Source organism: Bombina bombina, chromosome 7 (assembly GCF_027579735.1).
Source record: "Bombina bombina isolate aBomBom1 chromosome 7, aBomBom1.pri, whole genome shotgun sequence".
NCBI classification, from domain to species: Eukaryota; Metazoa; Chordata; class Amphibia; order Anura; family Bombinatoridae; genus Bombina; species Bombina bombina.
The window spans coordinates 288,097,019-288,241,197 of NC_069505.1; the positions used below are offsets into that span (position 1 = coordinate 288,097,019).

The window sequence follows — 144,179 nt, forward strand, 5'->3', positions numbered from 1 at the left end:
TAACAAAATGAAAGTGTTATACGGTTTTAAACCATTTCCTTTGCAATCCAGCACTTACTTAAAGGGACACTGAACCCATTTTTTTTTCTTTCATGATTCAAATAGAGCATGCCATTTTAAGCAACTTTCTAATTTACTCCTATTATCAAATTTTCTTCGTTCTCTTGCTATCTTTATTTGCAAAAGAAGGCATCTAAGCTATTTGTATGGTTCAGAACCCTGGAAAACACGTGTTCATTGGTGGATGAATTTATCAACCAATCGGCAAGAACAACCCAGGTTGTTCACCAAAAATGGGCCGGCATCTAAACTTACATTTTTGCATTTCAAATAAAGATAACAAGAGAATGAAGAAAATTTGATAATAGGAGTAAATTAGAAAGTTGCTTAAAATTGCATGCTCTATCTGAATCACAAAAGAAAAAAATCGGGCTCAGTGTCCCTTTAATGATATACAGTATGTCTCTTTAATAAGCCCCTAGACAGCTGCCTACTTTGGGTAATGATATACCTGGTTGGCCATATTTATCCAGCAGTTGGATGAAACGTTGCTTGTATGTGTGTTCCTATGCACCTACAGCCGTCTAGGCTAACGGTTGTTTAGACAACATGGGCCACTGCTTCCTACCAAGACTTCCAGTTGGCAAGTAATGTTTAGCGCCTCTCTCAGGCCTCGCACTATATTATGTGCTTGACCCCTTATTCACAGTAAGTGAACGTATATGAAGAGGGATAATGACAGGACATATAGCGTCTGTCTAATGACTAGTGTCCAATTGTTCTCCTGCCAGCAGCTGTCTGTAAATTCTTCCATTCAGTGAATTGTTCGTACATGTACTTAACGCGTTGTGTGGCCATTCCATCCTGATATCTTCGCCATTACTATTATTTCCCCTAATTGACGTGGTTGGTCTGGGAAATTGCAGATGCAAATTATCTTCTTGAAAATGTGTTTTTAAAAATCATTTCTCCAAAGTCATTAAGTGAAGTGGATGAGTGGCTTGTTGTTAGGGTTTTTATTTTTTTGTAGATTGTTATCTGTGGCTATCTACTTACACCACGCTGTGTTTACGGTTATATTCCTGATGCTAATTGTCCAGGGAGGGGGGTCTGGAGCTCTGCAAACAGATTTAAAAAAAAAAAAAACATTTTATAAAAACGCAAGATGCTTTTCTAATGAATCGTGCACATTTATACGAGGTCACAAACTGCTCGCTGCTAAAATCTTTTGTCACCTCCTGGCTGTCAGTGGACTGATTTGCATTCGGAAAAAAAATAATAATATCTGAAATATAGAAGCAGATGTTGTAAATTGCAGTGGTTCACAACTTGAAGCTGAGAATGTCAGTATGTCAGGGGTCCTGATTTCCCCACAAGTAATTCTATTCCATCTTGTTGCAAATTACAGACAAGGAACCAGTATGCTGCCTCACCTGAAACAAGGAAAGTCATGCAATAAATATTATTCAACCCCTTAGCTGCCAGAACGGTCTCTTGATTTTATCATTTGGAAGCAAAAATCATACACAGTCAAAAAATCATAACAGGTGACAGGTGGTACCAAGAGGAGGGGTTCTGTATTCTCATCAATATCCCAATAATTACCGTGCTCCCCACATTTTTTTATTTTACTATCTAAATTAATTCCATTTTCACTAGCCTATTATAGAAGATCCCCGTCCCTTTCATACATTAGACTCAGTACTTGAGCAGATTTACAGCCAGTTAATAGAAAAGTGGAAGGAATATAATTAGTCTGTGATCACAGATACACTGAGGAGCTATACCATCAGTAACTCTGCATGCAGTGGGCAGGTACATAGTATAGCTCCTAAGTGAATGTGTGATTACTGGCTATCTAATCCTGCTCGCATTGGACAATCACATATACACAGATGCTTATACTGTCAGTAATTCTGTATTCAGAGGGCAGATACATAGCCAGTAATCACATATACACAGAGGGATATACTGTCAGTAATTCTGTATTCAGAAGGCAGGTACATAGCCAGTAAGCACACATATGCTGAGGGCTATAGTGTCAGTAATTCTGTATTCAGAGGGCAGGTACATAGCCAGTAATCACACACATGCTGAGGGCTATATTGTCAGTAATTATGTATTCAGAGGGCAGGTACATAGCTAGTAATCACACATATGCTGAGGGCTATAATGTAGGCAATTCTGCATTCAGAGGGCAGGTACATAGCAAGTAATCACACATATGCTGAGGCCTATACTGTTAGTAATTCTGTATTCAGAGGGCAGGTACATAGCCAGTAATCACACATATGCTGAGGGCTATAATGTCAGTAATTCTGCATTCAGAGGGCAGGTACATAGCAAGTAATCACACATATGCTGAGGGCTATACTGTCAGTAATTCTGTATTCAGAGGGCAGGTACATTGCCAGTAATCACACATATGCTGAGGGCTATACTATCAGTAATTCTGCATTCAGAGGGCAGGTACATAGCAAGTAATCACACATATGCTGAGACCTATACTGTCAGTAATAATGTATTCAGAGGGCAGGTACATAGCCAGTAATCACACATATGTTGATGGCTATAATGTCAGTAATTCTGTATTCAGAAGGCAGGTACATAGCCAGTAAGCACACATATGTTAAGGGTTATACTGTCAGCAATTCTGTATTCAGAGGACAGGTGCATAGCCAGTAATCACATATACACAGAGGGCTATACTATCAATAATTCTGTATTCAGAGGGCAGGTACATAGCCAGTAATCACACATATGCTGAGGGCTATACCGTCAGTAATTCTGTATACAGAGGGCAGGTACATAGCCAGTAATCACACATATGCTGAGGGCTATAATGTCAGTAATTCTGTATTCAGAGGGCAGGTACATAGCCAGTAATCACACATATGCTGAGGGCTATACTGTGTCAGGGTGCCAGGAATCAGACTGAGACGAGAAGTGCAAAAATAATCACACCTTTATTAATAGCAAAAAATAATAAAAGTCCACAAGTCAAATAACAAGCCAGGAATCAAAACCAGAGCTGGTAGTCAAGACGAGCCGAGTCAGGAGCCAAAGTGACTAGTCAGACGAGCCAGAATCAGGAACAAGGAGAACAGCAGAGTCAGGAACAAGCCAGGGATCAGGAACCAGGAGGGACGTCAGACAGCCAGGTAATACACAGGCGCTCTCACAAACAGGTCTGAGACAACGCAAGGGCAAAGCATACGGAACAGAGGCCCTTTAAATAATAAGTGATGACATCACAATTATGAGACTGCATCCTGTCTCACACGGATGATGTACACCAGTCTGGCCATAAAAGGAAGTGCAGGAAATGAGCAGCAACACACAGTATGCACCAGAGTCAGCAAGAGAGGTGAGTAAAATGGCTGCCAGCAGCACATGGCAAACAAAACAGGGAAAAAACCCTGACATACTGTCAGTAATTCTGTATTCAGAGGGCAGGTACATAGCCAGTAATCACACATATGCTGAGGTCTATACTGTCAGTAATTCTGCATTCAGAGGGAAGGTACATAGCCAGTAAGCACACATATGCTGAGGGCTATACTGTCAGTAATTCTGTATTTAGAGGGCAGGTACATAGACAGTAATCACAGATATGCTGAGGGCTATACTGTCAGTAATTCTGCATTCAGAGGGAAGGTACATAGCCAGTAATCACACATATGCTGAGGGCTATACTGTCAGTAATTCTGTATTCAGAGGGCAGGTACATAGCCAGTAAGAACACATATGCTGAGGGCTATACTGTCAGTAATTCTGTATACAGAGGGCAGGTACGTAGCCAGTAATCACACATATGCTGAGGGCTATACTGTCAGTAATTCTGTATTCAGGCAACAGGTACATAGCCAGTAATCACACATATGCCGAGGGCTATACTGTCAGTAATTCTGTATTCAGGCAGCAGGTACATAGCCAGTAATCACACATATGCCGAGGGCTATACTGTCAGTAATTCTGTATTCAGAGGGCAGGTACATAGCCAGTAATCACACATATGCTGAGGGCTATACTGTCAGTAATTCTGTATTCAGGAAGCAGGTACATTGCCAGTAATCACACATATGCTGAGGGCTATATTGTCAGTAATTCTGTATTCAGAGGGCAGGTACATAGCCAGTAATCACACATATGCTGAGGGTTATACTGTCAGTAATTCTGCATTTAGAGGGCAGGTACATAGCAAGTAATCACACATATGCTGAGGCTTATACTGTCAGTAATAATGTATTCAGAGGGCAGGTACATAGCCAGTAAGCACACATATGCTAAGGGATATACTGTCAGCAATTCTGTATTCAGAGGGCAGGTTCATAGCCAGTAATCACATATACACAGAGGGCTATACTGTCAATAATGCTGTATTCAGAGGGATGGTAGATAGCCAGTAAGCACACATATGCTGAGGGTTATACTGTCAGTAATTCTGTATACAGAGGGCAGGTACATAGCCAGTAAGCACACATATGCTGAGGGCTATACTGTCAGTAATTCTGTATACAGAGGGCAGGTACATAGACAGTAATCACACATATGCTGAGGGCTATACTGTCAGTGATTCTGTATTCAGGCAGCAGGTACATAGCCAGTAAACACACATATGCTGAGGGCAATACTGTCAGTAATTCTGTATTCAGGGGGCAGGTACATAGCCAGTAATCACACATACACAGAGGTCTATACTGTCAGCAATTCTGTATTCAGGGAAAAACAATTTTACAGTATACTGTCCCTTTAATTGTATTCAGGGTGAATAAAAATCATATTTTTTTATTTAAATTGGATTTTAAAAAAAAAAGGAAAGAACGCTTTCTATTTAAAGGGATAGTCTAGTCAAAAATAAACGTCCATGATTCAGACAGAGCATGCAATTTTAAGCAACTTTCTAATTTACTATTATCAATTTTTCTTTGTTCTCTTGGTATCTTTATTTAAAAAAGCTGGAAAGTAAGTCTAGGAGCCAGCCCATTTTTGGTTCAGCACCTGGATAGCGCTTGCTGATTGGATGGCTACATTTAGACACTAATCAGCAAGTGCTATCCAGATGCTGAACCAAAAACGGGCTGGCTTCTAAGCTTACATTCCAGCTTTTTAAAATAAAGATATCAAGAGAACGAAGAAAAATTGATAATAGGAGTAAATTAGAAAATTGCTTAAAATTGCATCCTCTATTTGAATCATAAAAGTTTAATTTTCACTATAGTATCCCTTTAAGATACATTATAAACCAAAGCTTATTAACCCTGAAAAAAGGATAAGCATGAAGTTTTATATTTGTAGCTGTAATGTTTATATTTTTCATGTTTATAGAACCCTAATTAATTCCATTAATCTATTCATAAAGTTATGCTCTCCCAGAGGTTTCTGTCACATTATTTTGTAAACATTTTTCTATCTAGAAGATATTATCACATATTCTGGGTTATGTAGTTGTCACAATTGTGAATTTTTGTCTTCAGAAATAACTTCTTCACAGCAAAAATGTTCTGTAATAAATTAAAAGAGCTGAGTGGGGCAAATACATCATTATTGTTTTTATTATTTAGGTAGAACATACAATTTTAAACAACTTTTCAGTTTACTTCTATTATCAAATTTGCTTCATTCTCTTGGTATCCTTTGTTGAAGGAACAGCAATGCACTACTGGGAGCTTGCTAAACACATTGGGTGAGCCAGTGACAAGAGGCATATGTGTGCAGCCACCAATCAACAGCTAGCTCCCGGTAGTGCATTCCTGCTCCTGAGCCTACCTAGGTATTCTTTGCAACAAAGGATAACAAGAGAATAAAGGAAATTAGATAACAGAAGTATATTGGAAAGTGGTTAAAAACTGCAAGTTCTATCTGAATCAAGAAAGTTTAATTTTGACTTTACCGTCCCTTTAATCTCATTGTTCCCCTGCAATTCTATGTACACAGAATCAACCCCTTACTGAGTTTCAAGAAGCTCAATGACTAGAAGATTGTTTGGGGTGAAATATATCTGCACAAGGACCTAAGTGTGAGGAGGGAGGGGCAAGCAGTAAAATAGTGAAACCTATAATTCAGTGTAAGAGCTATTGCATTGTTTATTGTATGCTTGTTTATTTGCAATTCAACTGTATTTACTGGTCTTATAAGGCTTCACTGTCAGCAAGGTATCATACCTCTTTATTTAGCATTGTTGTTATACATTCTGATGCCCCATATAGAAGTATCACAAACAGAGCATCTCTGCAAAGCTTATTCTGCCACTCAGATGATTACAATACCATTAAATACAGTAGAATTGTATAATCAACAAGTGCTTCAATAATGTCTATATGAAATGTCATACATATAGTGCACAAGACAGACACGTGCATGCTCCTGAGCGCTGCATGAAGGCTTAACAGCAGCCTTAGGGGGCGATTTATCATCAGTCTGTCCGACAGACATCGCTGAATGCCGACAGCGTAACATTGCACAAGTAGTTCTGGTGAACTGCTTGTGCCATGCTGCCCCCTGCAGATTTGCGACCAATCGGCCACTAGCAGGGGGTGTCAATCAACTGTTATTTCCTGGGCCTGTGTGCGGGTGAGTGTGCCCTGGTGCTCATGTGATATTGGGGTGTGAGTACGTGTTTTTGGAATATTTTCTACATTGAAACATTAACTCCTTACCTGCAGTAGATCCCTCAGCAGTATGTAGTAATCATTCCAGGCAGATAATGTGTGACACGGACAGTAAACAAAATATTGCAGTGCATATATGACATATGGCGCTCTGCTTTACCTAGGATGACAGCAGTATTATGGATCACGTGCATCGCTGTGCAGGTCTCATCATACAGCTGTCAGTCTAGGTGAAGTATAGGGAGCCAGTTGGCTGCACTACCTGTCATCTCAGTCAGGAAAAACAAAACAACAAAATCCTTTGTAAAGGGGCGGTCAGTGAGTGAGGTAAATATGTACTCACAAAGGTGCTAAACAGATACGTGTAGTGCACATTTACAGTTTACTAAGCAGATAGCTGACATATGACTGGTATAGCAGAGTAACTTATTATTTCCTAAGCAGATAGCTGACATATGACTGGTATAGCAGAGTAACATTATTTCCTAAGCAGATAGCTGACATATGTTCGGCATTGCAGTGTAATTTATTGTTTCCTAAGCAGATAGCTGACATATGTCCGGTATAGCAGAGTAACTTATTGTTTCTTAAGCAGATAGCTGACATATGTCCGGTATAGCAGAGTAACTTATTGTTTCTTAAGCAGATAGCTGACATATGTCCGGTATAGCAGAGTAACTTATTGTTTCTTAAGCAGATAGCGGACATACTTTATGTCCGGCATTTCAGTGTAATGTATTGTTTACTAATCAGATAGCTGACATATGTCCGGCATTGCAGTGTAATTTATTGTTTACTAAGCGGATCGTTGAAATATGACCGGTATAGCAGAGTAACTTATTGTTTCCTAAGCGGATAGCTGATATATGTCCGGCATTGCAGTGTAACTTATGGTTTACTAAGCGGATAGCTGACATACAGGGAGTGCAGAATTATTAGGTAAGTTGTATTTTTGAGGATTAATTTTATTATTGAACAACAACCATGTTCTCAATGAACCCAAAAAATTCATTAATATCAAAGCTGAATAGTTTTGGAAGTAGTTTTTAGTTTGTTTTTAGTTATAGCTATTTTAGGGGGATATCTGTGTGTGCAGGTGACTATCACTGTGCATAATTATTAGGCAACTTAACAAAAAACAAATATATACCCATTTCAATTATTTATTTTTACCAGTGAAACCAATATAACATCTCAACATTCACAAATATACATTTCTGACATTCAAAAACAAAACAAAAACAAATCAGTGACCAATATAGCCACCTTTCTTTGCAAGGACACTCAAAAGCCTGCCATCCATGGATTCTGTCAGTGTTTTGATCTGTTCACCATCAACATTGCGTGCAGCAGCAACCACAGCCTCCCAGACACTGTTCAGAGAGGTGTACTGTTTTCCCTCCTTGTAAATCTCACATTTGATGATGGACCACAGGTTCTCAATGGGGTTCAGATCAGGTGAACAAGGAGGCCATGTCATTAGATTTTCTTCTTTTATACCCTTTCTTGCCAGCCACGCTGTGGAGTACTTGGACGGGTGTGATGGAGCATTGTCCTGCATGAAAATCATGTTTTTCTTGAAGGATGCAGACTTCTTCCTGTACCACTGCTTGAAGAAGGTGTCTTCCAGAAACTGGCAGTAGGACTGGGAGTTGAGCTTGACTCCATCCTCAACCCGAAAAGGCCCCACAAGCTCATCTTTGATGATACCAGCCCAAACCAGTACTCCACCTCCACCTTGCTGGCGTCTGAGTCGGACTGGAGCTCTCTGCCCTTTACCAATCCAGCCACGGGCCCATCCATCTGGCCCATCAAGACTCACTCTCATTTCATCAGTCCATAAAACCTTAGAAAAATCAGTCTTGAGATATTTCTTGGCCCAGTCTTGACGTTTCAGCTTGTGTGTCTTGTTAAGTGGTGGTCGTCTTTCAGCCTTTCTTACCTTGGCCATGTCTCTGAGTATTGCACACCTTGTGCTTTTGGGCACTCCAGTGATGTTGCAGCTCTGAAATATGGCCAAACTGGTGGCAAGTGGCATCTTGGCAGCTGCACGCTTGACTTTTCTCAGTTCATGGGCAGTTATTTTGCGCCTTGGTTTTACCACACGCTTCTTGAGACCCTGTTGACTATTTTGAATGAAACGCTTGATTGTTCGATAATCACGCTTCAGAAGCTTTGCAATTTTAAGAGTGCTGCATCCCTCTGCAAGATATCTCACTATTTTTGACTTTTCTGAGCCTGTCAAGTCCTTCTTTTGACCCATTTTGCCAAAGGAAAGGAAGTTGCCTAATAATTATGCACACCTGATATAGGGTGTTGATGTCATTAGACCACACCTCTTCTCATTACAGAGATGCACATCACCTAATATGCTTAATTGGTAGTAGGCTTTCGAGCCTATACAGCTTGGAGTAAGACAACATGCATAAAGAGGATGATGTGGTCAAAATACTAATTTGCCTAATAATTCTGCACTCCCTGTATGTCAGGCATTGCAGTGTAATGTATTGTTTACTAAGCGGATAGCTGACATATGTCCAGTATTGCAGTGTAACTTATGGTTTACTAAGCGGATAGCTGATATATGTCCGGCATTTCAGTGTAACTTATTGTTTACTAAGCAGATAGCTGACATATGTCAGGCATTGCAGTGTAATGTATTGTTTACTAAGCAGATAGCTGATATATGTCCGGCATTGCAGTGTAACTTATTGTTTACTAAGCAGATAGCTGATATATGTCCGGCATTGCAGTGTAACTTATTGTTTACTAAGCAGATAGCTGATATATGTCCGGCATTGCAGTATAATTTATTGTTTACTAAGCCGATAGCTGATATATGTCCGGCATTGCAGTGTAATTTATTGTTTCCTGAGCAGATAGCTGTCCGGCATTGCAGTGTAACTTATGGTTTACTAAGCCGATAGCTGTCCGGCATTGCAGTGTAACTTATTGTTTACTAAGCAGATAGCTGATATATGTCCGGCATTGCAGTGTAATTTATTGTTTCCTGAGCAGATAGCTGTCCGGCATTGCAGTGTAACTTATGGTTTACTAAGCCGATAGCTGTCCGGCATTGCAGTGTAACTTATTGTTTACTAAGCAGATAACTGATATATGTCCGGCATTGCAGTGTAATTTATTGTTTACTAAGCCGATAGCTGTCCGGCATTGCAGTGTAACTTATTGTTTACTAAGCAGATAGCTGATATATGTCCGGAATTGCAGTGTAATTTATTGTTTACTAAGCCGATAGCTGTCCAGCATTGTAGTGTAACTTATGGTTTACTTAGCGGATAGCTGATATATGTCCGGCAAAGGCAGTGGGTCCTGATAATATTCATCCAAGGGTTTTAAAAGAACTTCGATCAGTGCTAACTGTCCCATTAACTGATCTGTTTAATCAGTCACTATTAACAGGAGCTGTCCCAGATGATTGGAGAATAGCAAATGTAATACCCCTTCATAAAAAGGGCAGTAGAGAAGAATCTGGCAACTACAGGCCAGTTAGTTTAACTTCAGTAGTAGGGAAATTAATGGAAAGCCTCTTAAAAGAAAGAATTATGACTTACATAAAGACAAACAATTTAGAGGACCAAAATCAGCATGGTTTTACTTCAGGGAGATCATGTCAGACTAATCTAATTGACTTCTTTGATTATGTAACAAAAGTATTAGACAAGGGAGGAGCAGTTGATGTAGCATATCTAGATTTCAGCAAAGCATTTGACACCGTCCCACACAATAAACTTATTCACAAACTATATCTCCTTGGTCTAGATTCAAAAATTGTGAACTGGGTGGAATGCTGGCTTAAGGACAGAAAACAAAGTGTCTTAGTAAATGGAGTTCATTCAGCAGAGGGGGCTGTTACTAGTGGTGTTCCTCAGGGGTCAGTTCTGGGGCCTGTTTTGTTTAACATATTTATCTGCGATATCAGCAAAGGGCTACAGGGGAAAGTATGTCTCTTTGCAGATGATACAAAAATTTGCAACAGAGTGGATGTTCCAGGGGGGGTAGACAAAATGAGAAGTGATATACAACAATTGGAGGATTGGACAAATGACTGGGGTCTAAAGTTTAACACAGCAAAGTGTAAAATAATGCATTTAGGGAAGAAAAATCCAAATGTTAATTACAGACTCAATGACACTTTACTGACTGTTACAGACGAGGAACAGGACTTGGGAATTATTATTTCAGATGATTTAAAACTTAGTAAACAATGTAGTAATGCAGCGAGTAAGGCTAGCAGAATGCTTGGATGTATTGGTAGAGATATTTGCAGCAGAAATAGTAAGGTTCTTATGCCACTTTATAGATCATTAGTTAGGCCTCATCTTGAGTATTGTGTGCAGTTCTGGAGACCATATCTTCAGAAGGATATTAACAAACTTGAATCTGTGCAAAGGAGGGCTACCAAAATGGTACATGGTCTAAAAAATAAAACTTACCAGGATAGGCTCAATGACCTAAATATGTATAGCTTAGAGGAGAGAAGGGAAAGAGGTGATATGATAGCAACTTTCAAGTACATTAAAGGGTTTAGTAAAACTGAGGCTGTGGGTATTTTACATAAAATGGAAAATTCAAGAACAAGGGGTCATGAGCTCAAGCTAAAGGGTAGTAGATTCAGAAGTAATTTGAGGAAGCACTTCTTTACAGAAAGAGTGATTGATTTATGGAATAAACTTCCTCAAGAGGTAGTAGCAACAAACACTGTGGGGGACTTTAAAAATGCATGGGACAAGCATAGGGCTATCCTACGAACTAGATAAGTTTATACTGTTAGGTAAGGTCGGGCAGACTTGCTGGGCCTATGGCTCTTATCTGCCGTCAATATCTATGTTTCTATGTTTCTATTGTTTACTAAGCAGATAGCTGATATATGTCCAGCATTGCAGTGTAATTTATTATTTACTAATCAGATAGCCGACATATGTCCGGCATTGCAGTGTAATTTATTGTTTACTAAGCAGATAGTGACATATGTCCGGCATTGCAGTGTAATTTATTGTTTCCTGTGCAGATAGCGGACATATGTCCGGTGTATTATGTAACACCATATATACAGGTAATGTACGCACTGTGTATTATGTAACATAATATATACAGGTAATGTACCGTGTACCCTCTGTAAATGTATACTGCACAGTGCACTGTTTATTAATAATACCATATATACAGGTAATGTACGCACTGTGTATTATGTAACATAATATATACAGGTAATGTACCGTGTACCCTCTGTAAATGTATACTGCACAGTGCACTGTTTATTAATAATACCATATATACAGGTAATGTACGCACTGTGTATTATGTAACATAATATATACAGGTAATGTACCGTGTACCCTCTGTAAATGTATACTGCACAGTGCACTGTTTATTAATAATACCATATATACAGGTAATGTACGCATTGTGTATTATGTAACACCATATATACAGGTAATGCACGCTCTGTGTATTATGTAACACCATATAGGCAGGTAATGTATGCACTGTGTATTATGTAACACCATATATGCAGGTAATGTACGCAATGTGTATTATGTAACACCATATATGCAGGTAATGTACGCAATGTGTATTATGTAACACCATATATGCAGGTAAGCGCTAAGGATTATGTAACACCATATATACAGGTAGTGTACCGTATACCGTGTGTAAATGTATACAGCGCTGTGTAATTATGTAACACCATATATACAGGTAATGTATGCACTGTGTATTATGTAACACCATATATATACAGGTAAAGACAGTGGAGGGCAGCATAGCCGGAACCAACATAATAATTAAGGCCCTTAGGAGTGTGCTGCTGTGAAGTGGCAACAATGTTGCGTTAGTGAGGGTGGGGTTTAGCTTACCCTTTAAGTAGTCAGGTTACAGGCCCCAAACCCTCTTTTCCAGCTCCTCTTCACAGCTTGCAGGGTCCGTGATACCAGTTTATCCGCTGAGGATCAGTCAGGGTTCCTGTGGAAAAAAATGGAGGAATTGGATGATCTGCATTGGGGATTTCGACTGCGAGGAGGATGTAGTGACACCTTCTCCTCTTAATCCGGTGAGTCGTGCCCCTGGGTCTTCTCTGTACCCCACTGTCCGGGTGGTTTCCCCCTCTATAACTGGCCCCCCATCAGCCCCCTCTCCCTTGTTGGGTAATGTTGGGGTCCCAGTGGTGTCCGGAGCTAGCCCCCAATCCTCAAATGTGTTCCCTCCTAACCTTCCGGTGGCTGGGCCTAGTGGGAGCGTTGTTGCCGGGGAGGCCTTACCTGTCTGTATCTGTTACTCTTACCGGTGAGGCGGTGTCCACGGTATCCCTCACATCGGTGCTCTCCGGCGGGGGGTCGTCATCCCCAGGCGTCGGGTACTCTTCTCCGGTGCGTCCGTCAGGTCCATCGTCCACGCGGGCATCCATGCCGGTGTCAGGTGACGTCACTTCCGGTTTGGCCAATTTCGGTGACGTCACTTCCGGAAACGCCATTCCGGACCTGAGAAGCAAACGGGCAGCATCGTCATCGCCTCCGAGGTACGCAGGTAAGAGAGGAGTACCTCGGGGGGGCGAAGCCCGTGGGGGGGCGCAGCGTGCCGCAAGCACACAGCACTCGCATGGGGGCACTGTTTTGGCGTCCTCTGGGGGCGGTAGGCAGCAGCAAGAGGGTTCACATGAGCAGGCCGCAGGCCTGAGCGGGGGTACGTTGTTATCTGCTAATGCGCAGTCAGGGGGCAGTTGTGTCACAGATGGGCAAGAGGCAGGGGCGACATCAGCTGTTAGTGGGCAGCGAGATAAGGGTGATTCTGGCATATATGAGCAGGCCACAGGCCTGACAGGGGACACGCCAGTAGTTTCTCAGGAAGTAGGGCCTCAGGGCCCGATTAGACAGGCGGGGGGCAAACGGCGAGCCGCAAGTACCTTGCGGTCTAGTAGACGCCATGTTGCTGCGTCGCACAGCACCCGTAGCACATCGCAGGGTGTGCGTGTGTCGCCCGTGGGTGTGGCCCTCAGCGGGGTCCCCCCGGGAGTTGTTACTAGGGCTTCGGCCAAGAAAGCCCCAGTGTCCACGCCCAGCTTATGTCAAGCATCAGTTACTCCAGAGCAGGGCTTAGGCAGACAGGTTCAGTTCGCTGACGCTGTTTTGGATGCGCACGTGAGAAGTGTGTCTGGCAGTGTGAGGCATGATTGTGGCATAGAGCGTAGGAGTCCTAGCCCAGGGGGGATTGATGTTGTTGATTGTGGAACTTCGTCCTCCCCCCGTGGTACTCCTCTTTCGCATTTTTCTTTTCAGAATATCATGGAGCCCAGAAATGCCTTGGTGCCACTGCAGTCCACTCCTGGTGTTGGTGAAAGGGAGGAGCAGAGCCGGGAACAACCATCCACCTCCTCAGATCCTTTGCCGGTGCAGCGTCTCATGGGAGCTGCTAAGAACACTGTGACTTATGAACATAGGGGCTTTAGTTCATCCTCTGATAATTCGGGGTTCGAGAGTGATAGATCTCTGGGGTTGGAAGCTAAGGGGCAGAAGAGGATGTATAGGATGGTTAAATGGCTGGTTGAAGAAAGGAAGGCCATGGGTTTACCCCTCCCCCTGGTTCATCCCGCATGGAGCCCCGTGTTCCTTTGCCAACACCTCCCACGCAAACGGGACTAGGTAGCCCGGTGGTGACCAATAGGCGTAGAGCGGCCATGCATGGGGACATGGTTACATGACCTGCATTCAGTCTGCATGAGCATCTTAAATCTAAGATGGTGCGGCGGATTCAGGACGGCAAATATGTGCATATGTTCGAGCTGTCAGCGGAAGCCTATCGCCAGAAAGAAATGGCGGATGATGGCACGGGCCCTAAGAAATTCAAAAGGCCCGATTCATATGATGAGTGGCGCAAGTGTTTCCGGGTTTATGCGTCTTGTTATATAACCAGATTCCCGGACCAAACCTTGAATATCCTGAAGTATCAGGATTCTATCGAGACTGTTTTTGAGAAATACAAAGAAGGGGCGTGGCGGGATTACGACACAGCGTTTCGCAGGAAGATGGTTGGTAACCCTCTTCTTACATTCAGTGATGTTGATTCGCGACTGTGGGCCAAATTGGGGCCTGAAAGGCAGGTGCCACCTGGACAGTCTCCTGGTGGTTTACCGAGCGCCAAGGCCTCACAGCATTCTCGACGGCGTCCTACAGGTGTGTGCTGGCGTTTCCAAGACAAGCTCTGTGCCAGGGGTACAGCATGCGCCTTCCGCCGTGCCTGTAAGCACTGCGGGGGCGGCCACTCGGGTTCCGAGTGTACCAGGCCCCAGGATGCAAGTCGTTCCCAGGAGAGACCAGGCACTGGTCCCAAGCCTTTCTCTTCGGGAAAGGGTGGCCACCCCGCTGAGGGTAGCAGTAATTGAGAAATGGCTACTTCTTTACCCGTTTAAGGAGGCCGCCGTTTTACTTAGGGACGGTCTTCGGTGGGGATTTATTATCCCCGTCGGATCGCATGTGGTAGGTTCCTCCACTCATAGGAACTTGAAGTCTGCATATCAGTTTCCCGTGTTTTGAAGGAGAAACTGAACAAAGAAATAGCATTGGGTCGCATGGCAGGCCTGTTTGGGGAGATTCCAATTCCGGGGTTGGTTGTTTCCCCGTTGGGGGTCATCCCAAAGAAGGAGCCGGGGAAGTTCCGGCTCATTCAGCACCTGTCTTTTCTGAAAGGTCATTCGGTTAATGACGCTATTCCCCCCGAGCTTAGCTCGGTTTACTACCAGTCCTTCGATGACGCCTTAGCGTTGGTTCGTAGGGCAGGGGTTGGGGCTGATATGGTGAAACTGGATGTGGAATCCGCGTTTCGGCTCCTCCTGATTCACCCTTCTGCCTTTCGGCTCATGGGGTGTTGGTTTGATGGCAAGTATTATGTGGACAAGTGTTTGCCTATGGGGTGCTCAATTTCCTGCGCATACTTTGAAGCTTTCAGTAGTTTCCTACACTGGGCTATCGCGGCGGTTGCCGGCTTTGATGGCCTGGCACACTACTTGGATGACTTTTTGCTAGTCAGGCGTGCAGGATCGTCAGAATGCGTTTTCTTGATGAAAGCAACAAGATTACTGCTGGGTAGGATGGGAGTTCCTTTAGCTGAGGACAAGACCCAGGGCCCTTGTACATGCCTTACTTTTCTGGGCATTGAAATTGATTCTGCTGCAAATCAGTGTCATTTGCCGCAGGACAAAGTTGAACGAATGCTGGAGGCTGTACGGGCTATGAGAACAGAGCCCTATCGATCCGTGAAAGATCTTCAGACCTTGTTGGGTTTACTTAATTTTGCAGGCAGGATTATTCCTATGGGAAGGATTTTCCTTCGTCGGCTTGAACGGCAGTTGTGCGGCGAGAGGTCGCAGATGCGCAAGTTTCGGGTATCCCCAGAAATGGTGGATGACCTTAAAGTATGGGAAGAATTTTTAACACACTTTAATGGTATTTGCTTGTGGCGGGAGGTTGTTCCTTCCAATGCAGTGTTGCAACTGTTTACTGATGCGGCCGGGTCTCACGGGTACGGCACTTTCCTGTCCAGGCAGTGGAGCGCTGGCCCGTGGCCTCGCTCGTGGGTGGACAAAGGGCTGCTACGGAACCTACGCCTTTTGGAGCTCTTCCCCATCATGGTTGCCGTTGAGATTTGGGGCAATCAGCTGCGAGACCGCGAGGTAATATTCTGCACTGATAACATGAGTGTTGTTTTTGCTATTAACAAGCTCACGTCTAGATCCCCTCCATTGGTGCGATATTTGAGGCTTTTGGTGCTGAGGTGTCTGCACCTGAATATCGTGTTCCGTGCTCGGCATGTTCCGGGTGTTCAGAATAGGATTGCTGATGCGCTTTCCCGTTTTCAATGGGAAGCCTTCTATGCGTTAGTTCCTCTTGCAGATGCTAATGGTTCGCCTTGTCCTGATTATTTATGGCAGGTGGCGCTGGATGCGGACCTTTGATCGCGATGATTCGTTCTTCACTCGCCCCGTCCACCTGGACAACTTATGTAAAGCACTGGACAGAATGGATCGCTTTCTGTGACTCAAGGGGCCGTCCATCTTGCGACGGTGACCAATGGGGTCTTCTTGAATGGATTACCGAACTCAAAGGTAATGGGGTTTCAAAGAGTGCGGTTGGGTCCCGGCTTACCGCCGTGTCCTTCTTCTGCAAACTATAGGCCTCACTGACTCCTCTAGGACCTTCCTGGTTCAGCAGGTACTGAGGGGTTGGGGGCGTATGGTGCCCAGAACAAGGGATGTTAGGGAACCGGTTACTAGTGTTATGTCAGGCCTTGCCGGCGGTATGTTCGTCCACCTACGAGGCCACCCTGTTTTCAGCCGCCTTTGGGCTGGCTTTTCACGGGGCACTCAGGGTGGGGGAACTGGTTCCCCCTTCGAAGAACAGGCCTGGAGGCCTCCTGTGTCAAGAGCGATGAGTCGTCGATTCTTGTCTTTATTCCCAGATCCAAAACTAACCAGGAAGGGAAAGGAGCTTGGTTATCTTTGCTTTGTATGTTGCCCAGTCAGGCTCAACAAAGCCTACCTGGACGTGCGTCCAGAAGGTTCCTCACAATTCCTTGTTCACGGGGACGGTTCCCCGTTGACGAGATTCCAGTTTCGTAGAGTATTGGGCTTTGCAGCGTCTCGAGTGGGCCTTGACCTGAAGGTCATAGCTCCTCATTCGTTCAGAGTTGGAGCGGCTACCACCGCTGCGGGTTTAGGATGGTCTGCAGACCATATCAGAGCACTGGGGAGATGGAGGTCTAAAAGGTATTTGCTGTACGTTAGGCCTTTAACTGTGTAGATGATGCTTTACCTTTGTAATGTTCCATAGTTAACTTTTATTTCTTTTTAGGGCCGAGGAGCGGTCCACTGAGAGTTTGGATTACGGGTCACTCTTACATCCACTGGGCGGAGCTGAGAGTGATCGCGAGACCTGATGGACGTCAGCTGGGGTTCCCCTCATCCCGTGTCACCATTAGATGGTTAGGGCGTAGGGGTCTGACATGGCAGGGTCTGCCTGAGTTGCTGCAAGGGGCGTTGCGTAGGTGGGAGAAACCCCATGTTTTAATCATTCACGCCGGGGGGAATGATATGGGGCTCCTGCCGTGCAAACAGCTCAGTGTGGTTATTCAGTCAGATCTGCGCACGTTTCAGACTTGGGTCCCTCAAGTAAAGATTGGGTGGTCCAACATTATCCCCAGAATCGAGTGGCGACATATGCAGTCCCACCGCGCAACTTTCCAGGTCCGTAAGAAGATCAACAGGGAGGTTAGAATTTTCTTAGGCCAGTCAGGAGGTTTTGTTGTAGAGCATGGGAACATCACAACGGCTGAGAGGAACCTCTACAGAAGGGACGGGGTGCACCTCACTGAGAGGGGCATTGACCTGTTCCTCTGTAATTTGAGGCGTTCTATTTTACTACTCCTATGAGTGTGGCGGCAAGAGCTGTGCCTGTTGGGCTGTCTCTTGTGGCGGTTGGTCCGCGCCCCGGTTTGCCATCAGAGGTAGAGTGACAGCTGCCCAGGGGAGGGTGATCTCTGCAGGCGCGCGCCCGGGGTCCCTCCCATTCGAAAGATGCAGAGAACTCCCTAAGCCTTCTGCGTGCAGCTAAGCTCCGCTTGTGTAGGCATTCACGGGGGCGGCCCTTCTTCCTAGCAGGGGGTTGCTTACTCTCCTAGCTAGATTGCCGCCACATGTTTAGCTGGCCCTGTTGCGTCCAGACAGTTCTCATGTTCTTCAATAAATGTGACCCACGGGTCTTTACCCACACTTGTGTCTGTGTTATTTATTCAAAGTTATAAATAAGTTATGGTTATGTATATAGTTATGGTTGAGTCAGTTTTATGGCTCTTATATATATGTTATGACAGCAAGCCAGGAGGATAGGGCATTTAATTAATTAAGACAGTGGAGGGCAGCATAGCCCGGAACCAACATAATAATTAAGGCCCTTAGGAGTGTGCTGCTGTGAAGTGACAACAATGTTGCGTTAGTGAGGGTGGGGTTTAGCTTACCCTTTAAGTAGTCAGGTTACAGGCCCCAAACCCTCTTTTCCAGCTCCTCTTCACAGCTTCCCTCCCTCCCTCCCTCCCTCCCTTCAAGTTGATACTGCGGCAATCTTTAGGCTGGTAGTGGCATGGTTTTGCGCCTCGTCACACCTGGCTCTACTGGGCTGGAGATCTTTGATTTACACCCTGGTTAGGCGGTTGGTCCGCTCCCCGGTTTGCCATCAGAGGTTAGAATTTTCTTAGGCCAGTCAGGAGGTTTTGTTGTAGAGCATGGGAACATCACAACGGCTGAGAGGAACCTCTACAGAAGGGACGGGGTGCACCTCACTGAGAGGGGCATTGACCTGTTCCTCTGTAATTTGAGGCGTTCTATTTTACTACTCCTATGAGTGTGGCGGCAAGAGCTGTGCCTGTTGGGCTGTCTCTTGTGGCGGTTGGTCCGCACCCCGGTTTGCCATCAGAGGTAGAGTGACAGCTGCCCAGGGGAGGGTGATCTCTGCAGGCGCGCGCCCGGGGTCCCTCCCATTCGAAAGATGCAGAGAACTCCCTAAGCCTTCTGCGTGCAGCTAAGCTCCGCTTGTGTAGGCATTCACGGGGGCGGCCCTTCTTCCTAGCAGGGGGTTGCTTACTCTCCTAGCTAGATTGCCGCCACATGTTTAGCTGGCCCTGTTGCGTCCAGACAGTTCTCATGTTCTTCAATAAATGTGACCCACGGGTCTTTACCCACACTTGTGTCTGTGTTATTTATTCAAAGTTATAAATAAGTTATGGTTATGTATATAGTTATGGTTGAGTCAGTTTTATGGCTCTTATATATATGTTATGACAGCAAGCCAGGAGGATAGGGCATTTAATTAATTAAGACAGTGGAGGGCAGCATAGCCCGGAACCAACATAATAATTAAGGCCCTTAGGAGTGTGCTGCTGTGAAGTGACAACAATGTTGCGTTAGTGAGGGTGGGGTTTAGCTTACCCTTTAAGTAGTCAGGTTACAGGCCCCAAACCCTCTTTTCCTGCTCCTCTTCACAGCTTCCCTCCCTCCCTCCCTCCCTCCCTTCAAGTTGATACTGCGGCAATCTTTAGGCTGGTAGTGGCATGGTTTTGCGCCTCGTCACACCTGGCTCTACTGGGCTGGAGATCTTTGATTTACACCCTGGTTAGGCGGTTGGTCCGCTCCCCGGTTTGCCATCAGAGGTAGAGTGACGGCTTCCCAGGGGAGGGTGATCTCTGCAGGCGCGCGCCTGGGGACCCTCCCATTCGAAAGATGCCGAGAACTCCCTAAGCCTTCTGCGTGCAGCTAAGCTCCGCTTGTGTAGGCATTCACGGGCAGGGCACTTCTTCCTAGCAGGGGGTTGCTTACTCTCCTAGCTAGATTGCCGCCACATGTTTAGCTGGTCCTGTTGCGTCCAGCCGGTTCTCATGTTCTTCAATAAATGTGACCCACGGGTCTTTACCCACACTTGTGTCTGTGTTATTTATTCAAAGTTATAAATATAGTTATGGTTGAGTCAGTTTTATGGCTCTTATATATATATATGTTATGACAGCAAGCCAGGAGGATAGGGCATTTAATTAATTATGTACCGTGTACCCTCTATAAATGTATAATGCACAGTGCACTGTTTATTAATAATACTTTATATACAGGTAATGTACGCACTGTGTATTATGTAACACCATATATACAGGTAATGTACCATGTACCCTCTGTAAATGTACACTGCACTGCTTATTAATAATACCATATATACAGGTAATGTACACACTGTGTATTATGTAACACCATATATACAGGTAATGTATGCACTGTGTATTATGTAACACCATATATACAGGTAATGTACCGTATACAGCACTAGAGATTATGTAACACCACATATACTGGTAATGTATCGTATACAGTGCTAGAGATTATGTAACACCATATATAGAGGTAATGTACTGTATACAGTGCTAGGGATTATCATGCAATTTACAAATAATGACAATAATGTCCCTGTGGTCTGGACACTACTTTGTGCCGTTAGCTGTTGCCCAGATCACACATCTCTCAGCGCCTGCTCTGGCTGGTCTATAACATATAACATCCAAAGAGTCAATCTCATTCACATTGTGTAATTCCCTCCTAGCCCTTATATCATCCAGCTGTGAGATAAATGCTACTGGTTTTTTTTAATAATTTTAGGTATTTACAGCACAGCATAACTAATTCCAGAGAAAATTACCCAAACTGTAAAATGTCAGCATGAGAGCCACAGACTGTAAAGCTGTTTAATGCAAATAAACAAACAGAAGCCAGACAGCAGATCATACAGACAGTGTACCCCACATTCAGCAGATCCTACAGGTAGTGTACCCCACATTCAGCACATCCTACAGGTAGTGTACCCCATATTCAGCACATCCTACAGGCAGTGTACCCCACAGACAGCACATCCTACAGGAAGTGTACCCGACAGACAGCAGAGCCTACAGGAAGTGTACCCCACAGACAGCAGAGCCTACAGGCAGTGTACCCCACAGACAGCAGATCCTATAGGCAGTGTACCCCATAGACAGCACATTCTACAGGTAGTGTACCCCACAGACAGCACATCCTACAGGTAGTGTACCCCACAGACAGCAGATCATACAGGAAGTGTACCCCACAGACAGCAGAGCCTACATGCAGTGTACCCCACAGACAGCAGATCCTACAGGCAGTGTACCCCACAGACAGCACATCCTACAGGTAGTGTACCCCACAGACAGCACATCCTACAGGTAGTGTACCCCACAGACAGCACATCCTACAGGTAGTGTACCCCACAGACAGCACATCCTACAGGTAGTGTACCCCACAGACAGCACATCCTACAGGTAGTTTACCCCACAGACAGCACATCCTACAGGTAGTGTACCCCACAGACAGCACATCCTACAGGTATTGTACCCCACAGACAGCAGATCCTACAGGTAGTGTACCCCACAGACAGCAGATCCTACAGGTAGTGTACCCCACAGACAGCACATCCTAAAGGTAGTGTACCCCACAGACAGCACATCCTACAGGTAGTGTACCCCACAGACAGCACATCCTACAGGCAGTGTACCCCACAGACAGCACATCCTACAGGCAGTGTACCCCACAGACAGCACATCCTACAGGCAGTGTACCCCACAGACAGCACATCCTACAGGTAGTGTACCCCACAGACAGCAGATCCTACAGGTAGTGTACCCCACAGACAGCACATCCTACAGGTAGTGTACCCCACAGACAGCACATACTACAGGCAGTGTACCCCACATTCAGCACATCCTACAGGTAGTGTACCCCATAGACAGCACATCCTACAGGTAGTGTACCCCACAGACCGCACATCCTACAGGTAGTGTACCCCACAGACAGCAGATGCTACAGGTAGTGTACTCCACAGACAGCAGATCCTGCAGGTAGTGTACCCCACAGACAGCAGATCCTGCAGGTAGTGTACCCCACAGACAGCACATCCTACAGGTAGTGTACCCCACAGACAGCAGATCATACAGGAAGTGTACCCCACAGACAGCAGAGCCTACATGCAGTGTACCCCACAGACAGCAGATCCTACAGGCAGTGTACCCCACAGACAGCACATCCTACAGGTAGTGTACCCCACAGACAGCACATCCTACAGGTAGTGTACCCCAAAGACAGCACATCCTACAGATAGTGTACCCCACAGACAGCACATCCTACAGGTAGTGTACCACACAGACAGCACATCCTACAGGTAGTTTACCCCACAGACAGCACATCCTACAGGTAGTGTACCCCACAGACAGCACATCCTACAGGTATTGTACCCCACAGACAGCAGATCCTACAGGTAGTGTACCCCACAGACAGCAGATCCTACAGGTAGTGTACCCCACAGACAGCACATCCTACAGGTAGTGTACCCCACAGACAGCACATCCTACAGGTAGTGTACCCCACAGACAGCACATCCTACAGGCAGTGTACCCCACAAACAGCACATCCTACAGGCAGTGTACCCCACAGACAGCACATCCTACAGGCAGTGTACCCCACAGACAGCACATCCTACAGGTAGTGTACCCCACAGACAGCAGATCATACAGGTAGTGTACCCCACAGACAGCACATCCTACAGGTAGTGTACCCCACAGACAGCACATCCTACAGGCAGTGTACCCCACATTCAGCACATCCTACAGGTAGTGTACCCCATAGACAGCACATCCTACAGGTAGTGTACCCCACAGACCGCACATCCTACAGGTAGTGTACCCCACAGACAGCAGATGCTACAGGTAGTGTACTCCACAGACAGCAGATCCTGCAGGTAGTGTACCCCACAGACAGCAGATCCTGCAGGTAGTGTACCCCACAGACAGCAGATGCTACAGGCAGTGCACACCACAGAAAGCAGATCCTACAGGCAGTGCACACCACAGACCGCAGATCCTACAGGCAGTGCACACCACAGACAGCAGATCCTGCAGGTAGTGTACCCCACTGGCAGAAGATCCTACTGGCAGTGTACCCCATAGACAGCACATCGTACAGGCAGTGTACCCCACAGACAGCAGATGCCACAGGTAGTGAACCCCACAAGCAGCAGATCATATTGGCAGTGTACCCCACATACAGCACATCGTACAGGCAATGTACCCCACAGGCAGCAGTGTACCTTTCTGGTAATGTACCTCACATTTGCACATAGCGCTGTAAAATATTCTGAACTATGTGCAAATGTACGGTGCAAACAAAAGTTTTAATGTCAATGTACCCATTGTGCGAACAACCAGTCAACAGCCTTGGGTAACAGAATTAGAAAAGACACTCACCTAAATTACGAGTTTTGCGCTAAACAGGATGCAAAACGAACGCATTATTTCACCCTCCATAGCACTGCCATTACGAGTTTCTGAAAAGCCTCCTTGTGCGTGCGATATGGTGGCATTAAGCTCCATACCGCACAAAAGCCAAGGGCTGCTTTGACGTGCTTGTGCACGCTTCCCCCCATAGACATCAATGGGGAGAGAGTATTGGGAAAAAAAACTAACACTTAAAGTGCAGAATGGTGATCACCGTAATGCAACCCCATTGATGTCTATGGGGAAAAGACAGTTACATTTAAACCTAACACCCTAACATAAACCCCAAATCTAAACACGCCTAATCTGCTGCCCCGACATCACCGCCACTATAATAAAGTAATTAACACCTAATCTGCCACCCCCGACATCACCACCACTATAATAAAGGTATTAACACCTAATCTGCTGCCCCCGACATCACCACCACTATAATAAAATTATTAACACCTAATCTGCCGCCTCGACATCGGCGACAATAATACAAGTTATTAACCCCTATTCCTCCGCTCCCGACATCGCCGCCACTATAATAAAGTTATTAACACCTACTCTGCGGCTCCCCGACACTATAATAAAGTTATTAACCCCTAATCTGCCATCCCCGACATCGCCGCCACTAATAAAACCTATTAACCCCTATTCCGCCGCTCCCCGACATCACAGCCACTAAATAAAGTTATTAACCCGTAAACCTCCGGCCTCCCACATCACCGCTAATAAATAAACCTATTAACCCCGATACCGCCGCCACATCGCAAAGCACTAAATTAAACTATTAACCCCTAAACCTAACACCCCCCTAACTTTAAATTAAAATTACAATATAACTATTTTTAAATAAATTAAACCTGTAAAATAAAAATAAACCTAACATTAAACAATAAGTTAACCTAACATTACTATTATAATAAAACTATATAAAAAAAAAATCCTATGAAAAATCCTATGAAAAAAAATTTAAAAAAAGTTTACCAAAAATAATAAACAATAAAATCACGAAAAATAAAAAACACTAAGATTACAAACATTATCAAAAATAAAAACAATTACACCTAATCTTATAGCCCTATAAAAATAAAAAAGCCCCCACCCAAAATAAAAACACCCCCTAGCCTACAATAAACTACCAATAGCCCTTAAAAGGGCATTTTGTAGGGCATTGCCCTAAAGAAATCAGCTCTTTTACCTGTAAAAAAAAACAAAGTCCCCCCAACAGTAAAACCCCCCACCCAACCAACCCCCCAAAATAAAAAAACTAATTCTAAAAAAATCTAAGCTACCCATTGCCCCTAAAGGGGGATTTGTATGGGCATTGCCCTTAAAAGGGCATTCAGCTCTTTTTCAAAGCCCAAACCCTTAACACTAACCCCAGAAAATCTACTCACTGTTTCTAGTCCGGACATCCATGTGGCGAGAAGTCTTCATCCAGGCGGCGAGGTCTTCATCTTCTATCTTCATCCCGGTGGCGCGGAGCCATCCTGGAAGCCGATGCCATCCTGCGTGGAGCGTCCTCTTCATACGGTCGCCGCCATACACTGAAGTTAAATGCAAGGTAGCCGTTTCAAAATGGCGTCCCTTGCATTCCTATTGGCTGAGGATGAGAGCTACTGAAATCCTAAGGGCTATTGGTAGTTTATTGTAGGCTAGAGTGTGTTTTTATTTTAGGGGGGCTTTTTTTATTTTTATAGGGCTATTAGATTAGGTGTAATTGTTTTTATTTTTGATAATTTCGTTTATTTTTTTTGTAATCTTAGTGTTTTTTATTTTTCGTGATTTTAGTGTTTATTATTTATGGTAAACTTTTTTCATAGGATTTGTATTTTTTTTAGTTGTAATTTAGATTTTTTTATTTATTTTCATAGTGTTAGTTTTTTTTAAAGTTGTAATTTAGATATTTTAATTGGTATTTTTTTATTTTATTTTATTAGAATAGTAATGTTAGGTTAATTTATAGTTTAATGTTAGGTTTATTTTTATTTCACAGGTAAGTTTTTATTTATTTAAAGATAGTTATATTGTAATTTTAATATAAAGTTAGGGGGGTGTTGGGTTTAGGGGTTAATAGGTTTATTTAGTGGCGGAGATGTGGGAGGCCGGAGGTTTAGGGGTTAATAACCTTATTTAGTGGTGGCGATCTCGGGGAGCGGCAGAATAGGGGTTAATATATTTAAATAGTATTGGCCATTTGGGTGGGCAGCAGATTAGGGGTTAATAGGTTTATTTAATACTCGGAATGTGGGTGGGCGGCAGATTAGGGGTTAATAGGTTTAATATAGTGTTTGTGATGCAGGAGGGCCTCGGTTTAGGGGTTAATAGGTAGTTTATGGGTGTTAGTGTTCTCAGATGGCGGTATGGATCATATCGGTATAGGCTGTAACGCAAGCATTTTAGCCGGACCGCACAACCTGTAATACTGGTGCTATGGAAATCCCACGCATAAACGTATTTTTTTGGAGTGTGGGACTGACGTTGCGTTACAGGCTAAAATGCTTGCGGTATAGCTATACCGACACAACTCCCAATAGTGCGTTCCTGCTTTTACTCTGAAATTGCCATTTTTTAACGTTAAAAGCCGCAACGCAAAACTCGTAATCTAGGTGACTGTTGGAATTAGCTGCCTACATCTTTAATTACGAATGCGCACAGGGACATTGCTGCTTTAAGATTGAATAGAAGACTCATTTTTATCTCTGTCAAGATTAGTTACCCGAGCCTGTGTGCATGCTTATAATTACGTACTTGTATTCCAAAGATTCTTTTGAAACATCTGTGGAGTGCTATTACCACGTAATCGTGAGTATGCGCACGTCAAGGTAGCTAATCTCGACAAGGTAGCTTTTTTCAATAGAACACCAGTTATACGAGCAGAGGGGCAATTATTCTCATGAATTGTTTCAAAATTGAACCTACTTTAAAGAGATGTCTAAGCCTTAAAATGTCTGATCCTGTGTTCAGTGCTGCCTTTACTGTGCCTAAAATTCCCCAAGACACAACAAGATGTGTTTAAAGGAACAGTCTAATCAAAATTAATCTTTCATGATTTTTACCATCAAATTTACTTTGTTCTCCTGGTATTTATTTTTGAAAGCTAAACCTAGGTAGACTCATATGCTAATTCCTAAGCCCTTGAAGGCCGCCTCTTATCTCGGCATTTTGACAGTCTTTCACAGCTAGACAGCGTTAGTTCGTGTATGCCATATAGATACCATTGTGCTCACTCACGTGGAGTTATTTATGAGTCAGCACTGATTGGCAAAAATACAAGTTTGTCAAAAGAAGTGAGATAAGGGGCAGTCTGCAGAGGCTTGCATACAATGAAGTCACATAGGTAAATAGTGTATTAAAGGAATAGTCTAGTTAAAATTAAAAACTTTAATGATTCAGATAGAGCAGCAATTTTAAGCAACTTTCTAATTTACTCCTATTATCAATTTTGCTTCATTCACTTGGTATCTTTATTTGAAAAAGCAGGAATGTAAGCATAGGAGCCGGCCCTTTTTTGGTTCAGCACCTGGGTAGCACTTTCTGATTGGTGTCTAAATTTGGCCACCAATCAGCAAGCGCTACCCAGATTCTGAACCAAAAATGGGCCGGCTCCTAAGCTTACATTCAAATAAAGATAGCAAGAGAGCGAAGAAAAATTGATAATAGGAGTATATTAGAAAGTTAATTAAAATTGCTGCTCTTTCTGAATTATGAAAGTTTAATTTTGACTTAACTATTCCTTTAATATAACCACACTGACTGTGCAAAACTGGGAATGGGTAATAAAAGAATGGTCTATCTTTTTAAACAATAAAACATCTAGAGTAGACTGTCCCTTTAACTGGGCACAGAGTGTAACTGCATCTTTGTGTATGACTGATACCTAGCTTTGTCAGATCTGCAGATACCTTATAGTGCTCATGGCAAATGACATATCTGATGACACCACATGAAGTCACCAACTTCACTATATAGTAATGGCTTCCACCAGTTACAAAGAATTGTATTTAATAATATGTTCTCTAATACATTGCTCTATATTTTAAGAAAGAAATGCAGACAGCTCCAATAAAAGAATACATGACATAGAGATGAACTGATGTGTTGGTGACACACAAGACATGGGAGCTGCACTATGGTATTGTTGCTGTCTGTGTGTTTCTCACAGCTCTGGATTATTATTATCTACACATTTATGACAAAAAGTTGCAGCCCTTTTGAATGTTTTCGCTATTGGGTTAACCCCTTGTCTGCCAGTGAGCCGCATTCTCCAGCAGCTTGTGGGTTAAGAGCAAGGAGAGACTGGGGAGCTAAGATCCCATTAGGTGAAGGTGATTAGCTGTGGATACTACACAGGCAGTGCACGAGGCTGGGTGCATTACAGTAATACCGGCTCGCACTGCATAATAGGGTGAATAGACTTAGTCTGATTTACTTCAGATCATTTCTAATTCATCATGAAAGACATTCCTGTCCGCGGCAGTTAATGCATCTTTTGCAAAGCCTATTATATATCTGATTAAAACCCTCTGGACCCTTCAGAATCCTCATCCCATCCAGCTCCTCTCCTCACAGTGTGACGGGGTGACAAGTAGCGGGAAAAGCAGAAAATGAGTCACCATGAATTGTCACTTAGGTGATATGTCTGGGCGTCACAGCACGGCCCGGACAGCTGCGAGAAATAATATCTAGCTTGCTTAGACACACAGAGATAAAAGAGAGAGCGCAAGTGTTTGTGCAGGAGAAGGATATGCAGCGAAGCCCTGGGCGAAAGTCACACCAAGTCTGATAGCAATTACACTAATAAGGTTATTAATAATGGAAATATTTTATTTAACTTATAACAACAATACAGGATTTAAGGACATCAGTAAAATGCTGTAGGCCAGCTCCATCTAATCCAGCAAATCTCCTGTCAGCCTAAAACACTCAAGCGCAATTAATCCTCTAAAAACTACACGCAAATCCTACGGATTACGGAATTCCTTCACTAGAACTGGCACTTCACCTGGGCAGATACAACACATTCACTGACCTTCCTGCCTCTGTGTTTGTCACAAACATTCCTTCATATCTTCTTGTTCTACATCTTCCTATACTTTATTTAACACACACTTAATAAATGGGCCCATAAAATGGTTAATTATGTACAGGATAATACACCCAGCACCTAGTGATCTTACCTACTGCTAATTCCTCTTCCTATACACCCAGTACCTACTGACCGTACCTGCTGCTAATACCTCTTCCTATACACCCAGCACCTACTGACCTTACCTACTACTAATACCTCTTCCTATACACCCAGCACCTACTGACCTTACCTTCTGCTAATACCTCTTCCTATACACCCAGCACCTACTGACCTTACCTACTACTAATACCTCTTCCTATACACCCAGCACCTACTGACCTTACCTACTAATAATACCTCTTCCTATACACCCAGCACTTGCTGACCTTACCTGCTGCTAATACCTCTTCCTATACACCCAGCACCTACTGACCTTACCTGCTACTAATACCTCTTCCTATACAGCCAGCACCTACTGACCTTACCTGCGGCTAATACCTCTTCCTATACACCCATCACCCTACTGACCTTACCTGCTGCTAATACCTCTTCCTATACACCCAGCACATACTGACCTTACCTGCTGCTAATACCTCGTCCTATACACCCAGCACCTACTGACCTTACCTGCTGCTAATGCTTCTTCCTACACACCCAGCACCTACTAACCTTACCAACTGCTAATACCTCTTCCTATACACCCAGCACCTACTGACCTTAGCTGCTGCTAATACCTCTTCCTATACACCCAGCACCTACTGATCTTACCTGCTGCTAATACCTCTTCCTATACACCCAGCACCTACTGACCTTACCTGCTGCTAATATCTCTTCCTATACACCCAGCACCTACTGACCTTACCTACTGCTAATACCTCTTCCTATACACCCAGTGCCTACTGAATTTATCTGCTGAAAGCTCTTCCTCTACACCCAGCGCCTACTGACCTTACCTGTTGCTAATACCTCTTCCTATACACCCAGCACCTACTGACCTTACCTACTAATAATACCTCTTCCTATACACCCAGCACTTACTGACCTTACCTGCTGCTAATACCTCTTCCTATACACCCAGCACTTACTTACCTTACCTGCTGCTAATACCTCTTCCTACACACCCAGCACCTACTGACCTTACCTGCTGCTAATACCTCGTCCTATACACCCAGCACCTACTGACCTTACCTGTTGCTAATACCTCTTCCTATACACCCAGCACCTACTGACCTTACCTACTAATAATACCTCTTCCTATACACCCAGCACTTACTGACCTTACCTGCTGCTAATACCTCTTCCTATACACCCAGCACTTACTTACCTTACCTGCTGCTAACACCTCTTCCTATACACCCAGCACCTACTGACCTTACCTGCTGCTAATGCTTCTTCCTACACACCCAGCACCTACTGACCTTACCTGCTGCTAATACCTCGTCCTATACACCCAGCACCTACTGACCTTACCTGTTGCTAATATCTCTTCCTATACACCCAGCACCTACTGACCTTACCTGCTGCTAATACCTCTTCCTATACACCCAGCACCTACTGACCTTACCTGTTGCTAATACCTCTTCCTATACACCCAGCACCTACTGACCTTACCTGCTGCTAATACCTCTTCCTACACACCCAGCACCGACTGACCTTACCTGATGCTAATACCTCTTCCTATACACCCAGCGCCTACTGAACTTACCTCCTGCTAATGTCTCTTCCTATACACCCAGCGCCTACTGACCTTATCTGCTGCTAATACCTCTTCCTATACACCCAGCACCTACTGATCTTACCTGCTGCTAATACCTCTTCCTATACACCCAGTGCCTACTGATCTTACCTGCAGCTAATACCTCTTCCTAAACACACAGCATCTACTGACCTTACCTGCTGCTAATACCTCCTCCTATACACCCGACACTTACTGACCTTACCTGCAGCTAATACCTCCTCCTATATACCCAGCACCTACTGACCTTACCTGCAGCTAATACCTCCTCCTATATACCCAGCACTTACTGACCTTACCTGCAGCTAATACCTCCTCCTATATACCCAGCACCTACTGACCTTACCTGCAGCTAATACCTCCTCCTATATACCCAGCACTTACTGACTTTACCTGCTGCTAATACCTCCTCCTATATACCCAGCACTTACTGACCTTACCTGCTGCTAATACCTCTTCCTATACACCCAGTACCTACTGACCTTACCCGCTGCTAATACCTCCTCCTATACACCCTGCACCTACTGACCTTACCCGCTGCTAGTACCTCTTCCTATACACCCAGAACTTACTGACCTTATCTGCTGCTAATACATTTTCCTATACACCCAGCACTTACTGACCTTACCTGCTGCTAATACCTCTTCCTATACACTGAGCACCTACTGACCTTACCTGCTGCTAATACCTCTCCCTATACACCCAGCACCTACTGACCTTACCTGCTGCTAATACCTCTTCCTATACACCCAGCACTTACTGACCTTACCTGCTGCTAATACCTCTTCCTATACACTGAGCACCTACTGACCTTACCTGCTGCTAATACCTCTCCCTATACACCCAGCACTTACTGACCTTACCTGTGGCTAATATATTTTCCTATACACCCAGCACTTACTGACCTTACCTGCTGCTAATGCCTCTTCCTATACACTGAGCACCTACTGACCTTACCTGCTGCTAATACCTCTCCCTATACACCCAGCACCTACTGACCTTACCTGCTGCTAATACCTCTTCCTATACACCCAGCACTTACTGACCTTACCTGCAACTAATACCTCTTCCTATACAATACACCCAGCACCTACTGACCTTACCTGCTGCTAATACCTCTTCCTATACACCGAGCTTCTACTGACCTTACCTGCTGCTAATACCTCTTCCTATACACCCAGCACCTACTGACCTTACCTGCTGCTAATACCTCTTCATATACACCCAGCACCTACTGACCTTACCTGCTGCTAAAACCTCTTCATATACACCCAGCACCTACTGACCTTACCTGCTGCTAATACCTCTTCCTATACACCCAGCACCTACTGACCTTACCTGCTGCTAATACCTCTTCCTATACACCCAGCACCTACTGAACTTACCTGCTGCTAATACCTCTTCCTATACACCCAGCACCTACTGACCTTACCTAATGCTAATACCTCTTCCTATACACCCAGCACCTACTGACCTTACCTGCTGCTAATACCTCTTCCTATACACCCAGCTAATACCTCTTCCTATACACCCAGCACCTACTGACCTTACCTAATGCTAATACCTCTTCCTATAAACCCAGCACCTACTGACCTTACCTGCTGCTAATACCTCTTCCTATACACCCAGCACCTACTGACCTTACCTGCTGCTAAAGCCTCTTCCTATACACCCAGCACCTACTGACCTTACCTATTGCTAATACCTCTTCCTATACACCCAGCACCTACTGACCTTACCTGCTGCTAATACCTCTTCATATACACCCAGTGCCCACCGACCTTACCTGCTGCTAATACCTCTTCCTATACAGCAAGCACCCTGCTGACCTTACCTGCTACTAACACCTCTTCCTAAACACCGAGCACCTACTGACCTTACCTGCTGCTAATACCTCTTCCTATACACCCAGCACCTACTGACCTTACCTACTGCTAATACCTCTTCCTAAACACCCAGTGCCTACTGACCTTACCTACTACTAATACCTCTTCCTATACACCCAGCACCTACTGACCTTACCTGCTGCTAATACCTCTTCCTATACACCCAGCACCTACTGACCTTACCTACTACTAATACCTCTTCCTATACACCCAGCACCTACTGACCTTACCTACTACTAATACCTCGTCCTATATACCCAGCACCCTAGTGACCTTACCTGCTGCTAATACCTCTTCCTATACACCCAGCACATACTGACCTTACCTGCTGCTTATACCTCTTCCTATACACCCAGCACCCTAGTGACCTTACCTGCTGCTAATACCTCTTCCTATACACCCAGCACCTACTGACCTTACCTACTACTAATACCTCTTCCTATACACCCAGCACCTACTGACCTTACCTACTACTAATACCTCGTCCTATATACCCAGCACCCTAGTGACCTTACCTGCTGCTAATACCTCTTCCTATACACCCAGCACATACTGACCTTACCTGCTGCTTATACCTCTTCCTATACACCCAGCACCCTAGTGACCTTACCTGCTGCTAATACCTCTTCCTATACACCCAGCACCCTAGTGACCTTACCTGCTGCTAATACCTCTTCCTATACACCCAGCGCCTACTGACCTTACCTGCTGCTAATACCTCTTCCTATACACCCAGCACCTACTGACATTAGCTGCTGCTAATACCTCTTCCTATACACCCAGCACCTACTGACCTTACCTGCTGCTAATACCTCTTCCTATACACCCAGCACCTGCTGACCTTACCTGCTACTAATACCTTTTCCTATACACCCAGCACCTACTGACCTTACCTGCTACTAATACCTTTTCCTATACACCCAGCACCTACTGACCTTATCTGCTACTAATACCTTTTCCTATACACCCAGCACCTACTGACCTAATCTGCTGCCAATACCTCTTCCTATACACCCAGCACCTACTGACCTTACCTGCTGCTAATACCTCTTCCTATACACCCAGCACCTACTGACCTTACCTACTACTAATACCTCTTCCTATACACCCAGCACCTACTGACCTTACCTGCTGCTAATACCTCTTCCTATACACTGAGCACCTACTGACCTTACCTGCTACTAATACCTTTTCCTATACACCCAGCACCTACTGACCTAATCTGCTGCCAATACCTCTTCCTATACACCCAGCACCTAGTAACATTACCTGCTGCTAATACCTTTTCCTATACACCCAGCACCTACTGACCTAATCTGCTGCCAATACCTCTTCCTATTCACCCAGCACCTACTGAAATTACCTGCTGCGAATACCGCTTCATATACACCCAGCACCTACTGACCTTACCTGCTACTAATACCTTTTCCTATACACCCAGCACCTACTGACCTTACCTGCTACTAATACCTCCTCCTATACACCCAGCGCCTACTGACCTTACCTGCTACTAATACCTTTTCCTATATAGTATACACCCAGAATCCTACAGATGTGTTTGTCCTGTGATAAGGATTATACTTTTGCACTATAGTAGGGTGGTACATGGTGCCTTAGGGTTGCCACCTGTCCCTTAAAATACAGAACACTTATAAGTTACACATGCTGCAGGGTGTGCAGGGAGGAACATGAATAGTGCTGTCCAGAAACACAATACATGTTCCTCCCTGCACACCCTGCAGCATGTGTAACTCATAAGTGTCCAGGAAATCATGGCTGAGGTGGCAACCCTATGGTGCCTACATGTGCAAGATGGCAGTAACAGGACTGGCACTCACTGACTATGAATATCATGGTCTATGGTGAGGCACATGCAGACAAATTAGCAGATAGAACCTACTTGCAAAAACATGCCCTAGTTGCCTTTTGTGAGGAGACAAATCAGTGGTAAAGTTATGCTTTATAGCTGCATTGGACAAACCACGTTAGTACAAGTTGGCTTTGTGAGAAAACCATTCAGCCTGCTGGTAAATATGTATAGCAAGTCTGATATGTACAAAGCACTGACTTGTATCTGACTCCAAACATCGTGATTTCAAGTCTACCAACTAGCTATAGTTAAGTCTTTGTCAAGAATGCCGCGTTCAAGTTTACCCTCATATGCCCTGCGATCCGATATAGATCGTAGTTTGCGGCGCAAGCTAGGTAACCCGCGTCGCCCACAGTTTCAGCTCGCAACTCGAGCTATCCAATATTCAGCGCTGTCAGATGCTAAACTGGCGTAAGTCTGAAAAACCGACGAGCAGGCAAAATGTGCGCAAATACACCTTTTAGTCGTCGCAAGTACTTGCGCCTGTATTTTGTTCACGTAAAGTCTCAATAAAGTGTAGTTTTATGCAAATTAGCCTACGACTCGTAAAAAATAACGCCAGTTCTAAGAGATGCGCCACGTAATGACGAGATTCAAAATTCATACTTAAACACCTGCGCAGCCGCCATTTCTTTAGTGTGTTTGGTTGGTTCTTGGAGCTACAGCACACTACAGTGAGTAGAGAGATTAGTGGTAAGAGTAGTGAGAAAGGAGCATTTCATTAAGTTAGTTAGGTCGGATTGTTGGATTGTTAAGCCTGTACATTTACTTACACTTTTTTTCATATTGCACACATTTTGCATACACACATATACAAAATACACAACACTTTTTTTTTGATAACACCTTACACATTTTATTTATCTTTTACAGTTTGAAAGGCTGAGTGTCTGGTTGTGATTGTGTGTGATTGAAGTGGGAGTGAGTGTGAGTGTGTGTAGTGTGAGGATGTCAGGGAGAGCTAGGGCTGGGGGGAGGAGGGAAGGGGAGTTGCAGGGAGAGGATTATGGACAGGAGGAGCAGCAGGGTCCCCGTCAGGGAGTGAGCGTAGTGGGGAGAGGGAGAGCCAGAAGGGAGGATGGGAGTGGGGTTGCCCCAAGGCCAGGCACACTTAGAAGAGGGATAGAGGGTGCACATGGGGATAGAAGGGGGGAGGAGGGAGAGGATAGGGAGGAACCCACACCAGGGACATCCCAGGGAGGGAGCCAGGCGGCCCAGGACGAGGAGCGTATGAGGTGTCCTAATTTCAGTTTTGCAGAAAACCTCGCTCTAGTCCAGGCTGTCCTGGAGAACCATAATGCCCTCTTTGGACAAGAGAAGGGCAAAGGAGTTGCCCGTAGGCGTAAAGATGCTTGGCAGAAGGTGGTGGAGGCCGTCAATGGTGTGTCCCAAAAGAGGAGGAATGTGGATGGCCTAAAGAAGAGGTGGAATGATTGTAAGAGGAGAGTCAAGGAGAAGATGGGCCAGGAAGCAATGTCCCAGAGGGCAACAGGAGGTGGGCCTCACTATGAGGCGGAATACAATGAGTGGCAGGAGCTCATTCGTAGGTCCCTGAGCCTCACAGCAGTCCGTGGACTTCCAGGGGCTCGTGACTCAGGGGCTTCAACATCAGCACAGCATGCTGGTGAGTAACATCCCACACACCAGTATTATATGTATTTGAGTTATAACATCCTATATTGTCACACATTCATGTACACAATGAGGAGCATGGTATTTTGCTTACTAACAACAAAATATACAATGAGATTTAACATTAAAGGGACATGAAACACAAATAAGTTTATTTCATTATTCAGATAGAGAATACAGTTTTAAACAACATCCCAATTTACTTCTATTATCTATTTTTCATCATTATTTTCATAATCTTAGTTTATTAAATATCAATGCACATGGGTGAGGCAATCACACGAGGCATTGATGTGCAGCCACCAATCAGCAGATTATGAGCCTATCTAGAAATGCATTTCAGCTAAGAATATCAAGATAATGAAGCATATTAGCTAATGGAAGTAAATTAAAAGTTTGTTTAAAATTCCATGCTTGGCTAGCTGAATCATGAAAGAATAAATATGGGTTGCATGTCCATTTAATGCTACTTAACACATTGAAAATCATGATATGAGGTGGAATAGTGAAATACTAACATGTCTCAGAGTAACACAGGCCACAAGCCACATGTAGACTTTTCAGTAAATGGACACCATAGTCATCACAACCATAGTGTCACTTAAAGAACACATTTTCTCCATCACTGACATGTACACAGAACTATTGTATGAAGCACATACATGTATACTTTGCATATTAAAACCCATCATATCACAAATCTCAATGTGCACATGCATGTTATAGAGTTTGACATGAGAATGTGGATAGGCCCTAGCATGTACATTGTATGCCCACATGGATAGATATCTGACTGCACTAATCCCTCTCATCATTTGACTCCTCCACAGAACCTCCAGTCACCAGGGTGGCTACGCCCATGAATCCCCCAACACCGGATCAAAGTATATCTCCACCTCAACCACCGGTCCAGATAATCCAGCAGGAGTATGCCAGGCATGACATGGGTTGGACTGCCTCAATTGAGAATCCCAATATTATGCCGCCTGCATTACAGGAGGATACCTGGCAGGAGCCCTGGCCGGAGGATTATTCCTTTGGCTTGGAGGGGGAGCCACGCCAGCCCCGAAGGGTAGATGTCTTTACCCCCCACAAGAATATCATGCCACTCAAGGATTATACCAGCAGGCTGAGTGGATGCACACCAGCAGCCAATGGGACTATCAGTCCATCCGGACATCTGTACCATCGGCAGCAGTTGGAAGAGCTCCACCAACTGAAATCCATCGCCCTGCACCTCCAGCTCATATTCCTGGGCCTGCACCTCCAGCTCATATTCCTGGGCCTGCACCTCCAGCTCATATTCCTGGGCCTGCACCTCCAGCTCATATTCCTGGGCCTGCACCTCCAGCTCATATTCCTGGGCCTGCACCTCCAGCTCATATTCCTGGGCCTGCACCTCCAGCTCAGATTCCGGTGGCTGCACCTCCAGCTCAGATTCCGGTGGCTGCACCTCCAGCTCAGATTCCGGTGGCTGCACCTCCAGCTGAGATTCCGGTGGCTGCACCTCCAGCTGAGATTCCGGTGGCTGCACCTCCAGCTGAGATTCCGGTGGCTGCACCTCCAGCTGAGATTCCGGTGGCTGCACCTCCAGCTGAGGATCAAGAAATGGAACCAGTGCCTATTGTCCCTGCTGGGGAAGAGCCCATGGATCTACTGAGTTCCGCCATGGGTGAGGAATACATATCCCTACAGAGGAGGCAAACATTGACGTGTGAGAGTCTAACGTCAACCTGTGAAAGAATGCAGAGGGACCAACGCAGGTTCCATAGGAGCCAACAGCGTTTACAACAGCGATCCATTGAGCTGCAAAGGGACATGGCAGCATCTGTAACAGCTATGGTACAAAACCAATCACAAATGCTGCGAGTCATTTCGGACATGCAAATACAGAGTGACCACAGATGGAGGGAACAGAACCAACTGTTGGGTGTGTTGGTGGAGCATTTCACCCACCAGCAGGACATCGCTTCAAGCATCTCGTCTGTGACCAGCACTCCTACTGGATCCACACAACCCAGGAGAGGCAGAAGACCCACTCCAGGCCCCTCATCTAAGAGGCCTAAAAGAAAATAAATATTATTCTATTTCATCAAAAATCTTGTCCTCTGTTATTTACCATATAATTGTCATCCACATCCATGTGAGGTGTGTTTTAGTACAGTAATATTGGTAAAACATATAATAATACCTGTGTTGAAATGGACAAAAAAGGTATTATTATCATGTTTCTGACATATTCCTGCTCAATAAACGACATCACATGGTTGTGTCTCAACGGTACATATAGTAATATTCACTTCTAAGATGTACATCAAGGTTTCTCACATCCAATATAAATTTACACGTTGGTATATATAACTAATAATGTATTTAAAGAAGGTGTGAACATAAGGTATAAATATCCATTATCCTCATTCTTAATGATAGTGAACTAAACATGAATGAAACAAATGAGAAATATACAGTAATTAGGGTTGTTAAAGGGACATGAAAGCAAATTATTTTCCTTCATGATTTTGAAAGAGAAGACAATTATAAAAAACTTAATAATTTGCTTCTATTATTTATGTTGCTTCATTCTATTGATATTCTTTGCTGAAAAGCATATCTAGATATGCTTGGTAGCTGCTGATTAGTAGCTGTATATAGATGCCTCCTGCGATTGTTTCACTGTGTGCATTGCTATGTCTTCATTAAAGTATATCTAAAGAATAAATGAAAATAGGTAATTGATTTAAATTTTAAGGTTTTTACAAATTATATTCTCTATCCTTAATCATGAAAGAATATGTTTGGGTATAGTGTCCCTTTAAGGGAAGGGGGTTGGGATGTAGTAGTTTCACTTACATGCAGTGGAAATCCAAAGTTTGAAATTCTGCAAGACATGATATATACACATGCAATGGTTGGTGAGGTACTGTCAAACATCATAATACATGTGAATGTTACGGTTTACTGTACTTATGAATAAGTAACTTACAGGTGAAGTATTCCCGGATGACATAATCCCTCACTTCATTCCCCCTCAGTGTCCCCCTGTCCACATCCTCAGGTACAGGAACCAGCTGCTGCTGCTGCTCTGGGTCAACGTCCCCCAACAAACGTGTGTCCACAGCAATGTTGTGTAGAATACAGCAAGCATTGACAATGGAACACACTTTGTTGGGGTTATACTGTAGTGCTCCGCCTGTAACATCCAGACACCTGAACCTGGTTTTTAATAGGCCAAAGCTCCTTTCAATGACATTCCTTGTTCTTATGTGTGCCTCCTGGTACCTGAGTTGTGGCTCTGTAATGGGGTGCACCAAGGGGGTTAATAGCCATGGTCTGCAGCCGTACCCTGCGTCACCTGTCATGTAACATATGTGTTTGGATTACTACAGGTACATCATGTGCTTTAAAGGGACACAACATGAATCTCATATAAAAGATAGATTTAATAAAAACATTAAATTTGTGCATTATAAGCAATCTACTTTTATGCCAGTATTAGTCTAGACCAAAAATCTATTTTAAAGGACCAGTCAACACAGTAGATTTTCATTATCCAAAAATACTAGATAACAAGACAATGCAATAGCACTTAGTCTAATATCAAAGTTATTTTTTATTACAATTTCAAGTGTTATGTATTTTGAAAATCCACCTGTACCATGTGACATCCATCAGCCATTCACATATGCATACACACTTATTCTTGCACATGGTCAGTAGGAGCTGGTGACTCAAAAATATAAAGTATACAAATAATGTGCACATTTTGTTAATGGAAGTAATTAGGATAGTTTATTAAAATTAAAAGGCCTGAGAGGCGGGGCTAGCTTCAGAGCTGTGAAGACGTGCCTGGAGAGAGCTCTCACGTCCCAGCCTATAATTAGTTTAAAAAAACAATTATATAGGGATCAGGCTTAGAAATTGCCCTTCTATATTGCCTTATAAATATTAGCCCTACAGAAAGAGACCTTTTGGGGCACAGTAAGACCTGGGAAGCCACCCTAAAGCGACTTGCAGAAGGCAAAGAAAAAGAAGCTGCGACCTCATCATCGGTTAGGATCGCTTGTCCCCTGCTGCCTATCAACCACTTGTCTTCACTCCGGAGGGTCGGGGCTCCGCTCCGGAGGCTCACATCAGCGGCACTACAGTGGGAAGCGGAGGACAGAGACTTCAGAGCGATCAGCGTGCAAGCTAAACAGGGGATAGCCGATCGACAGACAGTGTTCACATTCAACAGGAGCTGCCCACACAAAAATGCCTTATTGCCTATAATAACACCTGAACTCACGTGGATCCCCCCTCAGATTGCTGCTTTGCGGGGGCTGTGTGGATCCCCCTCCTTCGGCGGCGGGTCGGGCCTGAAGAGGCGCGAAAGTCCGCCATCTTGACAGCATCCTTCTTCAGCTCCGGGGCCTGTCGGGCCCGGTCTGCCGAAAGGAGAACATTGGTGACGACTCTGCTTGGAGGTGGTGGTGCCTAAAAAAGGGGTAAGAGACTGCTCCCGTTCCCCCCCCCGTAACATCAGGGCAGGCAACTCGCCACGTGGCAACAGCGACAGTACACAATTGAGCCATAAAAGCCCCAGGGCACGCCACATCAATCTCCCCATAAGCATCTTCCCACGAAAGCCCTGATAGTCTATTCTCCCTACCAAACGGCTGAAAGCCTTAGCACCCCTTTTGAAAAGTAGGCTAGTGACGGGCTCTCCCCATTAAAAGACTTTGAAGCGCATAAAACACAAATAACTACCTACCTATGTGCTAGGCCAGAACTGAGGCTGCACAGTTCCTCTCCAAGTCTACCCTGCTGAAAATACTAACATTGCCTCCTGGGCAGCACATGAAGTTGCACTTTGGGGGACACCCTGGGAGATTCACTAGAAGGAGTCATTAGATAGAGGAGCTGTTAAATCACAGCACATAGCATCACTGCAAGAAAAAGACAGCTTAATGAACCCACGCCTGTTTTAACTGAATAGGTAGCTCCTCCAAAGTAAGCGACCCACATATCTAAACTAATCTCAATGTACTAAAGCAAATTTAAACATATAAAGTTCCTCATCACACTACCCTGTGACAACATTGACACCTCCTGAGCCTAAGGAAGCAGAACTCAAGACTGCGCCCAGGGAGCCATATTAGGAGCGATTAAAGTGGGTAGAAAGTCTGCAGACTGAGGAACTGTTAAACTTCAAATACAGAGATTCAATCCCCCCCTCTGCTCATTGAACAAAGGTTATTCACATTTCCTACTATGACACTGTTGTAAACGTGATGAAGAGAGGGTAAAGTGGCCTAATTATGCACCTCCCAATCTGCACAGTAGATCTGTAACTCACCCCCAATGCAGTGACACATTGAAAAAAAAGAAAAAGAAAAAAAAGCTTGAACCTCAAATCGAAACCCCTGAGCTGATAACCAAACTAAAGCTAACTACTACTCTGAAGAATCCATCCCTCGTGGATCTCCTACTATAATTCATGATGAAGAATAAAACACAAACCGTCAAGGAATGCCTATCTAAATCTCAACTTAAACAAAGACAGTTGAATAAAGAGTCCCCTTCTCAAGGAGATACCCTGAACACCAGTATGACAGAAATTTCTGCATCTCTCCCAGCTGAAACCCATAACAAGGAACTACTCTCTCAAATTAAATCTCTTTTTCAAGAAGAATTGAAATCTGCACTGTCTGAGCTACGCCAAGATATCAAAGAAATAGGAAACCGCACAGCAGAGCTAGAGGAAAAAACTGAAGTGATAGCGGAAGAAATACCATATTTGCAGAAAACCATTTCAGAACATGAAGAATATCTATATAAATTAGAAGAGCAAATTGAAGATCTTGAGAACAGATCCCGCAGATCTAACCTACGCATTAGGAATCTACCAGAATCATATAAAAACTTGGAAGAGACAGTGACTGCACTTTTCCACCAATTGGTTCCAGATGTTGACTCAGATAAACTCTTGATGGACAGAATTCACAGAGCTTTAACCAAACCACAACAGTCCACCACAAGAGACATTGTCCTCAAACTACATTATTTTCATGTAAAAGAGTCTATCCTTAAAGCAGCCAGACAATTGCCAGATATCAAATTTGAGGGACACTCAATCCAAGTGTATGCAGATATTGCCCCGATCACATTGAGGAAGAGGAGAGATCTTAAACCTATTACACAAGCCCTCAGCAAAGCACAGATAAAATACAGATGGCTTTTCCCCTTCAAATTAGCCTTCACACACGCCAACGCTACCCACACCTGCTCCAACATGAGTGAAGGTTCATCTATCCTCCGCAAGCTGGGGATCCCCTTTGATTCTCCCCAAACACCCCCTATTAAGAATACCCAGAGGAAACCTATACAAAAGGAATGGTCCCCGGTAGGTCAAGCTAAAAAGCCAAGAAAAGCAAAGGACACTCCAAGCAACCACTCTGACTCTGAGTCACCTACGGAAGAAGAGACTCCACCGACTTGATGAAACAAGTGATGCAGAGGACTACTGTAATCACCATGCTTTGGTTCAGAATGGGAAGTATTACTATACTTAAGTCCTTACAGGACACAACCGCCCATCTGCTTTTTCAAAAGTGACACTATATCTCACAGCCGTGATATACCTAAACTTTTCTAGATAAGATCATGCAGATTGGGGCATTATCTCTGCCTTACTTAGGGGCAGTTGTTATCATTGTTGCTGTTACTGTTGGCGCTAAGGTCGCCGTTGAGGTTCTAAATGTTTATACTATCACTTTTATCTTTTGTCATTATTGCAACCTTCTCCCCCCTTCCCCCATACCCCCTCGCTAAACTAAGATATTGAAAAGCTTATCCATCCACTTACCATCCACTCCCCCCTCCCCTTAACCCCTATCAGTCCAAATCTAGGAACATCTGATTTAAATGTATGAAAAGAGCCCTTTACCCTCTACATCTCTAAGTTTATCCCTGAAAAGGGATACTATGTTAAAGTTTAAAGTTATTATGTTTATAATTATGTTTGTTCTATTTGTCCAGGCATGTCGTCAAGTCACTAAGGTTAACCTATCTATGACACCTATGTTAACAATGTTCACTGTTCTCCATATCAAGGATCCAAGCATCCCCCCTTGGTGGGGTTTCGAGGTAAGTCCCGGCTCTCTCATCTATAGCACTACACCAGGAATAGAACCCCAGTCAACATCTATTACAACACGCATACCCCCTGCTCCCCCACACCTAATGGTTCAGACAAATAGCGATACACATTTATACCTAAAATGTCTATAAAAATCATATCTCATAATGTCAGAGGTCTCAACTCGGATTTAAAAAGAAAAAAAGCAATCACTACTTATAAATCATTACGCGCCCACATAGTTCTGTTACAAGAAACTCATTTCTCTAGAGACTTTACCCCTAAATACTGGGACAAATCATACCCGACACAATACCATGCTATAAGTGGGAGAAAGAAATGTGGGGTCACAGTATTGCTACACTCATCCTTGAATTTCAAAGAGGAGGAAATTATCAGAGATAGAGAAGGTAGATTTTTACTAATTAAAGGATTAATCCAAAATACCCCGATACTCATCATTAACGTTTACGCCCCCAACGAGCAACAGGCCTCCTTTATATCTAAACTAAGTAAGCTACTGACACAATGGAAAAGGCACAAGATCATTATGGGAGGCGACTTTAACCTATCCCTAGACCATGATATGGATAGGACTACAAATCAAACTTCACAGACCAGACACCCTAGATCAGTAAGAAACATCTTGAAAGATTTCACCCTGGACCATAATCTGATTGACAGTTGGAGGTCACTAAATGAAAAGGTCAAAGACTATACCTATTTTTCCCCAATGCATCACACTCAATCTAGACTGGATTACATATTCCTCAGTCAGATTTTGGTTCCACTCCTATCCACTGCTAAAATCTTAAACTGCCCCTGGTCAGACCACTCTATGGTGGAAGTAACCTTATCAGGGGTCGTAAACCCCAACAGATCCAAATCTTGGTCCCTCAATGCCAGCATATTACAAGATGCTTTGGTCTCACAGATGATCAGGGAACATATAGTAGACTTCATAAGACTTAATACAGGAAGCACACCTAACCCATCCTTTGTGTGGGGTGCACTAAAAGCTTATATAAGAGGGAATCTAATAACTGAATCCAGCAAACGTGACAAGCAAAACAGAGCCCAACTTGCACAATTACAATCAGAAGCTAATATCCTAAGATCTCAAGTTACTGCCAACACTAGCAGAAAAAAGAGAACAGAACTAAAAACTATAAATGACGAAATAGATAGATTATTGAATAAAGAAGCGGCTAGGTCCATCAAGCAGATAGACACCCACTATTACATATATGGAAACAAGCCCGACAAAATGCTAGCTAACAAACTCAAAGAAATAACCAGAAACACCACAGTCCCACAACTCCAACTCCCAGACAATAAAAGCACCAATGACCCCCTACAAATTGCCAATACCTTTGCAGATTTCTATCAAAGACTTTACAACCTCCCAACGTGCCAAGGAGCTCCTGATAGACCCGACAATTTGAATACATTCTTAGACTTGAATCATCTCCCTAAGATCACTGAGGAAGAGAGAGCTAGTTTGAATGCCCCAATTACCGAGACTGAAGTAAAGAATACTATAAAAAATCTGAAAAGCTCTAAAACACCTGGCCCGGATGGATACTCTGGTCTTTTTTATAAATTATTCTTAGAGGAACTAGCACCCCTGCTTTCGCAAATGTTTAATTCTATACTACAAAAAAATGAGGTTCCCAAAGAAATGCTCATGGCCAGAATAGCTGTCATCCCGAAACCCGGTAAGAATTTACAACATTGCCAAAACTATAGACCTATATCCTTAATCAACCAAGATATTAAAATCCTGACAAAAATTTTAGCAAACAGACTTAATCCCATACTAGTAAGGATAATCCATCCGGACCAGGTGGGCTTTATAAAAAACAGGGAGGCCCCAGATAACATTCGCAAAATTATTGACCTGATTAACATAGCCAATGCTGAAAAAACGCCTTCTCTGTTCCTCTCCTTGGATGCAGAGAAGGCGTTTGATAGAATTAATTGGAATTACATGTTTGCGGTGCTAGAGAACACAGGTATCACGGGAAGCTTCCGTGATGCCCTGACCATACTGTATTCCAACCCCTCGGCCTTCGTCAAACTCTCAGGGTACCAGTCCCAGCCAATACAAATTAGGAATGGAACAAGACAGGGATGCCCCCTATCCCCATTGTTATTCGCCCTTTGCATTGAACCATTGGCCATCCAGATTAGAAATGACCCCAACATCTCAGGCATCCGTGTAGGGACCAATGAATATAAAATTTCGCTATTCGCGGATGACATTATTCTATCACTTACTAAACCCCTCCTTTCACTCCCCCCCCTTTACGCAAAGCTTCACCACTATGGAATCTTATCGGGGTACAAGATCAATGGGGATAAGTGTGAAGCGCTCAGCATTAATTTACCCCAACACACCAAAAAATTGCTAGAAATCAACTTTTCTTTCACATGGGCACATAGAAAACTTAAATATCTAGGAATAAACCTCACGCCTGACATCCATTCACTATACCAAGCAAACTATACACCCATGTTCACACATATCAGGAACCTAATTACGAAATGGCTAAAACTCAAAATTTCATTCTATGGTAGGATTGTTTCCACGAAAATGACCCTGCTCCCAAAATTTTTATATCTGTTTCGGTCCTTACCGATCTCAGTCCCTATAGCGGAGCTCAATGCCCTACAAAAAGATATTTTGAGATTTGTCTGGCAAGGAAAACGTGCTAGAATAAGCAAAAAAATCATGAGCAGGCATAGAAGGGATGGGGGGTTGGGCCTCCCACACTTGGTCTCCTACTACTACTCAGCCCGCATGGCCCAAACAATACATTGGATCAACGATACAAAACGACCAGTGTGGACACAGATTGAAACACAAATAGTTAACACAGATCAGATTTCTAGATTGCTTTGGACCCCAAAAAAATACAGTAATCCTTCGCTACATAAATATGTTGCGATAGCTCACACGGTTTTCCTCTGGAACAAATTAACTACCAAGTACCCCCTAATACAGGATAAATCGAAACTAACACCATTAGTTTTACCACAAACCCTAATAGACCTCCCTACACAAAAGAAATGGGCTAATAGAGGCTTATATAGAATTGCTGATGTATATATAGATGGAGACTTCATTTCATTTGAACAATACCGAGACATAGACCCCAATGATAGAAACATATGGTATCATTACCTACAGCTTAAATCCAGAACAAGAGCAGTGACAGACCTCGCTAAATTGCCACTAAACACAACTTTTGAATCACTATGCTTATCCAGAGAGCTGACATTTGGTACAATCTCAACACTCTACCCTATATTTAATAACTCCCCTAGCGAAAATAAGCCTCCAAACATACTGAAATGGGAACGGGACCTGAACAAGATATGGTCTTTAGAAACATGGAAATCTAACCTAGCCCAGGGCCTTTCTTTCTCACACAATGCCACTTTAAAAGAAAACTACCTTAAGGTGGCTTTCCAATGGTATTTTTATCCAACTAGATTCGGGGGATCTGATGAACCCTCCCGAAACCCATGCTACAGAGGGTGTGCTGAGAGAGGAACGTACATTCACATGTGGTGGGAGTGTAGCAGAGCAAAAGAAATCTGGGAGAAAACCTCAGAGCTTCTTAGCAAAATCTTCCACAGACCTATTACACTATCTCCGGAACATGCTCTTTTACACTTTCCTATCCCCACCATACTAAAACAACACCAAAAACTAGCTAGGACCATCTGTACAGTAGTCAGGATTTGCATTGCACAGCACTGGAAATCCACTCCTCCAGGCTTCACCTTTATCGAAAGGAAAATAATCCACCACTATGAGATGGCAAGTTTAGCAGCAGAGAACCTGAACGCCAAAGATGCGTTCATTATGCAATGGGAACCATTCATTATGTACAGGGAGGCTAGGAGACGGGTGGAGGCTGAGACTTTATAAAATCAATACACTCGGTTATATTAATTTAAGAGAGAGAGCCGGGACCGAAGGTTAACCACAGACCACATTTACCAGGTGAACAGGATCTGTCTCTGTTCCCGCTTAATTACTGATATTAGATTCTGCTTTAATCTCTGGAAATGGACAATATGGAAACCATTTTAAATGCTTTATTATGATTGACTGTACATGCCAATTTACGTTATGTAATGTTTTATTTTCTTATGGAATTGTTAAAGAGGAAAAAAAAGATTAAGAAAAATTTAATAAAAACTTTTTCAAAATAAAATTAAAAGGCCTATCTGAATAATGGAAGTGCAATTTATACTAGACTGTCCATTTAATAAGAACCTGCAATTGTTAGCAGCGTGATAATTTACTTAGATTAGATCATTTTCTCCATTCTATAGATAACTTTTGATGACAAGCATATTAGATATGCTCAATAGCTGCTGATTGGTGGCTGCACATAGAAGCCTCATATGATTGGCTCATATATGTGAATTTCTATTTTTTTAAAATAAGATATATAAAGAATAAATACAATGAGATAATAGAAGTGAATTGTAATGCTGTTTAACATTGTATTCTCTATCTGAAACATGAGATTAAAATATGTGTTTAGTGTCCCTTTATTAGAAATATACAGACAGAATGAAGGTACTCACCAAGCAGCCATCCTCCCGAAAGTGTTCCATTTTCAAACATATTGAATAAGGAGGTCTGGCGCAGGATGTAGGAATCATGTGCACTCCCCGGGAAGCCTGCATACACATGTAAGAATTTCAGATTGGTATCGCAGACCATCTGGCAATTCAATGAGTGAAACCCTTTCCTGTTAATATAGAGGATTGTCTCCTCATGTGGGGCCACAATACGCACATGTGTGCAATCAATTGCCCCCATGACATTAGGAATACCCCCCAGTCGATAGAAGCCTTGTTTAAGACGGTTCCATTCCTGGGGGGTATGGGGGAAATGAATGTATCGTTGTGTCTGGTTATCTAGAGCAGTCAGAACCTCCCCTAGAATCCTGGAGAAGGTAGACTGCGCTAGGCCAGACACAAGCCCCTCTGTTGACTGGTATGAGCCAGTTGCCAGGAAGTGTACAACACACAACAGCTTCTGCATACCAGTCAGAGCTCGGTTCCTATACGCTTGAGGGTCAATATCATCCTTCAAGACCTCATATAGGTTAATGAGGCTTGCAGATGTCAAGCGATATTTTTCCCTGACCTCCACTTCTGTCATCCCAAACAGGGTGACCCTAACCCTGTGTACCCTTGGTGCTCTTCCCCTCTGCTGATGCCTTCGTCTTATAGGCCCTGCTGGCCTATGGGCAGCTGCAGCAACAGCAGCATGGGGAGCACCAGGAACAGGGACAACAGCAGGAGGAGCAGGGAGGGCAGCAGCAGCAGCTGGAGCAGGGACAGCTACAGCACCATGACCAGGGACCTCAGCAGCAGGGATACCATCCAAAACAGGGGCTTGTAGGGGTTCCAGCACCCCTTGTGCCCCACGACGCTGTCTGACTCTAAATGCAATATGCTGCAAGGGAAACATGGTGGCTAATGAGGGTGTGCATTTGCAGGTGTTTTAAGGCTGCAGGTGAGAGGTTGTGCTGTTTGTGATTGGTTTGACACACTTGCAGGGGCAGGAATAATAAATGCTTTTAAGAGGTTAACTATTTGTGAACAAGCTGCTGCTATGTATATTGTTAGGCATGCATTTGTTAGGCCTTCTGTGAGTTACGTTGGTTTCTAAGTCAGTGCAAGGGTTCCTGCGCCTTCAATTTGTGGCGAGCTGAGAATGGAGTAGATTTTGTGAAATCTGCGCGCGTAAGTCCTTACGCCGTATATTGGATAGCAAATTGCGCGTGTTTTGTATGTCAGTCTATGGGCCAAAAAACTACGGGCGACGCCAGAAATCTACGCGCGTAACTTCTAGCTTACTCCGTATATAGGATACCAAACCAGCGCAATTCTTGGCGTCGCCGACTTTTGCGGGCGATGATTTTTATCGGATGGACCCCCTAATTCCTGGCTGCTAGATCTGGTCTTGAGCTAAATATGAGTGGTAAATACCAGCTACGCAGGTATGCCTCCCGGACCAGTAGTGCACTGCTTTTCTAGAGCTTACTTTAACTATGTGTTTAATATGAATACACAAGCACTTTTCTTATTGCAATTGTATGTTCCTTTAATAATCTAACAATAGAAAATCTCAGTTGTGAAGATAATTAAGCAGATACAGGTGACAGAGACTATTAGGGCACTTTGGAAAAAGAGATTAAATACAATTAATAAAATGCAAACACCCCTGAACTTGTTGTAGAGCAATTAAGACAATTAAATACGTGTAAAATTAAATACAATAACAATGGGTAAAAACACAATAAATCATTTAAATCCAATATTAAATTGTAAATTAAAGTAATTGGACATTCTATATTTCAAATTAAGTTAGATTTTTCATTTCACGTTTCATTTTTCTAATTTAATATTTTTAGTTTTTAAATGTAATATTCTTGTCTTTTTAATAAACTATTATTACATTATAACTTAATACACATATTCCAGTTTCATATGCCGACTACTAAGTCAGTTTATAAATTGCTTTAAGAGAATTGTTTCAAAAGTTTACCCATAAAATTCTTTACAGACAATCAGAAAACAGTTTAATCAAACTGATGATTGATAATTAGATGTGGCCCTTTTTAAAATTGGGCAGAATTTGTTTCAAGGGATAGTGAAGTCCAAATTTAACGTGCATGATTCAAATAGGGCATGTCCTTTTAAACAACTTTCTAATTTACTTTTATCATCAAAGCCCTTGAAGGCCGCCTCTTATCTGAATGCATTTGACAGTTTTTCACACCTAGAGGGTGTTAGTTCATGTGATTCATATACATAATATTGTGCTCATGCACGTGGAGTTATTTAAGAGTCAGCACTAATTGCCTGAAATGCAAGTCCGTCAAAAGATCTGAGCTAAGGAAGCAGTCTGCAGAGGCTTAGACATAAGGTAATTAATATAACTGTGTTGGTTATGCAAAACTGGGGAATAGTAAATAAATGGATTATCTTTTTTTTTAAACAATAACATTTTTGGTGTTTACTGTCCCTTTCATTTTTTAGGAGCTCTAACTATGATGCATAGTTGGACATTTTTTGCAGACTTCACATGACTGGGACATTTGTGACATACAGGTCAATTGGTGCATTGCAGCTTTGTGCACAAACCTTGTTATTTTAGGTTATAAAAATGAATCTGTTTAGGAGGAGTTTGGCAATAACAAACAATATCCTACGCAAGACATTAGCGTTAACTATTACTAGTCAGTAATTGTCACTTCTCAGTGCTCTCTGCGCAACATTGCATAGCAAATCCCCAGTGAAGAGCTGTTCTGCAGGGGACTTCAAATGTTTGTTTTTTTTACCAAAGAATATTACATACCCTCACCACACTTTTATGCTGTTTAGTCTGAATATTCCAATATGCTTTTGAAATAAATGTAAATAAGGCTGCTGACACCAGCAAGTGCACTTGTGATACTGAGGGATTCATTGCTCATTGGCTTATTCATATAGTTCTAATAATAAACCCACGAGAAGCTTTAAGAGAAAACAAATAGTGCTTATGATCCGGACAGGAAATTCTAGCACAAAGTACACTGGGGGCACTTCAGCTCCAGAATAATTTGTTAAGATACTTGTCAGTATAAGGTGCCAAGCATGAGAGCATAAGCTGTTATTGATTGGTCCATACACTTAATATGCTACATTACAGTGCAGAGCACCGGCACAGCGTGTAATATATGTCTTTTTAACTAGCCAATAATATCACACACAGTGATAAACTATACACACACACACAAACACACTCATACACTGACACACACTTATACACAAACACACACACATACACACACACACACACACACATATACATATATATATATATATATGTGTGTACATATACACACACACACACATATACATTATATATATATATATATATACACACAAACACTTATACACAAACACACACATAGTGATACACACACACTCACACTCATATACATATACATATATATATATACAGGGAGTGCAGAATTATTAGGCAAATGAGTATTTTGACCACATCATCCTCTTTATGCATGTTGTCTTACTCCAAGCTGTATAGGCTCGAAAGCCTACTACCAATTAAGCATATTAGGTGATGTGCATCTCTGTAATGAGAAGGGGTGTGGTCTAATGACATCAACACCCTATATCAGGTGTGCATAATTATTAGGCAACTTCCTTTCCTTTGGCAAAATGGGTCAAAAGAAGGACTTGACAGGCTCAGAAAAGTCAAAAATAGTGAGATATCTTGCAGAGGGATGCAGCACTCTTAAAATTGCAAAGCTTCTGAAGCGTGATCATCGAACAATCAAGCGTTTCATTCAAAATAGTCAACAGGGTCGCAAGAAGCGTGTGGAAAAACCAAGGAGCAAAATAACTGCCCATGAACTGAGAAAAGTCAAGCGTGCAGCTGCCAAGATGCCACTTGCCACCAGTTTGGCCATATTTCAGAGCTGCAACATCACTGGAGTGCCCAAAAGCACAAGGTGTGCAATACTCAGAGACATGGCCAAGGTAAGAAAGGCTGAAAGACGACCACCACTGAACAAGACACACAAGCTGAAACGTCAAGACTGGGCCAAGAAATATCTCAAGACTGATTTTTCTAAGGTTTTATGGACTGATGAAATGAGAGTGAGTCTTGATGGGCCAGATGGATGGGCCCGTGGCTGGATTGGTAAAGGGCAGAGAGCTCCAGTCCGACTCAGACGCCAGCAAGGTGGAGGTGGAGTACTGGTTTGGGCTGGTATCATCAAAGATGAGCTTGTGGGGCCTTTTCGGGTTGAGGATGGAGTCAAGCTCAACTCCCAGTCCTACTGCCAGTTTCTGGAAGACACCTTCTTCAAGCAGTGGTACAGGAAGAAGTCTGCATCCTTCAAGAAAAACATGATTTTCATGCAGGACAATGCTCCATCACACGCGTCCAAGTACTCCACAGCGTGGCTGGCAAGAAAGGGTATAAAAGAAGAAAATCTAATGACATGGCCTCCTTGTTCACCTGATCTGAACCCCATTGAGAACCTGTGGTCCATCATCAAATGTGAGATTTACAAGAAGGGAAAACAGTACACCTCTCTGAACAGTGTCTGGGAGGCTGTGGTTGCTGCTGCACGCAATGTTGATGGTGAACAGATCAAAACACTGACAGAATCCATGGATGGCAGGCTTTTGAGTGTCCTTGCAAAGAAAGGTGGCTATATTGGTCACTGATTTGTTTTTGTTTTGTTTTTGAATGTCAGAAATGTATATTTGTGAATGTTGAGATGTTATATTGGTTTCACTGGTAAAAATAAATAATTGAAATGGGTATATATTTGTTTTTTGTTAAGTTGCCTAATAATTATACACAGTAATAGTCACCTGCACACACAGATATCCCCCTAAAATAGCTATAACTAAAAACAAACTAAAAACTACTTCCAAAACTATTCAGCTTTGATATTAATTAGTTTTTTGGGTTCATTGAGAACATGGTTGTTGTTCAATAATAAAATTAATCCTCAAAAATACAACTTGCCTAATAATTCTGCACTCCCTGTATATATATATATATATATATATATATATATATATATATATATATATATATACACACACACAGTATCTCACAAAAGTGAGTACACCCCTCACATTTTTATAAATATTTTATATCTTTTCATGTGACAACACTGAAGAAATTACACTTTGCTACAATGTAAAGTAGTGAGTGTACAGCCTGTATAACAGTGTCAATTTGCTTTCCCCTCAAAATAACTCAACAAACAGCCATAAATGTCTAAACCGTTGGCAACAAAAGGGAGTACACCCCAAGTGGAAATGTCCAAATTGGGCCCAATTAGCCATTTTCCCCTCCCATGTCATGTGACTCGTTAGTGCTACAAGGTCTCAGGTGTGAATGGGGAGCAGGTGTTTTAAATTTGGTGTTATCGCTCTTACACTCTCTAATACTGGTCACTGGAAGTTCAACATGGCACCTCATGGCAAAGAACTCTGAGGATGTGAAAAAAATAATTGTTGTCTACATAAAGATGGTCTAGGATATAAGAAGATTGCCAAGACCCTGAAACTGAGCTGCAGCACGGTGGGCAATTCCATACAGCGGTTTCACAGGAAAGGTTCCACTCAGAACAGGCCTCACCATGGTCGACCAAAGAAGTTGAGTGCACATTCTCAGCACACTGCATCAAATTGGTCTGCATGGCTGTCGTCCCAGAAGGAAGCCTCTTCTAAAGATGATGCTCAAGAAAGCCTGCAAACAGTTTGCTGAAGACAAGCAGACTAAGGACATGGATTACTGGAACCATGTCCTGTGGTCCGATGAGACCAAGATAAACTTATTTGGTTCAGTTGGTGTCAAGCATGTGTGGCGGCAACCAGGTGAGGAGTATGAAGACAAGTGTGTCTTGCCTACAGTCAAGCATGGTGGTGGGAGTGTCATTGTCTGGGCCTGCATGAGTGCTGCCGGCACTGGGGAGCTACAGTTCATTGAGGGAACCATTAATGCCAACATGTACTGTGACATACTGAAGCAAAGCATGATCCCTTCCCTTTGGAGACTGGGCCACAGGGCAGTATTCCAACTTGATAACGACCCCAAACACACATCCAAGACAACCACTGCCTTGCTAAAGAAGCTGAGGGTAAAGGTGATGGACTGGCCAAGCATGTCTTCAGACCTAAACCCTATTAAGCATCTGTGGGGCATCCTCAAATGGAAGGTGAGGAAGTACAAGGTCTCTAACATCCACCAGCTTCGTGATGTTATCATGGAGGAGTGGAAGAGGACTCCAGTGGCAATCTTTTAAGCTCTGGTGAACTCAATGCCCAAGAGGGTTTAGGCAGTGCTGGAAAATAATGGTGGCCACACAAAATATTGACACTTTGGGCCCAATTTGGACATTAACAACAAATAGGAGCGCCCTGTATATATAAATAATACAATAATTTAATACAATAAAATAATATGTAAGGGTGTTAAACTCTTATGAAAAAAAAAGGATATGGTTTCTGTGGAAACAATCCAATCATTCAGAACGTCAGCTAGGGGTTGCAGCCATTTCACATAGCACAGCACTGAAGGCTAGATACAGCTGGATATTGAAACAAAAAAAGAGAGAAAGAGGCGCAAACCCCTCTAAGTGTAGTATAACAAACACAGCATAAATTTATTGTCACAATTTCACACTCACACTAAAAACCCTCAAACATATGAGGTATGTGTAGACACAGTCAAAACAGTGATCAATCTGTAGGTAACTCAGTGGGATCAGTTGTGGATAGCTAACCGGACCTCCTTCAGTCACAAGCGATATTGTTCTCATAGGACATAAGGGTCACTGGTCTCCAATATAGATTAATCGCCAATAAAAGTCAATTGTTATCAAAACAATGTTCAAGTGGATAGATACGCCAAATCAATACTATACCGACTGTTTGGTGAAAAAGCTGGCTCCAATACAGCTGGTGTGTGCGGCGTGGCGTAAGGACGGTGGGCGTGGCCTAACGCGTTTCGTAGGACGTCTTCCTACTTAGTCAGAGTCTGGGACTCTCGATACATATCTACAGCTTGTACTCAGCACACACCAGCTGTATTGGAGCCGGATTTTTTCTCTCTTTTCTCTCTCTCTCTCTCTCTCTCTCTCTCTCTCTCAACATACTTATACATATATATATATATATATATATATATATAATAGAACACTTTGTAGGTAAAAAGCGCACACACAGACTATCAAGAATATTGTCTCAAGGGTACCTTAAAAATGCTCACTGTCCGGTAACACGCTGGGGAGCAAATGAGTTAGAGTGTGTAGAGATCTGCAGCTGTGGAGACTGAGCCGGTCTGTAGTCAGCGTCTTAGAAAATAGAAATATGTTCCACTGGATTGTCCCCACAAATAGCGCAAAAAATCTCCAAAATAAAGTAAAACTTCCTTTATTGTGATTACAAAAGTAAAAACATGACAGCCTACACACAGCTGTAATAAAGCACTAAGTATAAAAACACAGTATCAGTGATCTGGACCACACGCAGACATGTTTTGTGCGGTTGCTGCACTCTCATACTGCACTCTCATACCGGACCGGGTACACATCCCATGACCCTGCAACATGCTCAGCCCTGGGTGCCACTGGCACTCACAGGAAGCTGTGCTGTCCCCAGAGCCACAAGCAGTTAACCCCAGACATGTCTGGGTGCAAGAACCATAGGGAAAATTACAGAACAAATTAATACAACACACAGAGAAAACCCAGCACTCACTTACAAGCTCTCAGCTAAGATTTAAAAGCAAAAATGGAAAGGTTAGTTACCGCATCTGGCCAAATGGGACAAGCCCAGGTACCTCGTCAAGGTCCTTTCCAATACCTGGAACCCTAAAACAGCCACACAATGCAAGCTTACATACATACATACATACATACATACATACACACACACACAAACTCATACACTGACAAACACACACTTACACAAACACACAGTAATACACACAAACTCATACACTGACAAACACACACTTACACAAACACACAGTAATACACAAACACACTCATACACTGCTACACACATGGTGATACACACACAGGGATTAAATGCTTACCGGATCCTTCTTCACAGAGGAGAGGATTTAACATAACTTAATTAAATAACTATGTACATGAGAATGTAGTGCGAAATAACGACAGACAAACTTTTTATGGGAAAATTTTGTGACCGTCACAGGCCATAAAATTTTATTAACCTAACAAACTAGATAGAACTGATAGAACTGAAAATATATATGGCGGCATAGAGATCAGCTACCCAGAACAGCAGGAGATCACCGGCCCAACGGGAACAGCAGCAGAGGGGTCTCTGCCCTAAGGAGATGACGCTGAGGGGTTGCAGAGATCACGTGACCATCCCTCAAAAGGGAGGAAGGAGGGTTACCGTCACGTGCACGTGAGGGCCTCCCCTCCTCCCCGGAAGTCTGGTCATCACTCACCCCTAGCGACCTTCTCCTGCGCAACCGGACCGAGGATCTCCCGCCACAAGGAAGCATTTTAATGGTACCCTTGCCGCCAACCCACAACCCGATTTACAGGAGGGGTAACAGAGCTCTCTGAATGTCCCCTATGAATAAATCCAGCCCCACATCTGAAAGGTGAACTTCTATATAGCTCGGTTCTATCAGCCGAAATGGCTTCGTGCCGTACCACGAAGCCACCTGACCCAGTGACGGTTTTCGCTACAGACGCATTGATCTTCTTCCTAACCCGGTATGCCGCTGTATGGGCCGACATATGCCTCCAGTGGAGACGGGGTATTATATGGGACCACCCTATCATGACCCCCGGGATGCGTACTCTTAGCCACCCAATGTCTGCCTGAATAACCTTAATCAACTGTAAAACTGGTATGGCCCCCACATCGTTACCCCCTAGGTGAAGAATAATAATGTGAGGCTTCCCCCAGCGTACCAGGGCCTCAGATATGGTTCCTGCTAATTGGGGCCAGCACATCCCCCTATCACCCAACCACCTAACGGATGCCTTGTTGCTAGGGGGACCTAGGGATTGGCCAATTGGGAGGGACGCACAGCGTAGGGAGGCCCAGTGGACAAAGGAGTGGCCCACAATCCAGATTCGCTTCACCCCGGGGGTAGTGCCTGTGGAGACAAACATTTTAGTATCCTGAATTAACATCTAAACATTAAACAATTGGACGGACATAGGTTCTGAAACAATTGGACCGCCAACGCCCAATACGTTTTATGTCCTCGCACGAGGAGCCCGCTTGCGCAGCGTTAGTCGCGGCCCCTATGCGAAAAGAGTGCGGGGCCAGTCTGCTAGCGTCCAGCCCCGCCTGGACTGCCGCCAATTTTAGGACCCTACCGAACTGAAATTTGGAAAGGGATCTGCCGTCCGCATGGACCAGAAATTGTCCCGGGCCAGGCGGCCTTTGAGCCAGGTAAAGGTTAACGCAGTTAACCGGGCAGCATGCGCTGTTCACCTGAGGGTGAACGGAGATCCAGGTTCCCTTTCCCTCCTGATCTGTCTTTGATCGCGGCAGGAAAAGAAGTAAGGAATCAGGGGCAGCTCTAATATGCTGCAGTTGTATACCTGCCCCTGACGCCTGCTTGGAGGGTGCTACTACCTCACTAACCCTAAGAGCGGCGGCAAAGGCCAGATTAAACGCAGTTTTGAAGAGTAGAGCTTCAAAATCTGATCTACAGACCACGTTGAGCGCCAAGAGCAATCGCTCCAGGCGGTCGCGGGTGATGGGTTCGCGCGTGTCTATTTTCCGCTGCTGCGATCTGCCCCAACCCTTGATCACCTGTCTAATAAAAAAGGAATTGGTTGGGTCAGGAATGGCTAATGCCCTATAGAAAAATGAGAGGGCGGCCAATTTGGATTGTATTGCCCCCTGACGGGCCCCAGAGGCATGCAAACTCACCAGCCAATCATGTAAGGTGTCCCTAGACCCCTGAGCAGCATCGGCTCCCCTGGACGCACAGAAATTGTCCCATTCAGACCACATGCGGGCATAGGCGTGCCAAGTGGATGGTGCTAAAGAGGAGCGGACCAACGGCAGTAAGGCTATCCAGGAAGGACGAGCTGCCAAAGGAAATCAGGACAGCGTAAACCCACGGCTGCAGCTTTGGGGGCTAACTGGCGAAATGTCACCCATTCGAATCGTGACAGGGCGTCAGCTACAACATTGTTAACGCCCGGGACATGACGGGCCTGGAACTGGATGTTAAGGTCCAGACAGCGCAACACCAGGTGGCGCAGCAAGGTAATGACCTTTGCTGAGGTGGCTGACAAGTTATTGATCGCAAAAACCACACTGATGTTGTCTGTCCAGAACACAACAGTCCCGTTCGACAACTTCTCACCCCACAGCTCGACCGCCAAGACCACGGGGAATAGCTCCAGGAGAGTTAGGTTTCGAGTAAGGCCTGCTGGGGCCCAGGACTCCGGCCAGGGCTCCGCGCTCCACTCTCCCTGGAAATAGGCCCCGTAACCGTGCGATCCAGCTGCGTCAGTGAAAAGGTGCAGTAACTGGCTAGACATGGGAGGGGTACGCCAGACCCGAATCCCGTTAAATCGCGTGAGAAATTGTTCCCAGACTACTAGGTCAGCCAGCAATTCACTCCCTAGGGTTATCTTTGATTTCGGGTTTGACCTACCACTAAGCTGTCTTTCCAGTCTACGGTTAAAAACCCGACTCATGGGGATAACTCTGCAAGCGAAATTAAGCAAACCTAACAGGGATTGTAACTGTTTCAGGGAAATAATTGCATTAGAGACTGCCGCTCTGACCGCCTCAAGCATGCCCTGAACTTTATCAGGTGGCAACCTACAGAGCCTAGCCTGGGTGTCGATTTCGATTCCCAGGAAAACTAAACAGGACGCGGGGCCTTGCGTTTTGTCCTCTGCCAGGGGCACCCCGAAATGTCTCATGACGCTGCGCATGATGTTCATTGTGGATAAACAATCATCGGAGCCTGCTCTCCCTACAATGAGAAAATCGTCCAGGTAGTGTGCTATGGGATCGCTGCCCACTTCTGAAGCTACGACCCAATGAAGGAAACTGCTGAACGCTTCAAACAAGGCGCATGACAAAGAGCAGCCCATGGGCAGGCAGCGATCCATGTAGTACACACCTGCAAACTTACAACCCATTAGATGGAAAACTGAAGGGTGGAGTGGAAGAAGCCTAAATGCCGACTCAATGTCTAGTTTCGCCAATAGAGCACCATGACCCGCCCTCCTGACCAGGTCTAGTGCGCTATCAAAGAATTGATAGCGCACTGAGCTGAGTTGGGGGTCAATGGCATCATTGACTGAGCTACCTTTTGGGTACGACAGGTGCTGAATGAGGCGAAACTTCCCTGGCTCTTTCTTGGGAACCACCCCCAACGGGGAAATGACCAAATCAGGTAAAGGTGGGGCAGCAAAGGGGCCAGCCATTCGCCCTAAAGTCACTTCTTTATTAATTTTATCCCTCACTACTTCGGGGTGTTGGTATGCTGAAATAAGGTTCCTATTAAATTTCTTACCCTTGATTTGCCTAAATGTGGGGATATGAAAACCAAATGAAAAACCCTCCCATAACATACGTGCCGCCGCCTGGTCTGGGTAAGCCCACAACCAAGGTGCCATGGCATGTACCTTAATTGGCGTTTCCGCCTTTCTGGCCCAAGTTTGCTGAAGGGGGCTTATTGGTATGGTCCCTACGTTTGATGCAGTCACTGCCAGGGTGTGGACCAGAGCAGTACCTGCAGACGTGTCTGAAGGTGCAGGCACTACCCTTGTCGCATTTTTTGTCCTGGAAGGGCCAGCAAGTTCCCCCCCGTTTCCTGCTTCTGGTATTGCGAAAGGACTGCTGCGCTGATTGCTGAGTTGAAGTTACAGCAGCGGGTGCACCCCCTTTTGGGTCCATTCGCTGCCACAACTGGTTATCAGTAGAGTCAAAAGTCAGGGAAGGATTTCCTGCCATTTTCCTCCTGAACTCAGCATCATATTCCCTCCACACACCTTCACTGTGATTACGCTGAATCCAGTGAATAGTGTCCGTGTATTTTAGGATAGGCAAACTCTGGGAGGGGTACTTTTCGATATAACAGGAGGAAAAGACCCTGAAGCACTGGAGCCACTCATCAAAAGTGTCTGGGCGTTTAAATTTCTTAGGCCCTGTTCCCTTAGCGCTCCTCTCTCTCTGCCTATACGCCTCCACCGAAAGGTCAAATATATTAACATATTTTCCACGGTGAATCCTACTGACCACCTTTTTGCGCAGGTGTCTATGCAATGAGTATATTTTTCCTGGGCTTGCGTCCCCATAAAGGGCTGCTCGCCTTTCGGAGATGGCCCTGGTAGGGAGAGGTTCAGCTGGCACCTCTGTAGATGGGTTTTGCGGGGCGGTGTTACTGGCGCTGTCCTGCTTATTATCTGGCTTGACCCCCCTCTTTAAAATTTTCTTAATCATTCTAAACATTTTCTTCTGACCTGCCCCTTGTAAACCCAAGGAAGAGTCAGTCTCAGACCCTGAGTCAGAAGAGGATGAGTCAGAGGAAGAATGGTCATTGTGTGTAAATAAAGCATTCTCACCGTGACTAATGGCAGGAGGTCCCTGACCCATGCTGGAAACGGGCTGGCCTGCTTGCTGGTTTTGGAGGGCGACTCCTGAAGACCCTTGCTGTGCAGTGGAAGTGGTGGCTGCCGCTCCTGCTGTAATGCTGCCTGCTACTCCTGCATCCGCCCCACTCATGACTGTGGCAGTGTTGGTCCGTGTTTTTGCTGCACTTTGTGATCCAATTGCTCCCTGCAAAAGAGATAGAATTTGGCGAGCACTTTGCCCAATGGATGTGTCTGGATTATCAGTAGCAAGGGGTGGATGAGCTATATGAAGCGGTGTATGAAATCCCTGACTCGCTGACTGTCCATTCGCAGATGTCTGAGCATTCACACCCTGCTGGTCTACAATAGGGTTATGGCTTGCCTGGCTTATTGATTGTGCATGGTTTAATGAGTGTGCATGAGCGCCCTGCGTGGCTGCAATGGGGGAGTGGAGACCCTGAGCAAGGGGTTGTACCCCATGTATGCCTAACATAATGGGATGTTGTAGCTGGCCTAAAGATTGCACATTTGCATTATGTATGCCAACCAGGGGTGTATTATATCCCTGAGGTGCTGCTTGTACGTTCACACCATTCAAAACCGCATTCACACCAATGGGGGATGGTAAATGATGAGACGATAAATGATGCTCAATGTTCTGATTCACATGCATACTGCGATCATTGCCTTGATTCACATGCAGACTATTATCAGACATATGTGTATTAATGACAATATCATGCGGCTGAGCGGCCGCTTGTACTAAACCACTATCAGCCCTGTGTGGGTTAATAATATCGGGAGCGGCCTGCTGAACGGCATTTGCGTTATCTCCCATTTGTAAAAACTGTAATGGCCTCATTGCCCTGGAAGGGTTAACTCTGTGTGTCCCCCTACCCCTATCACTGGCTATCTGCCTGGTACTACCTCTTATGATGGAGCGACCCCTTTGATGCCCCTGAGGATTAACGTTCAAATGTGCTGTTCGCTTGCGCTGTTTGCTTGCGCTGCTAAGGCCCCTTCGACCCCCCACTGATAACCCGCCAACGGCCAAGGACGGCTCTCGGTGCTCACCTGCAAGTGGAGTTGCCCCGGGAGCCGATGTCCTTGCCAAGCCGGAAGCGGGAATCTGCCAAGCCGGAAGTGCCGATGTCCGCTTCCGGTGACGTCACTAACATGGCGTTGACACCGGAAGTCGGACCCGGACCACGCGGCTGGCGAAGGAGATCGCTAGGCCCTGGGGAGTGCAGCATAGGCCCTGGGGTGGCATGGGCCTCGGGTATGGTGCGCCTATGGGCAAGTGAACCGGGTGTTGAGGGCTGAGGGGCCGTTACAGAGGCCATGTTCCGGCCGGGCTGGGGATCGCGTGTTGCCACGTGTGGTGCCTCAATGAGAGGTGTGAAAGGGCGATGGCTGCTGGGGGTAGTTAAAGCAGGATCCGGATCCTGACTAGAAGGATCAGGAGGGAAAACAGCTGGTGTCACGCTGGGCCCTGGGGAGGCTGCAGCCATTGCGGATATTATGTTTTTTAACAGGTCAGAAACTGCTGACATAGCAGCAGGGGGTACTGCACTAAGAAATGAGGCCTGTACACTATCAAGGGGTAAATTAACCTGCTGGGTCTGCAATGCTTGCGGTGTGGGGGATTCCTGGGCTAACTCAATATCAATAGGTCCCTGCTCTTCCACATTATGAACCTGGGCTGACACAACGGTAGTATATTGAGTTGGGGGAATGATATCTAAATCATCCTCAGAAATAGATTGAACACTTATCTTTATTTTTTCTTTTGCAGGTGCAGGAGGTTCCTGTTCCGACTGGTAACGTCTGGGAGGCAGAGTAGAACGCCTGGAACGATGCATAGCTGCACTGGTGATGACAGAACTGCTAAGAAAAACTGCTTCAGCCAGGATCCGGAGAAGAAGAGGAAGTTGCAAGGGAGAACTTGGCTTATCTACTGGTAAGGAGGGGCCTACCCTAAATTGCAACAATGTTGCACCCAGCACCTTCCCTCTCTCTTCTAACCCACTCTCCTACAGCCTTAACCCTTAGACTGCTCCAGGCTTATACTAAGCCCTACACTGCATATATGCACACAAACACACTCATACACAAACACACAGTGATACACAAACACTATTACACAGACACACTTATACACACACCGATACACACAGTGATACACAGACACACACTCAAATACACACAGTGATACACAGACACACTCATACACCTATACACACACACAGTGATACACAGACACACTCATACACCTATACACACACACAGTGATACACAGACACACTCATACACCTATACACACACACAGTGATACACAAACACACTCATACACCTATACACACACACAGTGATACACAGACACACTCATACACCTATACACACACACAGTGATACACAGACACACTCATACACCTATACACACACACAGTGATACACAGACACACTCATACACCTATACACACACACAGTGATACACAAACACACTCATACACCTATACACACACACAGTGATACACAAACACACTCTCATACAGATATATACACATATACACACACAGTGATACACAAAGACACTCTCATACAGATATATACACATATACACACACAGTGATACACAAAGACACACTCATACACCTATACACACACACAGTGATACACAAACACACTCATACACCTATACACACACACAGTGATACACAAACACACTCTCATACAGATATATACACATATACACACACAGTGATACACAAAGACACACTCATACACCTATACACACACACAGTGATACACAAACACACTCATACACCTATACACACACACAGTGATACACAAACACACTCTCATACAGATATATACACATATACACACACAGTGATACACAAAGACACTCTCATACAGATATATACACATATACACACACAGTGATACACAAACACACTCTCATACAGATATATACACATATACACACACAGTGATACACAAACACACTCATACACCTATACACACACAGTGATACACAAACACACTCTCATACAGATATATACACATATACACACACAGTGATACACAAAGACACACTCATACAGATATATACACATATACACACAGTGATACACAAACACACTCTCATACAGATATATACACATATACACACAGTGATACACAAAGACACACTCATACAGATATATACACATATACACACACAGTGATACACAAAGACACACTCATACAGATATATACACATATACACACACAGTGATACACAAACACACTCTCATACAGATATATACACATATACACACACAGTGATACACAAAGACACACTCATACAGATATATACACATATACACACACAGTGATACACAGACACACTCATACAGATATATACACACACAGTGATACACAAACACACTCTCATACAGATATATACACATATACACACACAGTGATACACAAAGACACACTCATACAGATATATACACATATACACACACAGTGATACACAAAGACACACTCATACAGATATATACACATATACACACACAGTGATACACAAACACACTCTCATACAGATATATACACATATACACACACAGTGATACACAAAGACACACTCATACAGATATATACACATATACACACACAGTGATACACAAAGACACACTCAAACATGTACACACAGTGATTAAAAAAACAAAGTGATTTATACTCCTTCCAGAAAAGTGGTTGGCCCCTCATGTAAAAATTCTGGACCCCTCTATATCAAGCCCAAAACATAAGTCCCTCTGGTCATATGTGGCAATTTATGTCATTGCATACCCAGATCATAGATCATGCACGTTTACTAATATCTGTGCTAGAAATCGCAGATAATAAAGCTTATGTTATAGCACAGAAAGCAGCATAATTATCTGTATATTTTATAATTTGCCCATTTCTTAACCCTTTAAGGACACAGCTTTCAGTTTGCTCAATTGTTTTATGACGGAAAAATTCTGTCATATGTCCTTCCTTAAGAGGTTAATGGTCAAACAATGTCCTCTGCCAGCGCTGCAGCGTACGTCATCACACACTATAACGTTATAGGTTTAGGATATTAAACTGAACTGCAAAATGTTTAAGTAAAATAAAGATTATAATATGCAGTGATTATTTTGCCTGCTTTTACTGTTAAATACCCCCAGAGAGGCTGAAGCACCTATATCGGTGTTATGAAATGTTGCACTAAAGCTCTATGCTCTGGTGAGATCACCCAAGAGGTCCATCAAAGCTGATGTTAGAGTTATCTCACTGTGCATAGTGTGGGTGTGAAGAAGACACATACATAACAGTAGAAAGATTGTGAGATCTCTCTCCATGCTAGCAGAGTTTGTGTCCTTGATCTGCTGCTGATTTGTAAAACCTGAACAATACCTGAACTTATGTATTTTTCAATGCAGTGCTAAATAGCTGATATATACTATGAATGCCCCTTTAATGCAGCCATCTGTGCATTTGTACTACTTGCTGGTAAACTTTAGTTAAAGGGACATAAAACACAAACTTTTTCTTTACCAAGAGAACAAAGCAAAATTGGTGATAAAAGTAAATTGGAAAGTTGTTTAAAATTACATGCCCTATTTGAAACATGAAAAAAAAATTTGGACTTGGACTGTCCCTTTAATAATGAAAGAACAATTTTGGATTTCATGTCCCTTTAATGATTTAGTTAAGCTGTACTCACTATTATGTTTCATATTAAAGGGACACTGAACCCACATTTTTTCTTTCATGAATCCGAAATTTTAAGCAACTTTCTAATTTACTCCTATTAAGTTTTCTTCATTCTCTTGGTATCTTTATTTGAAATGCAAGAATGCAAGTTTAGATGCTGGCCCATGTTTGGTGAACAACCTGGGTTGTCCTTGCTGATTGGTGGATAAATTCATCCACCAATAAAAAAAGTGCTGTCCATTGCTCTGAACCAAAAAAAAAAAAAAAAAAAAAGCTTAGATGCCTTCTTTTTCAAATAAAGATAGCAAGAGAACGAAGAAAAATTGATGATAGGAGTAAATTAGAAAGTTGCTTAAAATTGCACGCTCTGTCTGGATCACGAAAGAAAAAAATTGGGTTCAGTGTCCCTTTAATACAAATATGTTTGTTACAGAAATGGTCCTGTTTTTAAATCTCAGCTCTTTAAAAGGAATATGTAACCCAAAAATGTTTTTGTGATTGAGACAGATTATACATTTTTAAAAAGTTTGCAATTAACTTCTGTTAGCAAATTTGCTTTGTTCCCATGATATTCTTTGTTGAAGAGATACCTAGGTAGTATCTGTAACACTACATAGTTAAGCCATCTAGTGCTCTTGCAAATGGATAATATCTTTGCAAAACTGCTGCCATATAGTGCTCTAGAAATGGGCTGGCTCCTAAGCTTATTTCACTGTTTTCAACAAAAGATACCAAAAGAATAAAGATAAATTGATCATTGAATCATGAAAAAAACATTTTGGGTATCATATCCCTTTAAGGGCAACACGTGAGTCCTGTGACAGTCATACAGAGTAGATTACAAGAAGAGCACTGTAATTAGTGTAGAGTGCGCTCTCTCTTGTACAACCTTGTCAATAATAAACAAGTGGAGCACGATAATTAATCAGTCATTACAAGTTAGCGAGTATAAAATGAACCAGAGATCCAATCTCTGGTTAATTTTATAAATCTGCCCCAAAATGCCCCCCAATTTTCAGTCTAGTGTATTTTATTAAAAAAAATAAAGATAGCAGTATTTTGGGAACTGTGTGTTTCCAGTAAATATATATGTATATGCTGATATATATTTATGTGTTAATGTATGTATATAAGCATATACATATATATTTACTAACTGCTGCGCTCCTTGCCCACTTCACTGCGCGAGGAGCCTATAGAAGCATGCTCACGTGAGCACAATGCTTCCCAGCAAAAAGCTTGCGTGCGCTGTTATTACACAGTGGAGCGCAAATATGGCTTTCTTTAAAGCGATATTAAGCGCTCCACTTGAAATCTGGTCCTAAATGTTTTAATAAAAGCATCTTAATGCAACCAAATTTTTTTAGTGCGCTCTATACTTTTAACAGAAATGGCAGAGGGCGCTCTCAGTGCGCTCAGTGCACGCGTATTACAAGTGGTGAGTGAGTTAAATGTTATGCACGAACGCAATCCAAATTATTGCTGTAAAATGAAGTAAACCATTGTTAGTAGTCGTATAGCACAGAACTACACTTCCTGCGCACATTCAGCTGAGCTTGTGAGCAATATCTGGATACGCCGCTGTCTTTGTGGGAGACATTAAACACAAGTGCAACTCTTCCATAAAATGTTTAAAGGGACATTTAAGTCAACATTAAACGTTCGTGATTCAGAGTGAACAATTAAAAAACAAAACCTTCCCACTTTCCATTGAATGTTCCAAGAAAAAGAATAATAGAAAGTTCAGTTCACTTACAGGAAATGCAGAACCGCTACACATGGTCAGTGCTGCTGTTATACAATGGCTTGAACTGTCCATCTTACAGTGACACATGACAAGGATTTCTCAAAACCCTTAAGGGGACATGAAACCCAAAAATGTTCCTTCATGATTTAGATAACATAATTTTATAAACAACTTTCCAATTTACTTCTATTATCTCATTTCCTTCATTCTCTTGCTATCCTTTATTGAAGGAGCAGCAATGCACTACTGGGACTGAGGCAATCATAAGAGGTATATACTGTATGTGCAGCCACCAATCAGAAGCTAGTTCCCAGCTCCTAAGCCTACTTAGGTCTGCTTTTCAACAAAGGATACCAAAAGAACAAAGCAAATTAGATAATAGAAGTAAATTAAAAAGTTGTTTAAAGTTGTATGTTTTGTCTAACTCATGAAAGAAAAAATTTGGGTTCATTTAAAGGAAAAGAGTTAGGGGCTGATTTATCATGGCCCGAATGGGGCCAAATACCCGTTTCCACACGAGTCTTCAGGCTCGCTGGAAACAGGAGTTAAAGGGAGACTGAACCCAAATTTTTTCTTTCGTGATTCAGATAGAGCAGCAATTTTAAGCAACTTTCTATTTTACTCCTATTATCAATTTTTCTTCGTTCTTTTGCTATCTTCATTTGAAAAAGAAGGCATCTAAGCTTTTTTTGGTTCAGAATATGGACAGAACTTTTTTATTGGTGGATGAATTTATCCACCAATCAGCAAGAACAACCCAGGTTGTTGACCAAAATGGGCCGGCATCTAAAGTTACATTCTTGCATTTCAAATAAAGATACCAAGAGAATAAAGAAAATTTGATAATAGGAGTAAATTAGAAAGTTGCTTAAAATGTCATGCTCTATCTGAATCATGAAAGAAATTTTTTTGGTTCAGTGTCCCTTTAAGAAGGAGCCGTCTTAAGACCACTTCTCTTTAACTCACCCTACACCTCTGAGGCGGCGGACAGCCATCTGCCCGATCGCATACGATCGGGTTGATTGACACCCCCTGCTAGTGGCCGATTGGCAGTTCTCCAGAACTGCTTGGTCTAATGACAAATGCCGACATTTAGGTTTGTGCCAATATATGTCACATAACTCAAAAGTTACCAGGCTGATACCCATTTGTGCTACATAAATTATTTTATTTAAAATTCCACAATGAAAAATATTTTTATCAACTTACTAGGCAATAAGCCTGCCCAGAGGCCAGTCTATCTAATACTAAACTACCAATAGCCCTTAAAAGGGCCTTTCGTAGGGCATTGCCCTAAGTTAAACAGCTCTATTACCTCTAAAAATTACTAAATCCCCTCTAACAGTAAAAAACACCACCCACCAAACCCCCCAAAATCAAAAAAACTAACACTAAAAAAAACTAAATTAGCTCTTTTTCAAGCCCAAAAAAACCTAATCTAAAAAAAAACACCCCAAAATTTAAAATAAAAAAGCCTAAACCTAAGCCCCAAATAGGTACTCACTGTTCCTGAAGTCCGGTAGAGAAGGTTTTCTCCCCGACGGATCCATCATCTTCTATCTTCATCCGGAGTGAAGGTGGCGCGGAGCAGAGGTGAGGAGCTCTATTCCCATTGCCTGGATCCTCAGCAGCAGTTCTCAACGGCAGCAGTCCTTGGCGGCATGGAGGCTCCACTTCATCCGATTTCCGTCGTAGACTGAAGATTGATTGAAAGGTACCGCAATCAATTTGTGTCTGCTCTTTTTTTTTATTTCCCAGCCCCTTTCACTGTGTTTAACAACCAAACCTTATAAACATAGCTAAACAAGGAACAAGTTTTTAAAAGGTAGGTTTTATACTGGATTTTTATATCAGAATCTTTGCATATTCTTCTTTATAGTAGTATCTATTAAATGCAGTTATATGAAAATTGGTGTACACTGTCCCTTTAAAATTGCTGCTCTAACTGAGTCATGTAAGACAATTTTGGGTTTCATACCCCTTTAAGAAAAGTTCACCAAATAATAAAACAAATTCACTTAGCAAATTACATAAAAATCTATATTTATTGATCTTTAGTACAGTACAAAAAGACAGGGTTACCTACAGGTGCAAAACCTGCTAATCAGTCCCTGTAACAAGTAAATGTCCTTTAGGAAATATTATAAAATGCAAACTGCAGCCAGAAGAAAACCACACAGTCTAGGCACAGGTTCTTAACTCAAATCCTCATGTGCCCCCAACATGCTGAGGATAAGGGGTTAACCTACCTGGGCACAGGTGAGATATAAAAATACATAACATCTGCCCAGCTGGGAGTTGAGGGGCACAGCTGGTGCAGATCAGTAGGGTCTAGTCCTTTTAGCTAAGATACAAAAGTCACAGATAAAGTCTATTGATCTATGTACTTAAAGGGACAGTCAAAATTAAATTCATGATTCAGATAGAGCATGCAATTTAAACAACTTTCAAATTGACTTTTATCTTTAAATTTGCTTTGTTCCCTTGGTGGTATTTTTGAAAAGCTAAACCTAGCTAGGCTCAAACTGATTTCTAAAACCGTTGAAAACCGCCCCTTAGCTCAGAGCATTTTGAAAGTTTTTCACAGTTAGACAGTACTAGTTCATGTGTGTCATATAGATAACATTGTGCTCACTCCTGTAGAGTTATTTAGGAGTCAGCACTGACTGGCTAAAATAAAAATCTGTCAAAAGCACTGAGATAAGGGGGCAGTCTGCAGAGGCTTAGATACATGACAATCACAGAGGTAAAACATATTATATATAACAACTGTGTTGGTTATGCAAAACTGGGGAATGAGTAATAAAGGGATTAGCTATCTTTTTAAACAATACAATTCTGGTGTAGACTGTCCCTTTAAATCCTTTGCTGACATTATATAAAGGATTGGACTGTACACCAGTATATGCAACAATAATAACCCTGGTGCTATCACTATGTGTCAGTGTATTGTGCTGTAGCTTTAATAGAATTTAGTTTTGTGCTCTATTATTGTCCCTGGCATTGCTTAAAACAGAAGTGACAAGTGACCTTACCTTAATGGGTGTGCTCTGTAATGCCAAACTCCTCACTCAGCAACTCTTGGCACACTTTAAGCTCCCACAATGCTTCATTCTGTTCAAAAATCTTCAATAAACTGAGCAATGAGAAAGAACAAAAGAACTACAGCACCCATCATGCTCCTCACTGACTGACAACAGAGCTAGCCAATCACAGAGGAGTTTTCAGGGCATGATTGGACAGCAAGATTTGGGCTGCACAGTACAGGGCATGAAATACACAATGTTATAAGGTTCATACATGTTTTTATTATTATTTAAATTGGTATCATTTGTTTATAAAAAGCTAATATATTCCCCCGGTTTGTGATTCCAGAGATAAATAAGCAAAAAGGCAATCACATGAAGAATAGTAAAGGGATATTAGCCCCACCCATGAGTTACCGTTCTTGAATCCCCCAGGCGGAGGCATAATAGATAGTGAAGATTACAGTGCCCATCTGATTGGTTGTGAATCCTATCACTCAACGAGACATGGACCAATCAGATGTATGGAATCACCGGAAGTGAAGTCAGATTGGAGTTTTCGATGTATTTGAGTTCTCGATAGAACACCACCTTTACACAAAGTGAAGCACAGGACAGTGGGCACAGGGAGCTTACATACAGGGGGAGAACAGAGAGGAGTAAGGCGTCTGATGTGAGGAATAGGATAATGTATGCTGTGTGCACCACTGAACATCTTTATAGGGGAGATAAAAGCCACAGCAAAGACTTACAGAGCAAGGCATCAGTTCCTATATGTACTGGACTTTCTTTATAGTTATAGATTGAAAGCTCTTCGGAGCAGGAGTTCCTCCTCTATTATTTGTTATGTCTAGTCTGTTTTATGTGACAATTTATTTGTGCCAGGACTCATAACTAAATAATGTCTGTTGAGTCTCCAGAGATTGGTAAACTCTCATCTCATGCAGTAAATCTATCATGTCAGTAAGACTGCAGGTATCCCCTATATACCAACCTCTCCCACCCTCTGTCTCTGCCCCCTCTGCTGTTGCACTCCTCATATCACACACATGTCCTGTGCAACCTCAGAAGCAGAGCTCATAACTGATACAGTGCAGTTAGAGGGAAATTTCATTACAACATATCAGTCAATACAATTTTTTTCTTTCTGTGTCTGTGTAAGCATCATTTCAATAGGGAACAATAACCAGCAGGGGCCCGATCCGATATGCAGCGTCGCCCGCAAAAGCCGGCGACGCCAGATTTTGCGTGATTTTGGTATTACATATACGGCGTAGCATACAAGTTACACGCGTATATTTCACCCGTATTTTTTTTAGCCATAGACTAAAATAGAACAGACGCGCAATTTGGTATCCAATATACAGCGTAAGGACTTACGCGCGCAGAATTCAGAAAATCTACTCCATTCTCATCTTGCCACAAATTGCAAGCGCAGCAACCCTTGCACTGACTAAAAGAACAACGTAACTCCCTGGAAGCCTTAACAAACACATACGTTTAAGCAGCATCTCAAGGTTAAAGGGACAGTATACTATAATATTGCTTTTTAAGGTTTATTTGTGTATTTGAAATAGTTTGAAGCCACAACATAATCAAATGGATTGAGCTTGTAGGTACTTTATCACATTGTGGACATATACTTGCTTATTTACTTTAAATTGTATTACCTTCATCTCTTTAGAACCCACTGGAGTGTAAAAATTTATTCTAATGCTAACACAGCTTGGCACTGATGCCAAAATATATAAAGGGACAGTCAAGTCCAAAGAAAACCTTCTTCTTTTAAATAGGGCATGTTATTTCAAACTACTTTCAGATTTAATTATAACACTTGCTTTGTTCTCTTGGTATTCTTAGTTGAAAGCAAAACCTAGGATGGCTCATATGATAATTTCTAAGACCTTCTTGAAGGCTGCCTCTTTGCAATTGTGTCAAACCAATCACAGACACCACAACCTCTCACCTGCAGACTTAAAACACCTGATAATGCCCACCATATCAGTAACATCACTACTATATATACCAATGTGTCAATTTATATTGGATGTGAGATACATTGATTTACATCTTAGAAGTGAATATTACTATATGTACCCTTCAGAAACAACTATTGTGGATGTGAGTTATGGTACAAGAATATGTCATAAACAGGATAATATTACCTTTTTTGGGCCATTTCCACACAGGCCTTATTATATGTTTTAACAATATTAGTGTACTAAAGCACACCTCACATGGATGTGGATGACTATTATATGGTAAATAACAGAGGACAAGATTTATGGTGAACTATAAGAATATTTATTTCTTTTTAGGCTTCTTGGATGAGGGGGCTGAGGTGACTGTAGTGGATTTCCTTGTTCTCCTGGTTTGAGAAGATTCAGATGTTTCTGCTGGAGTGCTGGCCACAGATGATAGGCTGGAGGCAGTTTCCTGCTGGTGTGTAAAGTGCTCAACCAACACACCCAAGAGTTGATTTTGTTCCCGCCATCTATTGTCCATCTGCATCTGCATATCAGACATAATTTGCATCATCTGTGACTGGTTTTGAACAATTCCACTTAATGATGCTGCCATGTCCCTCTGCAGCTCTATGCTACGTTTGTGTAACCTCTCTTGGCTCCTGAAGAACCTCTCTTGGCTCCTGTGAAACCTCTCTTGGCCTCTTTGTCTGCTCTCGCAGCTTGTTATGAGCCTCCTCTGGAATGCAATGTATTCCTCACCCAGGGGACAATACAATGCATCCACAGGCTCTTGAGCAGCAGGGCTTCTAGGTGCTTGAGGTGCAGGTTCAGCTGCATCTGCTGGTTCCTGTGGGACATTTTCAGCTGCATCTGCTTGTGCTTGAGGTGCAGGTTCAGCTGCATCTGCTGGTGCTTGAGATGCAGGTTCAGCTGCATCTGCTGGTGCTTGTGGGACATTTTCAGCTGCATCTGCTGGTGCTTGAGTGACATTTTCAGCTGCATCTGTTGCTGCTTGAGTACTTTCAGCTATATGTTCTTCTGCAGATGGTGGAGCTCTCCCAAGTGAAGAGGATGGTGGTGCTCTCCCAAGTGAAGAGGATGGTGGTGCTCTCCCAAGTAAAGAGGATGGTGGTGCTCTTCCAAGTGAAGAGGATGGTGAAGCTCTCAGGGTGGATTGATAGTCCCACTGATGACCAGTGTGTGACCACTCAGCCTGTTCAGTTGGTACTTCTTGTGACATAACCTATGTGTAAAAGCCATGACTGCCCTGAGATTGTGTTGGGGGGGGGGGGTAAATACATGGACCCTTTGTGGCTGTCTTGGCTCCCCCTCAAAGCCAAAAGAAGAATATTCCTCTGGCCAGGAATCTTGCCAGGGGTCATATGTCAATGGTGGTGGCATCACTTCCGGGTCCTCAACTGAAGCCATCCAACCATGCTCATGCCTGGGAGCATAATGTTCATGTGGTTGCCTGAAGACTGGTGGTGGTGGCTGCATGCCCGTGACAGGTGGTGGTGGTGGAGGTGGCGGCATGCCTGTTTGCATCCTCGTGACAGGAGGTTCTGTGGAGGAGTCAAATGATGAGAGGGATTCGTACAGTCATATATATGTCCATGTGGGCATACAATGTACATTGATACATGCTAGGGCCTATACTGATTCTCATGTCAAACTCTATAACGTGCATGTGCACATTGTGATTTGTGATATGAGGGATTTTAATATGCGCAGTATACAGGTATGTGTTTCATACAATAGTTATGTGTACATGTCAATGATGGAGAAAATGTGTTCTTTAAGTGACACTATGGTCACACAATTTACTTTAGCCTGATGTAGGCACTGAACCTGCTTTCTTGAGCTAAAAGTATTGTGATGGCTATAGTGTCCATTTACTGAAAACTCTACATGTGGATTGTGGCCTGTGTTACTCTGAGACATGTTAGTATTGCACTATTCCACCTCATATCATGAATTGCATTAATTAAGTAGCATTAATGTCAAATATAATTGTAGATGTTTTTGTTAGTAGGCCAAATACCATGCTCCTCATTGTGTACATGAATGTGTGACATTAAAGGATGTTATATCTCAAATACATATAATACTGGTGTGTGGGATGTTACTCACCAGCATGATGTTCTGTGGTTGCAGCCCCTGAGTCACGAGCCCCTGGAAGTCCACGGACTGCTGTGATACTCAGGGACCTGCGTATCATCTCCTGCCAGGTGTTGTATTCTATGTCCCGGGGTGGACCACCGCCTGTTCCCCTCTGGTGCATAGCTTCCTGCCCCATCTTTTCTTTCACCCGCCTCTTGCAGTCATTCCATCGCTTTTTAAGGCCCTCAACAGTCCTCCTCTGCGGGGCCACACTGTTGACGGCACCCTCTACAGCTAACCATGCTGTTTTACGCCTTTTGGCAACGCCTTTGCCCTTCTCCTGGCCAAAGAGGGCACTGTGATTGTCCATGATGGCCTGGACTAGGGCAACATTCTCATCGAATGAGAAGTTTGGACATCTCATCCTCTCATCCTCCGTGGACACCTGGCTTGCTCCCTGTGATGTCCCTGGTGTGGGTTCCTCCCTATCCTCTCCCTCCTTCTCCCTTCTGTCCCACTCAGCCTATCACACTGTAAATTTGAAATAAAATGTGTGAGGTGTTTGAAAAAAAAGTGTGGTGTATTTGTATATGTATGTATGCAATATGTGTGCAATATGTAAAAATATGTGTAAGTGTACAAGCTTAATCAACCAACAATGCGACCTAACTAACTCTCTCTCTACTCTGACTAATCCTCCACTCCACTGTAGTGTGCTGTAGCTCAACGAACCATCCAAACACACTGAAGAAAATGGCGGCTGCGCATGGGTTTATATATGACTTTTGAATAGCGTAATTACGTGTCGCATTTTTAGATGGAGTCGCGGTTCATTTTTACGATTGTTAGCCTAATTTGCATAAAAATACTCTTTATTGACACTTTACGTGGACAAAATACAGGCGTAAGTTACTTGCGACGACTAAAATGTGTATTTGCGCACTTTACGGAAGATCGCCAGTTTGTCATACTTACGCCAGTTTAGCATCTAACGGCGCAGTATATGTAATACCCCGATGTGTGAGGTGAAATTACGGGCGGCACGGGTACCCACGCTTGAGCCGAAAACTACGCAGTATATCGAATCGCGCCCCAGATGTGTTAGAGATAACTTACACTGCCCTGTTAACCTTTAACAAAACTAACTTATTTTCATTCAGTTCATCCTAATACTTCAAGGTAACATGGACCGTTTATTTGTACAAACAGCCTGTTCTATTTATATACAGGCAGTTTGTCTCCGCAATTGGCTAAGGGGGGGAAAGAACAATTCCCCATACAACAGTGTTGTTTTAATATTGATAAAGTAAAATCAATACGCAGTTTTGACAAAGTAATTTTAAACATAAACACAGATAACAGAAATAGTAAATTGCCTTTGTATTGTAGTAACTGTAATGTACGTACATTACACTTACTACAATACAAAGGCAATTTTACGTACTGGAAAAGGTTTGGGTACCAAGTAAACATTACTGCACATTACATGTGACTGTACACACAGTATATGGCCTCTTTATGGGCACAGGAGTCAGACTAAGCTGTTATCATTCATACAGTTAAAGGGACACTGAACCCAATTTTTTTCTTTTGTGATTTAGATAGAGCTGCAATTTTAAGCAACTTTCTAATTTACTCCTATTATCAAATTTTCTTCATTCTTTTTGTATCTTTATTTGAAAAGCAAGAATGTAAGTTTAGATGCCGGACCATTTTTAGTGAACAACCTGGGTTGTTCTTGCTGATTGGTGGGTAAATTCTCCCACAATAAACAAGTGCTGTCCTCAACCAAAAATTGGCTGGCTCCTTAGCTTAAAGGGACAGTTTAGTCAAAATTAAACTTTCATTATTCAGATAGGACATGTCATTTTTATCAACTTTCCAATTTACTTTTATCATCAAATTTGCTTTGTTCTCTTGGTATTCTTAGTTTAAACTAAACATAGGTAGGCTCATATGCTAATTTCTAAACCTTTGAGGGCTGCCTCTTATCACAGGCTTTTAAAATTTATTTTCAACACAAAGAGACAGAAAGTACACGTGGGCTATATAGAGAACACTGTGTTCAGGCACAGAAAGTTATTTAAGATTTAGCACAATACAATGCTAAATTTAAGACAATAATTAATAAACAGTCACAGTCATGTGATCAGGGGGCTGTCAGAAGAGGCTTAGATACAAGGTAATCACAGAGGTAAAAAGTACATTAATATAACTGTGTTGGTTATGCAAAACTGGGGAATGGGTAATAAAGGTATTATCTATCTTTTAAAACAATACAAATTCTATGGTAGACTGTCCCTTTAAAGAGACACTGAACCCAAATTTTTTATTTCGTGATTCAGATAGAGCATGCAATTTTAAGCAACTTTCTAATTTACTCCTATTCTCAAGTTTTCTTTGTTCTCTTGCTGTCTTTATTTGAAAAAGAAGGCATCTAAGCTTGTTTTTTTTTGGTTCAGTACTCTGGACAGCACTTTTTATTGGTAGATGAATTTATCTACCAATCAGCAAGGACAACCCAGGTTGTTTACCAAAAATGGGCCGGCATCTAAACTTATATTCTTGCATTTCAAATAACGATACCAAGAGAATGAAGAAAATTTGATAATAGGATTAAATTAAAAAGTTGCTTAAAATTGCATGCTCTATCTGAATCACGAAAGAAAAAAATTGGGTTCAGTGTCCCTTTAAATGCCTTCTTTTTCAAATAAAGATAGCAAGTGAATGAATAAAAATTGATAATAGGAGTAAATTAGAAAGTTGCTTAAAATGTCATGTTCTATCTGAATCATGAAAGAAAATATTTGGGTTCGGTGTTCCTTTAACCTCTTTCTTTTGTAGAACCATAGCTTCTTCTTATGAGAGCATACGGTGATAGGGTCAAGAGATTGCATGTGTCTTGCTCACTAAATAGAAGCTGTGTTTACAACAATGTTTAACATATTGTGCTAAAATAATGTTCGCAAGGAAATGAGTTTTACAAAAGAGAGAGCGATATGTTTGATGACCAAAGCCCCAGAGGTGACAATGTATTACTGACTGTTAGACCCAGCAACAAAGCAAAACAAGTCATTGTCCGAAGCAAACACCAGATAAACACAATCCCAAGACTGGCCGGGCACCTGTGTGAGGCTGATTTATAACAAGACATTAAGAGGGGGCACTTTAGGCATCTTGATAACAATATGCTTCATTTTTCATCCTTCCACCCTGGTCACCCTGTGCTACATTGCTGTACATACCTGGCTCCCCTAGGCAAACCATTGTCATAGCCTCACTTAAGATCTGTACTAGACGTATGTACTTAGCTCCCCTAGGCAAACCCTTGTCATAGCCTTACTCAAGATCAGTACCAGATGTACATTTATAGCTCCCCTAGGCAAACCCTTGTCATAGCCTTACTCAATATCAGTACCTGATGTACATTCTTAGCTCCCCTAGGCAAACCCTTGTCATAGCCTTACTCAATATCAGTACCAGATGTACATTCTTAGCTCTCCTAGGCAAACCCTTGTCATAGCCTTACTCAATATCAGTACCAGATGTACACTTATAGCTCTCCTAGGTCTTTATCATAGCCTTACTCAATATCAGTACTAGATGTACATTCTTAGCTCCCCTAGGCAAACCTTTATCATAGCCTTACTCAATATCAGTACCAGATGTACATTCTTAGCTCTCCTAGGCAAACCTTGTTATATCCTTACTCAATATCAGTACCAGATGTACACTTATAGCTCCCCTAGGCAAACCCTTGTCATAGCCTTACTCAATATCAGTACCAGATGTACATTCTTAGCTCCCCTAGGCAAACCTTTGTTATAGCCTTACTCCAGATCAGTACCAGATGTACATACTTAGCTCCCCTAGGCAAACCATTGTCATAGCCTTACTCCATATCAGTACCAGATGTACATTCTTAGCTCCCCTAGGCAAACCTTTGTTATAGCCTTACTCAAGATCAGTACCAGATGTACATACTTAGCTCCCCTAGGCAAACCCTTGTCATAGCCTCACTTAAGATCTATACCAGACGTACGTACTTAGCTCCTCTAGGCAAACCCTTGTCATAGCCTTACTCAAGATCAGTACCAGATGTACATTTATAGCTCCCGTAGGCAAACCTTTGTTATAGCTTTACTCCAGATCAGTACCAGATGTACACTATAGCTCTCCTAGGCAAACCCTTGTCATAGCCTTACTCAAGATCAGTACCAGATCTACATTTATAGCTCTCCTAGGCAAACCCTTGTCATAGCCTTATTCCATATCAGTACCAGATGTACATTCTTAGCTCCCCTAGGCAAACCTTTGTTATAGCCTTACTCAATATCAGTACCAGATGTACATTCTTAGCTCTCCTAGGCAAACCTTTATCATAGCCTTACTCAATATCAGTACCAGATGTACATTCTTAGCTCCCCTAGGCAAACCTTTATCATAGCCTTACTCAATATCAGTACCAGATGTACACTTATAGCTCTCCTAGGCAAACCTTTGTTATAGCCTTACTCAAGATCAGTGCCTGATGTACATTCTTAGCTCTCCTAGGCAAACCATTGTCATAGCCTCACTTAAGATCTATACCAGATGTACGTACTTAGCTCCCATAGGCAAACCCTTGTCATAGCCTTACTCCAGATCAGTACCAGATTTGCATTCTTAGCTCCCCCAGGCACACCCTTGTCATAGCCTTACTACAGATCAGTACCAGATGCACATTCTTAGCTCTCCTAGGCAAACCCTTGTCATAGCCTTACTCCAAATCAGTACCAGATGTACATTCTTAGCTCTCCTAGGCAAACCCTTGTCATAGCCTTACTCCAGATCAGTACCAGATGTACATTCTTAGCTCCCCTAGGCAAACCCTTGTCATAGTCTTACTCCAGATCAGTACCAGATGTGCATTCTTAGCTCCCCTAGGCAAACCCTTGTCATAGCCTTACTCCAAATCAGTACCAGATGTACATTCTTAGCTCTCCTAGGCAAACCCTTGTCATAGCCTTACTCCAGATCAGTACCAGATGTACATTCTTAGCTCCCCTAGGCAAACACTTGTCATAGCCTTACTCCAGATCAGTACCAGATGTGCATACTTAGCTCCCCTAGGCAAACCCTTGTCATAGCCTTACTCCAGATCAGTAACAGATGTACATTCTTAGCTCCCCTAGGCAAACCCTTGTCATAGCCTTACTCAAGATCAGTACCATATGTACATTTATAGCTCCCCTAGGCAAACCCTTGTCATAGCCTTACTCTATATCAGTACCAGATGTACATTCTTAGCTCTCCTAGGCAAACCCTTGTCATAGCCTTACTCCAGATCAGTACCAGATGTGCATTCTTAGCTCCCCTAGGCAAACCCTTGTCATAGCCTTACTCCAGATCAGTACCAGATGTGCATTCTTAGCTCCCCTAGGCAAACCCTTGTCATAGCCTTACTCCAGATCAGTACCAGATGTACATTCTTAGCTCCCCTAGGCAAACCCTTGTCATAGCCTTACTCCAGATCAGTACTAGATGTACATTCTTAGCTTTCCTAGGCAAACCCTTGTCATAGCCTTACTCCAGATCAGTACCAGATGTGCATTCTTAGCTCCCATAGGCAATCCTTTATCATAGCCTTACTCCAGATCAGTACCAGATGTGCATTCTTAGCTCCCCTAGGCAAACCCTTGTCATAGCCTTACTCCAGATCAGTACCAGATGTACATTCTTAGCTCCCCTAGGCAAACCCTTGTCATAGCCTTACTCCAGATTAGTACCAGATGTACATTCTTAGCTCCCCTAGGCAAACCCTTGTCATGGCCTTACTCCAGATCAGTACCAGATGTGCATTCTTAGCTCCCCTAGGCAAACCCTTGTCATAGCCTTACTCCAGATCAGTAACGGATGTATATTCTTAGCTCCCCTAGGCAAACCCTTGTCATAGCCTTACTCAAGATCAGTACCAGATGTACATTTATAGCTCCCCTAGGCAAACCCTTGTCATAGCCTTACTCAATATCAGTACCAGATGTACATTCTTAGCTCCCCTAGGCAAACCCTTGTCATAGGCTTACTCCAGATCAGTACCAGATGTACATTTTTAGCTCCCCTAGGCAAACCCTTGTCATAGCCTTACTCCAGATCAGTAACGGATGTACATTCTTAGCTCCCCTAGGCAAACCTTTGTCATAACTTCATTAAATAACAGTACCATATGCACATTCCTTGTTCCCATAGGTGCATGACTCAGACTCCCTTGGACTTTCCCTGCCATTTGTGCATGTACCTTGTATCTCAGCTTAAAGGGACAGTAAAGATTTTAGATTTGAATGTAAAATGTTTATTTACAGTATGTGTAATAAAACAACTTTGCAATATACTTTCACTATGTATTTTACCCCTTATCCATTAACTCTGAGAATTGTGGATTTTTGAATTCTCAGAACTTGAAATTCTCACTGCAGACTTACCAAGGCTAACTCTGTTACATAACTGTATCTAAGTGGCTATTGAAAAACAATTGCAGACAAGCAAGATGTTATTTGGTTTTAAAAAATGTTTAGACTTTGCTGATATGTTATTCTATAGCAACTTGTCAGAAATGTCTTATTAATACAAGGTGTTTACTGTCACTTTAACAGGTAACAGTGATTGCCTATGGGCTCTACAACACAGGCAAAATATTTAAATAGGCTATGAACACTGTATGACATAGCCAGCAAGCACTGCAGGGCAACTGCCTACTCTGCCTGTTGACAAATTCAGCCATGTGAGTGAGGAAACACTGGCCTAGATTTAGAGTTCGGCGGTAAAAGGGCTGTTAACGCTCCGCGGGCTTTTTTCTGGCCGCACCATAAATTTAACTCTGGTATCGAGAGTTTAATCAAATGCTGCGTTAGGCTCCAAAAAAGGAGCGTAGGGCATTTTTACCGCAAATGCAACTCTCGATACCAGAGTTGCTTACGGACGCGGCCGGCATCAAAAACGTGCTCGTGCACGATTCCCCCATAGGAAACAATGGGACTGTTTGAGCTGAAAAAAAACCTAACACCTGCAAAAAAGCAGCGTTCAGCTCCTAACGCAGCCCCATTGTTTCCTATGGGGAAACACTTCCTACGTCTGCACCTAACACTCTAACATGTACCCCGAGTCTAAGCACCCCTAACCTTACACTTATTAACCCCTAATCTGCCACTCCCGCTATCGCTGACCCCTGCATATTATTATTAACCCCTAATCTTCCGCTCCGTAAACCGCCGCAACCTACGTTATCCCTATGTACCCCTAATCTGCTGCCCTAACATCGCCGACCCCTATGTTATATTTATTAACCCCTAATCTGCCCCCCACAACGTCGCCGACACCTGCCTACACTTATTAACCCCTAATCTGCCGAGCGGACCTGAGCGCTACTATAATAAAGTTATTAACCCCTAATCCGTCTCACTAACCCTATCATAAATAGTATTAACCCCTAATCTGCCCTCCCTAACATCGCCGACACCTACCTTCAATTATTAACCCCTAATCTTCCGATCGGAGCTCACCGCTATTCTAATAAATGTATTAACCCCTAAAGCTAAGTCTAACCCTAACACTAACACCCCCCTAACTTAAATATAATTTACATATAACGAAATAAATTAACTCTTATTAAATAAATTAATCCTATTTAAAGCTAAATACTTACCTGTAAAATAAACCCTAATATAGCTACAATATAAATTATAATTATATTTTAGCTATTTTAGGATTAATATTTATTTTACAGGCAACTTGGTATTTATTTTAACTAGGTACAATAGCTATTAAATAGTTAAGAACTATTTAATAGTTACCTAGTTAAAATAATTACAAAATTACCTGTAAAATAAATCCTAACCTAAGATATAATTAAACCTAACACTACCCTATCAATAAAATAATTAAATAAACTACCTACAATTACCTACAATTAACCTAACACTACACTATCAATAAATTAAATAAACACAATTGCTACAAATAAATACAATTAAATAAACTAGCTAAAGTACAAAAAATAAAAAAGAACTAAGTTACAGAAAATAAAAAAATATTTACAAACATAAGAAAAATATTACAACAATTTTAAACTAATTACACCTACTCTAAGCCCCCTAATAAAATAACAAAGCCCCCCAAAATAAAAAATTCCCTACCCTATTCTAAATTTAAAAAGTTACAAGCTCTTTTACCTTACCAGCCCTGAACAGGGCCCTTTGCGGGGCATGCCCCAAGAAGTTCAGCTCTTTTGCCTGTAAAAGAAAACATACAATACCCCCCCCCCAACATTACAACCCACCACCCACATACCCCTAATCTAACCCAAACCACCCTTAAATAAACCTAACACTAAGCCCCTGAAGATCTTCCTACCTTGTCTTCACCATACCAGGTTCACCGATCCGTCCTGGCTCCGATATCTTCATCCAACCCAAGCGGGGGCTAGACATCCACTGAAGAAGTCCAGAAGAGGGTCCAAAGTCTTCCTCCTATCCGGCAAGAAGAGGACATCCGGACCGGCAAACATCTTCTCCAAGCGGCATCTTCTATCTTCTTCCATCCGGTGCGGAGCGGGTCCATCTTGAAGCAGGCGACGCGGATCCATCCTCTTCTTCCGATGTCTCCCGACGAATGACGGTTCCTTTAAGGGACGTCATCCAAGATGGCGTCCCTCGAATTCCGATTGGCTGATAGGATTCTATCAGCCAATCGGAATTAAGGTATGAATTTTCTGATTGGCTGATGGAATCAGCCAATCAGAATCAAGTTCAATCCGATTGGCTGATCCAATCAGCCAATCAGATTGAGCTCGCATTCTATTGGCTGTTCCGATCAGCCAATAGAATGCGAGCTCAATCTGATTGGCTGATTGGATCGGCCAATCGGATTGAACTAGATTCTGATTGGCTGATTCCATCAGCCAATCAGAAAATTCCTACCTTAATTCCGATTGGCTGATAGAATCCTATCAGCCAATCGGAATTCGAGGGACGCCATCTTGGATGACGTCCCTTAAAGGAACCGTCATTCGTCGGGAGACATCGGAAGAAGAGGATGGATCCGCGTCGCCTGCTTCAAGATGGACCCGCTCCGCACCGGATGGAAGAAGATAGAAGATGCCGCTTGGAGAAGATGTTTGCCGGTCCGGATGTCCTCTTCTTGCCGGATAGGAGGAAGACTTTGGACCCTCTTCTGGACTTCTTCAGTGGATGTCTAGCCCCCGCTTGGGTTGGATGAAGATATCGGAGCCAGGACGGATCGGTGAACCTGGTATGGTGAAGACAAGGTAGGAAGATCTTCAGGGGCTTAGTGTTAGGTTTATTTAAGGGTGGTTTGGGTTAGATTAGGGGTATGTGGGTGGTGGGTTGTAATGTTGGGGGGGGGGGTATTGTATGTTTTCTTTTACAGGCAAAAGAGCTGAACTTCTTGGGGCATGCCCCGCAAAGGGCCCTGTTCAGGGCTGGTAAGGTAAAAGAGCTTGTAACTTTTTAAATTTAGAATAGGGTAGGGAATTTTTTATTTTGGGGGGCTTTGTTATTTTATTAGGGGGCTTAGAGTAGGTGTAATTAGTTTAAAATTGTTGTAATATTTTTCTTATGTTTGTAAATATTTTTTTATTTTCTGTAACTTAGTTCTTTTTTATTTTTTGTACTTTAGCTAGTTTATTTAATTGTATTTATTTGTAGCAATTGTGTTTATTTAATTTATTGATAGTGTAGTGTTAGGTTAATTGTAGGTAATTGTAGGTAGTTTATTTAATTATTTTATTGATAGGGTAGTGTTAGGTTTAATTATATCTTAGGTTAGGATTTATTTTACAGGTAATTTTGTAATTATTTTAACTAGGTAACTATTAAATAGTTCTTAACTATTTAATAGCTATTGTACCTAGTTAAAATAAATACCAAGTTGCCTGTAAAATAAATATTAATCCTAAAATAGCTATAATATAATTATAATTTATATTGTAGCTATATTAGGATTTATTTTACAGGTAAGTATTTAGCTTTAAATAGGATTAATTTATTTAATAAGAGTTAATTTATTTCGTTATATGTAAATTATATTTAAGTTAGGGGGGTGTTAGTGTTAGGGTTAGACTTAGCTTTAGGGGTTAATCCATTTATTAGAATAGCGGTGAGCTCCGATCGGAAGATTAGGGGTTAATAATTGAAGTTAGGTGTCGGCGATGTTAGGGAGGGCAGATTAGGGGTTAATACTATTTATGATAGGGTTAGTGAGGCGGATTAGGGGTTAATACATTTATTATAGTAGCGGTGCGGTCCGCTCGGCAGATTAGGGGTTAATAAGTGTAGGCAGGTGTCGGCGACGTTGTGGGGGGCAGATTAGGGGTTAATAAATATAATATAGGGGTCGGCGGTGTTAGGGGTAGCAGATTAGGGGTACATAGGGATAACGTAGGTGGCGGCGCTTTGCGGTCGGAAGATTAGGGGTTAATTATTTTAAGTAGCTGGCGGCGATGTTGTGGGGGGCAGATTAGGGGTTAATAAATGTAATATAGGGGTCGGCGGGGTTAGGGGCAGCAGATTAGGGGTACATAAGTATAACGTAGGTGGCGGTCGGCAGATTAGGGGTTAAAATTTTTAATCGAGTGGCGGCGATGTGGGGGGAGCTCGGTTTAGGGGTACATAGGTAGTTTATGGGTGTTAGTGTACTTTAGGGTACAGTAGTTAAGAGCTTTATAAACCGGCGTTAGCCAGAAAGCTCTTAACTCCTGCTATTTTCCGGCGGCTGGAATTTTGTCGTTAGAGCTCTAACGCTCACTTCAGACACGACTCTAAATACCGGCGTTAGAAAGATCCCATTGAAAAGATAGGCTACGCAAATGGCGTAGGGGGATCTGCGGTATGGAAAAGTCGCGGCTGTAAAGTGAGCGTTAGACCCTTTAATCAATGACTCCAAATACCAGCGGGCGGCCAAAACCAGCGTTAGGAGCCTCTAACGCTGGTTTTGACGGCTACCGCCGAACTCTAAATCTAGGCCACTGTATGCTAAAGATTTTATTTTAAAGGGATATGAAACCCAAAAATGTTCTTTTGTGATTCAGACAGATAATATAATTTTTAAACAAGTATCTAATTTACTTATTTTATCAAATTTAGCTTTGTTCCCATGATATTCTTTGTTGAAGAGATACCTAGGTAGGTGTAGGAAATAGCGCTGCCCTCTAGTGCTCTTGCAAATGGATAACATTCTTGCTGCCATATAGTGCTCCCGAAACGTGCACGGTCCTGAGCTCACGTCCCTGCTTTTTAACAAAAGATACCAAAAGAATTAAGAAAATTTTATAATAGAAGTAAATTAGAAAGTTGTTTGGAAATTTTAAGTTCTATCTGAATCATGAAAGAAAAATGTGGGTTTCATATCCCTTTAACCTTATGTCACACAGATCACTACATATTAGGGTGACCATATTGCCGCTTTAAAAAGGGACACATGAAAAATACATATGTCAGGGTTCTTATACAAAACATAGCCCTGTCATATGTGTCCCTTTTTAAAGCGGCAATATGGTCACCCTATGTACATACAAGTGTCTGAGATTACAAGACACAAACAGATTGCCGTTTCTGGAGCACATTCTTTTGCTGCATCAGCGACGTGATATACATGAGATGTTACTGTAGTTTATCATTTGTACATACACAACATCAGCTGCAGTTTCTGTCTTGTGTACTTGGCACTGGGGGTCACCGCCCCCCCTCCTGGTCTCAGGGTACTAAATAAATATCTTACTGTGCTTTAACCCTTTCAGCACAGGTTCCTTCAGCAGATCGGGTCAAATGATTTGCAGGGGGCGCATCTGCTGCTGTGAAATAAACTGTCTTTTGCAATAAATTGGAACATTTATCAAATTAGTTCCCATGATCACAGTTAGAACTTAATGATTTTTCTTGGAATAAGATTAATTTCTGCCGCCACTGGAAATGCTTTTTTATTAACTCTGTCAGCTCAGAAAGGTGTGCGAGAAACAAGCCAAATATCTTTTCATTTAGTTTTTTTTTTTTATTTATTTTGAATCATGAAGTGTAAAAAAAAAATGACAGCACCAGGTCTATATACAAAAGGTCTGTTTTGTTCCCAAGAAAATGCTTTATACATATTGTGTAAAAAAGTTTACTGGAATCTAACCTGTGAGTAATTTATATATAGAACCTATACACATTAACAGGGTGCAAAATGCATTTTGTTGCAATACATTATATATATATATATATATATATATATATATATATATATATATATATATATATATATATATATATATATAAACACAGTCCAGCAATTGCACTCTCTGGATTTAAATCACAGCAAACTTTTATTTTTCCATATATATATATATATATATATATATATATGTATATGTAGCCAGATAATTTTAGTTTTTAGTTTGCTGAAGGATTAATACCTTACACCTGTTTATGGTTCAGTTTTTAAACTTAAAGACATAGATTAAAGGGGCGTTCATTTTGATCTCTTTTGCTTTGACCAGTTAGGGATAGATATAAAAAAGCAAGCACTGTGTAGTGTGTTGCAGGTTCACATATAGGTATATTATGTGAGAAGTGAACAAAAAATAATTCCAAATTAAAATTTATTACAAAGTTTTATTCCTATGTACAGTGAAACAATCCGTGGAAAATTACATTTTTTTAATGTAAAAGCCTTAGCAATTATGTATTGTAGCTTTATAACTTTTAAATGGATAATTTGTCTTAAAGGGACACTGAATAGATTTTTTTTCTTTTGTGATTCAGATAGAGCATGCAAATTTTAAGCAATTTTCTAATTTACTCCTATTATCAATTTTTCTTCGTTCTCTTCCTATCTTTATTTGAAAAAGAAGGCATCTAAGCTAAGGAACCAGCGAATTTTTGGTTCAGACTCTGGACAGCACCTGTTTATTGGTGGGTGAATGTATCCACCAATAAGCAAGAACAACCCAGGTTGTTCACCAAAAATGGGCCGGCATGTAAACTTAAATTCTTGCTTTTCAAATAAAGATACCAAGAGAATGAATAAAATTTGTTAATAGGAGTAAATTAGAAAGCTGATTAAAATTGCTGCGCTATCTGAATCACGAAAGAACAAATTTGGGTTCAGTGTCTCTTTAAAAGTAAAAACCCAACATTTTTTGTCAGATCATGAATCACTACAAACTCTGAACATTTTAGATAAACATAATCAGTATTTTAGGACTTATAAAAATGTAAAAATAATAACATAATATGCACTGTGAAAATAAAAGATTTTTTAGCCAACACTACAGCCAAAATTGCTGAACCAGAAATAAACAAATGTGGAGAAAGATAATTTGGTGAAAAATGTCTGTGAATTTATTATGAAAATCTACTCAGAAAACCTGTAGCTTCAAAGTCACATAATAATGTTTGCTGTTAAAAACATATAAATAACACACAAAATATCATTACTAATGCACGTGCAATAATGTTTTTTATACCAGACTGTCATTATTTTAAATCAATTTCACTCAGAAATCTAATGATACATTAAGGTGATTTAAGAACTGATCGACATTTAATTTTACTTTGATGACAGTTTTGTGGAAGTTAGCACAATCAGACGTAGCACCTGTGCTTGAGTGGCCGGCATATTTGTTTAGAGGTCTTCATATTGCTGCAATATAAGGTAAATACAAATATAATTTTATATATATATATATATATATATACTGTATATATATATATATATATATATATATATATACGTTGATTGGAGTAGCCGTGTTAGTCCAGAGATTTAGATATCAAAATAACAAGAGTATTGCATTGAGCAATGATACTTTTTTATTGGACTAACTATACATTTATAAGTTGTCAAGCTTTCGGAAGAGTTCCTTCCTTTATCAAGTCTAAAGCAATACTGACCAATTCAATGGAATTTACAGATTATATCTTAAAACACAGAATAGCTAAGAAGACAGAAAGTGCAGGGAGAGGAGGAGGTGTCGTAAAAATCATGAGGGGGGCTTAGGTAACAGGCAGACAGTGTCCAGTGTAGGAGAACAGACAGGGGAAATATATAGCTTTACATAGAGCATATACTGACATCAAGTTATATATCAACATTGAATCAATATCTATAAAGATGTGAAATTGTATATACAGGGAGAATACAAAAGTTAAAAAAAGACAAAAGTGTGGACACAGGCTTACCTGTGTACCTATGTATAAAGAATGTGGAATATACTATGTAATTGACTAAATGAAAGTACATTACAAAATTTTTTGATAATGTGTTAAAAATCCAGAGTCCACATTTATTCCAGAATTAAACAAGTTGAAGTGCATTATCATTTTCATTTCAAAGGTTTTTGTTTCCATGGTGTTTTTGAAAACAAGGATTATAAATAAAAAAAAAAAATCTGCCCTCAATACTCTACGTGAACACTGACTACAATACAGGGAGAAGAAAAACATATCACGTATCCCACTAGTAGTCAAATACAACCCTGCTGTGGAAGGGATACGAAAAATCATAAAAGATTTACAGCCACTACTCCTAGAGGATCCCACACTCAAAAAAATCTTTCCAAATCCCCCAATCCTGGCATACAGACAACCACCTAACCTAAAGCAGAAACTGGTACATAGGAAGCTACCCCTTGAGAAAAAGAACACTCAGAATGGAACCAAGTGCTGCTATAAAGTTCTCTGCAAACTGTGTCAACACGTTTGTGAAAGCAGCACAGCAAATCACAATAATAAATCCTATAACATTAAAGGGGCATATTCATGTATATCTGCAAATGTGGTATACATGATACATTGCACTGCATGTGAAGTGGGATGCTATATTGGAGAAACAAGCCAAAAACTGCACCTTCGAATGAACTTACACAGACACTCAATCAAAAACCACTGTGAAACAAAATACTGCACCCCTTTTGGTCACCATTTTACCCAACTTAACCACTCCATCCAAAACCTCAAAATCAAAATTCTCAAAAGCAACTTCAAAAACACCATGGAAAGAAAAACCTTTGAAATGAAAATGATAATGCACTTCAGCTTGTTTAATTCTGGACTAAATTATGACTCTGGATTCTTAACACATTATCACATTTTTTTGTAATGTACTTTCATTTAGTCAATTACATTGTATATTCCACATTCTTTATACATAGGTACACAGGTAAGCCTATGTCCACACTTTTGTCTTTTTTAACTTTTGTATTCCCCCTGTATACACAATTTCACATCTTTATAGATATTAATTCAATGTTGATATATAACTTGATGTCAGTATATGCTCTATGTAAACTATATATTTCCCCTGTCTGTTCTCCTACACTGGACACTGTCTGCCTGTTACCTAAGCCCCCCTCATGATTTTTATGACACCTCCTCCTCTCCCTGCACTCTCTGTCTTCTTAGCTATTCTGTGTTTTAAGAGATAATCTGTAAATTCCATTGAATTGGTCAGTATTGCTTTAGACTTGATAAAGGAAGGAACTCTTCCGAAAGCTTGTCAACTTATAAATGTATAGTTAGTCCAATAAAAAAGTATCATTGCTCAATGCAATACTCTTGTTATTTTGATATATATATATATATATATATATATATATATATACAGGGAGTGCAGAATTATTAGGCAAATTAGTATTTTGACCACATCATCCTCTTTATGCATGTTGTCTTACTCCAAGCTGTATAGGCTCGAAAGCCTACTACCAATTAAGCATATTAGGTGATGTGCATCTCTGTAATTAGAAGGGGTGTGGTCTAATGACATCAACACCCTATATCAGGTGTGCATAATTATTAGGCAATTTCCTTTCCTTTGGCAAAATGGGTCAAAAGAAGGACTTGACAGGCTCAGAAAAGTCAAAAATAGTGAGATATCTTGCAGAGGGATGCAGCACTCTTAAAATTGCAAAGCTTCTGAAGCGTGATCATCGAACAATCAAGCGTTTCATTCAAAATAGTCAACAGGGTCGCAAGAAGCGTGTGGAAAAACCAAGGAGCAAAATAACTGCCCATGAACTGAGAAAAGTCAAGCGTGCAGCTGCCAAGATGCTACTTGCCACCAGTTTGGCCATATTTCAGAGCTGCAACATCACTGGAGTGCCCAAAAGCACAAGGTGTGCAATACTCAGAGACATGGCCAAGGTAAGAAAGGCTGAAAGACGACCACCACTGAACAAGACACACAAGCTGAAACGTCAAGACTGGGCCAAGAAATATCTCAAGACTGATTTTTCTAAGGTTTTATGGACTGATGAAATGAGAGTGAGTCTTGATGGGCTAGATGGATGGGCCCGTGGCTGGATTGGTAAAGGGCAGAGAGCTCCAGTCCGACTCAGAAGCCAGCAAGGTGGAGGTGGATTACTGGTTTGGGCTGGTATCATCAAAGATGAGCTTGTGGGGCTTTTTCGGGTTGAGGATGGAGTCAAGCTCAACTCCCAGTCCTACTGCCAGTTTCTGGAAGACACCTTCTTCAAGCAGTGGTACAGGAAGAAGTCTGCATCCTTCAAGAAAAACATGATTTTCATGCAGGACAATGCTCCATCACACGCGTCCAAGTACTCCACAGCGTGGCTGGCAAGAAAGGGTATAAAAGAAGAAAATCTAATGACATGGCCTCCTTGTTCACCTGATCTGAACCCCATTGAGAACCTGTGGTCCATCATCAAATGTGAGATTTACAAGGAGGGAAAACAGTACACCTCTCTGGACAGTGTCTGGGAGGCTGTAGTTGCTGCTGCACACAATGTTGATGGTGAACAGATCAAAACACTGACAGAATCCATGGATGGCAGGCTTTTGAGTGTCCTTGCAAAGAAAGGTGGCTATATTGGTCACTGATTTGTTTTTGTTTTGTTTTTGAATGTCAGAAATGTATATTTGTGAATGTTGAGATGTTATATGGGTTTCACTGGTAAAAATAAATAATTGAAATGGGTATATATTTGTTTTTTGTTAAGTTGCCTAATAATTATGCACAGTAATAGTCACCTGCACACACAGATATCCCCCTAAAATAGCTATAACTAAAAACAAACTAAAAACTACGTCCAAAACTATTCAGCTTTGATATTAATGAGTTTTTTGGGTTCATTGAGAACATGGTTGTTGTTCAATAATAAAATTAATCCTCAAAAATACAACTTGCCTAATAATTCTGCACTCCCTGTATATATATATATATATATATATATATATATATATATATATATATATATATATATAAAACACGGGGGTGGGGTCAGCACTCTCATGCCGGACCGGGTACACATCCTATGACCCTGCAACATGCACAGCCCTGGGTGCAAACCAGCACTCTCAGGAAGCTGCACTGTTACCAGAGCCACAGGCAGTTAACCCCAGTCAGGCCTGGGTGCAAGGCCCAAACAGGGAAAATTACAAAAAAATATTTTAATATAAACACACAGAAAAAGTCCAGCACTCACTCACAAGCTCTCAACTAAGATAAAAAGCAGCAATGGAAGAATTAGTTACCGCATCTGGCCAAATGGGAAAAGCCCAGGTACCTCGTCAAGGTTTCTTCCAATAAACCTGGGTCCCTAACCAGCCACACAATGCAGGCTCACAATCAAACAACTGTGAAAAAAAGCAACTGTGAAAAAATGGAGGGTGCACAGGCTTATGTAATTTCCCCAAACATATACAAAACACGGGGGTGGGGTCAGCACTCTCATGCCGGACCGGGTACACATCCTATGACCCTGCAACATGCACAGCCCTGGGTGCAAACCAGCACTCTCAGGAAGCTGCACTGTTACCAGAGCCACAGGCAGTTAACCCCAGTCAGGCCTGGGTGCAAGGCCCAAACAGGGAAAATTACAAAAAAATATTTTAATATAAACACACAGAAAAAGTCCAGCACTCACTCACAAGCTCTCAACTAAGATAAAAAGCAGCAATGGAAGAATTAGTTACCGCATCTGGCCAAATGGGAAAAGCCCAGGTACCTCGTCAAGGTTTCTTCCAATAAACCTGGGTCCCTAACCAGCCACACAATGCAGGCTCACAATCAAACAACTGTGAAAAAAAAGCAACTGTGAAAAAATGGAGGGTGCACAGGCTTATGTAATTTCCCCAAACATATACAAAACACGGGGGTGGGGTCAGCACTCTCATGCCGGACCGGGTACACATCCTATGACCCTGCAACATGCACAGCCCTGGGTGCAAACCAGCACTCTCAGGAAGCTGCACTGTTACCAGAGCCACAGGCAGTTAACCCCAGTCAGGCCTGGGTGCAAGGCCCAAACAGGGAAAATTACAAAAAAATATTTTAATATAAACACACAGAAAAAGTCCAGCACTCACTCACAAGCTCTCAACTAAGATAAAAAGCAGCAATGGAAGAATTAGTTACCGCATCTGGCCAAATGGGAAAAGCCCAGGTACCTCGTCAAGGTTTCTTCCAATAAACCTGGGTCCCTAACCAGCCACACAATGCAGGCTCACAATCAAACAACTGTGAAAAAAAGCAACTGTGAAAAAATGGAGGGTGCACAGGCTTATGTAATTTCCCCAAACATATACAAAACACGGGGGTGGGGTCAGCACTCTCATGCCGGACCGGGTACACATCCTATGACCCTGCAACATGCACAGCCCTGGGTGCAAACCAGCACTCTCAGGAAGCTGCACTGTTACCAGAGCCACAGGCAGTTAACCCCAGTCAGGCCTGGGTGCAAGGCCCAAACAGGGAAAATTACAAAAAAATATTTTAATATAAACACACAGAAAAAGTCCAGCACTCACTCACAAGCTCTCAACTAAGATAAAAAGCAGCAATGGAAGAATTAGTTACCGCATCTGGCCAAATGGGAAAAGCCCAGGTACCTCGTCAAGGTTTCTTCCAATAAACCTGGGTCCCTAACCAGCCACACAATGCAGGCTCACAATCAAACAACTGTGAAAAAAAGCAACTGTGAAAAAATGGAGGGTGCACAGGCTTATGTAATTTCCCCAAACATATACAAAACACGGGGGTGGGGTCAGCACTCTCATGCCGGACCGGGTACACATCCTATGACCCTGCAACATGCACAGCCCTGGGTGCAAACCAGCACTCTCAGGAAGCTGCACTGTTACCAGAGCCACAGGCAGTTAACCCCAGTCAGGCCTGGGTGCAAGGCCCAAACAGGGAAAATTACAAAAAAATATTTTAATATAAACACACAGAAAAAGTCCAGCACTCACTCACAAGCTCTCAACTAAGATAAAAAGCAGCAATGGAAGAATTAGTTACCGCATCTGGCCAAATGGGAAAAGCCCAGGTACCTCGTCAAGGTTTCTTCCAATAAACCTGGGTCCCTAACCAGCCACACAATGCAGGCTCACAATCAAACAACTGTGAAAAAAAGCAACTGTGAAAAAATGGAGGGTGCACAGGCTTATGTAATTTCCCCAAACATATACAAAACACGGGGGTGGGGTCAGCACTCTCATGCCGGACCGGGTACACATCCTTTTTTTCACAGTTGTTTGATTGTGAGCCTGCATTGTGTGGCTGGTTAGGGACCCAGGTTTATTGGAAGAAACCTTGACGAGGTACCTGGGCTTTTCCCATTTGGCCAGATGCGGTAACTAATTCTTCCATTGCTGCTTTTTATCTTAGTTGAGAGCTTGTGAGTGAGTGCTGGACTTTTTCTGTGTGTTTATATATATATATATATATATATATATATATATATATATATATATATATATATACAGTATATACAGCAAATTAACATTTTTTCTTTCACCTGTTTCTCTCAGTGTAAAACATTTTTTCTTTGCAAACATACTGTTCTCATGAGTTGTCTTGACCTCGATAAAAGTCACACAGCAATCTGTAAAGAAGTTCTTTTCCTTTTCTGCAATCTGTCCTTGAGATCGAGCAGTTTCATGCTTTGTTTTATTCCAACTGCAACAGAGAAAAAACAGCCTTTTACTTTTGTTATATGATTGGACAGTGCCAACCAACTCCTCATTTAATTGTAAAAAAGAACGAGGCGCCACCATAGTGCACAATCAGTGTTGCAGAAAATAAGCCAGTGCACAATGTGTCATACTTACAATGTTGAAGTGCTACAAAAGCTTCCTTGACTCTTAAAGTCGTCCAGACAAATTATCCCCGTCTTTTCAGGCCACTCGAACCTCTTATATGGGGATTTTTGAGGAAAGATATATCTATTCCTCTCCCCAAGGAGCGAGTCTGGTCTTCTATGGCCATTTCATGATGACCTCCAATTTATATGGGAGGGTACATCGACTAAGGCCCAGGAATTTGCGGTCTCCCTTAACACTAATGATATGGGGATAGAACTTACACATAAAATAGAGGAGATTAGTATTGAATTTCTGGATCTCATATTGGAATGGGACAAAGATGGAATTGTCAACACAAAAACTTATTTCAAGGCAGTAGACACCAATAGTTATCTTAACTATAACAGTAACTATCATAAACCCTGGAAGATAAATATTTTGTACAATCAATTTTGTAGAATCCGTAGAAATTGTACCAACATAAATACATTTGATGAACAAGCTGAAATACTTAAAGGGCCATAATACCCAAATGTTTAAACACTTGAAAGTGATGCAGCATAGCTGTAAAAAGCTGTCTAGAAAATATCACCTGAACATCTCTATGTAAAAAAGAAAGATATTTTACCTAAAAAGTTCCTCAGTAGCCACCTCCCATTGTAAAGGATTTCTAAGCAGCATTTTAGTGTGTCTGTCCTAGGACAGCAGAAGGGATGAGCATTGTGCACTCTCATATTATTTCACCAATCAGGTAAAGTAAGCTTACTATGAAATCTCATGAGAGTTAAGTCAAATCTCATGAGATCACAGTAAAAGAGTTCATGACCTCAGCACTGCTGATGCTGATTGGCTGCTGTTCATTTCTTCATTTTTTTTAATTTTTTTACCTGCAGCTGGGAGCAGCTGAGTATAACTGTTTACACAGAACTTACTCTGCTGAGCTGAGGAGATTGTGAGGTAAAATATCTTCCTTTTTTACATAGAGATGCTCAGGTGATATTTTCCTGTCAGCTTTTTACAGTTATACTGCATCAGTTTCAAGTGATTTAGCATATGAGTATTATGTCCCTTTAAAGTGTCAGTAAACCTAAAAAATAATGTTATATAATTCTGCACATTGTGCAGAATTATATAACATTATTTTAGTGCTATAGTTATTAAACCTTTTTGTCCCTTTGAGATTTTTTAAAATATACCCGTTTTACAGACCCGCTCTCTGCTCTCTGCTGAGCGGGTCTGTTTTTTTTACACAGTGCATCGGGCCAGCTGTATAGTCACAGCCCGGCCCGACCGCGCCATAACATTAAGTGCAGCTCGCTCCTGCTCTGTCTGACAGCAGGAGCGAGCTGCACTTAATGTTATGGAGTGGTCGGCCGGGCTGTGACTATACAGCTAGCCCGATGCGCTGTGTAAAAAAACCAGACCCGCTCAGCAGAGAGCGGGTCTGTAAAACGGGTATATTTTAAAAAAATTCAAAGGGAAAAAAAGGTTTAATAACTATAGCACTAAAATAATGTTATATAATTCTGCACTATGTGCAGAATTATATAACATTATTTTTTAGGTTTACTGTCCCTTTAAGAAAAGATTTTTAGATAAACAATATCCTGGAGTGTTAGTTGAGGATAGTTATATAAGAGCACGTAATAAAGATAGGGGTGAGTTCTTAATGAATAAAACAGGGATAAATATAATCGAAAACATTTCAAAACAACAGTATAACAGAGTTATAAACCAAGGTCTGTAGATAAAAAGAAGAGAAATGGTATGAGGTTTATCACTCAATATAACAACAAACATAATGAGATTAGAAAAATTTTAAACAGGCATTTGTTTATACTTCAGGGAGATCCACTTTTGAAGGATATTTTAGATGAATTTCCTATCTGTACTTTTAAAAGGGCACCGACTATTAAAAATAAACCTGCCCCTAGTAATATTTTGATGAGAAAACATTCATCATTACAAATAGATAAACAAACAAGAAAACCCTTTTTTGGGAAAACTTGGATTTTATTAATGTAATAGATCCCTCTGTGGCCTCTGTAATTTTACTTTAGGAACTAAGGTATTAGTCACATCTTTTGTGACCAAGGAGATTTTTGAGATTGAAGCACATTTTACGTGTGACTCCCCCTTTATTGTGTATTTGCTGGAGTGCAAATGTGGGATCCAATACATCGGAAGGACCTATAGACTCCTCAAAAAAAGATGGGGTGAAGTGAACATATGAGAAATCTCAAGCATAGGGTCAAAAATCATAGTGTAGCCAGACATGGAATTAAATGCCATACTGGAGAAACTGATATTTTTAAGATTTATCCATTAGAGCAGATTACTCAGAAATGGGGTAGAAACAGACTGCTTCATTTAAGACAAAGAGAGACATATTGGATATGGAAGATGAAAACCCTGAAACCATTTGGATTAAATGAAAATATCGATATGGCGGCATTTAACTAGCAGAGTACAACTATAAGACCACATCTTAGATACAATAGGGGATGTTAGGAGTCATCTTAATATATAAGCCTGTAGTGGAGGCTACTTGTATAAGATATAACAATCAAAATGATTGACATTTGAGTTGTACTGATATAGGGGTATATGGATGTTATAGGTATTTCTATTTTTGGAATTCAATATCTTTCATCCATCATCTGCATAGATCATTCTCACTCGGGGTAGCGGGTCGACACACTACTCCATCAATTGGGTTTGTAGAACACAGCTTTTTAGCCGGATAGGTTGATTTATGAACAACACTAATTGATTTAGTCAATATATATATATATATATTATCTTCTGAGGTCTCTTTACCGACACCGCTGTATTTTGGTTTGACTATTGATTAATACAGTATTTTATGAGCAGTTATACTTAATGTATAGTATATAAATTTATTTTTAGATTGTTAGGGGAACTGTCACTTTGCATTGCGCAAAGGTCTCTGGACATCGATGCTACTAGTGTGTTATTTTGACATAGGGATTAGCACGATTGGAATAGGGGGGTGGGGCTACATTTTTATTCTAATATGACATTGAGTCTACCAATAAGGTAAATCGCCTTCAAAATGAGCCTGTTACGTTGTATTGGGTTAGTGCAGTTAACCAGGGTAATCAAACAGGTGTGTGAAACCTTTGCACAAGCGCAGTGAAGCCCTGAGAACACCGAAAAAGTATTTGAAGCTGTGGATTTTTTAAATATTTATTTACACCTGATGAAACGATCGAGTTGGATCGTGAAACGTTGTGTTTTAAAATTAAAAGTCATTTTAAATATTGGCTTTTTTGCACGAGCTTCATTTTATTCATTTATCATTGTTAACTGTATAACAATAATAGGTTTATAGAAAAAGAATACCCCCCCAAGTTTACTTGACAGGGCTTTAACAAGAGCCAAAAATTTAAATAGAGAAGACATCTTATCAGATAAAAAACTATCAACACAGAAACTACATTCGGAGAAAAAGAAACCATTTTCATAACACAATACAACTCTGATTTCTATCAAATCAAACACATACTGCACAAACATTGGCATGTAATACAAAGAGGTCCTGTTCTTAAACACCTAGTAAAGGATACACCTAAAATTGTCTATAGGAGAGCGCCCACACTCAGGAATCAGCTAGCTCCCAGTAAGAAAGTGAAACATAAATCAGATAAAAAAATATTACACTACTCGAGCCAAAACAAAGGGCTATTTGGCATGTATAGAATTTACAAATGTGGAAAGACAGGTTGTGGATCATGCAAAATTATCAGGTACAAAAATTTCAAATCCACAGTCACGGGTGAGTTTTTCCAGATCCCCATCTTTTTTAATTGCAACTCATCTTTCACAGTTTATCTCATGGAGTGTATATGTGGCCTCCAATATGTAGGCCGCACCTCCAGGAAGCTGAGAAATAGATGGGGAGAACATCATCGCAACTGCAAAAATTCTAAAAAAAATAAAATCAAACATAGTATACCTAACCATTGTTTGACCAAACACAATGGGAACCCATATATTTACAAATATGTTCCTATTGATTTTGTTCCTAAAAGTTCAGATTATAACAGAATCAATAGACTCAGACAACGTGAGACATATTGGATCTATCGATTGAAGACACTACATCCTTATGGGCTTAATGCAAATTTGGATTTGGCAGCCTTCAATTGATAGATCCCCACAACCTACATACCCAACTTTTTCACACTCACTTTTACTAAATCTATCCATATATCCACATTTCTACCTAATACCCCCTTCTCTACACATCCTACACAATACCCAACTCATCATATACACTCACACATCACTCTACATCTATTTATACATCCATGAGCTTGATCTCACTCATGACAGATTTAATTTCCGCTTCTCACCGTGCATCTACACCATTCACCTATAGCAACATCATTATTTACACATATAATTTGTATTTGTTCCACTCTCATGGTAATTTTAGTGTTTAGGTTATGATCTACGTTCCAATATTGGTATTCATACTTTCATACCTTGACAATTTGATCTGATTTCACTTCTCTATAGGCATTTGAAGATTCAATGAACTTCAAATATCTATACCATACAACTACCTACAATCTTACTATATTTATCTATCACATTATCCATTTATTCAATGAAGTGACAAGTTACTTACATATATTCCTTATATATATATATATCTTTTTACATTTGAGCAGATATTCTGTTATTAGGTACAAGTTTACACATACACTACTTTTTACTATTATCAAACACACAGGTATAGTGAATATCTTATCGGATACAATAGATAATTGGAGAGTTAAAATCACATACTAAATGTGATATTTCTTTTTTACATCTGAGCAGACATTCCTTATTAGACACAAGTATTTCAAAGACAACTTTTTAGCGATTTGTTCTGGGCAGTATGTATTTAGCAGACGTATAACATATACAATTAGGGAATATTACATCACATATAGCAGACAATTTTGTATGTCGAATACAGCGATCAAATTTCAGATCATATATGCAGTAAATAATAATATCCTTTTTCACTATTTAGGAAATATAGCACAAGAATATCTTACAAAAACCTTTAAGGTATATAACAATTATTACACTTTGGTTAAACTATGTTGGAGTACCTTTTACGGATCTACAGGTTTATAGGACATTAATACAATGTGGACACCACATAGGACATTTGATCACCGACTAGTTATGTGAGGATTACATAACCATTGAAATCTTATATTGGCCATATAGGAATAGTATCTTTGGCAGGGCCACGGGTTTTGATTACACACTGAGGATTTCTAGTATAGCACCAATAAAATAATTGGATGCATGTTTCTAGTATTCCTGTTGTCGGATAGGTTATAACAATTCCGAGAAAATACAAAGAGTCTTCATAAAGGGTATATTTATTTATCTATTTATTTTCTTCACAAAATTCCTTTCATATATAGTATAGCAATCAGTAATGGTTTCCAATTTGTAACAGCTGGTGGCCGAGACCGGCTTTCCACAGCTGAAAATGCATTCTTATTGGACAAATACTTTATGACAACTTCCTGTTTTTTGAGATACAATGTGTATATAATGTTAACAAATGTAACTGTTTGTATTCGCTTTTATCTGAGGAAACGACCCAGTTGGGGTTGAGAAACGCGTCATATTAAAGCTATTTTAATTAAGAAGTTGTCCGTGTTTGTGGTATCCCATTCTCAATACAACAACACGCCAAGTCCATTACTTCATTTGAAACCATAGGCACCAAGAGGAGTTCGCCTAGGGGGTATCAGAAAAAACTCCAAGGAACGCATTCTCCCCAGTGTACTAGCCACTGTTAAAGGGACATTATACACTCATTTTTTCTTTGCATAAATGTTTTGTAGATAATCTATTTATATAGCCCATAAAGTTTTTTTTTTTAATTAATGTATAGTTTTGCTTATTTTTAAATAACATTGCTCTGATTTTCAGACTCCTAACCAAGCCCCAAAGTTTTATGTGAATACGCTCGACTACCTACTCCAGCTTGCTCCTGTTTGTGTAAAGGGTCTTTTCATATGCAAAAGAAGGGGGAGGGGGGGGGAGTGTCTTATTTGCCACTTGCAGTGGGCTTTCCAGCTACCTTTTCAACAGAGCCAAAGTGACAGCTTCTAAGTAAGTTTTTAAACAGTTTTATACTGGATTTTTATATCAGTATCTGTGCATATTATTCTTTATAGTAGTGTCTATTACATGCAGTTATATGAAAATGAGTGTATACTGTCCCTTTAAGTGCTAGCAAGCTGTCACGCACTGGTCACAGCACAGTGCCATTTGTTCTGGTAAGCATAGTACCTGTCTATATATTTTTACCCACACTACCAGACAATATTACGCTATTGTGGCGCCCTCTCTTCCTTCTCTCATTTTCCAGCAGTTCTCCCTACTCTCCGGGACCAAGAGGAGCTGCCTGCTTTCACGCTACTATTGTATCTAAGAAGAAAAACACCTATACAGATTCATAGAAACTTTCTATTCAAAGGACACACTCACAAGCCAGTTACGGTAGATTTGCACATTGACTTTGTTTGTCAAATTTTTATGACTTTTGTTTGCACTTTTTCAGCGCGCTTTTATATCCCCGTCTGGGATATTTCATGTTTGTATACTACCCCATCTGGAACTAAGAGCACAGGGAGTGTGTGTTAGTTATTGCGGAGCAGGAAAGTGAGGGATTGGTTACGCCACTCTTTCTCACTACAGGGAGTGCAGAATTATTAGGCAAGTTGTATTTTTGAGGATTAATTTTATTATTGAACAACAACCATGTTCTCAATGAACCCAAAAATCTCATTAATATCAAAGCTGAATAGTTTTGGAAGTAGTTTTTAGTTTGTTTTTAGTTATAGCTATTTTAGGGGGATATCTTTGTGTGCAGGTGACTATTACTGTTCATAATTATTAGGCAACTTAACAAAAAACAAATATATACCCATTTCAATTATTTATTTTTACCAGTGAAACCAATATAACACCTCAACATTCACAAATATACATTTCTGACATTCAAAAACAAAACAAAAACAAATCAGTGACCAATATAGCCACCTTTCTTTGCAAGGACACTCAAAAGCCTGCCATCCATGGATTCTGTCAGTGTTTTGATCTGTTCACCATCAACATTGCATGCAGCAGCAACCACAGCCTCCCAGACACTGTTCAGAGAGGTGTACTGTTTTCCCTCCTTGTAAATCTCACATTTGATGATGGACCACAGGTTCTCAATGGGGTTCAGATCAGGTGAACAAGGAGGCCATGTCATTAGATTTTCTTCTTTTATACCCTTTCTTGCCAGCCACGCTGTGGAGTACTTGGACGCGTGTGATGGAGCATTGTCCTGCATGAAAATCATGTTTTTCTTGAAGGATGCAGACTTCTTCCTGTACCACTGCTTGAAGAAGGTGTCTTCCAGAAACTGGCAGTAGGACTGGGAGTTGAGCTTGACTCCATCCTCAACCCGAAAAGGCCCCACAAGCTCATCTTTGATGATACCAACCCAAACCAGTACTCCACCTCCACCTTGCTGGCATCTGAGTCGGACTGGAGCTCTCTGCCCTTTACCAATCCAGCCACGGGCCCATCCATCTGGCCCATCAAGACTCACTCTCCTTTCATCAGTCCATAAAACCTTAGAAAAATCAGTCTTGAGATATTTCTTGGCCCAGTCTTGACGTTTCAGCTTGTGTGTCTTGTTCAGTGGTGGTCGTCTTTCAGCCTTTCTTACCTTGGCCATGTCTCTGAGTATTGCACACCTTGTGCTTTTGGGCACTCCAGTGATGTTGCAGCTCTGAAATATGGCAAAACTGGTGGCATGTGGCATCTTGGCAGCTGCACGCTTGACTTTTCTCAGTTCATGGGCAGTTATTTTGCGCCTTGGTTTTTCCACACGCTTCTTGCGACCCTGTTGACTATTTTGAATGAAACGCTTGATTGTTCGATGATCACGCTTCAGAAGCTTTGCAATTTTAAGAGTGCTGCATCCCTCTGCAAGATATCTCACTATTTTTGACTTTTCTGAGCCTGTCAAGTCCTTCTTTTGACCCATTTTGCCAAAGGAAAGGAAGTTGCCTAATAATTATGCACACCTGATATAGGGTGTTGATGTCATTAGACCACACCCCTTCTCATTACAGAGATGCACATCACCTAATATGCTTAATTGGTAGTAGGCTTTTGAGCCTATACAGCTTGGAGTAAGACAACATGCATAAAGAGGATGATGTTGTCAAAATACTAATTTGCCTAATAATTCTGCACTCCCTGTAGATCCTGCTTGAAACCCGTATGTGGCAGCCGAATAAGAGGTTCGAGTGGCCTGAAAAGATGGAGATAAGTTGTCTGGACAACTTTAAGAGTCCAGGAAGCCTTTGTAGCACTTCTCAAGTGCCTTCAACATTGTAAGTACGATATATTGTGCGCTGGCTTATTTTCTGCAACACTGATTGTGCACTATGGTGACGCCTCCTTCTTTTTTACAAATTTACGCCTAGATTTAGAGTTCTGCGGCCAAAGGGGTGCATAGCTAACGCTGGCTTTTTTCTGGCCGCACCTTTTAAATACCGCTGGTATTGAGAGTTCACAGAATGGCTGCGTTAGGCTCCAAAAAAGGAGCGTAGAGCATATTTAACGCAACTTCAACTCTCGATACCAGCGTTGCTTACGGACGCGGCCAGCTTCAAAAACGTGCTCGTGCACGATTCCCCCATAGGAAACAATGGGGCTGTTTGAGCTGAAAAAAAACCTAACACCTGCAAAAAAGCCGCGTTCAGCTCCTAACGCAGCCCCATTGTTTGCTATGGGGAAACACTTCCTACGTCTGCACCTAACACTCTAACATGTACCCCCTGTTCCGATCAGCCAATAGAATGCGAGCTCAATCTGATTGGCTGATTGGATCAGCCAATCGGATTGAACTTGATTCTGATTGGCTGATTCCATCAGCCAATCAGAATATTCCTACCTTAATTCCGATTGGCTGATAGAATCCTATCAGCCAATCGGAATTCGAGGGACGCCATCTTGGATGACATCATTTAAAGGAACCGTCATTCGTCGTCTAGTCGTCGGTTGAAGAGGATGTTCCGCGTCGGCTTGGAAGAAGATGGCTCCGCTCCGCTCCAGAAGAAAGAAGATTGAAGATGCGGCTTGATAGAAGACTTCATCCCGATGATGGACTTCCGACTTCAGCCCGATGATGGATTTCTTCAGCCGCCGCTTGGATCCAGACTTCAGCCCGAGGATGGACGTCACTCTTCAGCCCCCCGCTTGGGCTTGGATCAACACTTCAGAGGACCGATCGTGAACCTGGTATGGTGAAGATAAGGTAGGAAGATCTTCAGGGGCTTAGTGTTAGGTTTATTTAAGGGGGGTTTGGGTTAGATTAGGGGTATGTGGGTGGTGGGTTGTAATGTTGCGGGGTGGGTATTGTATGTGGTTTTTTTACAGGCAAAAGAGCTGAATTCTTTGGGGCATGCCCCGCAAAGGGCCCTGTTCAGGGCTGGTAAGGTAAAAGAGCTTTGAACTTTTTTAATTTAGAATAGGGTAGGGCATTTTTTTATTTTGGGGGGCTTTGTTATTTTATTAGGGGGCTTAGAGTAGGTGTAATTAGTTTAAAATTGTTGTAATATTTTTCTAATGTTTGTAAATATTTTTTTATTTTTTGTAACTTAGTTCTTTTTTATTTTTTGTACTTTAGCTAGTTTATTTCATTGTATTTATTTGTAGATATTGTATTTAAATAATTTATTGATAGTGTAGTGTTAGGTTTAATTGTAGATAATTGTAGATATTGTATTTAAATAATGTATTGATAGTGTAGTGTTAGGTTTAATTGTAGATAATTGTTGGTATTTTATTTAATTCAGTTATTGATAGTGTAGTGTTAGGTTTAATTGTAACTTAGGTTAGGATTTATTTTACAGGTAATTTTGTAATTATTTTAACTATTTTAGCTATTAAATAGTTCTTAACTATTTAATAGCTATTGTACCTGGTTAAAATAAATACAAAGTTGCCTGTAAAATAAATATTAATCCTAAAATAGCTATAATATAATTATAATTTATGTTGTAGCTATATTAGGGTTTATTTTACAGGTAAGTGTTTAGATTTAAATAGGAATAATTTATTTAATAAGAGTTAATTAATTTCATTAGATTTAAATTATATTTAACTTAGGGGGGTGTTAGTGTTAGGGTTAGACTTAGCTTTAGGGGTTAATACATTTATTAGAATAGCGGTGAGCTCCAGTCGGCAGATTAGGGGTTAATGTTTGAAGTTAGGTGTCGGCGATGTTAGGGAGGGCAGATTAGGGGTTAATACTATTTATTATAGGGTTAGTGAGGCGGATTAGGGGTTAATAACTTTATTATAATAGCGGTGCGGTCCGCTCGGCAGATTAGGGGTTAATAAGTGTAGGCAGGTGGAGGCGATGTTGTGGGGGGCAGATTAGGGGTTAATAAGTGTAGGCAGGTGGAGGCGACGTTGTGGGGGGCAGATTAGGGGTTAATAAATATAATATAGGGGTCGGCGGTGTTAGGGGCAGCAGATTAGGGGTACATAAGTATAACGTAGGTGGCGGTCGGCAGATTAGGGGTTAAAAAAATTTAATCGAGTGGCGGCGATGTGGGGGGACCTCGGTTTAGGGGTACATAGGTAGTTTATGGGTGTTAGTGTACTTTAGAGCACAGTAGTTAAGAGCTTTCTAAACCGGCGTTAGCCCAGAAAGCTCTTATCTACTGACTTTTTTCTGCGGCTGGAGTTTTGTCGTTAGATTTCTAACGCTCACTTCAGCCACGACTCTAAATACCGGAGTTAGAAAGATCCCATTGAAAAGATAGGATACGCAAATGACGTAAGGTGATCTGCGTTATGGAAAAGTCACGGCTGGAAAGTGAGCGTTAGACCCTTTCCTGACTGACTCCAAATACTGGCGGTAGCCTAAAACCAGCGTTAGGAGCCTCTAACGCTGGTTTTCACGGCTACCGCCCAACTCTAAATCTAGGCCTTAGACAATCAAAAATTCTGAAGAACCACCAGATTTTGGGAGGAGCAGCTTGCCGCAGTAACGCTTTGGACCCATGGGGCATTTTCCATTGTTGTCCTAAGAGAAATATATTCCACTCATGATAAGTGACTTTGAACTTTTAACAATATTCTTTCCACTTGGAGTTTGCACTTGTTTTGAGTTATTAGTGTTTGATACACATGTTACATACTTGTGTTGTATATGTCAATAATTGTTGAAGGTTTTTGCACTTTATTTAGTACCTTTTAACATTGGGAACAATCATTATTGTATGATATTGCACTTTTATTACACATGCAGATTTATATTATTTTGCATAGGATTACCTATATTTATATTAGGCACATCCCACCTGCTACATTTTCTTTGTCAACTCCTCATTTAGTAGACAATATAAAGTGATAGTTTCTTGGGTTTGGGGAGCCCTTTTGTGAGCACAGAAAAGATTGTGGTTCTGAGTCATGGTTATTTTCACTCAATATCACAAGATGGGGCTCCCCAGTGTTTGATGTAACTGCTTCATCTACCGTAAAATCTAAGTATTACCACAACACAGACTGGTTACATTTTTCTCTGATCCGCAACGTACAACTAGAGAGACACTTTTACTTTACCATAGATAAGTTAGATTTTTATCATGATATGATGTTTTACTGGGAATCTAAATTTGACCGAAGGTCAGATAGCAATATCCCTCGGGAGCTGTATTCGGAGACAGAGCCTAGGAATCACCCCTTCATACCACTAGATCAGTGTTTCTCAACCACGGCCCTCAAGCACCCCCCAACAGTCCAGGTTTTCATGATAGCGGAACTAGAGCACCGGTGAAATAATCAGCTGATCAGTAACCATGGTAACCAAGCTGCTCTCACCCATCAGCTGATTATTTCACCTGTTCTCTAGTTCAGCTATAATAGAAACCTGGACTGTTGGGGGGTACTTGAGGACTGCGGTTGAGAAACACTGCACTAGATGACCCCTTAAGGAAAATGTTAAGAGAAAATTTTACAATCTTTTATTATCCAACACTTAATCATTTTAAATATTGGTCTCACTCAAATACTAAGGTTTTTAAATACTCAATCTCTACAGGAAGTCATGTTTATTTACTTGTCTCATAAAGAACACAACACATCTGATTTTAAATTGTTTACCTGGCCAACGTATGGTAGCTATGTGCATTCACATTCTGTCTTCCCCAGTACATTTTTTTTTCTTTTTTTCCCTCTCTTTATGTTATTTTCTCTTCTCATTTCACTGCATAGAAGTTTTATATACTCACAAAAGTTTTATACCATCTACCTGCCACACTGACAATATCACAACTAGTTTTGGTGGACTATTTCATGAGGACATTCATATTGTTTCAAAATGGCACTGACATTTCGGCAGGTTATCCTATCGGCTGTGTACCACACTTTTTCACTTGTTATGTCGGAGATAATTGTCAAACAAAATCTCTTTGACAGAATTGTTTTCTTTAGATGTGATGATCTGTTGAAACTTTAATATAAATAAATAAATTATAACCAAAAAATAATAATTGTTCGATCTACAAAAACTTTTTTTTCTCACTGATTTATTAGTGAATTATGTTGTATATACATATATTCTTGGTGTATAGTATCTCATAAGGGGATACAAAGGCGCGCTGTTATAGACATAAAAAACATACAATAAAAAAAGAAAATATAATCCTAGACATGTAATATTCTCGCAAATAGTTACTCAGTCTTTATCGAGTATATCTTACTCGGCTGATGGCTGTGGAAAAAATGATTACAGTCCGTTTGTATGTGGTAATCTTGATCGTCGATGTTTCTGTGAAGGCAGCTCCTCTTATTCCCAGAGAGCGGAGATGTAACTGTTTAGAGAAAGAGATAGAGAGGGCGCCACATAGCGTGATATTGTTTCAAAAGGAGTGATACAAAAGCCAAGAGGTAATGCGCTTACCAATAACTGTGGTACTGTGCTGTGACCAGTACAATCTCGCCTGCTAGCACTTAAATCAGTGGCTAGTACACTGTCAGACAGGATCCTTCCTGGGACTCTTTCTTTGGATTGAAATGTTTGCTGTGAGCGTATCTTAGTTTGGCAACTTTGATATTTTGCTCAATGTAGTTGTGTTAAAAAAGGGTGTACAACTTCCAAGGTTAAAAGAATTATAAAAGGCTTTATTATAACGCGTTTCTCAACCTCCAAGGGTCGTTTCTTCAGATACCAAAGCGAATAAAATATGTTACAAATTTTGACATTTTATACACATTTGTATAATTAAAATGGAAGTTGTCACAAAAAGTTTTAGACCAATAGAATACATTGCAAGATTCAACTGAGAAGCCGAACAAAGGCTCACAGGTGTTACAATTAGTGTGAGTTTAGACAGCATTGAATGGTCATGATAGTTTAAAGTGGGGACAGCTGTATGAATGAGCCAGAAAAAAGCCCTAGGTTTACCAACGTTGCATATTAAAAGGAAAACACACGAAAGGCAATACAAAGATATATAACAACAATTTATAAACTTCAATTTGAGATAGTTGTGATAAATGCAAACTGATATATGAATTGCACAGAATTGATGTAGAATAACGGCCATTGTGTAATAAAATATAGAACATGGTAGGCCTAAAAACTGCGTGTTGATTGGTTATAGAGAGAAAATTAACAAAGAAACCCATAAAAAACTTTTATTAGGTACTATTTATCGTTATGCAGAATGCCTAATCCTTTCTCAGTTTTGTTTTTGAACTGACGGCTAAGGAAGATAATTTTTTGTTTTATTTTTTGTTTTATTTTAAATTTTGTAATCCCGATACCTGTGAGTCTATAATAACACTGAATTTTCAATTGGTATATATATCTAAAAAAACTGTCAGTCTCCTGGAGAGTCTGTAATATATTGGATTAACAAATAACAAATGGTGTGGAGAAATAGTATGAACTATGAATAAACAGAATGTGAATACTAGTGGTATGACGTTTACCTAATGGTATATGAAACTAGTAAAGAGAGTAGGTGTACTACATTTTTTTTTTTTTTTTTTTTTATGTTGGTAGGGTCCAAATATGTGATTTTAATACCCATATGTGGGTATGCACTTATTTTCTCCAGATGGAGATGATGATAAAATTACTAAATGAGAATCTTCAGGATTATAATTTAAAAGATTATTAACTTGGTGTATATATATTAAGCATGCAAATGTGATCTAGTAGACTGTAATATATTATTGGATGTGATATTAATATGAACTGATTATTTGAATGTCACAAAAGCACATTTTTTTTTTCACGAATGTTTTAAAGGTATATTCCAACACAATTATGAATGTTTAAAAACATTTTAAAAGTATAACCCTACTTGTTTTTTAAATATCACAGGGCGATTATATATCAATTGATTACACATACCTCAGCAATATGTAGAACAGCTGCCAGGCAAAATACTGTGCTCGTGTCGACCGTGGAAATCTGCCCAATTCCACTATAACAATATGCAACATGGGAATGTCCACAGCACAATTTGCTTAAAAAGTATCTTTATTGACAAAAGATAGAGCGACGTTTCGTGACTACTGTCACTTAATCATGCTATACATACAATACTCAGAGGTAGCTCTTTTAAACAGTTATCTTGGCGCCAATACATTTTACTCTTGAGCGCCACCTGCTGCACAAAATATCTTACTCTTCAAGCCTTCAAAATTTATACAATTTACAACAAGATACTTTTTGTTAAAGATACATAGTTTAAACATTTTTACAGCAGACATACTATCCTACAACATTTAAAGCAGTGATAACTAACCCTGATGACAGTACTACATATCTACATACCGTTATAAATCAAATTTAGTTAAACCTATTCTTCACCAAAAGACTGACCAATCAAAGTCCCTATTCATACCATATGGTACTAATGATCCCAATCTATGAATCCAATGCATTTCTTTTTGTTTCAATATTTTCTCACGGTCACCACCCATTCTCTGCGGACCCACATAGTCTATAACCTGCCATCGGAGCTGACTGATACTGTGTCCTTTCTCTAGGAAATGATTGGATACAGGTGCCTCCCTGTTCCCACATCTAATATTGGAGCGGTGCTGGCTAAGCCTATCTTTCACTTTTCTTACTGTCTCTCCAATATAGATGAGGGAACATGGACACTTAATTAAATAAATTGCATATGTGGTGTCACAAGTGAAGAAATTCCTAATAGTGTACCTTTTACCACTCCTAGGGTGAACAAACTCTTTGCCCCTTATTACTGAATTACAACTAATGCATCCTAAACAAGGATAACATCCTATATTCTTCTTAGTTAAATGACTCTGCTGTAACTGCTTAGCTGGTCCTATGTCAGACTTCACAAAGTAGTCCCTCAAATTCTTTACCCTTTTATAGGCCATAATTGGTCTCTCCTTAAATTCAACAATGTCATTATTACACCTCTGTAAAATAGGCCAATGTTTATTAATGATTTTAGCTATTTGCCTCCCATGGGCACTAAACTGTGATGTAAAAATCATTCTCTTGTTCTTCTCCTTATGATCTTTATTAGTGGTAAGGTTATTGCTGCATTTATCTAATACATATTGGGGATAACCTCTATTGCGGAATTTTTCTTGCATTTCTTTAATCCTTTTATTTAGATTATCTGTCTCTGACACGATACGGTGGACTCTCATCAACTGACTCTTAGGTAAGGATTCTACCAAATGACGTGGATGGAAACTATTGAATTCTAGCAATGTATTCCTATCTGTTTCTTTTGAATATAAATCAAATTCCAATTTAGGACCTTTCTTATACACTCTAGTGTCCAAAAACATGATACTCTCCTCACTGTAATTCAGTGTAAATTCCAAATTTCTCACAGAAGAATTAAGGTCTGTTACAAATTGAACCAGGGAGTCCACGGGGCCCCACCATACGCCAAATATATCGTCTATGAAGCGCCACCAGGCTCCTCCATAGTCTTTAAACCATTTATTTTCATAAACTATATTCTCTTCAATCATGCTCATAAATAAATTGGCGTATGATGGGGCCAGGTTGGACCCCATGGCAGTACCTCTTATCTGTATATACCAATCATCCTGAAACATAAAGTAATTCCAGTACAGAATCAAGCCCAATAATTCTTCTATGAAAACATTTTGTTGTGGGGTATAACCCCCATTTACATGTAAAATTTTCTTAATAACCCCCATACCTGTCTCATGCTTTATGCAGGTATAGAGGCTTTTAACGTCTAATGTATACAATACAAAGCGGTCGCTAGGTAAATGCAATTCTCTCACCTTTTGCAAAAAATCACCTGTGTCTTTGATGTATGAACTACATTTTTCGACCTCAGGCTGCAACAATTTGTCAATAAAAATAGATACATTAGAAAAGGCAGAATCTATACTGGAAATAATTGGCCTACCTGGAGGAGCAGCAAGGTTTTTGTGAATCTTTGGTATAGTATAAAAACCGGTGTTCTTGGTGACTTATTGTATAGAAAATCTCTCAATTTTAAGTCAATCACCCCAACCTTAACTGCCCTCTCCAGGCAGGCCAATAATTCTTTTTGTATCCTATGAACAGGATTTTGTGACAATTTCTTATATGTTTCAGGGTCATCCAGTTGTTGTCTGATTTCCCTAATGTAGTACTGTCTATCGATAACCACAGATGCCCCTCCCTTATCGGCTCCCTTCAGGATAACATTTTTCAATTTACCCTGAAAGGACTGTAATGCTTTCTTTTCAACTTTATTTACATTACTTTTTACCTTCTTACCATCTCTAAGGACCTGATGTTGTAATTTATTTACGTCTAAATTCACAAGTTGTATAAACGTATTTATACTATCGTTATGGATTAATGGTGTATAGTTACTCTTTTTCCATAGACCCAATTTTTTAAGAGTCCAATTCCCAGAATCTTTATCGGGGGTATTATGCTTTGCACTCACATCACCAAATTGTACTCTCAATTTAATGTTCCTGTAGAACCTATTCAGATCTTTATTTATTTCAAAAAAGTCAGTCTGTTTGCTTGGGCAAAACGAAAGTCCTCTATTGAGGAGTGCTAGCTCACCATCATCCAGTGTGACTCCAGATATGTTCACTACTGTCGATTCCTCTGATGTCCTCCGCCCCTCCGGTTGGATTTCCTGACCGGTGCCTTTCTTGCGGTGCTTTCTACCCGCTCTCCGCTTGTATCGCTTTCGCTCAGACTCGTGGAACTTGACGTCACATCCGTCGAGTCGCCTTCCGTATCACGTGCGGCTTTCTTGTGTTGCTGATTGGTCGTACGTCTACCTCTGGTTTGTTTACCCCGGTTGCCATGGGGACCCTGTCGCCATCTGTAGACCCAGCCTTGTAAGTAATCTTGTTCATCCCGAACAAATTTCGTCCGCTTTCTTTCTTTTAGCTCTTTTTGTAGGCGATCCATTCTTTCATCTGTCTGTGTTATCAGATTTTTAAGATCTTCCTCAGAGATTTGGCCGGAAAGTTCCTCTTTGACGGTAGCCAGTTCCATTTCTTGTTTAGCCATTTCCTTGGTAAGGGATTCCACTGTATGTACAATTAGATCAAATGAGCACTTGTTGATAATTGCCTCAAACTTGTCACAGTATTCTTTGTTATTTTTCAACAAAGTAGGGCAAGTGCTCATTCGTAACCCCCTCGGGATCCTCTTAACACGATAGTATTCTGCAAGGGTTGTTATATGCAGGTCCCAGGCTGTATTCCTGTATCGCAACTTTTCATATTGCTTGGTAAGTTCATCAACTGGGTTAACTCTTAGGAAGTCTCTAGACCCCCTGGTCAGGGTCGTTATTCGAACTGCATCGGCCTCTGAGTATGCAAACATATTACCTCCCACAGGAGACTTGCCAACAAGATCCATCTTTAAATTTGAAATCTTGCAAAATGCCGGCTGCACGTTCTAGGGCAGTGTTAATCAATCCTCAGCAATGTGTAGAACAGCTGCCAGGCAAAATACTGTGCTCGTGTCGACCGTGGAAATCTGCCCAATTCCACTATAACAATATGCAACATGGGAATGTCCACAGCACAATTTGCTTAAAAAGTATCTTTATTGACAAAAGATAGAGCGACGTTTCGTGACTACTGTCACTTAATCATGCTATACATGCTATACATACAATACTCAGAGGTAAATTTTGAAGGCTTGAAGAGTAAGATATTTTGTGCAGCAGGTGGCGCTCAAGAGTAAAATGTATTGGCGCCAAGATAACTGTTTAAAAGAGCTACCTCTGAGTATTGTATGTATAGCATGATTAAGTGACAGTAGTCACGAAACGTCGCTCTATCTTTTGTCAATAAAGATACTTTTTAAGCAAATTGTGCTGTGGACATTCCCATGTTGCAAATTGATTACACATACATATATTTTTTTCGTAATAACAAACACATTTTAGGGATTATTGCTGATTATCATTATAAGTGATATTTCCAACACCCTGGGGGCACCTATTTAGGTTTTTTACACCATATCTTTTCTGAATCCACCCAATTTGAAAAATTCACAGACCAAATCATTAAGCAATACCACATTAACATATTTCTCATCAGGTCTTACTAACACTTTTCCCACCTGAGCACATTAGCTATTTATACACCCATTTCCTTTTTTCTTCTACTTCCCACCCAATAGCCATACCTATATACACTGACATAGCCTTTTAGCATTTTAAAACATGCAATCCAAAGAGGAAAGAAGCTCCAAGCGTATGGGGTTTAATCTATCAAAGGACATTTCAGTTGCAGAAGTACTATCTGAAACACACGATATAAAACCCATGAGAGATCTCTTCTATTTATTAGAAGAAGAAATTAACAAAGAACATAGGCATTGGTGGGATTTAACAACTTTGGAGAAATATTTAGAAATTAATTACATACCCAGAGGCCTAAGACTACTAAAACACTGTTCTTTCAAAGAGGACCCAGAAACTCTAAAAAGATGGTATGAAGCTTTAAATGAATGCTCCATGAAATTAATTAAAATTTTAATAGACCACAGAAGGAAATTATACAGTCAGAGCAGCAATAACATAGAAAAGATTCAAACTGATCTTAAGGTATATCAACAAAATCCAGATTACACCAAAATCAATAAAGACATTAATGAAAGAACTGATAGATATCAGGAGAACATAGTCAATATTAAAAACAAAAAACTACAGAGAGATCATGAAGATTATGTTAATAACTGTGTGTATTCTTTTAATCGTCAGAATGACACACAAGAAAACAAGAATAGTCACAACACTACCCAGAATGAATGGAAAACTGTCCAATATGGAAAAGGTAAAAAACAAAAAGCTCCACCAAACAATTATTATCAGAGTCACTCAGATAATCATTATATTCATTCTAATCATTCAGATAATAAGAACATTTTGCAGCACTCTGGAACACCACACACTGGCCATAACAACAGGAACTCTTGGACCAACAACAGAAGATATAACAACACGCCTAATTACACATATCAATATATACAACATGCACAACAATATGGTCCTCCACAACACCAATCACGCCCCAATAACAACCACAACAGACCTTATGATTCACATACTCCCTCTTTTCCCTCATATCAATCTTATCAAACTCAACGACACTACAGACCAGAACCCCGACACACACACCAACCAGAAAGAACACATTACAATCCCAGAAACCAATCATCAGAATCATCCAACAATTTTGCTGATCGATACTCGTTATCAGATCAGAAACTGTATGGGTTTCTTTGTTAATTTTCTCTCTATAACCAATCAACACGCAGTTTTTAGGCCTACCATGTTCTATATTTTATTACACAATGGCCGTTATTCTACATCAATTCTGTGCAATTCATATATCAGTTTGCATTTATCACAACTATCTCAAATTGAAGTTTATAAATTGTTGTTATATATCTTTGTATTGCCTTTCGTGTGTTTTCCTTTTAATATGCAACGTTGGTAAACCTAGGGCTTTTTTCTGGCTCATTCATACAGCTGTCCCCACTTTAAACTATCATGACCATTCAATGCTGTCTAAACTCACACTAATTGTAACACCTGTGAGCCTTTGTTCGGCTTCTCAGTTGAATCTTGCAATGTATTCTATTGGTCTAAAACTTTTTGTGACAACTTCCGTTTTAATTATACAAATGTGTATAAAATGTCAAAATTTGTAACATATTTTATTCGCTTTGGTATCTGAAGAAACGACCCTTGGAGGTTGAGAAACGCGTTATAATAAAGCCTTTTATAATTCTTTTAACCTTGGAAGTTGTACACCCTTTTTTAACACAACTACATTGAGCAAAATATCAAAGTTGCCAAACTAAGATACGCTCACAGCAAACATTTCAATCCAAAGAAAGAGTCCCAGGAAGGATCCTGTCTGACAGTGTACTAGCCACTGATTTAAGTGCTAGCAGGCGAGATTGTACTGGTCACAGCACAGTACCACAGTTATTGGTAAGCGCATTACCTCTTGGCTTTTGTATCACTCCTTTTGAAACAATATCACGCTATGTGTCGCCCTCTCTATCTCTTTCTCTATACATATATTCTTGTATATATTATTACAGTGTATTAGTTATTGCTGAATAATATATGTATTTCATTGTTGCAGTATCTCACTGTTGAGAATTATTTAACCATATGGCAATAAATTGTATTATTTTTGTGTTGGTGTCTCTCTTTCTTTGTACTTATCTTATAACTTGTGTCTCCTTGACATTAACGTGGTTTATGGGTAGTTTCAGGAACCTGGTCAGTCCAGACAGTCAGACTGCACAATACTAAACATCGTCCTTGTTAATTTATTTGGTCCATAAGAGTAATATTTATGGTTGAGCAACCATAATATTTTCATGTTAATAAAAATGTGTTACTTTAAAATAGGGTAGATAGAAATCTAAGAAATAACTATGTTTTTTAAGGATTTTATTAAAAATGTTTATCTTTGGGGGGGGGGGGGAATGTGTTTGTAAATACATTTCATCCGTGTCTAAAATGGACCAAATGTCTAATTCATCAGGTGATGTCATTATGAAGTGCAAACCTGCTATAAAGCTTTTGAAGATTCAGGATAGTTTGAGAACTGAACCAAAAATAAATAAATAAATAGTGAGTGTCAGGTTACATAGAGGGGGTATATTACCCATCTGTTTGTCCCTAGTTACCTATAGGGGTATATAAACTCTCTGTTTGCCCCTGGTTACCTATAGGGGTATATAACCCCTCTGTTAGTCCCTGGTTACCTATAGGGATATATTACCCCTCTGTTTGTCCCTAGTTGAGTATATAACCCCTCTATTTGCCCCTGATTACCTATAGTAGTATATAACCCCTCTGTTTGTCACTAGTTACCTATAGGGGTATATAACCCATCTGTTTGTCCCTGGTTACCTATAGGTTATATAACCCCTCTGTTTGTCCCTGATTTACCTCCATATGGACACTCAGCTATGGCACCACCATATGGGCACTCAGTTATGGCACTCAGCTATGGCATCACCATATGCGCACTCAGCTACTGCAACAACATAAACGCACTCAGGTATGGCACCACAATATGCGCACTCAGCTACTGCACCACCATATGCGCACTCAGCTACTGCACCACCATATGCACACTAAGCTACTGCACCACAATATGCACACTCAGCTACTACACCACCATATGGGCACTCAGCTATGGCACTACCATATGCGCACTCAGCTATGGCACCACTATATGGGCACTCAGCTACTGACGTCTGCACCACCATATGGGCACTTAGCTATGGCACCACAATATGCGCACTCAGCTACTCCACCACCAACATATGGGATCTCAGCTATGGCACCACAATATGCGCACTCAACTATGGTACCACCATATGCGCACTCAACTATGGCACCACCATATGGGCAGTTAGCTATGGCGCCATCATATACGCACTCAGCTACTGCACCACCATATGGGCACTCAGCTATGGCACCACAATATGCGCACTTAGCTATGGCACCACCATATGCGCACTCAGCTATAGCACCAACATATGGGCACTCAGCTATGGCACCACCATATGCACACTCAGTTATGGCACCTCCATATGCGCACTCAGCTACTGCACCACCATATGGGCACTCAGCTATGGCACCACCATATGCGCAACTCAGCTTTGGCACCACCATTTGCGCACTCAGTTATGGCACCACCATTTGCGCACTCAGCTATGGCACCAGTACAATATGCGCACTCAGCTATGGCACCAACATATGCGCACTCAGTTATGGCACCACCATTTGCGCACCCAGCTATGGCACCACCATATGCACAAACAGCAATGGCACCATTATATGCGCACTCAGCTACTGCACCACCATATGCGCACTCAGCTATTGCACCACCATATGCACACTCAGCTATGGCACCACCATATGCACACTCAGCTACTACACCACCATATGTGTACTTAGCTACTGCACCACCATATGCGCACTCAGCTACTGCACCACTATATGCGCACTCAGCTACGGCACCACCATATGCACACTTAGCTATGGCACCACCATATGCCACTCAGCTACGGCACCACCATATGGGCACTCAGCTATGGCACCACCATATGGGCACTCAGCTACTGCCTCACCATATGCGCACTCAGCTACTGCACCACCATATGCGCACTCAGCTACTTTACCACAGCTATGGCACCACCATTTGTGCACTCAGCTACTTTACCACCGTATGCACACTTAGCTATGGCACCACCATATGGGCACTCAGCTATGGCACCACCATATACACACTCAGCTATGGCACCACCATATGGGCACTCAGCTATTGCACCACTATATGCGCAGTCAGTTATGTCACCACCATATGGGCACTCAGCTATTGTACCACTATATGCGCACTCAGTTATGGCACCACCATATGGACACTCAGCTATTGCACCACTATATGCGCACTCAGCTATGGCACCACCATATGTGCACTCAGCTACTGCACCACCATATGGCACTCAGCTACGGCACCACCATATGGGCACTCAGCTATGGCACCACCATATACACACTCAGCTATGGCACCACCATATGGTCACTCAGCTATGGCACCACCATATACACACTCAGCTATGGCACCACCATATGGGCACGCAGCTATTGCACCACCATATGGGCACTCAGCTACTGCACCACCATATGGGCACTCAGCTATGGCACCAGTCACGCTAGGAAAGGAACAATTTGAGTTGGGAACTATTTAATAGAAAACTTGAGAAAAATAATCAATCTTATATATGTCAAGTTAACATTCTTATCTTTATCCCAAAAAAGAAAACTATTTGCAGACTTTGGAATGTCTGTGACCGTGGAAATGCCACTGAGGTTCTGTGTGCTGTGTGTCTTCATGTTTAATGAGAGCTTTCAAAGGCTCACGCTTCTCTTATGTAAGATACAGGATAAAAATAAAGACATTGTTCTGGAACAAGAGGTCACGCTCATAGTGGGGGTGCAGTCACAAGCCGAGGAAAGGAATTAGGATAAAGATTTGTAATATTAACCTGTAGCAAAGAGTCACACAGAGCATTAGATATCCTTTGTGGTTATTGCACATAAAGAGGCGCACACATGAGGTTTTATAGGTAGAATAATGACAGACTGGGGCTCTATTCTGCTATAATGTTCTTGCTCTGACCTAAGAGTTTCACACTTTATGTAGATGCAATAAAATAACTGTATTAATGTGTCTTCCAGGCACATTAAATATAAAAATGATATATAATTGTTAACCATTTTACTCCCCACGAGACAATGCTGCAATACTGGGCCACCCAGAACGGCTCCCTCCTCTATCACATCTTTTATTTTCCTTTCCGTGGTACAACTGTGCTGACTGTAACTATTTCTGTGTTATCAATTAATGAGTAATGACAGCTGCTGAAAATAAGTTGCTTTTTTTACAATGGTTCCAAAATAGGTGGTGGTGGGGGGGGGGGGGGTCTTCCTATCTTAGTCCCTTGGCTCCTCAGATTAATAATCTGACAGTTTTAGGGAGCTGCTATGTGCTAGATGGTATTACAATAGCACCCCCCTAACCCCATAGGTGCCAGCTGAATTAGTAGTGCCTTTGTGTGTTGTTATGTACAGCAAGGAGAGGGGTAGAGGAGTAAGGAGGATAAACAAGGTAGTGATAGGTAGCAGAAGACTTGTAGCCCCTGAACATGTGATATTTAGCTCTGGGGTCAATGTTGCACCCCCAAATGTTATTGTCTACAACCTGCCCTGCATGAGATTGCACAATCGTGAGCACCTACAACGAGAACATAGACAAATTAATAATAGTAGTAAATTAGAAAGTTGCTTAAAATTGCTGTTCTATCTGCATCATGAAAGTTTAATTTTGACTTGAATGTCCCTTTAAGTTCTATATTTATTTGTTATTATCTACATTGACCTAAACTGAACAAAAAAGAATATGAAGTATCCGTTAGCTCAGGCAATTCCAGGATACCAGGAGATTTCCCAGTGGGCTGCTGCAGATCGGACTTGTCAGATACAACTTAAAAGGACACCGAACCCAAAATTTTTATTTCGTGATTCAGATAAAGCATGAAATTTTAAGCAACTTTCTAATTTACTCCTATTATCAAATTTTCTTCATTCTCTTGGTATCTTTATTTGAAATTCAAGAATGTAAGTTTAGATGCCTGCCCATTTTTTGTGAACAACTTGTTCTTGCTGATTGGTGGATAAATTGATCCACCAATAAAAAAGAGCTGCCCAGAGTCTTGAACCAAAAAAAAGCTTAGATGCCTTCTTTTTCAAATAAAGATAGCAAGAGAATGAAGAAAAATTGATAATAAGAGTAAGATAGAAAGTTGCTTAAAATTGCATGCTCTATCTGAATAACAAAATAAAAAATTTGGGTTCAGTGTCCCTTTAAGGGGGTGCAGCTGGTGAAGTGATACAGCTGTATCATCTCTTTTTTCTGAGCTATAAGTATTAAAGTCATAAATATTTTCTTTCAAGTTTTATTTCCTAGAAAATGGACATAACTGTCACACTATGGGTAATCATTTTCACACTGAGGGAGTCTTGGATTAAATCAGGTTGTAGGTGCCTATTTAACAACAATCTGGCACCTTTTTATTACAAACTAAAATAATTTAATTCTGGAAAGAAAAAAAATACTAGGTGAAGTAATAGCCCAGTAATACCCTTTTTCGAATTTAACTGAAAATAGGACTGGTCTTCACATTTTTCCAGGGCTACTTTTTATTCACAGTTCGGCCCAGAGGCCAATGCCATATAACAGTATCAATGGGAATTTGACCAGCACCGCCATGTCTGGGTTGAAGTGTAATAGGAATACCTACCTGATGCCAGGGCAGTGCCCTGTTTGTAAGCTACTTACCTTTAATTAAGAGTGTTTGCAGCATTTGTTCTGTCTTCCAGACCAAATCTATAACACACATAAAGGGCTAGATTACAAATGGAGCGCTATCGTTAGTGCTAGGAGCGTAGACGCAATCGCGAGATCGCAATGTTCTTTATGCTCAAATGTATATTGCAAGTGGCATGCTGTTAAAATTACTGCAAATTCATTTGCACAAACTTACGGTAATTTACGCTCCCCATATTTTCTATGGGTAGCGTTGAGAGGTAATATGTGCTCATATTACAAGTTGAAAGTAAATGCAATCACTTGAATGCAATCGCATTTACCGCTTATACAGTTGAACTAAACTACCCTATTAACCCCTAAGCCACCACCCCCTTACATCACAAACTACCTCTTTACACTATTAACCCCTAGACCGCCAGACCCCCACTACAAAGTAAAGCACTACACTATTAACCCCTAAACCGTCAGACCCCACATTGCAAAGTCGGCAGTACACTATTAACCCCTAAACCACCAGTCTCCCACATCGCAAACTATCTCTTTACACTATTAATCCCTAAACTGTCTCACAACCCACCACAAAGTAAAACACTACACTTAAAGTGAAGGTAAAGTTATTCTAATAGAAATGTCTCTTTATTTTCCTTTTCTAACTTACAAGGTAGTCGCTAGGTTTATTTTTTTTAAAAACTTTTATTTAACCATATTTACTAACTTTTAACGATCGTAATCCCCTCCCATCCAGCAGTTCCGTGTTTTCAATACATAGACGTATAGAGCGGTCCCACCCGCTCTATACGTCAGAACTACACTCGTGCACATCTATTCTCTGCTTACCGTGCATGCCCACAAAAACGTTTGCTCTCAAAAGCGCATGCGTTAATCGCGCTCAACGAAGTCCTCTGCAGCGCATGCGTTTGATCCGATGAGGTGGGTGTTTGAAAAACAAATGAAACTCCTAATGCGCATACGCAAAACGAGGACGCGCTCGCTTTGAAGGAGGAGATAGAATCACTCACGCATGCGCACAATCAAGCATCAGCTTGTGACGTCAATTGACGGCCGCCTAACGGCCAGAAAATCAATTGGCTATATAAACAACGTGATCGTTGTTTATAAAAAAAAAAAAAAGAGACGGGTTGTTTTTTGACAAGCGAAATCGCAGCAAATTATACAAGAAAACAAAGGTAATAAATAAAATTAGAAAAAAACATGAATGAACATCATATTCAATTTTAATGCTATATCGATTTTAACATAGAAGAGAGAGTAAGTTTACCTTCACTTTAAACCCCTAAACAGCCAGCCCCCCCTAAAGCAAAGTAGCCCACTAACATCTATACCCCCTAACCTAACACTGACTTGGTTAACCCAAAATAGACTTACCCTAGCTCTACAAAAAAAATAACTACCTTTTGAAAAAGCATTACTATAAAAAAGCAATGTAAAAAGTAAAACCTACCATTTCTAAAATAAAAAAATAAATTACTTTAAAAAAAGCTACCATTACAAAAAAAAACTAACATTACAAAAAAAAACTAACATTACAAAAAAAAAACTAACATTACAAAAAAAACTAACATTACAAAAAATAGCAAACAAATTACCCCAAAATAAAAAAACAACCCCCCCCCCCCAAAAAAAATCAACCTATTCTATAACTAAACTACAAATAGCCCTTAAAAGGTCTTTTGTAGGGCATTGCCCTAAAGTAATAAAGCTCTTTACACACACACACACATATATATATATATATATATATATATATATATATATATATATATATATATATACATACATAAACACACACATATACAGTATATATATATATATATATATATATATACACACACATATACAAATATACAGTATACATACACACACACACAAATATATAAATATATATTTTAACATAAAATAACAAAGGTATCTAAAGTATTTCTTAATGCACTTTTAGGTTTAGCATAATTGCTTTAGTTGCTAATGAAACTCATTGCATGTGCATGTTGGTGCATAACTCACTTGTTTATAAAGACAAACAGTACAGATATTAGTGTAAAATGACACCCGGCATCCAATGCATCAAATAAAGTTTTTTTTTCCTCCACACATGAATATCCTTATAAATAAACAAACAAACCCCTACATATGTAAATTAATAAGTATCACCTAGATTACGAGTTTTGAGCGCTACAGAGAAATTAACGAACGCAACAAAAGTTACGTTATTTACTTTCCTATAGTGCTGCCATTACAAGTTTTCAAACATACGCCTTTTGCGTGCAATATGGTTCCGTTGAGCTCCATACCGCACACAATGAGAGCGCTGCTGAGACGTGCTCATGCACCTGCGATCACGGAAACAAAAGTTCTGTAACGCAGCCCCATTGATGTCTATGGGGAAATAAAAATACTGTTTAAACCTAACACCCTAACATAAACCCTATGTCTAAACACCCCTAATCTGCTGCCCCCAACATCACTGACGCCTGCCTACAGTTATTAACCCCTAATCTGCCGCTCCCGATATCGCTGCTACCTAAATAAAATTATTAACCCTAATCTGCTGCTCCCGATATCGCCGCAACTATACTACATTTCTTAACCCCTAAACCGCCAGCCCCCCATATCGCAACAAGCTAAATTAAATTATATTAACCCCTAAACCTAACCCTAACGTAACCCTAACCCTAACGTAGCCCTAAACCTAACACCCCCTACATTTAACATAATAAAAATATAGCTAAATTAAATTTACAATTATTATCTAAATAAACCTATTAACCCCTAAACCGCCAGTCCTCCACAACGCAACAAGCTAAATTAAACTATATTAACCCCTAAACCTAACCCTAACCCCCCTAACTTTAACATAATTAAATTAGATCTAAATTAAATTTACAATGATTAACTAAATAATTCCTATGTAAAACTAAATACATACTTACCTGTGAAATAAAACCTAAGCTAGCTACAATATAACTAATAATTATATTGTAGTTAGCTTAGGTTTTATTTTTATTTCACAGGTTAGTTTGTATTTATTTTAACTAGGTAGACTAGTTAGTAAATAGTTATTAACTATTTACTAAATACCTAGCTAAAATAAATACAAACTTACCTGTGAAATAAAACCTAACCTGCCTTACAATAAAACCTACCATTACAAAAAATAAAAAAAACTACCATTACAAAAAATTAAAAAAAACTATCATTACAAAAAAAACAACGAAATTATCCAAAAAAATAAAGATTAATCCTATTCTAATACCTTTAAAAAAAAAAAAAAACACCCCAAATTAAAAAACCCTACTCTTTCTTTTAAGGAAAAGGGCCTTTTGGGGGCCCTTAAAAGGACCTTTTGTAGGGCATTGCCCTGAGTTAACAGCTCTTTTGCTACAAAAAAAAATACATACACCCCCTAACCCTATACAAACCCCCACCCCCCAAACTACCAGTGGCCCTTAAAAAAGGCCTTTTGGGGGGCCCTTTAAAGGGCTTTTTGTAGGGCATTGCCCTAAGTTAAACAGCTCTTTTGCTACAAAAAAACCCTAAAAAATACATTACACAAAATAACAAACAAATTATCAAAAATAAAAAAAATATTCCTATTCTAATACCCATAAAAAAACACCCCAAAATAAAAAACCTACTCTAGAATAAACTACCAATGGCCCTTAAAAGGGCATTTTGTAGGGCATTGCCCTAAAGATAACAGCCCTTTTAGTAAAAAGAAAACAAATTGCAAAGACCCACTAACATTACAAACCCCCACCCCCCAAACCCACAAAATAAAAAAAAATCTAAAAAACCTAAGCTACCCATTGCCCTGAAAAGGGCATTTGTATGGGCATTGCCCTTAAAAGGGCATTTAGCTCTTTTATTGCCCAGACCCTAAACTAAAAAAAAAACACCCACAAAACCCTTAAAAAAACCTAACACTAACCCCCGACGATCCACTTACAGTTGTTGAAGTCCCGTTTGAAGGATCTTCATCCAGCCGGCGAAGTCATCATCCATGCAGCAAGAAGTCCTCATCCAAGCGGCCTCTTCGATCTTCATCCAGCCGGCAAAGTCATTATCCGTGCGGCAAGAAGTCTTCATCCAGACAGCCTCTTCGATCTTCATCCAGCCGGCGCAGAGCGGGTCCATCCTGAAGACATCCGGCGCGGGGCATCCTCTTCATACGGTCGCCGTCGTACACTGAATCTTCAATGCAAGGGACGCGATTCATGATAGCGTCCCTCGCATTCCTATTGGCTGAAAAATTTGAATCAGCCAATAGGAATTAGGGCTGCTAAAATCCTATTGGCTGTTCAAATCAGCCAATAGGATTTAAGCAGCTCTCATTCTATTGGCTAATTCGAATTAGCCAATAGAATGAGAGCTGCTTAAATCCTATTGGCTGATTTGAATGGGGTTTTATTTAGTTTAGGGTCTGGGCAGTAAAAGAGCTAAATGCCCTTTTAAGGGCAATGCCCATACAAATGCCCCTTTCAGGGCAATGGGTAGTTTAGGTTATTTTAGAAAGTTTTTTTATTTGGGGGGTTGGTTCGGTGGTGGGTTTTAATGTTGGGGGCTGTTTGTATTTTTTTTACAGGTAAAAGAGCTGATATCTTTGGGGCAATGCCCCACAAAAGGTCCTTTTAAGGGCCATTAGTAGTTTATTGTCGGCTAGGTTTTGTTTTATTTTGGGGGCGCTTATTTATTTTGATAGGGCTATTAGATTAGGTGTAATTATTTTTTATTTTTTATAATTTGTTTGCTATTTTTTGTAATTTAGTGTTTGATTTTTGTAATTTAGTTAGTTTTTATTTTTTGTAGGTAGATACGTTTTGTAATTTTTAGAGTAGTGTTAGGATTTTTTTATTAGTAGTTTAGTTTTATTTAATTGATAGTTAGTTTAATTTTAGTTTAGTAATTATAATAGTTTAATTGTTAGTTTAAAATTAACGCCTAGATTTAGAGTTCTGCGGTAGCCGTCAAAAGCAGCGTTAAGGGGTCCTAACGCTGCTTTTTACTGCCCGCTGGTATATAGAGTCAGCCAGGAAAGGGTCTAACGCTCACTTCCAAGCCGCGACTTTTCCATACTGCAGATCCCCTTACGCCAATTGCGTATCCTATCTTTTCAATAGGATCTTGCTAACGCCGGTATTGAGAGTCTTGGCAGAAGTGAGCATTAGACCCTCTACCGACAAGACTCCAGCCGCAGAAAAAAGTCAGGAGTTAAGAGCTTTCTGGGCTAACGCCGGTTCATAAAGCTCTTAACTACTGTGCTCTAAAGTACACTAACACCCATAAACTACCTATGTACCCCTACACCAAGGCCCCCCCACATCGCCGCCAGTATAATAAAAAATTGTAACCCCTAATCTGCCGACCGCACATCGCCGCCACCTACATTATCCCTATGAACCCCTAATATGCTGCCCATCACCGACACCTACATAATATTTATTAACCCCTAATCTGCCCCCCCAACGTCACCGCTACCTACCTACACTTATTAACCCCTAATCTGCCGACCGGACCTCGCCGCCACTCTAATAAAGTTATTAACCCCTAAACCGCCGCACTCCTGCCTCGCAAACCCTATAATAAATAGTATTAACCCCTAATCTGCCCTCCCTAACATCGCCGCCACCTAACTTCAAGTATTAACCCCTAAAACTAAAAACACTACACTATCAATAAATTAATTAAATAAATTAACTACAATTACATACAATTAAATAAACTAAAATAAATTACCAAAAAAAACCAAACACTAAATTACAAAAAATAAAAAAGATTACAAGAATTTTAAGATAATTACACCTACTCTAAGCCCCCTAATAAAATAACAAAGCCCCCCAAAATAAAAAAATGTCCCTACCCTAATCTAAATTAAAAAAGTTAACAGCTCTATTACCTTACCAGCCCTTAAAAGGGCTTTTTGTGGGGCATTCCCCAAAGAAATCAGCTCTTTTGCCTGTAAAAAAACCCACAATACCACCCCCCAACATTACAACCCACCACCCACATACCCCTACTCTAACCCAAACCCCCCTTAAATAAACCTAACACTACCCCCCTGAAGATCTCCCTACCTTGAGTCGTCTTCACCCAACCGGGCACCGATGGACCAAAAGAAGACATCCGGAGCGGCAGAAGTCTTCATCCTATCCGGGCAGAAGAGGACATCCGGACCGGCAGACATCTTCATCCAAGCGGCATCTTCTATCTTCATCCATCCATCCGACGAGGAGCGGCTCCATCTTCAAGACCTCCGGCACGGAACATCCTTCTTGACCGACGACTAGACGACGAATGAAGGTTCCTTTAAGTGATGTCATCCAAGATGGCGTCCCCTCGAATTCTGATTGGCTGATAGGATTCTATCAGCCAATCGGAATTAAGGTAGGAAAAATCTGATTGGCTGATTGAATCATCCAATCAGATTCAAGTTCAATCGGATTGGCTGATCCAATCAGCCAATCAGATTGAGCTTGCATTCTATTGGCTGATCGGAACAGTCAATAGAAAGCGAGCTCAATCTGATTGGCTGATTGGATCAGCCAATCCGATTGAACTTGAATCTGATTGGCTGATTCAATCAGGCAATCAGATTTTTCCTACCTTAATTCGCGGTAAATATGCCTGTACGCTCCTTTTTGGAGCCTAACGCAGCCCTTCAGAGAACTCTAAATACCAGCGTTGTTTAGAAGCAGTGCTAGAAAAATCTAGGTGTAATTTTTTTAATTTGACAGGTAAGTTTTCATTTAATTTAAGATAGGGACATTGTAATTTTAATATAAAGTTAGGAGGTCATTAGGTTTAGGGGTTACTAGTTTAAATTAGTTTATTTTGTTGTGGGGGGGCTTATAGTTAGGGGTTAATAGTTATTTTAGTATATTTCGTTGTGGGGGGCTTGCGGTTTATAGGTTAATAGGTTTATTATAGCGGCGGTGTGGGCGGACTGCAGATTAGGGGTTAATAATATTTAAATAGTGTTTGTGATGTGGGGATGGCAGCGGTGTAGGGGTTAATAAGTTTATTAAAGTGGCGACAATGTCGGGGGGCGGCGAAATAGGGGTTAATACATTTTTTTTAGTGACAGCGATGTCGGGAGCGGCAGATTAGGGATTAATACATTTATTATAGTGTTTGTGATGCGAGAGGGCCTCGGTTTAGGGGTTAATAGGTAGTTTATGGGTGTTTAGTGCACTTTCTAACACTTTAGTTATGAGTTTTATGTAACAGCTTTGTAGCGTAAAACTCATAACTACTGACTTTAGATGGAGGTACAGATCTTGTTGTTTTAGGCTGTAACGCTCTCTTTTTAGCCGTTCCCGCAAAACTCTTTTTCGGGACCGACGTTGCGTTACATGCTAAAAGGTGTGCAGGACAGCTATACCGACAACACTTGTAATAGCTGCGGTGCTGATTTAACTCTGAAAATGCCATATTTTCAGCGTTACAAGCCACAACGCAAAACTTGTAATCTAGGTGTATGTAAATAAACACAATACTTTTTTTTGTAAATGCCCTATTTTAGATGCAAAAAGGAAGGAAAATCTAACATGAATATGCCTTTGTAAAAAATATGTATTTTTATTCATTTACTATATTTAAAGGGACTTTCCAGCCAAAATTGGAATCCACATCAATGCATTTCAGTTTTGTATAGAAGTATTTTTGTAATATACATGTATTAGCTAAAAATTAATCTAATACAAGCTATAGCGGTTTCAAAGGTGTATTTAAGTATACTTTGTGCACCAGCATTTTAAACACAGAACACAGAAGGTGCTTGTACCATCTGGTAATGACTCAATTTGTTAATTGCTGACATGATACAAGCCCCACTGGTGCTCTGAGCAGCTGCAGTATTTAAAATGCTGGTGCACTGAGAATATCTGGCTATAATTCACATGCACGTGCAGAGAAAAGTACTAGCATTAAAGCAGTTATAACTTTTACTAGAACCATTTTATTGCCAATACATCTATAATGCAAATATGTTTTTATACAAAGATGTAATTAATCTATGTGCATTAAAAATTTTGACCGGAAAGTCCTAAGAAACATCAGATATTACTAGACGACCACCTGTGCCCGGCATATGTGATGCCCACGTTGCTACAGTGCACGGTGCATCCTTGCCATGTGCATATAATGTGCGCCTGCCTTGTGCGCTTCATACATCACCATCAGGGCCTGACAGTGAGCAGCGAGCCTGTTCCTCTCCCCTCTATGATTATTCCATGAGATAATGTGTGAAGACGTTATCGACGGAGCAAAGTGGCACCAAATGACTTGTTTAGATTGCTAAATGGAGCTGACATGACACATGGAAATCAAAAGATGCGAATACAGAACAAGTGCAGATCTGGAAAGAAGAGGAATCATTTTTAATGTCTATTTCTCCAGGCAGAGAGTTGGTGATAGCGTCTCACACACAGCTCTACATTTGTAACGTACAGAAAAAGGAAATCAGAGCATTACTGTATGTAGCGCATATTTTTCTCTGTATAACAAACATGAGACACTACACAGTTTAACCCCTTGCAAACCTATAATGCTCCTGCTGGGTGTCTGGGCACATTAGTGGGTTACAGCACCTACAGTGGGAGTCATCCAGTGGGTTACAGCACCTACAGTGGGTGTTATCCAGTGGGTTACAGCACCTACAGTGGGAGTCATCCAGTGGGTTACAGCACCTACAGTGGGAGTCATCTAGTGGGTTACAGGACCTACAGTGGGAGTCATCCAGTGGGTTACAGCACCTACAGTGGGTGTCATTCAGTGGGTTACAGCACCTGCAGTGGGTGTAATCTAGTGGGTTACAGCACTTACAGTGGGTTACAGCACCTATAATGGGAGTCATCCAGTGGGCTACAGAACCTACAGTGGGTGTGATCCCGTGGGTTACAGCACCTACAGTGGGTGTCATCCAGTGGGTTACAGCACCTACAATGGGAGTCATCCAGTGGGCTACAGCACCTACAGTGGGTGTCATCTAGTGGGTTACAGCACATACAGTGGGTGTCATCCAGTGGGTTACAGCACCTACAGTGGGTGTCATCCAGTGGGTTACAGCACCTGCAGTGGGTGTCATCCAGTGGGTTGCAGCACCTACAATGGGAGTCATCCAGTGGGTTACAGCACTAACAGTGGGTGTCATCCAGTGTGTTACACCGCCTACAGTGGGTGTTACCAAGTGGCTTACAGCACCTACAGTGGGAGTAATCCAGTGGGTTACTTACAGCACCTACAATGGGAGTCATCCAGTCTGCTACAGCACCTACAGTGGATGTCATCCAGTGGGTTACAGCACCTTTAGTGGGAGTCATCCAGTGTGTTACAGCACCTACAGTGGGTGTCATCTAGTAGGGTGTCATCTAGTATGTTACAGCACCTACAGTGAATGTCATCTAGTGGATTACAGCACCTACAGTGAATGTCATCTAGTGGATTACAGCACCTACAGTGGGTTACAGTATCTACAGTGGGATTAATCCAGTGGGCTACTGCACCTACAGTGGATGTTATTCAGTGGGTTACAGCACCTACAGTGGGTGTCATCCAGTGGGTTACAGCACCTACAGTGGGTGTCATCCAGTGGGTTACAGCACCTACAGTGGGTGTCATCCAGTAGGTTACAGCACATACAGTGGGTGTCATCTAGTGGGTCACAGCACCTACAGTGGGAGTCATCTAGTGGGTTACAGCACCTACAGTGGATGTCATCTAGCCAGTGGATTACAGCACCTACAGTGGGTTACAGTATCTACAGTGGGATTAATCCAGTGGGTTACAGCACCTACAGTGGGTGTCATCCAGTGGGTTACAGCACCTACAGTGGGTGTCATCCAGTGGGTTACAGCACCTACAGTGGGTGTCATCCAGTAGGTTACAGCACCTACAGTGAGTGTCATCCAGTGGGTACAGCACCTACAGTGGGTGTCATCTAGTGGGTTACAGCACCTACAGTGGGAGTCACAAGTCTGTTACAGCACCAACAGTGGGTGTCATCCAGTGGGTTACACCGCCTACAGTGGGTGTCATCAAGTGGCTTACAGCACCTACAGTGGGAGTTATCCAGTGGGTTACTTACAGCCCCTACAGTGGGAGTCATCCAGTGGGTTACAGCACCTACAATGGGAGTCATCCAGTGGGTTACAACACTTACAGTGGGTGTGATCCCGTGGGTTACAGCACCTACAGTGGGAGTCATCCAGTGGGCTATAGCACCTACAGTGGGAGTCATCTAGTGGGTTACAGGACCTACAGTGGGAGTTATCCAGTGGGTTACAGTACCTACAGTGGGTGTCATCCAGTGGGTTGCAGCACCTACAATGGGTGTCATCTAGTGGGTTACAACACCAACAGTGGGAGTTATCCAGTGGGTTACAGCACCTACAATGGGAGTCATCCAGTGGGCTTCAACACCTACAGTGGATGTCATCCAGTGGGTTACAGCACCTACAGTGGGTGTCATCTAGTGTGTTACAGCACCTACAGTGGGTGTCATTTAGTGGGTTACAGCACCTACAGTGGGTTACAGCATCTATAGTGGGATTAATCCAGTGGGTTACAGCACCTACAATTGGAGTCATTCAGTGGGCTACAGCACCTACAGTGGGTGTCATCTAGTGGGTTACAGCACATACAGTGGGTGTCATCCAGTGGGTTACAGCACCTACAGTGGGTGTCATCCAGTGGGTTACAGCACCTGCAGTGGGTGTCATCCAGTGGGTTACAGCACCTACAGTGGGAGTCATCCAGTGGGTTACAGCACCAACAGTGGGTGTCATCCAGTGGGTTACACCTCCTACAGTGGGTGTCATCAAGTGGCTTATAGCACCTACAGTGGGAGTAATCCAGTGGGTTACTTACAGCACCTACAATGGGAGTCATCCAGTGGGCTACAGCACCTACAGTGGGTGTCATCCAGTGGGTTACAGCACCTACAGTGGGTGTCATCTAGTGGGTTACAGCACCTACAGTGAGTGTCATCCAGTGGGTTACAGCACCTACAGTGAATGCCATCTAGTGGATTACAGCATGTACAGTGGGTTACAGTATCTACAGTGGGATTAATCCAGTGGGCTACTGCACCTACAGTGGAGGTCATTCAGTGGGTTACAGCACCTACAGTGGGTGTCATCCAGTGGGTTACAGCACCTACAGTGGGTGTCATCCAGTGGGTTACAGCACCTACAGTGGGTGTCATCCAGTAGGTTACAGTACCTACAGTGGGTGTCATCTAGTGGGTCACAGCACCTACAGTTGTAGTCATCTAGTGGGTTACAGCAGCTACATTGGATGTCATCTAGTGGATTACAGCACCTACAGTGGGTTACAGTATCTACAGTGGGATTAATCCAGTGGGCTTCTGCACCTACAGTGGATGTCATTCAGTTGGTTACAGCACCTACAGTGGGTGTCATCCAGTGGGTTAGAGCACCTACAGTGGGTGTCATCCAGTGGGTTACAGCACCTACAGTGGGAGTCACCAGTGTGTTACAGCACCATCAGTGGGTGTCATCCAGTGGGTTACACCGCCTACAGTGGGTGTCATCAAGTTGCTTACAGCACCTACAGTGGGAGTTATCCAGTGGGTTACAGCACCTACAATGGGAGTCATCCAGTGGATTACAGCACCTACAATGGGAGTTATCCAGTGGGTTACAGCACCTACAATGGGAGTCATCAGGTGGGTTACAACACTTACAGTGGGTGTGATCCCGTGGGTTACAGCACCTACAGTGGGAGTCATCCAGTGGACTATAGCACCTACAGTGGGAGTCATCTAGTGGGTTACAGGACCTACAGTGGGAGTTATCCAGTGGGTTACAGTACCTTCAGTGGGTGTCATCCAGTGGGTTACAGCACCTACAATGGGAGTCATCCAGTGGGCTTCAACACCTACAGTGGGTGTCATCTAGTGGGTTACAGCACCTACAGTGGGTGTCTTCTAGTGTGTTACAGCACCTATAATGGGAGTCATTCAGTGGGCTACAGCACCTACAGTGGGTGTGATAATAATAATAATAACTAGTATTTATATAGCGCCTTTCTCCCAGTGGGACTCAAAGCGCTTTTTCAGCGCTCGCTCTCGGAATTAACCAAATCTGCAGCTGAATAGTAATAGTTATTATTATTACCCAATTTAATGGTACTAATTTTATCGACCTCGGAAGATGAAGGGCTGAGTCGGACCTGCCGGGATTTGCACCTATGACCTTGGATTTTTTAAACAGGCTTTTTTGTAGTCAGGGCATTTACCAGCTGAGCTACCTCACCGGCTTATCCTGTGGGTTACAGCACCTACAGTGGGAGTCATCCAGTGGGTTACAGGACCTACAGTGGGAGTCATCCAGTGGGTTAGAGCACCTACAGTGGGAGTCATCCAGTGGGTTACACCGCCTACAGTGGGTGTCATCAAGTGGCTTACAGCACCTACAGTGGGAGTTATCCAGTGGGTTACTTACAGCGCCTACAATGGAAGTCATGCAGTGGGCTACAGCACCTACAGTGGATGTCATCCAGTGGGTTACAGAACCTAAAGTGGGTATCATCTAGTGGGTTACAGCACCTACAGTGGGTGTCATCTAGTGGGGTGTCATCTAGTGGGTTACAGCACCTACAGTGGATGTCATCTAGTGGATTACAGCACCTACAGTGGGTTACAGCATCTACAGTGGGTGTCATCCAGTGGGTTACTGCACCTACAGTGGATGTCATCTAGTGGGTTACAGCACCTATAGTGGGTTTCATTCAGTGGGTTACATCACCTACAGTGGATGTCATCTAGTGGCTTACAGCACCTATAGTGGGAGTTACCCAGTGGGTTACTTACAGCCTCTACATTGGGAGTCATCCAGTGGGTTACAGAACCTAAAGTGGGTATCATCTAGTGGGTTACAGCACCCACAGTGGGTGTCATCTAGTGGGGTGTCATCTAGTGGGTTACAGCACCTACAGTGGATGTCATCTAGTGGATTACAGCACCTACAGTGGGTTACAGCATCTACAGTGGGATTAATCCAGTGGGCTACAGCACCTACAGTGGATGTCATCCATTGGGTTACAGCACCTACAGTGGGTATCATCCAGTGGGTTACAGCACCTACAGTGGGTGTCATCAAGTGGCTTACAGCACCTACAGTGGGAGTTACCCAGTGGGTTACTTACAGCCTCTACATTGGGAGTCATCCAGTGGGTTACAGCACCTACAGTGGGTTTAATCTAATGGGTTACAGCACCTACAATGGGAGTCATCCAGTGGGCTACAGCACCTACAGTGGGTGTGATTCCATGGGTTACAGCACCTACAGTGGGTTTCATCCAGTGGGTTACAGCACCTACAGTGGGTGTCATCTAGTGGGTTACAGTACCTACAGTGGGAGTCATCCAGTGGGCTACAGCACCTACAATGGGAGTCATCCAGTGGGTTGTAGGACCTACAGTGGGTGTCATCCAGTGGGTTACAGCACCTACAATGGGAGTCATCCAGTGGGTTGCAGGACCTACAGTGGGAGTCATCCAGTGGGTTACAGTACCTACAGTGGGTGTCATCTAGTGGGTTACAGCACCTACAGTGGGAGTCATCCAGTGGGTTGCAGTACCTACAGCGGGTGTCATCTAGTGGGTTACAGTACCTATAGTGGGTGTCATCCAGTGGGTTACAGCACCAACAGCGGGTGTCATCCAGTGGGTTACAGCACCATCAGTGGGTGTCATCCAGTGGGTTACAGCACCTACAGTGGGTGTCATCTAGTGGGTTACAACACCTACAGTGGGAGTTATCCAGTGGGCTACAGCACCTACAGTGGATGTCATCCAGTCTGTTACAGCATCTACAGTGGGTGTCATCCAGTGGGTTACAGCACCTATAGTGGTAGTCATCCAGTGGGTTACACCACCTACAGTGGGTGTCATCTAGTGGGTTACAACACCTACTGTGGGAGTCATCTAGTGGGTTACAGCACCTACAGTGGATGTCATCTAGTGGATTACAGCACCTACAGTGGGTTACAGCATCTACAGTGGGTGTCATCCAGTGGGTTACTGCACCTACAGTGGGTGTCATCTAGTGAGTTACAGCACCTACAGTGGGTTTCATTCAGTGGGTTACATCCCCTACAGTGGATGTCATCTAGTGGATTACAGCACCTACAGTGGGTTACAGCATCTACAGTGGGATTAATCCAGTGGGCTACAGCACCTACAGTGGATGTCATCCAGTGGGTTACAGCACCTACAGTGGGTATCATCCAGTGGGTTACAGCACCTACAGTGGGTGTCATCAAGTGGCTTACAGCACCTACAGTGGGAGTTACCCAGTGGGTTACTTACAGCCTCTACATTGGGAGTCATCCAGTGGGTTACAGCACCACCAGTGGGTTTCATCTAATGGGTTACAGCACCTACAATGGGAGTCATCCAGTGGGCTACAGCACCTACAGTGGGTGTGATCCCATGGGTTACAGCACCTACAGTGGGTTTCATCCAGTGGGTTACAGCACCTACAGTGGGTGTCATCTAGTGGGTTACAGTACCTACAGTGGGAGTCATCCAGTGGGCTACAGCACTTACAATGGGAGTCATCCAGTGGGTTGTAGGACCTACAGTGGGTGTAATCCAGTGGGTTACAGCACCTACAATGGGAGTCATCCAGTGGGTTGCAGGACCTACAGTGGGAGTCATCCAGTGGGTTACAGTACCTACAGTGGGTGTCATCTAGTGGGTTACAGCACCTACAGTGGGAGTCATCCAGTGGGTTGCAGTACCTACAGCGGGTGTCATCTAGTGGGTTACAGTACCTACAGTGGGTGTCATCCAGTGGGTTTCAGCACCAACAGCGGGTGTCATCCAGTGGGTTACAGCACCATCAGTGGGTGTCATCCAGTGGGTTACACCACCTACAGTGGGTGTCATCCAGTGGGTTACAGCACCTACAATGGGAGTCATCCAGTGGGTTGCAGGACCTACAGTGGGAGTCATCCAGTGGGTTACAGTACCTACAGTGGGTGTCATCTAGTGGGTTACAGCACCTACAGTGGGAGTCATCCAGTGGGTTGCAGTACCTACAGCGGGTGTCATCTAGTGGGTTACAGTACCTACAGTGGGTGTCATCCAGTGGGTTACAGCACCAACAGCGGGTGTCATCCAGTGGGTTACAGCACCATCAATGGGTGTCATCCAGTGGGTTACAGCACCTACAGTGGGTGTCATCTAGTGGGTTACAACACCTACAGTGGGAGTTATCCAGTGGGCTACAGCACCTACAGTGGATGTCATCCAGTCTGTTACAGCATCTACAGTGGGTGTCATCCAGTGGGTTACAGCACCTATAGTGGTAGTCATCCAGTGGGTTACACCACCTACAGTGGGTGTCATCTAGTGGGTTACAACACCTACTGTGGGAGTCATCTAGTGGGTTACAGCACCTACAGTGGATGTCATCTAGTGGATTACAGCACCTACAGTGGGTTACAGCATCTACAGTGGGTGTCATCCAGTGGGTTACTGCACCTACAGTGGGTGTCATCTAGTGAGTTACAGCACCTACAGTGGGTTTCATTCAGTGGGTTACATCCCCTACAGTGGATGTCATCTAGTGGATTACAGCACCTACAGTGGGTTACAGCATCTACAGTGGGATTAATCCAGTGGGCTACAGCACCTACAGTGGATGTCATCCAGTGGGTTACAGCACCTACAGTGGGTATCATCCAGTGGGTTACAGCACCTACAGTGGGTGTCATCAAGTGGCTTACAGCACCTACAGTGGGAGTCATCCAGTGGGTTACAGCACCACCAGTGGGTTTCATCTAATGGGTTACAGCACCTACAATGGGAGTCATCCAGTGGGCTACAGCACCTACAGTGGGTGTGATCCCATGGGTTACAGCACCTACAGTGGGTTTCATCCAGTGGGTTACAGCACCTACAGTGGGTGTCATCTAGTGGGTTACAGTACCTACAGTGGGAGTCATCCAGTGGGCTACAGCACCTACAATGGGAGTCATCCAGTGGGTTGTAGGACCTACAGTGGGTGTAATCCAGTGGGTTACAGCACCTACAATGGGAGTCATCCAGTGGGTTGCAGGACCTACAGTGGGAGTCATCCAGTGGGTTACAGTACCTACAGTGGGTTACAACACCTACAGTGGGAGTTATCCAGTGGGCTACAGCACCTACAGTGGATGTCATCCAGTCTGTTACAGCATCTACAGTGGGTGTCATCCAGTGGGTTACAGCACCTATAGTGGTAGTCATCCAGTGGGTTACAGCACCAACAGTGGGTGTCATCCATTGGGTCACACCACCTACAGTTGGTGTCATCTAGTGGGTTACAACACCTACTGTGGGAGTCATCTAGTGGGTTACAGCCCCTACAGTGGGTGTCATCTAGTGGGTTACAGCAGCTGCAGTGGGAGTCATCTAGTGGGTTACAGCACCTACAGTGGTTGTCATCTAGTGGGTTACAGCACCTACAGTGGGAGTCATCTAGTGGGTTACAGCACCTGCAGTGGGTGTCATCCAGTGAGTTACAGCACCTACAGTGGGTGTCATCCAGTGTGTTTCAGCACCTACAGTGGGTGTCATCCAGTGAGTTACAGCACCTGCAGTGGGTGTCATCCAATGGGTTACAGCACCTACAGTGGGTGTCATCCAGTGGGTTACAGCACCTACAGTGGGTGTCATCTAGTGGGTTACAGCACCTACAATGGGTATCATCTAGTGGGTTACAGCACCTACAGTGGGAGTCATCTAGTGGGTTACATCACCTACAGTGGGTGTCATCTAGTGGGTTACAGCACCTACCATGGGTATCATCTAGTGGGTTACAGCACCTACAGTGGGTGTCATCTAGTGGGTTACAGCACCTACTGTGGGTATCATCTAGTGGGTTACAGCACCTACAGTGGGAGTCATCTAGTGGGTTACAGCACCTACAGTGGGTATCATCTAGTGGGTTACAGCACCTACAGTGGGTATCATCTAGTGGGTTACAGCACCTACTGTGGGTATCATCTAGTAGGTTACAGCACCTACAGTGGGAGTCATCTAGTGGGTTACAGCACCTACAGTGGGAGTCATCTAGTGGGTTACAGCACCTACAGTGGGTATTATCTAGTGGGTTACAGCACCTACTGTGGGTATCATCTAGTGGGTTACAGCACCTACTGTGGGTATCATCTAGTGGGTTACAGCACCTACAGTGGGAGTTATCTAGTGGTTTACAGCACCTACAGTTTGATTAAGGGCACACTTTTTTATGCTCCTTTCAAGCTGCTGGGAGATCATTCCCCTGACACTCGCTTGTTCACAGTGATTGAAACGCCCGACTCTACTGGTTGTGCGAGAGCAGAATGTGGCGTTGCACATGGGAGCTCTTGTGCAATGCTAAATTGAGACACACAATGCAGCGTCCCAAGTGGTGACTACAGGCAAACTACTTGTGAATATATCTGCCTGCTATCATGATAAAGTTTACACTTAGTGTGTTTAATCTTGAATGCAATCATATGAATGTCATTTTATGATAGTTTCAAAGTGTGATTTGAGAGTTAATTTTACATTTCTTTTATTAAACAGAAAATATTTTTGTATTTCACACTGAGAACACTTAAAGGCACAATAAGGATGCACTTTTTTATATCTTCCATTAGACATTTCTTTTAAAAAAGGTAATGATCTGTCCCCGTCTGAGGCTTCAATGCTCCGTTGATAAATCATTTTTTACACTAGCCTGTCCTGTTAGTGGCCAGTCTGGGTTTATACACAAAATAAATAAACAAAGACGTCTTTCATCATATTCTTCTTGTTACAGTAATTTACATTAGAGGGACATTATACACTAGATTTTTCTTTTCAGAAGTGTTTTGTAGATGATCCATTTATATCGCCCATCTGGTGGTGTTTTTGTAACAATCTATGGTTTTGCTTATTTTTTAAATAACATTGTGCTGATTTTCAGACTCCTAGCCAGGCCCCACAGTGGCAGATGTAGACCCAGGTCTACAGACTTCTGCTGCTCCTGTTTATCTAAAGGTTTTTTTCATATGCAGGGAAGGGAGGATCTGCCCTTTCTGCTTTCCCAGCCCCTTTCACTGGGTGTCCCAGCCTAACCTCATCAACAGAGCTAAACTGGGCACTTCTAAGTAAGCTTTTAAAAGGCTTTATACTGGATATTTAGATCAGTATCTGTGCATATTCTTCTTTATAGTAGTGTAGTGTCTACTCCATGCAGTTATATGAAAATTGATGTACACTATCCCTTTAAGTAAAAATAACTACTGTAAGGTAATGGCACTATGGTGTTGGAAACACAAGATATTTCCATACCCTGCTCACTAGCTTTATATCCCTCACTTGAGAGCCATCTGATGATAAAGATTAACAGCACAAGTTGGTGTTTGGAAGAGGCTCCTGCGGACACAACAGTCATGTGAAGAACTGTACCTAAGTTGTAATCACTGAGAAGTGTTAGGTGCCATTGAAAACATAAAAGGTTTTTATTTCATGCAGACTGAAGATAATGGTGTCTGGGAATTCATCTTTAGCATAAGGATGGTGATGTGAGTGAGTTTCACAGATAGGCAGTCAGTAGTTTAAGAGGAACCAGTAACAAAAGCGCTGTGATCTTGCCCTTTACCTGATATACGTACTTAAGACATACATATATATGTTTACAGACCCCCAACTCTAGTCTCCCTCCTTATAATAGCAGCTCCCTGATGCCAGCAAATGATATGCTAACTCCCTGAAACTACAAGTATCATAATCCAACGTGGCCCAAATCCGGAAACAGTGTTTCTTTAAGGAATGCCTCTAGTTGCGGTGACGTCATTGAGCAGGAAGGCGTTGTCACAGCAAGTCTGTCTTTACTTTCAGACAGTGGAGGGCAGCATAGCCCAGAACGACCATAATAATTAAGGCCCTTAGGAGTGTGCTGCTGTGAAGTTGCAACAATGTTGCATTAGTGAGGGTGGGGTTTAGCTTACCTTTAAGTAGTCAGCTCCCAAGGCCCAAACCCTCTTTTCCAGCTCGTCTTCACAGCGTCAGGATCATCTGTCAGGAGTCCTGTGGAAGAAGATGTTGGAATTAGATGAGCTGATGATCGATGAGTTTGACTCAGGAGAAGATGTGGTGCAGCCTTCCCCCCCTCGCCCGGTGAGTTGTCCCCCGGGGTCTAGCCTGTACCCTGAGGTTATGGTTGTCTCCCCCTCTCCCACCCCTCCTTTAATTCCCCCTCCAGTGGTAGAAGTGGGTCCCCAGGTAGCAGAGGGGGTTGTGGCAAGTGAGCAGGGCTCTGTTCCCAGTGCGAGTTGTAGCGGGGGGGAGGCCTTACCTGAACCGGTCACTCTTACCGGTGAGGCGGTCTCCACGGCGGTGGCGCTGCTCCAATCCTTGGCAGCGGTGCTTTCCGGCGGGGGGGTCGGCATCCCAGGGAGGTCCTCCGGCTTCGGTTCGCGTGCCGGCGTCCACGCGGGTATCCATGGCCGCGTCAGGGCCCGTCTCTTCCGGTTTGGCCGTTTCCGGTGACGTCACTTCCGGTGACGTCACGTCCGGGAACGCCATTCCGGAATCCAGAGGCAAGCGGGCAGCATCGTCGTCTCCACCGGGGTACACAGGTAAGAGAGGGGTACCCCGGGGGGGGGGGGGGCGACGCCCACGGGGGGTGCGCAGCGAGGGTCAATTACTCAGCGCCCGCGAAGGGACACTGATTTGGCGGTCATTGAAAGGGGTAGAAGGTTGCATGAGGGATCTCATGAGCAGAAATTTAAACAGCTATAGGAGCGCTTGGGATCCCTGATAGGAATCTTAGCTGAGTAGAATCAAAAGTATTTAAACTAAACCAAATATTTATAAATGGTTTTTACAAAAAGGTTTTAAAAGGTTTTTTAAAAAATACGTATTTATTTTACAATATTTATTTCACAGTGTTAAAAACAGTGTTTAAAAACAATATCTTACAATATAAATTCGGTAAGCAAAGGTGTGTACACTTTTACCCTGATGTTATGATATTAACCCTAATTAAACATAAATCTCTATATGGACATATAACTCTCTGTCTGACCCTATATCTCTATATGGGCATGTATCTATACTTGACAATATGAATATAGGAAAATTGGATTTTCTGGTTCACAGTAGTAATTCAGACCTTAAGAGACTTTTCAGCCATAAGGTAAAACACATAAGATAAAAAACAACATAAGTGAATTTCCAATATGTGTGATTACGTGATAATCCTTAAAAAATGAACAATAAAAGGTGGTAATCCTTAAAAAAGTTGAAAATGTATAAAAAACAGCATAAGTGAATTTCCAATATATGTGATAACGTGATAATCCTTAAAAAATAAACAATAAAAGGTGGTAATCCTTAAAAAAGTGAATAGAAAAAAGGGAAAAAATTGTTTGAATAAAAAAGTTTTTCAAAAAACAAAAAACAAAAAATAAAAAATAAAAAATAAAAAATAAAAGCCGGTGTACACCTTAAAGGCTTTAGTGTGGATATCCTTGCAAGTAAAAAATAGTGTAAAAAACAATAATATATATATATATAATTGTGAGGAAAGTCTTAGTTCAATCTGATGTTCTTTATGTGACAGTTTATATCCGGTGTATGTTGATGTCGATATTCTTTTAAATGATGTTTAAATCCTAATGCTCCTTTAGTCCAAATGTCGATTATTCACAGAAATTCACAGAATCTTCTATGTCCTAAATAGAAGAAAATAAACAAACATAGTGCAATATGCCTATCCCAATGTGGCTTGAATGGTATAGAACTCACCGTTTGGAGACCTGAGCCTTCACTATCAGTATACGATCTACGCGTTTCGATCCTTGCTGGATCTTTCTCAAGACTGATATGGCTCTATATGGTCCTGTCTTAAATAGGCTGTTTGGGCCCAAAACCGCCAAAAATAATGGCGTCAAAAACGCTTCTCTTCCGGGATTCTTTTACCCGGAAGTGTTGTCTCAATATGTTCTATCCCTCCAATATGTTTTGTTTTAATAGAGGTGTGTATGTACAAGCCATCTCCCTATTGCGCCGCACCGGAAGTTACACGTGGGCGAGATTGAAAGCGAAACCGGAAGTGACGTTGATTATATGACGTCACTTCCGGATTTTCGCTCTCGACTCCATATTTGTCATGGGCTATTCTCTTATCTCAGATCCCCTTTGTGAGTTCTAATACCTTACATTTCTTTGCCAACTTAGCTACTGATACAATATTGATTGGGAATATATATACCCAATATCATGATATAATGGATAATTTATTTCAGATATACTGCATTATGACATTGTATGTTAAAAACGGTTATATAAAATAAGGTTATATAAAATAAAGGTTATATAAAATAGAATAATTAAAACTTAGAATATGGTGATTTGGATGTAGCGGTATGTCATAATTACATCCATACTATTCTTGGAATATAAATCAGAATAATACAATTAAGAATAGCTTATCTAATTCCTAAAACTGAATATTATAATAGTTTTCTCTAGTTCATTACCTATTTGGCCACATGGTATGTTTGACTGGTTGAAAGATTATGATACTTTTAAAAACTCATCAGTGTTTCTTTAAAACATAGCTTAAAAATATAGCTTAAAAATATATATGTTTTAAATATATATTAAAAAATTTTAAAATTGGAGGTTTTAGTCCCAGAGGTTCTTTCTCGTTCTTAAATATATTCAATTAAAAATATATTTAATAAAAATAAGATAAAAATGTTAAAAGAGAATGTTAGAATCAAAAAGGATAAAAAAAGTTTTTTAAAAAGGATAAAAAAGTTTTTTAAAATTTTTCGGAAGATCTTTTTAAATTGGATTCCAAGTAAAAGAAATTAAGGAGTAGGATGGGGGGTTCCATATGTATTTGGACTTGTCAAAGTAGATGTATTATCTCTGTATTCCCGTTGAAACCTTTTGGGAATATACAGTCTAAATTAAAAATCCATTTAGACTCTTCTCTTAAGAGTGACTTTTCAAAGTTTCCTCCCCTCCAATTCTTCTTAATTTTACTTATACCCATATATCTCAGGGTTTGGTTGGAACTGTTGTGGACTTCTTTGAAATGCTTATATAAGGGGAAATCTTCCTTTTTCCATTTGATCTGTAGCAGGTGTTCTCTTATCCTGTCTTTTAATTTCCTGGATGTTTGGCCTATATATTGGAGTCCACACCCACATTCTATTAGGTATATGATGCCGCTGTCTTGGCATTTGATCATGTCCTTCATATAAAAAGTTTCTCCTGTTGTTTTGGATGAGAAAGTCCGTGTTTTTTTGCCATGTTTGCACGCTTTACATGAGTGACAAGGGAAAAAACCTTTTAGTTGTTGTCCCAAAACATCCTTCATTGTCTTCTTAGGAGTCTTTGGGATGCTTGGTGCCAGGATACTTTTCAGATTCCTAGTCTTCTTGTAGATAAACTTAGGTTTTTCATTTAGATCTTTTCCGATGATGTTATCTTCTTTTAGATAATGCCAGTTCTTCCTTATGATTTTTTCAATTAGGAATCGATTTTCACTGTACTCAGTTATAAACGGTACTTCCAATCCTATGTCATCTCTGCGCGTTTTCTGCTGTTTATATTGTAGCATGGGTTGTCTATCCATGATCTCCGTTTCTTCTATGGTCTTTTCTATCGATGTTTCTTCGTATCCTCTTTCCAAGAATCTCTTCTTTAGGATTTTCGACTGTTTTCTCCATTCTTCGTCATCTGAGCAATTCTTCCTTATTCTCATCATTTGACCTTTAGGAATGTTCTTCTTCCATCTTTGGAGGTGGCAACTAGTTTGGTGAATGTAGTTGCAACAGTCTACTTCTTTAAAATAGGTTGAGGTGGATATCTTTCCTTTCTTTACACGGATATCTAAATCTAAAAAGTGGATGTTCTGTTTACTTAGTTCATATGTAAACTTTAGATTTGCAGTGTTATTGTTCATCACATGTATAGTGTGTTCCAAATCTTCCATGCTCCCCTTCCACACTATTAAGATGTCGTCTATATACCTTTTGAAGAGGACCAGGTCTGCGCCTGCTGGGCATGATTCCCAAAACAGGTTCTCCCATTTGCCCATATAGAGGTTTGCGTAGCTAGGCGCAAACCTGGTCCCCATTGCTGTACCGCAAATCTGATTAAAAAAATTTCCTCCGTTATAAAAATAATTGTGCGTCAAGATAAAATGAATACTGTCTAAAATGAACTCTCTCTGGTCGGGACTTACTCCATCATCTTTTTCTAAAAAGTATCTGACTGCCTCTATACCCAGATTGTGTGGGATACTAGTGTATAGGGCAGTCACATCACATGTGGCCAAAATGTAATTTTCTCCCCATTCCATATTATTAAATATATTAAGGACCTCGGTGGAATCCCTTAAATACGAGGGAAGGGCTTTCACATATTTTTGTAATCTCTTATCGATGTACTCTGATAGATTACATGTTATTGATCCAATGCCCGATATTATGGGCCTGCCCGGAGGGTTTGTTTGACTTTTGTGTATCTTGGGCAGATAGTAGAATACAGGTACTCTGGGATAATCCGTCTTGATATACCTATATTCATGTTTATTTACTATTCCCTTCATTTTGGCAGACATTAACATGTCATCCAGATCTTTTTTAAAAGAATCTGTGGGATCTTTTTTCAAAACTTTGTATGTATCAGAGTCACCTAGGATTCTAATTGCCTCTTTTTCATAGTCTTCTTTATCCAAGATTATGATCCCTTCCCCCTTATCCGCTGGTTTGATTATGATGTTTTTATTTTTCTCTAACTTTGCAATGGTGTCTAATTGTGCTTTATTCAAATTGTGATGAAATTTTTTGAGTGATGTATTATTTAATCTCTTTATTTCATTACAGACTATATTCTCAAATGTCTCAATATGAGGCCCTTTATGTGTTATAGGAAAAAATGTTGATTTTGGTTTTAAGGTCGTATATGCTGATTCCTCCTTATTATTTGTTACTGTTTCAATGGTCGCTGGTAGATGATTAGATCTCTCCAATGCTGTTTTACAAAAAAACCTTTTGAGTGTCAGTTTCCTTACTAGCTGTTTAACATGTGTGTAAGTCTGAAATTTGTCAAGGCCTCTAGATGGAGCATATGATAAACCTAAAGATAAAATCTCAATATCTTTCGAATCAAGATTGGCTCTACTCAGATTATATATTCCTTTTTGTTTAGGATCTGATTTACTGGCAGACAATTTAGAGTCTGACCTGCTGGTGGACGGTGTTATGGTGGACTCAGTTTCTAATGTTTCTTTGTTTTTATCCTTTCTCCTTTTCTGTTTTATTTGTGTTTTCAATCCTGCTCTTCTACCCCTGTGGTTTTTCTTTTTATCACTGGACTTTCTTCTATGTCCTGTGTTCGATTTTTCCTTTTGAATTGTTTGTTTCTGTCTATTGGGGCCAGATTTTCTTCCCCTAAAAAATGATTATCGTTTTGACCTTCCATGCTCATAGGCGTATTGATGGTCGTTTGTTTTGGGTTTTTTTGTGTATTATCCTCATATCTCAGGGGTTCAAACCTGTTTTTTGTTGATATTTGCGTATCCCCCCAGTGATTTCTAGCCTCTGTGTGTTGTTTATTCTGTTGGGCTGATCTTTCATTGTGTTCTCTAAAATGTACTCTGGGGTTTGGATTCTTATAGTTCTGTTTGTAATGGTAATCTTGTGTATAGTTCCCTCTTCCCTCATAAGATGGAAATCTACTTTGGAACCTATTCTCCCATCTTGGTGGTGACCTGTTCCTCAATTCCTCCTCTCTTATATATTGTCTTGTGGACCTGTCACTGAAGTATTCTTCTCTTCTCGAATACCAAGGAGATCTGGCCCCATAGTCCCTATTTTTAAAACGATACTCGGGACTTCTATATTGGTTATAGAGAAAATTTATTGGAGGTCTGTTTGTTGGGGATTTGTGGTAATAATTTTGTGTCTGGTTCCACCTTACTTGGTGTCCCCTGTTTCCATCTCTTGTGTGGTCTCTGGGACTGGGGTAATCTCCACCATATCTCTCCCTTGA

The 144,179-nt window shown here is 41.7% G+C and overlaps 1 protein-coding gene across 1 annotated transcript; it reads left to right on the forward strand.

Annotated features, from left to right (window-relative positions):
• The first annotated feature begins 135,119 nt into the window (after positions 1–135,119).
• Positions 135,120–136,520, forward strand: LOC128636340 (dynein heavy chain-like). The gene has a single exon (XM_053689368.1). It carries the CDS (start codon positions 135,120–135,122, stop codon positions 136,518–136,520), a length of 1,401 nt encoding a protein of 466 aa, XP_053545343.1.
• The last annotated feature ends 7,659 nt before the right edge of the window (positions 136,521–144,179 follow it).

Bases quoted from the DNA above. Each gene is read 5' to 3' on its own strand.
- LOC128636340 (XM_053689368.1), top strand. From the start codon at position 135,120: ATGGGAGTCATCCAGTGGGTTGTAGGACCTACAGTGGGTGTAATCCAG.